At 43.1% G+C, this 128073-nt stretch overlaps 4 protein-coding genes and 3 non-coding genes across 14 annotated transcripts; 1 reads left to right on the plus strand and 6 right to left on the minus strand.

Annotated features, from left to right (window-relative positions):
• Positions 1–8552: 8552 nt before the first annotated feature.
• KANSL2 (KAT8 regulatory NSL complex subunit 2) lies at positions 8553–29999 on the minus strand. 6 transcript variants are annotated; one of them, XM_022572297.2, is made up of 11 exons: positions 27891–29999; positions 27086–27344; positions 26801–26833; positions 26110–26288; positions 25485–25599; positions 20753–20916; positions 20378–20544; positions 18959–19055; positions 14767–15020; positions 9943–10062; positions 8553–9255 (listed from the first exon to the last, which is right to left on the minus strand). In XM_022572297.2, exons 2-11 carry the CDS (start codon positions 27334–27336, stop codon positions 9124–9126), a joined length of 1512 nt encoding a protein of 503 aa, XP_022428005.1. In that variant the 5' UTR covers positions 27337–27344; positions 27891–29999; the 3' UTR covers positions 8553–9123. The 6 variants fall into 6 exon arrangements, with proteins under 6 accessions (XP_022428005.1, XP_089776767.1, XP_022428006.1 ...); XM_089920641.1 differs by having other exon boundaries at positions 27275–27344; positions 27891–29996; XM_022572298.3 differs by lacking the exon at positions 27891–29999 and adding an exon at positions 27688–27848.
• LOC115803536 (small nucleolar RNA SNORA2/SNORA34 family) lies at positions 9476–9612 on the minus strand. Its single transcript, XR_004024275.1, has one exon. It is a non-coding gene; the product is annotated as a small nucleolar RNA SNORA2/SNORA34 family (small nucleolar RNA).
• Positions 11222–11353, minus strand: LOC115803537 (small nucleolar RNA SNORA2/SNORA34 family). The gene has a single exon (XR_004024276.1). It is a non-coding gene; the product is annotated as a small nucleolar RNA SNORA2/SNORA34 family (small nucleolar RNA).
• Positions 18732–18868, minus strand: LOC115803535 (small nucleolar RNA SNORA2/SNORA34 family). Its single transcript, XR_004024274.1, has one exon. It is a non-coding gene; the product is annotated as a small nucleolar RNA SNORA2/SNORA34 family (small nucleolar RNA).
• A 6823-nt stretch (positions 30000–36822) lies between the features above and the next one.
• On the minus strand, positions 36823–65949 carry CCNT1 (cyclin T1). Of its 3 annotated transcripts, none has more exons than XM_022572278.3 (9): positions 65514–65948; positions 61886–61967; positions 55330–55458; positions 53162–53222; positions 51483–51545; positions 49639–49684; positions 48312–48475; positions 48077–48147; positions 36823–38375 (listed from the first exon to the last, which is right to left on the minus strand). In XM_022572278.3, exons 1-9 carry the CDS (start codon positions 65672–65674, stop codon positions 36969–36971), a joined length of 2184 nt encoding a protein of 727 aa, XP_022427986.1. In that variant the 5' UTR covers positions 65675–65948; the 3' UTR covers positions 36823–36968. The 3 variants fall into 3 exon arrangements, with proteins under 3 accessions (XP_022427986.1, XP_089776762.1, XP_089776765.1); XM_089920636.1 differs by lacking the exon at positions 65514–65948 and adding an exon at positions 65289–65404; XM_089920639.1 differs by lacking the exon at positions 55330–55458 and having other exon boundaries at positions 65514–65949.
• A 6777-nt stretch (positions 65950–72726) lies between these two features.
• On the plus strand, positions 72727–97731 carry SPMIP11 (sperm microtubule inner protein 11). Its single transcript, XM_089921575.1, has 3 exons — positions 72727–72805; positions 95319–95441; positions 97526–97731. Exons 1-3 carry the CDS (start codon positions 72727–72729, stop codon positions 97729–97731), a joined length of 408 nt encoding a protein of 135 aa, XP_089777701.1.
• Positions 97732–99964: 2233 nt separating this feature from the next.
• On the minus strand, positions 99965–118829 carry ADCY6 (adenylate cyclase 6). Its single transcript, XM_089920635.1, has 24 exons — positions 118710–118829; positions 116702–116772; positions 115906–115957; positions 113505–114366; positions 109785–109934; positions 109281–109402; positions 109075–109186; positions 108785–108912; positions 108109–108267; positions 107887–108028; positions 107643–107771; positions 107348–107373; positions 106963–107110; positions 106662–106759; positions 106397–106484; positions 106126–106242; positions 105705–105863; positions 105226–105404; positions 104311–104346; positions 104097–104226; positions 103525–103788; positions 102505–102709; positions 101531–101655; positions 99965–101304 (listed from the first exon to the last, which is right to left on the minus strand). Exons 4-24 carry the CDS (start codon positions 114360–114362, stop codon positions 101179–101181), a joined length of 3501 nt encoding a protein of 1166 aa, XP_089776761.1. The 5' UTR covers positions 114363–114366; positions 115906–115957; positions 116702–116772; positions 118710–118829; the 3' UTR covers positions 99965–101178.
• Positions 118830–128073: the final 9244 nt, after the last annotated feature.

Genomic DNA, 128073 nt, shown 5'->3' on the forward strand with positions numbered 1-128073 from the left:
TCAAATAATTAGTGACATTGAGCATCTTTTCTTGTGCCCACTGGCCATCTGTATGTCTTTTTTGGAGAAATGTCTATTAAGGTCTTCTGCCCATTTGTCAGTTGGGTTGTTTGGTTTTCTGTTGTTGAGTTGTATGAGCTGTTTGTATATTTTGGAGGTTAAGCCCTTGTCTGTCACATCATTTTCAAATATTTTCTCCCACTCTGTAGGTAGTCTTTTCATTTTTTTTTTTATGGTTTCCTTGCTGTGCAAAACTTGGTAAGTTTGATTAAGTCTCATTTGTATATTTTTGTTTTTATATCTATTGCCTTGGGAGACTGATCTAAGAAAACATTGGTATGGTTTATGTCAGAGAATGTTTTGCTATGCTCTCTTCTAGGAGTTTTATGGTGTCATGTCTTATGTTTAAGTCTTTAAGGCATTTTGAGTTTGTTTTTGTGCATGGTGTCAAGGTGTATTCTAACTTCACTGATTTACATGCAGCTATCCTACTTTCCCAGCACCACTTGCTGAAGAGACTTTTTCCCATTTTATATTCTTGCCTCCTTTGTCAAAGATTAATTGACCATAGGTGTGTGGGTTTATTTCTGGGCTCTTTATTCTGTTCCATTGATCCATATGTCTGTTTTTGTACCAATACCACACTGTTTTTATTACTGTAGCTTTGTAGTATTGTATGAAGTATGGGAGAGTTATGCCTCCTACTTTGTTTTTTTTTCCTCAGGATTGCTTTGGCAATTCTGGGTCTTTTATGGTTCCATAACTGGTTCTTAGTTTTCTTCTAATAAATCTCCCTTCTTGCTTAAACAAAAAGCATGAGCTAAATAAAGGAGGAAAGACAGTCTCTTCAATACACTTAGAGGGAAACATAGGCAGAACACTCTATGACATAAATCACAGCAAGATCCTTTTTGACCCACCTCCTAGAGAAATAAAACAAGAAATAAAAACAAAAATAAACAAATGGGACCTACTGAAACTTCAAAGCTTTTGCACAGCAAAGGAAACCATAAACAAGATGAAAAGACAACCCTCAGGCTGGGAGAAATATTTGCAAAGGAAGCAAATGACAAAGGATTACTCTCCAAAATATACAAGCAGCTCATGCAGCTCAATATCAAAAAACAAACAGGGCTTCCCTGGTGGCGCAGTGGTTGAGAGTCCGCCTGCCGATGCAGGGGACACGGGTTCGTGCCCTGGTCCAGGAAGATCCCACATGCCGTGGAGCGGCTGGGCTCGTGAGCCATGGCCACTGAGCCTGTGCGTCAGGAGCCTGTGCTCCGCAACGGGAGAGGCCACAACAGTGAGAGGCCCGCGTACCACAAAAAAAAAAAAAAAAGAAAGAAAGAGAAAAACAAATACCGTATGCTAACACATATATATGGAATATAAAGGGGAAAAAAATGGTTCTGACGAACCTAGGGGCAGGGCAGGAATAAAGACACAGACATAGAGAATGGACTTGAGGACATGGGAGGGGGAAGGGTAAGCTGGGACGAAGTGAGAGAGTAGCACTAACATATATACACTACCAAATGTAAAATAGATAGCTAGTGCGAAGCAGCTGCATAGCACAGGGAGATCAGCTCGGTGCTTTGTGACCACCTAGAGGAGTGGGATAGGGAGGGTGGGAGGGAGACGCAAGAGGGAGGAGATATGGGGATATAGGTATATGTATAACTGATTCACTTTGTTATACAGCAGAAACTAACAAAAATTGTAAAACAATCATACTCCAACAGAAGAATGAATACAAAACAGGTAGCAATACCATTAAATATTGTAGTTAATGTGAGTGAGAGCAAGTATCAACATGAATAAACCTTAAAACAAATTGAGTGAAAAACAAGGTACAGAATAATATGCAGAGTATTATGCCATTTGTTTAAAGTTTAAAACCATACAAAACAATACATATATTGTTGTGGGTATATACATGTATAATAAAGACATGAAAATCTGCATAGAAATAATACACACAAATTCAAAATCCTCTGTAAAAATAGTCTCAAGTAGAGACTATTTATTCTCCCAAACCCAGGTATATCTGGATCTAGAAGTAATCAATCTCACTCCTGGCACTTTTTTTTAAAATTGAAATATAGATGATTTACAATGTTTTATTAGTTTCTGGTGTACAGCAAAGTGATTCAGTTATATACATACATATATATATATAAAAAATATTCTTTTTCAGATTCTTTTCCATTATAGTTTATTACAAGACATTGAATATACTTCCTTGTGCTATACAGTAGGACCTTGCTGTTTATCTATTTTATGTATAGTAGTTTGTATCTGCTAATTCCTAATTTATCTCTCCCCCCGCCACCTTTCTCCTTTGGTAACCATAAGTTTGTTTTCTATGTGAATCTCTTTCTGTTTTGTAATAAGTTCATTTGTATAAGTTTTTAGATTCCACATATAAGTAATGTCATATGGTACTTGTCTTCCTCTTTCTGTCTTACTTCACCTAGTATGATAATTTCTAAGTCCATCCATGTTGCTGCAAATGGCATTATTTCATTCTTTTTTTATGGCTGAGTAGTATTCCATTGCATATACATATACCACATCTTCTTTATCCATTCATCTGTCAATGGACATTTAGGTTGCTTCCATGTCTTGACTATTGTAAATAGTGCTGCTGATGGGGTGCACGTATCTTTTCAAATTAGAGTTTTGTCCAGATGTACGCCCAGGAGTGGGACTGCTGAATCATATGGGAACTGTTTTTAGTTTTCTGAGGAACCTCCACACTGTTCTCCATAGTGGCTGCACCAATTTGCATTCCCACCAACAATGTACGAGGGTTCCCTTTTCTCCACACCCTCTCCAGCATTTATAATTGGTAGATTTTTTGATGATGGCCATCCTGACTAGTGTGAGGTGGTACCTCATTGTAGTTCTGATTTGCATTTCTCTAATAATTAGCGACGTTGAGCATCTTTTCATGTGCTTATTGGCCACCTGGGTATCTTCTTTGGACAAATGTCTTTTTAGGGCTTCTGCCCATTTTTTTATTGGGTTGCTTTTCTTTTTTGTTTCATTTTGTTATTGAGCTGTGTGACCTATTTGCATATTTTCAAAATTAAGCTCTTGTCGGTCACATTCTTTGCAAATATTTTCTCCCAGTCCGTAGGTTGTCTTTTCATTTTGCTTATAGTTTACTTTGCTGTGCAAAAGCTACTCCTGGCACTTTAGACCATCACTAACTCCACCTTCTTTTAAAGTCTCTTGTTTCTGAGGTTTATGTATTTTGGCCATATGCCTACCATCTCCCTTTGGTTACTCTCCCTCATTCCTTGAGAACACTGGAACTTACTTCGTAGAATTCCTCTCCAACCCAAGATCTACTCCTACCCCCACGTGATTCAAACATCCATATGAGTGTCCTCTCCAAAACCTAGCCTCCTCAACACAGTAAGCCTCACCTCTGCTCCACTTCAGTCACCCATTCCTATGGCCTCATCTTGAATCTTGCCATCACCTAGAACTGCTTCACCTCTGATATACACCTGAAACTAATATAATATTGTAAATCAACCATATTTCAATTTTAAAAATTAAGTGAACATTTAAACTATAGAACACATCAATACGATGAAATACTACTCAGCAATAAAAGGAACCAACTACCGATACAGGCAAATTAAATTAGATGGATCTCAAGGGCATTTTGCAGAATGAAAACAATCTCAAAAGGTCACAGACTGTATGATTCCATTTATACAACATTTTTAAATTACAGAACTATAAAGGCAGAGAACAAATTAGTACTTGCCCAAAGTTAAGTATGATGGGAAGGGGAGGGTGGATGTGACTAAAAAAGGGGTAGCATGAAAGAGATCTTGTGGTGATAGAACAGTTCTATATCTTGATTGCAGTGGTTACACAAATCTATACATACATGTGATAAGATGAAAAAGAACTATACACACACATTGTACCAATGTCAAATTCCTGATTTTGATATCGTACTATAGTTACATAAGATGTAACCACTGGGGAGAACTGGTTAGAGTATACACAGGATCTCTCTGTACAATCTTTGCAACTTCCTGAGAAAAATCTATAATTATTTCAAAACGTAAAAGTTAAAAAAATTTTTTTTAAAAGAGAGAGCAGGAAAGCTGATATACATATGTTAATGTGAGGCCAAATAAACAGGCATACCTCAGAGATATTGCACGTTCAGTTCCAGACCACCACATTAAAGCCAATATCACAACAGTGAGTCACACAAATTTTTTGGTTTCCCAATGCATATAAAGGTTTAGTTTACATTATACTATAGTCTATTAAGTATGTAACCGCAGTATGTCTAAAAAAACAACGTACATACTTTAAAAATACTTTATTGCTAAAAAATGCTAACCATCATCTGAGCCTTCAGCAAGTCGTAATCTCTGATGGTGGAGGGTCTCGCCTCGAAAAAGTTTGAAATATTGTGAAAATTATCAAAATGTGACAGAGACACAAAGGGAGCAAATACTGTTGGAAAAAATGGTGCCAATAGACTTGCTTGACACGGGGTTGCCACAAACCTTTAATTTGTTTAAAAAAAAAACAGTATATGCAAAGCACAATAAAGCAAATAAAATAAAATGAGATATGCCTGTACTTTTAGGCAAAAGCACTACTAGATGTAAAAATAATAGATTATTTGAGGCAGAAAGAAAGTAAGAAGAAATAATAAAGATAAGAGCACAGTCACATAAAGTAGAAAACAAAAATCCATTAGAAAAGGACAACTCAACCAAAAGTCTAATGAAAAACTAATGAAATTGATAAATATCTGGAGAGACTAAGAAAGAAAAGGGAGAATGCACTGATAGTCAATAACAGGAATGAAACAAAGAGAATCACTAAATGTTATTCACTCTTAAAATAGATAAGATTATATTATAAATAACTGTAATAAGTTTGAAGATTTATGTGAAATGGGCAGATTCCTAGAAAATACATAACTTACCAAAACCAACACAAGGAGAAACAGTAAATTTTAGTAATCATGTATCACTAGATAAACTGAATCAGAAAACAAGTCTTTCCACAAAGAAAACTTTAGCCTCATATGGCTCCATAGGCAAGTTCGACTAAATATTCAAGGAAAAAAAAATAATTCAAATCTTACACAAACTATTCCAAAGAATGTGAAAAAAGGATAGAAGCCCAACTCACTTTATGAGTAGCATAACCATGATAGCAAAACAAAAAAATTACCAACCAATTTCATTTATAAGCTCAGATGTAAAAATTCCAAAACATACCTATATAAACATAGAGAGAGAGAGGAGAGACAGCGCCTAAATCCAAGAATGTCTAAAAAGAATAATAAAATATGACCAGTAGGGTTTATATGAGGAATAAAAAAATATGCTTATAATTAGAAATAAATGTCTTTCAACATATTAGACATAAAAAAAGAAAAATCATAGTCATCTCAATAGACGCAGAATTCTTCTGAAAAATTTCAGTGTATGTGATTTTTTTTTTCAACTTAGCAAACCAGGAATAGAAAGGAAACTTGCTAACCTGATAGTATCTGCCAAAAAAAAACCTGCAGCAAATTTCTTAAGTCCATATCCTTCTGATCCAAACCCCAGACACATGGCCACATTTTAATGCTTTCTTTTCAAATAAATCCAAGAAGTTGAATATGGCTGGAGAGTAATGTGTAAGAGAAGGAACATTTCCTTGAGCTGACTGACATTAGATAAGTAAGGTCAGATCACGAAGGGTCTTAAATGTCATCATACTAAAGAGCTGTTTGTTTGTTCCTGACAACAGTGAGATACCACTGAAGGCTAGAGGTTGGCATAAGCAGTGGAGTGACTGGATAAAGTTTCTTTCCAAGATCATTCTGGCTGCAGTATGGGTTAAAGAAGGGTAAAACTTCAGGCTGGGAAACCAGTTAGAAGGTTTTCTCTTGAGAGAAAACAAGGGGTCACAGATTCCAGCCCCTGCAGAAGCCAGACATGTAACAAAAATGAGTGAAGCAGGCAGGTTCTAAAGACAATAGGGAATGGTGGGAACTGTGAAAAATCAAAAGCACATAACTTCTTTAAAAAGATAGCCACTATTCAGCTCCAATTAATAGTCTTCATGCAAGAATACTGCCCGGTATTGCCAGATCTTACAAATTTTCAAGAAAACTTTTTTATTTTTAAAATTGTGCAAAACTAAACCCAATCAAATGGCCAAATCTGGTGCAAACGTCACCAGTTTGCAACCTGTGGTTCAAAATAAGGTAACGTCAGTAGAGACAATGGGGACAAACTCAAGGGATATTATGAAGGAAGAATCAACCAGATAGTAATCAATCAGATGTGGGCTATAGAGGAGAGGAAGGACAATGGATGACCGCTAGGCTTCCAGTTTAGGCACTGAGTGGATGGTATACCATTCACTAAGTCATGAGACATAGGTAGAGGAGGTTTACAGGACATTCAGGTAGCTATCGCTAATCGGCAGCACGAATTTAGGGCTGGGGAAGGGAATAGAAGTCATTTTTCAAACTGTAGCCCTCAATTCTCTACTCATCACTCCCATCCCTACATCTTTGACTCAGCTGCATAAGTGACATCTGATCAAAGCAGGAGGGCACTAGAAACAGCAGACTAGATCCGAGGGACTTTGGTTAGATACACTGTTCAAATGCAGCCATCCACAGGGGCTGAACAGTGAGGCCAGTTGGTATTGCCTGATGATGCCAGGATAGTGACAGTCTTGATGACCTGGGGTTACTACCAGGGTGGCCAATCATTGCAGGTTGTAGGATTTGGGTAGCTGAGCCAGTTGGGGACCCCAAAGTGTTAGGAAAATAAAAGAACAGGGAATCCAGAAAATACTGTCTCCACTTAGAGGAAGCTAGATTCAAAGAAGATTGAAACTATGACCTCTTGCCCATTATACTATCCCTGGTTGCTGGATTCTGAAGGCATCAACCTATCTTTATCCCAGCCACATACTGTTTACAAAGCTTCCTGTAAGAAGGAAATCTTGCCATTTGCAACAATGGACCTTGAGGGCATTACACCAAGTGAAATAAGTGAGACAGAGAAAAATAAATACCTTATTATCTCACTTAAATGTGGAATCTAAAAAAAACCCAAACTCATAGAAACAGAAAGCAGATTTGTGGTTGCCAGAGGTGAAGGGGGATGGAGGGGTGGGGATAGGGGGAATGGGTGAAGGTAGTCAAAAGGTACAAACTTCCGGTTATAAGATTAATACATTCTGGGGATGTAATGTACAGTTAATTTTTAAAGATAGCTGAAGGGTGAGAGAGCCAGAGGGGTTCCTTAAAAGGGGGCCCTTATCACCTGCAGCATAAGAGCAGGCTCAGCTGAGGAGCATGCTGGGGACTTAATAAGAGCTGAACTCCAGAGAAACTGGAGTTTACAAAACAATCACACTGGGTGACGTGGATGCTAGTGGTTTGCAGGTTACTTTTTAAAACAATGGGAAGATGGGACTTCCCTGGCAGTCCAGCGGTTCGGACTCCACGCTTCCACTGCAGGTGGCATGGGTTTGATCCCTGGTCGGGGAACTAAGATCCTGCATGCCACACAGAGTGGCCAAAAATAAACAAATAAATAAACAATGGGAAGAAAAAAAATAAAACAATGGGAAGAGGATGTTTTAATCTCTAATCCTGTTGCAGAAGCAGGTATGTTCAAGCTGCTTAAGAAGTAATGTCTGTCTTTGTGTATACAGGGTAAAAAGTACCAGACAAGAAAGCAGTGGGAACAACAAATTGAACAAAAGTATACTGCAAGCCCTATTACAGGTGATCTCAGGATTCACCTGATGGGTCTTCTGAGTCATTTCCTGACCATTCCCTGGAAGTAAATATTTAAACTAAAGCCAAGGTGATGGCGGTGATGGTGTTAACTGTACAACCCTTCTCTGTTCCTCAGTTCAGTTCTTATAAAAGGTAATCTTTTGGCCTCTTGTCATATTGCATTATAGTAACAGACAACTTCTAGCATAGGTAAATTAACCCTACCTGAACGTCTGTTTTAACCCTACCCTTAGATTCATCATCAAAATAATCTTGACAGTTTATGTCTGTGATCCAGCATCTGGCCCAATTTCTCTAGAAGTTTTATATATATATATTTATATATATATATATATATATATATATATATATATATACACACACACACACATTCCTAGCCTTAGAGAATTTTGCAACAATAATCAGGCATTAATTGTGAGAAAGAAATGGGAGTGGGAGGAGGGGTGCGGCACAGAGGGTAAAAAGAAGACATTTGGGAGATATTTGCAGAAATAACGTAACTCTGGGTAGGTAGGCTTTAATAAGGAAGTCCCACCCTTTCCATTTACTTCTTACATGGTTTTTAACTTATCCTCCCAACCAAAACCAAAAGCAAATTAATTACTGAAAATGTCTTTACTTCTTGGGATGGAAGTGTATGTGTCCTTGTTTTCCCTTTTCCATCAGAGGCAGCTCCCTAAAAACCCAAAATACACACAGACACACTCTCTCTCAAACACAAACAAAACATGCATTCAAGTGATTGTTTTCATAACATTTTAACATTTAATAGAAACTATGTACGATAATTTTTTATTGTATCTTACATAAGATAGCCACTACAGAAATTTACATAGGTTAGAAGCAAGATGGATGGTTAAGGAGGGCCCAGTCCTGTGGGCTATTTTCTCAGAGGCTATAGGTCAGAGTTCACTGAGGGGAGGGGCTTCAGATTACCCAATTAGGTGAGAAGTGAGGAAAGGCTAAAACAGGCTGCTAGACAGAGATAAACAGCCATTGGGTCCATCAACATCCCTAGACTTGGGAAACAGCATTACAAAACTCTCTCCCCGCTTAGGCACGGTCCCAAAATACTCTCAAGCTCAGCAGCTCTGATGGGAATCACCCCTCTTCCCTGCCCAGAGTGGGAAGACATCCACAATTTTTAGACACTATTGGTCCCTTCCCCCAGCATGTGGTTTGACTATAGCACTCAGTAACCCAGAAGAAAAACAAGGTAGTCCAGGTTGTCCTTTAGTGAGAGACAGTCAGAAATACTTGTTTAAATGGGAAATACAAATCCTCCAAAGTCAACTGGTTCCCAAAGCAAACTATCAACTGACAGAAGCGGGTTCTGGCTTTCCGTTTGCAGTAGCCACTCCACTCTGAGGCAATGGTGCAGAGGCTTTCTCAGAATTTCGGGATCCCTGTGATCTGCACCCATCTCCAGCCATCTGCATCTGGCCCTGTTAAAAGAAAAGTCACTTTGGTTACAAACTCATTAACTGTGGTCTGAAGCATGAATCTGACTTATATAACGCCCATGTATAGTAGCAACAAGAACAAGACAGCAGATATAACTCTATGCGGTTGCTCTTCCCCATACTTAACTATCCCTGGCCCTCGGAGTCAGAAGTCGTTACTTGTAGCATTCCTGAGGCCCTCCCAATGGAAAGGAGAGCTGTGGGTTGTTTCTTCCAAATGAAATAGCCATTCTCTGCTGAGTTTCCAGAACAGCCAACAGATCACAGGAAGACAGTCCTCTGGGCCTCTGTTTGAAACCAACAGCTGTAGTATAACTGCAGGTCTTCAGTCAGAGCCATGAGTGTCCCACCCAAAGCTCAAAGAAAGAAGCCAAATCGTGCTGCTTGTGCTTAACTCTGATGAAAACAATTCCAGGGCTGAACTCTCCCTTAAAGCAACAAGTTTCTTACACTCCTTGTCTCAACCTTTTCTAGTTAACTAAATAAACTTGTCCTGCTCTCCCAGATACGGGGACCAGGAGCTAGTAAGTGTTCTCTCTAAGGCCCATCTGGAGAACTGCCATCTGGAGCACCTGCACAGCTAGTGATGACAACCCCGACCCCCAGGAGTACATGCTGGCCACAGCCAGCAGGGGACCCTCTGCCTGGCTGGAGGTATTCTTCACTTGCCAAAATATCCACTGGGCCTTCAGCAATTTCTTTTACAGGATGATCTTCAAGGGTCAGTGAAGGATCAAAAAGCAAGGGTGAAGGAGGGCACTGCATACCGTCACCCACAACATCCAAGTCCTAGGAAAAGAAAGAGAAAAAAGCCTATTAGCAATATCAAGGGGACCAAGAAGCTAAAGTTGGCATTTTTCAGCAAACCTCGAAGAATTCTCCCTTACTTCCCTCACCCCTTGCCTACCTTTAAAACAAATAACGAGTTCCCCAGAGTGTGCAACAAATGGCATAAGATTGAAAAGCACTGAGAATTTTTTCCTTGCTGCCAAATACAAAGCACAGGCCACTACAGTAGCTTTAAAAAGCATATCTTTTTTGAACAGAAAAATTCAGAGGCAAAGGTAGAACAGGAGCTACCAGGGGCTGGAGATAGAGGGGGAGTGGGAGTTACAGTTTAACGAGTACAGTCTCTGTCTGCACTGACTGAAAAGCCCCGGAAATTGATAGTGGTGATGGTTGCACAATGTTTTGAATGTACTTCATACCACTGAACTGTACACTTTAAAATGGTAAATCTTACAAGTATCTTACCACAAAAAGAAATATTTTTAAAAAGCATATACTGGAACTCCCTGGTGGTCCAGTGGTTAGGACTCTGCACTTTCACTGCCAAGGGCACAGGTTCAATCCCTGGTTGGGAAACTAGGATCCACGTGACCAAAAAAAAAAAAAAAAAAGGCATATACTTCTAAGACTAACTGTAGTCGACATCTAAGTTCACCAGTGATGAATCTAATATGGACAATCAGCATACATGCAAATTAAAACGAAATACTGACTTAATAGATTGGACAATATGAGACCACTTGATTAATATTCTAATGGCCACAAAGCGAGCCAGGGAGCAAAAGAGGAAAGGGGATGGGGGAAGAAAGAAGGAAGACAAAAACTCAAAGTCCTTCCGAATGGCCAGGAAATATTTTAGTTAAGTCCCTATCCCCACAGAGAAAAGTCCCTGATTCTTAAACCTAACATATCCAATTGCTCTTTAAAACACCCCCACACAGAGGGACTTCCCTGGTGGTCCAGTGGTTAAGACTCTGCGCTCCCAATGCAGGGGACCCGGGTTCAATCCCTGGTCAGGGAACTAGATCCCGTGTGCCGCAACTAAGATCCCACACGCAGTGAGGAAGATCCCGAGTGCCACAACTAAGACCCGGCACAGCCAAATAAATAATAAAACACACACACACACACACACGCACAAAACATTGTATTCTACAGACTATGTTTCTTCCAACTGAACTGGCCATTCCCGCAGAGGGGCTGAAGCCAACAGACCATAGGAAGACACTTCTCTTGGCTCCTGCGTGAAACCAATAGCTACAGCAAACTACTGGTCTTGATTCAGGGTCTAAAGCACTATAAAGGCTCAGACAATATGTCAAACTGACTTTCATCCCTCTGCTGTCTAAGCATCTACTGCTAAACTCTGCTTCCCAAGAGTGAAAACTACCCAAGGGTTTGTACTCTCCTGTGTCCAAGCTACTATATAGAGGCTCTATGTTTCCAGTAATTGAGCTTCTTGAGAAAAGCTAAGTTCTGTGCTTTTAAAATAAGTCTAAGAGTTTGAAATCCTTTCCCTTTCTTTGCTGTGCTGATCACCGAAAACAAGAATCACATCCTCAAGATAATTAAGGTAAAGAAAAGAACACAATTAAAGGACGTGCTGGACTCAAAGCTGCTCAACTTAAGCAGAAACATAAGGAAAAGGGTACAGCTGGCTACCTAACATCTACGTCAGATGTGTTAGAAACTTCTGTACTATCCACAGAAACCACCATGTTCTCACACTGTTAAGTAAGACTGTGAACTGTTTTCTCCAATTCTTTTAGTATGCACAATTATTATGCACTTGATCCTTGAACAACGCCGTGGTCAGGGGCACCGATGCCCACAGTCAGAAATCCATGTATAACTTCAGTCAGCCCTCTCTGTCCATGGTTCTATACCCTCAGATTCAACCAACTGTGGATCATGTAGACTGTAGTAAGAATTTACTGGGAAAAAAAGCTGTGTATAAGTGGACCTGCACAGTTCAAGCCCGTGTTATTCAAGGGTCAACTGTATAAATAATTAACTTGAAATTTAAAAGAACCCATTTAAGCAGTGTGGCAAAAGGTTTCCAAGTCTCAAGATAACAGTGGTACAGAAATTTTTCAAACAAAACAGATACTGAAAAGGCTTTCCTCACATATTCAGTGTTGTCTTTATATTATAAGAATTAAAATTGGGAACAGGAACCTAAAATAAGAGAAGAAGAAAGGATCAGCAGAAATGCCCATCCTAAGAGGAATGAATCAGGACACAAAGACAGCATCCATTTTGTTCTATGTCAAAAACAGAGCTCAAAAAACAAACACAAAAAGAGAGCAAGCTCAAAGTAATAGGATTAAGGTATTAAATTCTTATTTGTCAAATATCCTCGGATCAAAGGACAGAAAACAGGCAAGTGTTAATATCCAGAATGAAAGGCTGAACTTTTACCCATATGAATATCTGATACCTGGTCCTCCCACAAGTTACCAGAAATTATTAATAAGTATAACAGAAATGATATCTAAGAAAGAACATAGGTAAGATTGCTGGGTGGAATTCATATAATTAAGAAATTATTTTTACCCAGCAAAAGACTAGTTAAATATATCCAGAATTTATGGGAGGACAAAAACTCTTTTCTAAAACAGAACTGTTTCAACATTTTCTGGAGAATTTTTACCTCCAAAGATTAAGAATAAAACTACTTTTCAACGATCAATGTGGTTCATCTAAAGTACATTAATACAAACATAATAGATGATCAAGTACAAATAGCTGATTATCATTTTTAAACCTCTAACAAAGGTCCATCTTAAAAACCCATGAGATTCTCAAAAATAAACTTACTTCTCATACATTCTTTAAAAAATTCACACCATAAAATAAATATTAAAAGATCTGACAATATATTTTTAAATGTTTAAAAATTAAGATTCCTTAAATGTCACTTTTAGGCTATGATCACATCTTATAATCTCTAATATTTTGTGTTACTATTCTCCAAAGAGCAAACAAGAACATAATCTTCAAACATACTGGAACAGTCATATTTTCTTAGCTCTAGATCATCAAAAGGTTAAGAAAACACTAAAACTAACGCAAAAACAGGTGAAAGGGGAAAAGCAAAAAGGTCAAAACAGCAATGGCTCTAGAAATTAACAATCAGATGAAATAAAAGTTAATAACCTAGTACATCTATGTAAAACCCATGTGCTAGTTACTACATATGTACATTAATATTTGAAGGGAATTTGGCAATGTAGTGATTAGGTTATTTTTTAGACCCTATAAATCTGCTCGTTACTAAGTTAAAAAAAAAAAAGGAAAGATAGCACCTCTTTGGGTTTTCTTCACATGTAAAATGAAGGGAAGTGGACAAAAATCTGTATCAATCTAGGGCTATCTATTCATTTACTCTCTTCAACATAATCTCATTGGAAAACTCTGGGAAGCACTGGAGTATATAATCTCTAAGGTTCTCATATTCTATGAATCTGTTTGAAAGAAACTTTTTAAAAAGCAATTATAATCAGGATTATAACAAAAATTATAAGTTTGTTATAAATGAAGTGACAAAAATCAAGTTCACTAATCCTACAAACAGTATACAACCAAAAAAGGAGGGGGCGTAGTTAACTGGCATCAGTTTACTCTTTTTGGGGGCCACTCTGCACAGCTTGTGGGATCTTAGTTCCCCCACCAGGGACTGAACCCAGGCCACAGCAGTGAAAGTGCCGGGTCCTAAGCACTGGACCACCAGGGAATTCCCTAGAATCAGTTTACTCTTAGTGCCACTTTTTCAGATATTAGCCTGTCCTGATATATCTTCTTTAGTGAGCAACACTCGAGGCCACCCAAATCCTGCTTCTACCCCTAGGCAAACAATCTTGCAACCTATACTGAATTTTCCATTTAGATTTGTCACTTTAAATATGTCACAGTTATATATTGATACAAGACACCTTTATTATGAAATTCAGAAGAATCATCTTCAGAATAAATAATGAAGACCTTTATCCAAAAGGCTAAAGATTAAGCAAAGTGCCAAAAAAGAGATGGAATGTCAACTGATCCCTGAAGTGAATGATATAGTAGGGTAGTGCTAATTAAGGAAACGAATGCAATCAGAGATGGGTTTATGCGCTGGGACCAATCAAGGAGCAGACTGAAAAAGGTAGGGTAGTGTACACACTTAGAAGGCTATAAAAGTAAATATTTAGGGAGATCACTGTTGTTCTGGTCCATTCACAACAGAATCTTTAATACCATATCAAAAATGAAAAACAGTATGCAGAGCTAAGTTTAGAGTCATTTTTAGGGGGGGACACATTAATCTGAAAATGAGAACTCTTATAGGGCCAAAACACAAATTTACATTGTCAAGTAGATATCAGAATTCATTTGTTTTATTTAGATTCAAGTGAATTACTTACCTTGTGGATGGGCACCGAATTTCCCAGCTACACAAATCCAACCATAATCTTGACTTTCCAATTTCCCTTAGTTTAAAATTTCCCTTATCATTCCCTCAGGAAAAAAAACTTCTGTAAATTTAAACTGTCTCTAAATGAATATGTTAACATACAAATACAACCATACACATTATCATTTCAAAAAACTTATCAAAGTTATTTTCTTTTTTTTTAAACCACAAAAGACTAACCTATTCTCACCATTAATAAATAAGGCCTTGCCTCAAGGGCCAACCAGAGCAGAGCTTCTCTAACTTACATCACTGAACTCCAGAGGTAAACTCTCAGTGGGCTGAAGCTCAGCAGCACTCAAGTACAGATCCATGGGGCCGGCTTCCAGATCGTCTGGCACAGACAGTACCTGCTCGGGCTTATACATCTGAGGAGGCAACTGGAAATGCAGTGGGCAGCAGGGATCCTCAGAGAGGCTTACAGGAACTGGTTTGTTGCAGGGTACCTCTTCAGACCCCTGGCAGCATTTGAAGAGAACCTGATTCGTGTCCTGACAAATATCTGTAGAAAAACGGTCAAGGGAAATAAAATGGATCTATCGGAGGCACAAAAAAGGTGTCTGCCATGTAAAATTCAAGGTCTGGACAACACATGATATTTGGTTACATCTGATACAGAACCAAATGCAGGTAGCAATTTTTAAAGTTACTTCTCAAATTGTCATTTACTAGCATAACTCTAGCTCTACCAGTAATGTAAAACTAGTCCCCAACCTCCATTTAAAGTAGAGACACTAATCTTGTTCTCCCTATGAGGGTCAAATGCAAAACATTTCAAAACATAGTGCTAAGCAAACAGCAGTTAACAATCCTAGAAATCTGTACCTATTCAGAAGAAACATGTCATGGTAAATGCAAATAGCTTGCAGAGGCCCCTAGCAACCCCTTCCAAGAGTCAAGAGATACAATGTTGTTTCTGCTGTTAAGCAGAGGAGCAAAAACTTCCTCAAAACTTTTTGAACCTTGTTTCCAAAATGGTTACATGATACGTTTGTTTAAAGAAGCAGGGTGTTGGGGAAAATAGAAGCTCCAGTAATAGTAACCAGGTATCCTACCCTGACAGGAAATAAAATTAAATTTCCACACACACACCCTTTTTCAGGGGGGTGGTATCACTGGAGTCCTGTTATGATCCCAAAAACAAAGGGAAGAAGAGCACTTCCCTGGTGGCGCAGTGGCTAAGAATCCGCCTGCCAATGCAGGGGACACGGATTCAAGCCCTGACCCGGGGAAGATCCCACATGCCGCAGAGCAACTAAGCTCGTGCACCACAACTACTGAGCCTCCGCTCTAGAGCTCACGTGCCACAACTACTGGAGCCCGTGTGCCTAGAGCCCATGCTTTGCAACAAGAGAAGCCACTGCACCGCAAGGAAGAGTAGCCCCCGCTCGCCGCAACCAGAGAAAGCCCGCGCACAGCAACAAAGACCCAATGCAGCCAAAAAAAAAAAAAAAAAATTTTAAAAAAAGAAAGGGAAGAAAAAATAACTGCTTATGGTGCATGGAAAGAAGTACTCCAGGAATGCTCCAGGAGCCCTAACAACTTCTCTTAAGGGTAGAAGCAGAAAAAGGCTATATTTCCAAGTTGACAAAGAAGTTCTGTGGGATGAATCAACATTGAAATCATGATTAGATAACAAAATTCTGATTCGAGTCACTCTACAAAATATTTTACTCAAGTTTTATCATTTCCTGAAATCCTAACTACATGGTTATTTTCCCTAGATTAATAGACAACTATTATTTCAAACTTGGGCCTATTTTTTAAACCAGAAAGCAAAATTTTCTGTAAACTGTACCCAAGATTATGGAAGAATGGGTAATTTTTATCCCCCAAATTTTAAGGTAATTTTTTGAAGTTAAAAAATCTAATGTACATTGTAGATTTTAAACCTAATAAACCCTCTCGAAGAAAAGCCATTTTGTTCAATCCATTCCTTAGAACTTCATAAACTCTAAAGTAGAATTTCATAGCATTGCCACCACTGGCATTACGGCTATCTATCTGTGCACTGTAGAATGTTTATTAGCAGCATTCCTGGCCTCTGGCCACTAGATGTCAGTAGCACCCCCATCAGAGTTAAGACAAAACAAAAATGTCTCCACACACTGCCAAATGGGGTACAAAGTGGCCCCGGCTGAGAACCACTACTCTAAAGGAACAGTATATAGCTCAAAGTAAACAAATAATTATTCAATGAAAATCAGCACTCAAATGAACAAACATGAATCTGATGGGAACAATCAGATTTGCAATCTCTATGTGCTTAAGAAGCTCAATCTTATTTAAATTATTAAAATTTTAAATGTGAATCCATTAAATTGTTTCAATTGGAACCTTTTTCATGTAATTCGAAGGATTTTCACAAGTCTCTTATTTATTTAATATCACAGTATCCTTGAAAAGCCCTCCCCCATCCTCCTCCACCCCCTTTCCTTTCAGATAGGGACAACAGACAAAGAAGGGAATGGTTGACCTACAACTAGAGTCTGGGTCCTTCACTTTCAGTCCAGTGGTGTCTCCATTAGACCAGAGTAAAGAGTTAACAGGTCACCAATGGCAGTCGCATCTTTCTCTGGGATAAGGACTTAAGGAAGGGTAAGTGACTTAGGCAACTACAGAGTGGAAAGGAAAAGAGCATAAAAGAGAAAAATAATACTTCCCTTCTCTTTTCACATACATTTTCAACTTTGCTTTTTAAAATATTGATATTCTAATAAACTATCTTGAGTATAGTGCTGTAAGTCTAAAATACTCAATATCCATAAACTGGGTTTTTTGCCTTATAAAGTAATTCAAGGTCACTGAAGAAAACCTGAAAAGTACAAAGCAGAGGGAAAAAGGGCATTCATAACCCCACCATCCAAAAATAGTCACATTTCTGTTACATTCCCTCCTAGTATTAGTTCCATGTAGTTAAAACATACTCTACCGAATTCCATACTCTATTTTTGTCACTATCAAACATTTTCCTATGTCATTCATAAATTTTGTTTAATATGTTTAATTCCTGAACATATTCCATACTATGCTGTGTCACAATTTTCCTCTCTATTCCCCATCTCTGAAAATTTTAAGGCTCTCTCCGGTTGGAGGAATTCTGTGTAACAATAATCGTCTGTATTTGATTATCGTCTTAAAATAAATTCTCAGAGGTGACGTTATCATATCAAAGAATATGAATATTCTCAAACTGCTTTCTAAAAGCCTGTGCCACTTTACAGTCCCACTGGCAGAGTTTAGAAGGGCCCATTTCACCATTCCCTCACAAACTTCTGAAACTTTCTCATTAAATCTCATACATAGATAAGTCTCAAATTTATAGATTCGGGAATTCCCTGGCAGTGCAGTGGTTAGGACTCAGGGCTCTCACTGCCAGGGCACAAGTTTAACCCCTGGTCCGGAAACTAAGATCCCACAAGCCGTGCGGCACAGCCAAAAAAAAAAAAGTATGGATTAAAAAAACTTGTTTTATTTCTTATTTCACTTATTTATTGTAAAGGTAAATACTTTTCAACTATCAGTCACTTCTACTTTTAATCTGTCCATAGACAGCCTTTGCCCAATTATGTTTTGAGCATTTATCTTTAGTTTTTAATTACTCTGCACAAGAATTTTATATATTAAGGACAGTAATCCTTTACCAGACATTTGTTACAATAATTAATAAATTGGTAAAATATTTAATAAGCAGAATAGAGAAAAAATCAGTTTTCCTTTCAAAAGAGCAAGAAAGTCTTCCTTCCCTTATTAAAAAAATACATTTTACTTTCCAAATATTTGTATATCCTGCCAGGCAAATGAAATCCAGCAAGATTTATGCCTTTCATATAATGAAGATCACCATATTTAAATAGTGCATTTACTGTGAAAGTAACTTTCTCAATCAATGTCCACCATATAGATGCACTTTCACAATTCAATATACAGCTCAAAAAATTTTACAGCCCAGTAGTAAATGTTTCCTATTTGAATGAAGTCTAAAATACACAAGTCAGGGCCCTGACCATAAAAGGATAATATTCAAAGAAAGATCACATTTCAGAATCATCCGACTGTTTTTGGATCCTCAGCAATTTTTTTTGTAGTAATTGGATTTAACAGTATTATAATTCTAATGAATGAGTTAATAAATCAGGGATCTCTAAATTTTGGAATCCCAATATTAATCAACTACAAGTAAGTATTAGCCCATATCTATCACCAATGACTGAGATGTTTCTTTCTAATGAATTGACCATTACATTTCCAAAGTTCTGAAATGGCCAACAGACCATAGAAAGAGACTTCTTTAGGCTCCTGCTTGAAACCAACAGCTTCAGCAAACTGCTGGCCTTGATTCAGGGCCAAAGGAAAACAAAGACCTTCAATTAACTAAACTATCACAGATCCCCACTAGCCTTCAGTCTAGCTAGCAAACTGAACAGAGCAAAAAGATACGGGTAAGGCAGTGTCTGGTCATTGGAAGAGACTGATTGGAACAACGAACATCATCCACAAAGGCCAAGCACCTCTGACTGGAACGAGTGGTATGGGCCTAAAATGGAGAAAACAGGTCAGTCAAAACAAATTATCTATGAAAACACTTACTTATATAAGAAAACTGTATCCTTAAAGCCTAGAAACTTGAACATTTAACAAATTTATTCACCAATACTATGCAAAAGGAAAAAAAAAATGTAAACCTCAAGTCCAAATAATGAATCAACCATAATTCGAAATACAATTCCTCCGAATTACAAAAGTGTGATACACGGCCTAATGGTTTTCAAACTATTTTGTCTTTTAGCAGAACCCTTTTTAAATCGTAATCTTACGTGGAGCCTCAAAAAATAGAAAAGATAGGGCTTCCCTGGTGGCGCAGTGGTTGAGAGTCTGCCTGCAGATGCAGGGGACACGGGTTCGTGCCCCAGTCCGGGAAGATCCCACATGCCGCAGAGCGGCTGGGCCCGTGAGCCATGGCCACTGAGTCTGCGCGTCCGGAGCCTGTGCTCCGCAACGGGAGAGGCCACAACAGTGAGAGGCCCACGTACCGCAAAAAAAAAAAAAAAAAAGGAATTCTCTTTCTTTTTTTTAAATTTGTTTATTAATTTTATTTTATTTTTGGCTGCATCTGGTCTATGTTGCTGGCTTTCTCTAGTTGCATCGAGAGTGGGCTACTCTTTGTTGCAGTGTGCGGGCTTCTCATTGCAGTGGCTCCTCTTGTTGCGGAGTACGGGCTCTAGGCTCGCGGGCTTCAGTAGTTGTGGTGCACGGGCTCAGTAGTAGTGTCTCAAGGGCTCTAGAGTGCAGGCTCAGTAGTTGAGGCACACAGGCTTGGTTGCTCCACAGCATGTGGGATCTTCCGGGACCAGGTTTCGAACCTGTGTCCCCTGCATTGGCAGGCAGATTCTCAACCACTATGCCACCAGAGAAGCCCAAAAATGGACTTACTCTTACTGATGCAGAGACCCAGGGGCTTGAGGAACAAATTTAAGAATAATCGCTTAATTCTGCTTGTCAACTCTACTTCCTGACCTTCACTGCTCCTATCTTCCTGCCTTCTAAAATAAGAGTCCCAATCTATTAGGCATTCTGTGCCTGTTTCTGAAGAATTTCTGAACCAAATAACTTAGAAATCTATGGCAACCCTTCAATATGCAGATGAAAACAGAGTTCAGTTATCAGTGCAGGCACAGAATTGATCAGAAGGGAACCAAAACCCATGTCTCTGCACTTCCAGATAAGTGCTCTTTTCAATATACCCCACGTCCAGTAAGTTAGATTTCAGAACCAAGACTGTACAACAGTGTTTTGACAATTACCCTAACTCTGTATATAAAACAAATGTAACACCTTAGAGGTATATACAAAAATTACCTGTTGGGCGGCACCATCTGTGGCCAGCATTCTGCGCTCCTTCAGCTGCCTATGTAGTAAGGCTTCCACTCCATAGCGCTGACGATACCGCCGAAGACATTTTAGACGCTTTAAGTTCTCTCGTTCTTTGGCAAGAAGTCCCTCTGGGCCAGTCAGGAGACTACTACCTAGAACATCACAACAGTCAAGATGTTATCTGCCAAGCAACCAATCAAGGATGCGTCCCCAAACTAACAAGAAGAAAACAGAGAAATCTGCCCATACAAGTTTCAAAAGCAAATCCTTCTCCAGTCCAGTAACAAGACAGAAGTCTAACTACTACGAAATTCACATGTTGAACCCACAACAGCTTATCGGAACTGGCATAAAACTTGCCTAGAGCTTCATGTTCCACTTTGCGATTGTGTAAGTAACGTCGCTTCTTCTCTTTGAGTAGATGCTGAAGTCGTTTAAACTGGTCAATGTACAAAGACTGCAAACGAATAAGCTTCTCACGCATAATCAGGGCCACTTCTTCCGCTGTGTAGACACCAGCATGCCTAAAATAAAAGAGACAATTCAAAAAGGATAAGAAAGCACAACAATAAAACCCAAGCTTAGAAGGAAAAAGGAGTGAAGGTGAGACTTAGATTTGCTATTCAACAGTCAGTGCTGAGACAATCACCTTATTAAACAGGAATGTTTTCACACAGCATTTTACCATTCAAGTTGTTACTCAAAAACAAAACAAAAAAGAAAATTCCCAAGAATGGATACTAATGTATGACATCACAATATGGGAAAGGGGAAATGTTTCATTATTTTCCCCAGTTATTTGCATTATGTTTAAATAGGAGTAAAGATATAGAATACTCAAAATTTTTATTAATCTACATTCTTGTTCCATTTAATAATTTAATACAGAAAAATCACAGTCAGGACAGCTTAAAAGTGTTTAATTTAGCAGCATGTATCTCAATACATTTTAATTAAAGCACAAAAGATAACAAACAATTATGACTTCTAATTTAAAAACATACTCGTAGGGAAATACACTGGCGGTCCAGTGGTCAGGACTCCGTGCTCTCACTGCTGAGGGCCCGGGTTCAACCCCTGGTCCGGGAACTAAGATCCCACAAGCCACACGGCCAAAAATAAATTAATTAATTAAAATTAAATAGAAATAAAAAATAAAAATACACTTGTATTTTGGAGTTTACACAGGCCCTCAAAACACTGGTCACAATGGCTAGTCAATGTCCTCAGCTCATTTTGACAATATTCTCAAAATATCGTACCCTGGAGTAACCCTTTGCCAAAGATCTAGATCCACATCAACTTTATTAAGTTTTTTTTTTTTAAATAAATTTATTTATTATTTATTTTTGGCTGCGTTGGGTCTTCCTTGTTGCGCGCGGGCTTTCTCTAGTTGTGGCGAGCGGGGGCCACTCTTCGTTGCAGTGCACGGGCTTCTCATCGCGGTGGCCTCTCTTTGTTGCGGAGCACGGGCTCTAGGCGCACGGGCTTCAATAGTTGTGGCTCACAGGCTTAGCTGGTCTGCGGCACGCGGGATATTCCCCGACCAGGGCTTGAACCCGTGTCCCCTGCCTTGGCAGGTGGATTCCCAACCACTGTGCCACCAGGGAAGCCCAACTTTATTAAGTTTTGCCACCAACTATATGAATCAACAGAACTTAAAAAAAAAACTTATTCTAGTGATTAATGAGGTCGCATAAGCAAATCAGTTTAAATGTCAGTTTAATTAAAGACTGGTTCCTGCCTCTGATTTAACTCAAAGTTTAAGGGATTAACTGCAAATTTAAAAGATTTTTGGTTCCATTTGTCTTATGTGATCATTATATAAACAGAAAGAACAAGCTAGATATATACCCTGACTTGCTATTTTCATATTTTGACTGAGTAAAAATTATTTCTGTTATTTAAAAGGCAATACACACAAATTACATACTAATTTTGAATCCAAAAATATGTGCTCTTTAAAATTTAACTCTTAAATCACTGAAATACACAGAATAAAATTATTAACTTTAGGACTGAAAGCAAGTAATCTCTGCCAAAAACTTTTCCTAAATATAAATAGGAGACAAAACTACCTGTGTATAAGAGAACTACAACTACAAAGTACTCTGATAAAAATAAGTGAAAAGAAATTAAGAACCAAAACGTGAAAAAAAAACCCAGAAAATTACAGAAATGACAAAATCTAAGACTATCAGAAAATGTGAAAAGGTTTTAAAAATATCTAAGGTCTAAAAAAGGTGACTAGGTTATTCATATTCAGGAAAATAGGGCATGTCTGCATTAATATGTCTGTACCCCCTAAAATACTGAGGCCTTAACCTAGTACCAAGTTTGTTAAAATGAAATTAATTTCATTGTACCCTGTCAGAAGAGAATTTAACCAATGATCTGGGGACTATAATTTATAAATGGGAAGCCACTACAATTAGAATTTACTACAAATCATTTGGGGCGGGGGTGGGAGAGGATGAGCACCCTAACTAATATGAATGCCTAGTTCATGTGAAAAATGGATCATTTATTTAAAGATGGATGTCCCAGACATTCACAGCTAGTTATTAAAGTCATGTACTAATTCTTCTTGCTCTGATATACACAAATATAAATCTAGGATTTATTATTAGAATTCAACTTCAAAAAAGAGAGTCACCTTATATTCTATTAAATAGTGCCTCTTCTTAAAAGTGCATTCTCTCAAATTTCTTCATTTTGATAACAATGATGAAGACTCAATAACCTGAAATGACCTTTACCAAAACAAGTTCTGGATGCATGTAGAGGTCACATGATAAAACTTACTTTTTAAATAGGGAAAGATTTAACAGTTACTCTTAAGCTAAAATTTCACCAGTGTTGGATGATCCTGGAAACAAGCTTTTAAAGATTACTTTTTACAAAGCAATTAAGTAAATGATTATTTTGAGAGAAATCACATATATGTACCTACAATGGGGAAAAAATATGCCAATAATAATTCTAGTTAGGATAAAATCTCTAATGACATCATCATAAACAATTCAAAAAGAACCCTTTCTGAAACAAGCAAGTGAAGATATATGCTATAAACTGTTAATGATTCAAAAATGATGACAAAAACATTGGCACCGGGACTTCCCTGGTGGCACCGTGGTTAAGAATCCACCTGCCAATGCAGGGGACACGAGTTCGAGCCCTAGTCTGGGAAGATCCTACATGCCACGGAGCAATTAAGCCCATGCGCTACAACTACTGGGCCTGTGCTCTAGAGCCCGCCAGCCACAACTACTGAAACCTGTGTGCCTAGAGCCCAGGCTCCGCAATAAGAGAAACCACCGCAATGAGAAGCCCACACACCACAACGAAAGTAACCCCCACTTGACGCAAGTACAGAAAGCCCCGCATGCAGTAACAAAGACCCAACGCAGCCAAAAATAAATAAATAAATAAAAATTAGCACCAAAGATGAAAATTCTTAATTAAAAGAATTTCATTACTTATATTAAATATAATATGTAACCACATTAATGAATTAAATATTGTAAGCAGACAATTAACAACTCTATTTACACCTCTAAAAATGCATATACGTATAGTACTATTTACTCCCGCTGGTGGGTATCTCCAGGTATGGAGGACCAACTATGGGACTTGAGCATCCTTGCATTTTGGCCGGGTCAGATCCTGGAACCAATCCCCCTCAAATTATGAGGGACAACTGGATTTTAGTTGGTCAAAAATTTTTTTAAATAGTATCACTGGGAGAATTAAGGAAAGCCTTATATTTAGTTATCTAATAGTTGAGCACATCTGGGGCTTTATTTTCCCCTTTGAATGTTTCTTTTAAAGGAAACTAACATCAAGTACCTAGTCCTCTTAACATTTATACTTCTCATAAAATTAACTGGTATTTCGGTTTATATAGCAATCTCTTGTTAAGTCAGATTAGAATGAATGTGTCCGCTAGAGACTGATCCACTCTAGATTACTACTGACAAAATCGAGTTTCTGGACCTTCAAAACTGAGCGTTTCACACCAAAAGACAGTCACTCTGTGACCCTACAGTGTGTACACCTCCTCAAAGAAGCAAGTTTGGCATTTCTAGAAGCACAATGGAGGAGGGGGGGAAAAAAAAACAACATATATGTTGCTTGGTATAAAGCTTCTACTGTAAAAGAAGCCTGAAACAAACATTCCTTCTCAAACTACTTAGATGGACTCTCCAAACAAGTACTTCCTGAATAGCTTACTACATCGAGATTACTTAAATAGATGAAATTATTCTACTCAGAAAGTGTAATCGTAAATGACCTCTTATAAACTTCAGAATCCAAGGAATGAAGAAAATGCTATTCTAAGAATTTGTCAAACACAGTCAATCTAGAAATTCATTACCCCTCCCACTATTCAGAGTTCTTCCACCTGAACTGTCAGTGAGAAGTGTCATGAGACAGAAATCAGAAAGAAAACAAAAACTCAACCCAAACCATGAGACATAGAAACATGAGACTTCTGAGTGGCAATATGTCTACAACTCCAAAGCGAACATGGGTTAAGTAACGAGCAGAACCTTAGTAAGATATAATTAGGTTGATTACTCACTTCTGGGTTTCTAAATCAGTTTCTCTTTCTTAGGCATGAAACCAAAGGAAGCTCCTGAACACCTTTTAATTTTTCTTAAACAAATAAATTAATCAGACAGAGCTTTGCAAAAAAAAGTAGTTATTCAAATATAATCACTTTATTATTCCTGAGGTTTAAGCCAAGAACCAATTCACATCAATTTTCTCTTCTCTTAACTGATCTCCACCCACCTCCCACTCCTATGTCCAAGAAATCTATTTTCTCCCCTACACTTTCTCATGTGTAGAATCTGATGTCCCAAAATTTTCCCAAATTACAAGACTTCTAAAAAAAGAATCAAATCCTACCCTGAAGCAAGATGGTGATGAACAATGACACTTTAATATGCAGAAGCTATTTATTACTGCTCACAAACAGCTATCTTCAACCCTCCTAGGTTATTAATCTACTAAACAGCATGCAGTACTACATTCCACATACTAACTACTAAAATATTTAAAAGCCCTATGTGGAGTTACAACTTACTTTAGGGGATCTTCTTGATCACTGTCTATGCTATCAGCTTCACTGTCAGGGTCACCTCTCCATGTCTGATCCACAGTAATGGGTTCCTGCTCCCCATCACTCCAGCTGTCTTCATCTGAGGCAAGGAAGGGAGAGCAGCCATTAAGACTTCCCACCTCTGTAACTCCACCACACAAAACTAGATTACTTAACACATCAACCCAAATCGTAAAATTAAAAAAGCTTAGTACAGAGGCACTGACAAGCAAAAACGGCTTAAGAAAATACATCCCAAGTATGAGTACTTATAACACAAATGAGTTAACCATGCCCTCAAAGGGACAGAAAGGCCAACTCAAAATTATTCTGTTTCCTGAAATTACCTTACCTAGCAAAGATGGTAAGTATAAAAGCAGCATTGAAGGAAAGAGTCAAACTCAGGGTAGTAAACCTAAGCACCCACTACTTAAAACCAAAAAGAATGGTGAACAACATGGCAATCCTGAATTCTCACCAAATTGCCTACGAATTAACAATAATATTGTACTATCAAGTGCCACATATGTTCAAGACACTGTGCTAAACCAAATTAAGTTCTTTGTTAACTTTTTTCCTCCTTTTTCATTCTGGGAGAGAAGACCCTTACCCAGAATTCGGCTGGCTTCACTGCGGCTACTTTCTGGAGTCTGAGAACCCAGCTCTGACTTGGCATATGAGCTCAGCTGGCATAAGAGTGTTTCACCCACAGGCCCTGTATTGGTCTTCTTCACTTGAGCATGAAGTGCAAGGGCATTCCTACGGGCATGTTCAGCACAGAAGGACACCCTAAGGAGACAAAATATTAACATTTTATACTCTGGTTCTCTCTTAAAAGAGTTCAACTATTTTCACAGACACTGATCTTTAGATCATTTTCAGGAAATTAAAATGACTATTATCTTCATTTATAAATTAAAAATGCCAGTAAAGCTAAATAATGTAACTGGCCCAAGGTCAACTCATTTGGTATTACTAATGGGAAATGCAGGTAGCATAACCTAGTAGTGCTCTATCCATCAAACAAAACATTCCATCTCTAAAAATGCTGACATCATTTCACAACAAATCAAAGAGATTCACTTTCATCTTTCAAAATTGGTTCTGGAAGACAACATTTTACTTCAGTATCAATCCACTGTAGGTAATAAGATGTAGGACACAATTTTAAAACCAAATGATATATGCAGAATTATCTAGTCAAGTTATGTTTCTGCATAGATACTTTTGCTTAAATGATGAAAGCTATTAAGTTTTTCCCAGAAAAATACATAAATATTAATACAATTTTGCATTATTACCTAAGGTTCAAGGACAGCCAAGAGTCGTGGAACCTAGGGTTAAGAATAATCCTTATTTTACAGATAAGGGAAAAGATCCAAAGAGATAACAAAGTGACCCAACTGGGAGTTGTCTCCTTACAGTTTTCAACATTTTTAAAAATTTTCGAAGGATATACCCATAACCTCAATTTTACAAGCACGTGACATAAAAAACTAGGCAGCTATTCCCAACCCACATCATGCCACATCCTCCTCTCACTTAAAAACTGAAAGTACAAACGACAGATATCTATACATATATACCCATCTTTCTTCTCAGGCTTTGGGGCAGCACTGGGACATCTTTTTCCATTCTTCGTAGATATATAACTACACTGCTTGAAAGGGGCATTCTTGTCTTCAAGTATATGCTTAATGCAAAACTCCTGCCCCTCCAGACGAGGTTGCGAGCATGGGCGATGAGTAAACGAACAAGATAGGGGCTCCTGAGACCTGGGCACTGGGGTGATCCTCCCCCGACTGGTCGGCAAGACGTGGATCCGAATCCTGTTCATACCAAAACCTGCAGGGTCACACAAAAGATCAAAAAGCCCTTACCCTTCCCGAAAATTCCTGCTCCACGATATCTGGGCAGACTGCGCATGGCTTCTAAAAGACAAGCGGAAGTCACGCTCCGCCCACGTCCCCCCAGGCGTTAGTGAATTTGCCTCACCTCAACTTCCCAGTCCAAGCCCGCCCCCCACCCCGACCACCGCCAGGCTGAAAGCATCTCAAGGGCTCACACAGCCGCGGCACGAGGGCGAAGCGCCGGCGCCGGCCCCACGCGGCGCGGCAAACCCGCAGGGCCACCCGCCACCCCCGCCTCCGCGCACGCCGCCTTTGTCCCGGCCCGCCTCAGAGCTCACGGCTGGGCCCTGCCCATCCTCGGCGGCCCGCGAAAGCGCCATTTTGTCCTAAAGCTCCGGGCACCGGAGAATCTGGGTTCTGGGAGCCTCGAGGAGACTGACTCTGACGCTGACTTGAGGCAGAGTAGCAGCTCGGAACGGACAGACGGGGCAAGCAGCAGCTTAACTGCAAATGCGAAGAGCGAGCGCCCCCGCCATCTTACCTTTGCAGCCACGCCGCGCTGCTTACGGTCTGGCAGCGCCAGTCGCTTCTAACCAGTCCTTTCCGGGCTCCCAACCGCTGATTGGCTACTGCGCCTACAACTCTGTGTCACCATTGGCTACCTATCAAGCCTGGGAGGGCGGGGCGCTGAGAAAAGGCGCGGCTGGGTGGCTAGAAGAGTTGTCTGTCGGTAACTCAGCTCCAGAGTGAGTGAGGCGGAGGGAGCGCGGGCTCTGGAACGCGCTCGCTGAAGACAATGACTTTCCATCTCCCATCATCGCTGGTGTTAAGGCCGCATTTGGCCTCTCTGTCTGTGGTCCTAGGCCGCGGCTACCTCACCACCCCTAAACAGTAGGTACAAAATCGACATATAGAGGCCAAAGGATCACTGTACATTTGACTCTCAGTGTTTACAGGAAAAGGCTTTAGTTTTGTGAACAGTTCACTGATGGAAACATTTTTTGAATGTTTATTAAGTCTGGGAAATTACATATATAAACATTTAATTTTCAGAACAATCCTAAGAGGAAGAAGCTATAATCTCCATTTTACAGATAATAGAGGAACAGAATGAGCCCATATCTAGTAATTAGGGGAAGAAGGCGAATTTGAACCCAGCCCTCATTTTTTATCCCTTTTATTCCCTCTCATATAGTGAAGAGCATTGGATTGAGAATTAGGAAATATGAGTTCTCGTTGCGGCCTTGATTCTCTAAAATTCTCTACAATTCCGTGCTAAATAATGCAGGTATATAGAAATGGCAGACACAATCCCAATTTTATCATCCTCTAAGCATCTTTAGTTAAAAGCATCTCTCCCTTCTTTCATCTCCACCATGCCTCTGGTAGACATGAACCAACATTTTCTCCCCATAACCCTTCTGGATCTTTTTTGCATCCCATCCTTCCCAAGCTCTCACCTGCTGTCAGTTTCATTTAAGTAAGCTATTTCTCCATTACCAATGAGCAGGTGAGCGTGGTTCAGTGGTGAGCGTAGAGAATCTACAAAGCTGGAGAACAGCAGTTTAGGCATAAGAAGTGATTAAAACCGAAATGGGTAAAGGAGAGCTCATACCTCCCGTTTCCCAGAGATTAGGGCAGTCCTAGAAGGCCATTTCATGAGATTCATTCATTTATTGAGCACCTAAATGCCAGGCACTGGGGATACAGGGAGAACAAGAACAATAAACCTGCTCTTTCGGAGTAAACATTCTAGAGTAGTTTGGGATTGTGGATGCAATACAGCCATTAAATAGCAGCTATGAGTTATATACATAAGCAAACACTCCAACCCTCAGAAGAGGTACAAAGACATTTGTTATAAACACTCTGTAACTCAAAACTAGGAGAGGAAGCCACATTACAGAAAATATGGGAATTTTCAACCAAATGCAGTGAAATCAAAAAGGAATATTAAAGCTACTATAGGGAACAATGTAAAGAGGCATTAGGGACCAGATAGAGATGCAACAAAGGCTTTAATTAGAGCGTCTACTGAAGGTCTTGGGGGGAAAAAAATCTTTCTGCTAAGCCCAAAACAGACCAAAAAATGCTATTTAGAACCACTTCCGGGCTCCCCTAGTTGCGCAGTGGTTAAGAATCCGCCTGCCAATGCAGGGGACACGAGTTTGATCCCGTATGCCGCGGAGCGACTAAGCCCAGGCGCCACAACTACTGGGCCTGCGCTCTAGAGCCCACGAGCCACAACTACTGAAGCCCATGCGCCTAGAGCCCGTGCTCCACAACAAGAGAAGCCACTGCAATGAGAAGCCCTCGCACTACAACGAAGAGTAGCCCCCGCTCGCCGCAACTAGAGAAAGCCTGCGTGCAAGGAGGGCCCAAAGCAGCCAAAAAAAAACCCACTTCCTTCTAAGTGGGGGAGAGATATTAAATGGTCAAGACATTAGCAAATTCTTTGTGCTTTTTAACAAAGTAGATGGCTGTTTTTAATCCAACTAACACTTTGCTAGCTACTGAATAGGTTAAAGTAGACCTGAGGCTGTTCGTAAATAGCGGTTAGGAAAGATGAATTCTTAAAGGAAAGAGAATTTTTAATTCGGACTTTTGGGGGCTAATCCCAGAGAAAAAGTGTGTTTGTGTGTGTGAGAGAGAGAGAGAGTGGAGATAAATAAATGCCAAAATCCTGCACTTTCTATAGTCATCCTCATCTTTTTTCCTTCCAGTTTCTTGGGCCAAACACTGGGAGTCATCCTCGACTTCTCCAACCTTATAGCAGATCCTACTGGCTCCAACTTCAAGATACGTAACTTCTCATTACCTTCAGCGCTTCCAACCTGGTCCAAGCCACTCGCATCTGTTCCCTTAATTATTGTGAGAGTCTCCTTACCCTTGACTCTATATAGTCCATTTTTCAACACAGAAGCCAAATGAACATTTTTTTTTTTGGCCATGCCTCGCTGCTTGCAATGGTGCAGGATCTTAGTTCCCCGACCTGGGATTGAACCCGGGCCCTGGCAGTGAAAGCGCCAAGTCCTAACCACTGGACTGCCAGGGAATTCCCCGCCAAATGATCATTTTAAAACCCAAGATAGATCATGTTACTTCTCTACTCAACACTTGTCAATGGTGCTCCATTTCACTGTCTTCCTAATGGCTTACAAGGCCCTACTGTATCTGGCCTTTTGCTGCTTCTCTAACCACATTATCCTACTACTTACTCTCTCCTCCTCACTCAATTCTATACTAGCTACACTGGCCTCCTTGCTCTTTCTCAAACGTGCCGGTATCGTCTCACCTCAGAACCTTTGCACTTGTTTCCTGGAATGATCTTACCCACAAATATTCCTGTGGCTTGCTCTCTCAACCTCTTTCAGGTCTTTGCTGAACTATGATTTCGTAAGGCCTTCCTCCCTAGCCATCTTATTTCCAATTTCAACAATCCTACTGACCTACATGCACACACAAAATCCCTGTCCCTCCTTCCCTGCTTTACATTCTCCAAAGTACTTACCATCTAGCATATTATGTTTTACTTGTCTCCCCTACAACTAGAATTCTATGTAAGTTCTATGAGGGCAAGATGCTTGCTTTGTTTACTGCCATATTATCATCTGTAAACAGTATATAGTACTTGGTAGATACTATTTTCTAATGAAGGGATAAATGAAAAGCAGGGAAATGCCTGAAACTACTTTTCAGAAAAGATGGATCTAGTTTTCAATTTTAACTTGTTTTCATCACTGTGATTTTTTGGTTACCTGTTGGTTTTGAGTGTTATGTGAAATTAAGAAAAGGGGTTAAGATTCCACAATGCAAAAAAGGTAGCACAAGTAAGACATGTGACAATCCACAAATCAAATCAATTCAGCAGAAGTAGGTGCCAGAGCTAGAGATTACAATAAATACAAGTCTCTAAGGGAATCCACAGAAGTCATAGAAAGGGCTTCAAACTTTCTACAGAAAGTTGAATGACAGAGATCAAGCCAATCTTATTGGCTCTCAAAAGTGTCAGAGAGACCAGGATGATTTAGGCACTGATCGTAAGATGAAACGTAGCTCTATCCCAGTTAGTTTAACAAACCTCTGTAATTGGGGATCCAGCTGTTTGGAAGTTTACATTGATTTATACCTCATCTATTGCCAAGGATGACACAGTTGATATCTCTTTTAACAAAAGCAAATCACTATTTATGACTTTATAATAAATTTATAATATCATCCATTCTCACATCGTTCATTTACTACTTCTCTATTCTTCCATTCAAACCAGACCAAAATTCCTAAAACATCGGCAGCTTCCACAAAAGTTTCAGGAGAGGCACAGCAAACAAAAATCTTAAGTTGTCTTATTTCAGAAAATGGAAGGACGGAATGAACAGAATTCAAGACTCAAGTGATTTTTTTTCCAGTAGTGTTGAACATTCTGTTAAATTTATATTTTGTTCCTTTTAGAGTTTTTAAACTATAGCTACTCCTAACACTTTTTTATATAATTTGAGCATTATAGCATAAAAATTCTTTCCATTTAAATGGGTAATTTGCAAGATTTACCTTGTGTGTGTGGTTTTATTATGTCCCAAGGGTGAGTATTCCCTATCAGCTTTTCCAGGCACCACCAAGAAGGCTATTAATTTTTTCTTCCAAAAGCACTGCTGTCTATACCAACATTTCAGTTTTCAAAGAACCAAATATACAATTATGAATCATTGATAGTGCTTGCTAGATAAGCAGTACATGTTGCTATCATCTGTTAGAGCTATATATTTTTCTGTGTACCAGTCACCCTTCCAGGTGTCCATGCGACAATACAGAATGAGGGGTTTTCCCCCTCTGCCACATCATACTTTATATACCATCAGGTTCACTGTCATGATCAAATCTTAGTTAGCTATTTCCAATGAACTCAATTCCCATTGGATCTTGTGCAGTAAGAAAGTACATCCTATATTACCAAAACTAAAACAGAACTATTATCATATCAATCAAATGACAGTTAAAGACTAACTTGAAGGCTCAGTACACATGAACAATGATCAGATGATTGTTTTATCATTAACATTTATTGATGGGATGGATAAATACAGATTGAGAAACATACTTGACAGCAAGATATCAAACTGATAGCCAGACTATAAAATGTATACAACATCCTTTTTTAAATTTTTAAAAAAATTTTTTTAATGTTTTACAAAGAGCCCTTACTATAATGGTCACTTATATCTTACCATTCACATAACAGCAGTAGAGATCCCAGGGGTAGCATCCAGAACTGAGGTGCCCCAAGGAGGACAGAGGCAAGAACAGAATAATATGCTGAGAAAGGGCTCTTAAGAGCAATACAAAGAAAACAGACAAAAATATCACCACAAAATTGTACCTGAGTGACATAGATTGGAAAAGTGTTTTACTTTTTTTTTTTCCTTCTTTGCTCTTTGGTCTGATAAGAAAACAGTTTTAGGTGTGTGGAGTAGGGTGGGGAGGTCAGTTTCAAATCCAGAAACCTAGGTTAACACTAAGTTAGTGGGCTGCATTCTTTTCTTTGGGTGCTTAACCCAGCCAGCACTTCCATCTTATAACCAATTCCAATGTGATCAACCACTAATCAGTTAAGGCCTCAGCTTTCAACTGAAGAGTTCCTGATAACCTGATGAAGACATACTTGCTCTGGCTTCAATTAGCATGCTCTCAAGTCTTTCTCTTCTTTTCATTCACCACGAATACACACTCATAAAGGGGAAGAGTAGACACCACTTTTTAGTAAACGTTCCTTTTTTGCCCTCCCTTTTCCAATGCCAAGTTCATGCTAAAAACTTCAGAAACATTAAAATGGAATGGTCTCCCACTTAAAAAATAATTCTCACTCCAGACCACTCTATCAGGCAGGATTATAGTACCATGCTTTTTATCCCACAGAGGGATAAAAAGATAAAACGTGACAGTGTGATAAAACATGAACATTTTTTAAACCACCAGGAACAAACACTCAGTTAAAAGCTGGGTGTTAACAAGCAGCAACACAAGAAATTTGGGGAGGCATCAAAGTCATTGAAAGTTTCGTGGGACTGCAGAAGGCTTATTTCTCACCATGTGAAGGGTTGCATAGACTGCTTAAATTCTCCCAAACCCAAGAGAATAATATTTGTATTCCAACTTCAAGATGTCCTAGAATCTCTTTTCCTGGCATTAGTATCAAAATAGATCATCAACAAAGGACTAATCCTTTTAAAATTTAATCAGCTCCCAAGTTCCCACAGTCCTGTGTTTCTGCGGGGGAAACACAGATATGTTTAAAATCCAACCATACTGGGATAAGACTCCTCTAATTGCCTTTGTCCAGAAACAAGGCATAAGGGGTATGGATTTTCAATATGGGGAATTAAGTAGCAGAGGCTTAAGTAAATCCAGCACTGATGTTACCATGATTTTATTTCTATATTCTAATCCATTGCTGTTTCCAACTGGAGATTTAAATTTTTTCTATCAATATTGGTGAAGCCAATAATACAGAACTATGTAAAAGGATACATTAAAACACTAAAATCATTTAAAAAAAAAAGAGGAAGTTGAGGGTCTCAGATATGGAAACACATTGATTCAAGTGAAAAGACTAGACTAATTCCTACGTATTTTCTAAACCCAAAAAGTATAACTGATACTTCAGAAGACCAATGTAGCTTTAGATTAATGCTTCACTAGAGTTTAGCTAACAGCAACACAGGTATCTGATTAAAAGCCCTAATGACACTTCACAGGTATTTGTTTTTGCCAACATGAGATTCAAGCAAAGTTATAGGAATGAAATTTACAGAACTTGAGGCTCCAGGCCTGCTTACCACCACTTACCCTTAATAAGGTTAAAAGGAGGGGGAAAAAAGCCCTGTTTACTAGACTAACTTGGCATGTATAAATCCTGTTTCTCACCCTTTGAAGTGGTGAGGGTAAGAGAAGACACAGCATTTAGAAACCACACCATCTTCTGAAGCCTAAGCTTATGGAATCTGGACAACATGCATGCTAGCTGACAGGCACATCTGCTAACCCAAAGACAATGCAGTAAGCAGCTTCATGCAGAGCCCGTACAAAGTTTCATGACATATGCATAGATATAAAAGCGGACACTGTATGTATCTTAAAACAGTATCAGGAGGCACTAATATAAAAAAGTCTCTAAATTGACCTATATCAGCAATGATCTACTAGTGCAAAGGCCAGACTATGCAGCGTAAAGCAGCTCTTAGGCTCTAGTAAGCACTTTTTTCAAGGTCACTCCTGACAAAGTTCTAAGGAACTACAGACTGCCATGGAGAACTGCTGAGGCCAAGTGGATATGTATCTCTGTGGTGAGAGAGTGAATGTGATTAGAAAATATGTGACATTTGATGAGAAAAACTGAAAGCTGTAAAAGGCATTTTCATAAATCAGTGATCATCAATTCCACAAGATACAGATGCAAACTAAATAACCTTTTGGGAAGGTCAGAAAGGAAAGCTGACTCCGCCAAACAAAATCTAAACAAATAGCCTAAATTTAGTAAACACACCACGCATCTACCAATTACCAATTACCTAGCACAACACAGAAAATATCAAGGAGAAAGAGGAAAATGTCATCCATAAAAGTAAAGTGACATTCCAAGTCAAAAGTATTACTGGTTTATCAATCAGCACAGAGCTCACTTTACACAGCAATGGCAGGCACTCCAGACAGTTCAAATATGCAGAAGTGCAGGACACTAATTCACCTTCAGTTAAGGCTTACTGAACGAATTCCCTCCTATATTAGGCCAGTGCATCATCAATTCCAACTGTCTCAGTTTTCTCCCCAACCTGTTCCTGGCAAGCAGCAGCACATGTACAACTCCTATCTCCCTATGACTACCAATGAAAAAATTCAATTTATCCACAAAGAATATTTGGTGTGAAAGACGCTGCATTAAAATCAAGAAGACATATTTCAAATTGCATCACCTTTTCCATGGCAAAAAACACCATGAAGACTGAAAAAATATCACATTAAATAATCTGTGGCTAGGTGGCATTTTCAGCTGGACAACTTGGCTTAGAATTCTTTCTGGCCCCTTGAAAGATTTCTTTCCTCAACAAAAATGTTCACTCCTAAAATATGGGATAATTAAGCACCCATTAGAATAGGACTCCTGATCCATTTTTCTAAAGGACTCTTAGAAATCTACAGAAGAACTTCTGCCTAGAAGCTAAAACCACCAAACATGCACAATCTAAACATAACAGTATCTGAAGGCTAGGCTTGCTCAACCTCATGGCACCAGCACTGTTAAATTCATAAGCTCCAATCTCTGAAGTCATATAGGCTGCAAAAATTGAGGATGCAGCTGCCTCCCTTCAGATATACAGATAAAAATCAAGTCTTACATTCATAATATAATTTAAAATACAATGTCCTAAAAATTCCCAATCACAGTTTTCATTGTTTTCAGTATCCTTTAGCTCCATGGCTTCTCCCAGATCTATTCTCACATATGGTCTGGGCTTTCACAGGAAGGATAGCACATCCCCCTACCCTTCAGAGACCCTGAGACTGCTCTTACTTGAACACTTTCCCAAAGCCCAATATGAAAAAAAGGACATCCAATTCTGTAGGGCAGAAGCCAGCCTAGCTCTCCAGCCTTCTTCCTTAACCCCACCTTTGTTCTGTATCAAAAGGAAAAAGGGGGTAAAAAGGAAGTTTTTAAAATGGAGTCCAGAGTCAGACCATTGGCTGCACCTGCCCAAACTAGAATTTAGAAGGCTACCCTCAATTACAACATAAAGAAAGAGAAATGTCAAATACAGGCCTCTTCCTTCCTTTATGTTTTAAAGGCCACACCGTGTTCTCTCTAGTAGACTGTTAGGAAGTAAAAATGGTGAAGTACAGGGAAGGAAAGATAAAACATGATTTTTAAACACACGCACTAAAAACACACATACCCACACTTACATACACACTTAAAGGTCGAAACACTTCAAGTGGCCAGAGCCGATCTCAGAACTCACGGCCAAAATCCTATCCTCCCATCCCCACTACACACACACCCCCCACCCTCCAATCCCACCCCCCAGGACTCACTGCCGTGTATCTCATACACACAGCAAAATCCCTATCCCTTCCCCAATTATATAAAAAAACTAAACAGATAACTTACTTTCTTTAAATTATTTTTTTAAAGTCTCTTAAAAGATTTTGACATTTAAATACTTCCTCTCTTCTGATATATTAAACACCAAAAGGATCCACAACTGTTTGATAAAACAAACCCTCCATACTTCAGTCCTGGCAAGAAGAGGGAAGATATCAACTCTAATCGACCTAATTAGGAGGTGGAGAGGCCAAGAACAGAGAAAGTATTCTGAATCCTTCACAGCTTTAACACATTCTCACCTCTCAGTAAAAACTATAATAAAATAGTTAAATTTCTGAGGCAGGCGATATAATAACCAAGGCCCTCTACCACCTTCCCATGTCTCAATATAAATTTATTTCTAGTCCAACAAGGGTGACATGTTTCATAAGGGAAGTAATTTTCTTAGTCCAGAATCAGTAGTTTAAAAAAAAAAAAAAAAGATGTGTTTTTAAAGTTTTCTTCTCCTTGTCTTTTTCTTTTTTACTTGGGAAGGGGTGGAAGTGGTGGAGGAGGTTCTGATGGTAGAGGTGGTAGCCGGGGTTTGTCTGTATTGCCAGGTCTGGAGGACATTCCACCAGCCCGTGGATTCAGATATTCTCCATAAGAATGAACATATTCAAACGCAGGTGGCTGAGTGGGCTGAACACCTTGGGCATGGAGAAGGGAGTGAAGCATATTCACAGTATCTTGATAGTCTATGGTCTGGGTTGCATTGTGACCATTGGCCCCAGTGGAGCCTTTATCCAATTTCATGTGAGGAACTCGAGTTTTACAGCTGGGCTGTGAAAAAGTAAGGCCACTTGTGTCTGAGCTATGCCCAGGCAACTGGGCCATTGTAGGAAGAGGAGGGAAGGAGAAATTTATGGAAGAGGATTTAGTATTCTTGGCAGTCTTAGCTGAATGATCAAACACTGCCCCTCCAGTCTCTTCAGGGAAGGGCCTTTTACGAGAAGAACTGGAAGAGGAGAAAGAGCTAGATAAGCCATAGGGCTTGTGTGCTAAGGTGCTTGTCTGGCTACTATGTTTTGGATCACCTGGACGTTTGCTCCCAGTACTAGCTGGAAGCTGGGAGTGAGAGTGTTTGTGTGAGTGGTGATTATGATGATGGTGATGATTAGATGGGTGAGTCTTGTGCTTTTCTTTGTGCTCACGGCTCTTTGTGACACTGTCATCTACAGAATTGTGCTTGTCAGCTGCAGTGTGAACTTTGATGCGCATTTTTATCTCCTCTGGTTTTGAAGTGGCAGCTTTATCTCCACTTGTCATTGGGATTCTCATTTTGAGAGCTGTTTTGTCAGTCTTTTCCAGAAAAGGCCGCTCAGGGTTTTCTGAGCCCTCTAAGGGAATTTTCAGAAGGATGAAAGAATGGCTATCATGGTGAGACAGAAGATTCTGGGCAGCGAAGGCATACTGTGACTTCACATTGGCCTCCATGTTCTCCAGTTGCCTCTTCTGGGCAGCCAACTCTTCTGCATGCTTTGCACGGTACTCTTTCAGTGATACTTTAGCTGATGGCACACTCTTACTATTCTGCTTCTGGGAAACAAATGCATTTGAACCATCCTGTTGCAAGGAATGATCAACTCCTATAAGTGCTAAATTCTCACTAGTCCGATGACCCTGAGCAGGTTCTACCTTAAAAGGAGGGTGGGAGGACAGCCAACACTCACTCGGCAACATCTCCACATTGCTTAAGTTACTGGTTGACTCTTCAGTGGCTGGAAGGGAAGGCACTGCACTTGTGGCAGAAGAAGCTGACATACTCATTAAACCTGCAATAGTGGTATCTGAAGAGCTCTGGGAAATCATATTAAGGATTGTCTGCTCCGAAGTGTTTTCATCTGCTCCTCGGTCATCCGTTTTTGTTTTCTTGGCAGCCTGGCATGCCTAGAATGAAGCAAATAGCATCTTTTCACTTCAGGTAATTTATCAAATGGAAAAAAAACACTGAAATGAGTAGACTGTGTTTGCTGTGACATTGGGAGTTTGGGATAGCCCATAACCAGGAGGTTACTCTAACATGAGACTGATAATTATTACCATCAGGAGAGATACGATTTTTTAAACCTTCAATCAAGCATCACAAGATCTCAAAGAGGTATCTGAACTCCCATGTTTGTTGCAGCACTTTTCACAATACCTAAGGTATGAAAGCAACCCAAGTGTCCATCAATAAATGAATGTATTTTAAAAAATGTGGTCTATATATACAATGAAATACCATTTAGCCTTAAAAAAGGAGGAAGATTCTGTGAAGACAGCAGAGTAGGAAGCACCAGGAATCTGTCCCACCTAGACAACAACTGCAAAGGCAGAATCTGTCTGACATAACTATTTTGGAACTTTGCAGTCTGTTGAAGGCTTGCAGCTGCCAGGGTAAGCCCTGGACAATAAACTGAAGTTAATTTCCCTCAATTTCAGCTCTCAGCCCCAGTCAGCTGTGCAGCTGTTCCTGGAGTCACTTGCACACAGCTTGGGGGACCCTGGTTAGGCAAAAAGAGCTCTATTTTCCAAATATTGGAGATCTGTGGTCTGATAGCTGACTGCTGCTTTCAATCACAGAGGTACAAAGAGAAAGGTAGCCATTGTTGTTGCACCTCCCTCCATTGTTGTAATCCCCTCCCCCTCTGGCTGAAGTGACTTCCCTGGATATAAAGGGCCAGCCCCCTTCCTCCCCCACTTCATTTTTTGCTTTTTCTCCCTTTGGGAGCCAGATATTAGAGTAGAACATTAAAAAAAACACTGTCCCTACAGAAATGTCCAGGAAAAGGCTCAGATAAGAACTGAGAAGACATTAATTTTATACATCAAGCTGATCCTCAGCACAGAAATATCCTTCAAAATCAAGCCCCCACCCCAAATATACAAAAAAAAAAAAAAAAATCCCAGCAAACCCCAGGAAAGGGAGAGAATCTGATTTCCAGAGTTACCATGTTATTAGATTCAAATGTCCAGTCTTCAACAAAAAAATCACAAGGCACATAAAGAAACACGAAAGTATAGCCCATTCAAAGGAAGAAAAAAAATCAACAGAAATTGTCCCTGAAAAAGACCCAATGGCAGATCTACTAGGCAAAGACATTAACTGCCTTAAAGATACTCAAGGAAATGAAAATGTCAAAAAGTCAAGAAAACAACATGTGAACAAAATTAAAGTATCAAAAAAGAGATTAAAAACTTTAAAAGAAACCAGAAAGAAATCCTGGAGCTGAAAAGTACAATAACTGAAATGAAAGATGCACTGGAGGGATTCAAAGGCAGATCTGAACAGGCAGAAGAATCAGCAAACTTGAAAATAGGACAATGGAAATTATCAAGTCTGAGGAACAGAAAGAAAAAAGACTGAAGCAAGTGAACAGAGCCTAAGGGACCTATGGGACACCATCAAATAGACCAATGTATGCATTGTGGGAATTCCAGAAAATGAAAAGAAAGAGAGAGAGGCAGAGAATATGTGAAGATACAGCAGCTCAGAACTCTGCAAATCTGATGAAAAAACATGAACATAGATATCCAAGAAGCTCAGTGAATTCCAGGATGAACTCAAAGAGACTCACATCAAGACATACCATACTTAACCCTCCCAGACTTCAGAGAGTACTACAAAGCTATCAGTAATCAGTGTGGTACTGGCACAAAATCAGACATCTGGATCAATGGAACAGAACAGAGAGCCCATAAATAAACACACATGCCTACAGTCAATTAATCTTTGGCAAAGGAGGCAAGAATATACAGTCTCTTCAACAAGTGGTGTTGGGAAAGTTGGATAGCCACATGTAATTCAATGAAGTTAGAACACACCCTCACACCATACACAAAAATAAACTCAAAATGGCTTAAAGACTTAAACATAAGACATGACACCATAAAACTCCTAGATGAGAACATAAGCAAAACATCCTCTGACATAAATGTACCAAGGTTTTCTTAGGTCAGTCTCCCAAGGCAATAGAAATAAAAGCAAAAATAAACAAATGGACCTAATCAAATACAAGCTTTTGCATAGCAAAGGAAACAGTAAACAAAACGAAAAGATAACCTATGGACAAGGAGAAAATATTTGTAAATCATGTGACTGATAAGGGCTTAATTTCCAAAATATAAAAACAGCTCATACAACTCAACAACAAAAAAAACAAACCACCCAATCCAAACGTGGGAAGAAGACCTAAATACACATTTCTCCAAAGAAGATATACAGATGGCCAACAGGTACATGAAAAGATGCTCAACATCACTACTTATCAAAGAAATGCAAATAAAACTACAAAGAGGTACCACCTCATACCAGTCAGAATGGCCATCATTAAAAAGTCTACAAATAACAAATGCTAGAAAGGGTATGGAGAAAAGGGAACCCTCCTATACTGTTGGTGGGAATGTAAGATGGTGCAGCCACTATGGAAAGCAGTATGGAGGTTCCTCAAAAAGCTAAAAATAGAGTTGCCATATCATCCAGCAATCCCACTCCTGGGCATACATCCGGACAAAACTATAGTTCAAAAAGATACATGCACCCCAATGTTCATAGCAGCACTATGCACAACAGCCAAAATGTGGAAACAACCTAAATGTCCATTGACAGATGAATGGATAAGACGATGTGGTACATATATACAATGGAATACTACTCAGCCATTAAAAAAGAACAAAATAATGTCATTTGCAGCAACATGGATGGACCTAGAGATTATCATACTAAGTGAAGTTAAAGTCAGACAAAGACAAATATCATATGGTATCATTTATATGTGGAATCTAAAATATGACACAAATGAACTTATCTACGAAACAGAAACAGACTCACAGACATAAAGAACAGACTTAGGGTTGCCAAGGGGGAGGGGGATGAGGGAGGGATGGAGTGGGAGTTTGGGGTTAGCAGATGTAAACTATTATATATAGAATTGATAAACAACAAGGTTCTACTATATAGCACAAGGAACTATATTCAATATCCTCTGATAAACTATAATGTAAAAGAATATGAAAAAGAATGTATATATATGTATAAATGAACCACTTTGATGTACAGCAGAAATTAACACAACATTGTAAATCAACTACACTTCTATTTTTTTTTCTTTTTTTTGCCACACCACACAGCTTGCAGGATCTGTTCCCCGACCAGGGATTGAACCCAGGCCGTGGCAGTGAAAGTGCCAAATCCTAACCACTAGACCACCAGGTAACTCCCCAACTATACTTCAATTAAAAAAAAAAACAAACAGATGAATGGGTAAAGAAGATGTGGTATATATACGATGGAATACAACTCAGTCATAAAAAAGAAGGAAATTTTGCCATTTGCAACAACATAGATGAACTTGGAGGGTATTAGGCTAAAATACTGTATGTTACCACTTATATGTGGAATTTAAAAAATAAAATTAATGAATATAACAAAATAGATACAGACTCACAGATATAGGCAACAAACTAGTGGTTACCAGCGGGGAGAGGGAAGGGGGAAGGGGCAAGATAAGGGTAGGGGATTAAGAGGTGCAAACTACTATGTATAAAATAAATAAGCTACGAGGATATATAGTACAACACAGGGAATATAGCCAATACTTTATAATAAGTATAAATGGAATATAACCTTTAAAAATTGTGAATCGTTTTGTTATACACCTGAAATTTATATAATATTGTACATCAACTATACCTCAATTCTTAAAATCATGGTATTAAAAAAAAAAAAAGACATATCATACTCAAACTTTCAAAAGCCAAAGACAGAATTTTGAAAGCAGCAAGAAGCAAACTGTCACATACAAGGGATCCTCAATAAGATCATGAGATTTCTCAACAGAAACTTTGGAGGCCAGATAGTGAGCTGATAGATCCCAAGTACTAAAAGAAAAAAACTGTCGGCCAAGCATCCTATATCCAGTAAGAATGTCCTTCAAAAAAGTGAAGGAGAAATTAATTATCTCCAGGTAAACAATAGCTGAGGGGGGCTTCCCTGGTGGCGCAGTGGTTGAGAGTCGCCTGCTGATGCAGGGGACACGGGTTCGTGCCCCGGTCCGGGAGGATCCCACATGCCACAGAGCAGTTGGGCCCGTGAGCCATGGCCGCTGAGCCTGCGCGTCTGGAGCCCGTGCTCTGCAACAGGAGAGGCCACAACAGTGAGAGGCCTGTGTACCGCAAAAAAAAAAAAAAAAAAAAGCTGAGGGGATTCGTGACCACTAGACCAGCCATACAAGAAAGGCTCAAGGGAGTCCTCCAAGACAGTAACTTCAAGCCATATGGAGAAATAAAGACCTCAATAAAAGTAAATACATGGGCAATTATAAAAGCTGGTATTGTAACAACGGTTTGTAATTGCACATTTTGCTTTCTACATGATTTAGGAGACTAACACATTCTCAGGGGAAAAAAAAATTAGTGTAAAACCTAGTATTACTATAACTTTGTCTTATAATTCCAAATCTTATTTTTTATATAGTATAAGAGCCTAATGCATCTAAAAGAATTATTAGTTTTCGGGGGGCACACAATTACTTAATTTTGTAACATCAACAACCAAAAGGGATAAGGATGCAGCTGTAAAGGAGACAAATTTTGTATGTTAATACAAAAAATGAATGAAAAAGGAATCTAAAATTTTTCACTATGAAAAATCAACTAAGCACAAAAGACAGTATAATATAGGAAATGAGGGACAAAAAAGCCGTAAGGCATACAGTAAGCATGCCTTGGAGATACTGTGGGTTCCGTTCCAGACCATCTCAATAAAGCAAATATCACAATAAAGTGAGCCACACAAATGTTTTGGTTTCCCAGTGCATATAAAAATTGTGTTTAGGGCTTCCCTGGTGGCGCAGTGGTTGAGAGTCTGCCTGCCGATGCAGGGGATGCGGGTTTGTGACCCGGTCCGGGAAGATCCCACATGCCGCAGAGCGGCTGGGCCCATGAGCCACGGCCGCTAAGCCTGCGCGTCCGGAGCCTGTGCTCCGCAACGGGAGAGGCCACAGCAGTGAGAGGCCCACGTACCGCAAAAAAAAAAAACTGTGTTTACACTACAGTCTATTAAATGTGCAATAGCATTATGTCTAAAGAAAAATGGACATAACTTAATTTAAAATACCTTATTGCTAAAAAATGCTAACCATCATTTGAGCCTTCAGTGAGCTGTATTAGTAATACTAAAGATTACTGATCACATATCACCATAACAGATACAATGATAATGAAAAAGTTCAGCATACTGCCATAATTACCAATGTGTAACAGAGACACGAAGTAAGCAAATACTGTTGGGAAAATGGCGTCAACAGACTTGCTTGACGCAGGGCTGCCACAAACCTTCAATATAAAAAATGCAATATCTGCAAAGTTCAATAAAACAAGGTGTGCCTGTCTAAAAATCAAATAGCATTAAGTGACAGAAGTAAATCTCTCCTTATATGTAATTACTTTAAGTGTAAATGGATTAAACTCTTAAGGAAGAGACAGAGATTTGTAGAATGGATAAAAACATATGATCCAACTATATGCTATCTACAAGAGGCTGAGATCCAAAGACCCAAATGGGCTGAAAGTGAAAGGATGGAAAAAGGTATACAATGCAAACAGTAACCAAAAGAGAGCATGCATGGCTATACTAATAGCAGACAAAATAGACTTGAATAAAAAAGATTTCAAGAGACAAAAAAGAGCATTATATATTTTAAAAGGCTAGCTACAGAAATTAGACATAGCAATTATAAACATTTACACACCTAATGACAGGCCACCAAAATATATGAGGCCAAAACCTAACAGAATTAAAGAGAAATAGACAGCTTTACAGTAATAGTTGGAGACTTCAATACCCCACTCACAATAATAGATCAAGCAGAAGATAAGGAAGTAGGACTTAATAAACTAACTAGATCTATAGACATACACAGAACACTCTCCCCAAAAACATTAGCACATACATTCTTCAAGTGCATATGGGACATTATCCAGAACAGACCATATGTTAGGCTGCAAACTTAGTCAATAGATTTTAAAAGATACATATCACACCATGTATTTTTTCTGACCACAACAAGATAAAGTTAGAAATCAGTATCAGAAAGAAAATCGGGGAAAAAAAAAATCACAAAATTGTAGAAATTAAACCAATGGATCAAAGAAATCAAAAGGGAAATTAGAAAATACTTAGAGACCAAGAAAAACAAAACACAACATATCAAACGTAAGGTATGCAGCAAAAGTGGTGCTAAGGGAGAAATTTATAGCTATGAACACTACATTAAAAAAACCAGGGACTTCCCTGGCGGTCCAATGGTTAAGACTCTGCACTCCCAATGCAGGAGCTATGAGTTCAGTCCCTGGTTGAGGAACTAAGATCCAGTATGCCACACAGAGTAGCCAAAAAAAATAAAAATTTTAAAAGTAAAACGTACTTAATAAAAAAACAAGAAACTGGGAATTCCCTAGCAGCCCAGTGGTTAGGACTCCGTGAGCTCACTGCCTGGGGGGCCTGGGTTCAATCCCTGGTCGGGGAACTAAAAATCCCACAAGCTGGGCAGTGTGGCCAAAAAAAAAAAAAAAAACAACCAAGAAACATCTCAAAATAACAAACTAACTTTATAACTTAAGGAACTAGAAAAAGAACTGAACACAAAGCTAGCAGAAGGAAAGATATAATAAAGATTAGAGCAGAGATAAAATAGAGAAAAACAAAAACAAAAATTGGTTCCTTGAGAACATCAACAAAATTGACAAATCTTTAGCTAGACAGACTAAGAAAAAAAGAGGGAAGACTCAAGCTACTAAAATCAGAAATAAAAGTGGAGACATTGCTACTATTCTAACAGAACAAACTGTATATCAACAAATTGAATAACCCAGACAAAAGGGACAAATTCCTAGAAACACAAAACCTATCAAGACTAAATCATGAAGAAACAGAAAATCTGAATAGACTTACAGCTAGTAATAAAATTGAATCAGGACTTCCCTGGTGGCCCAGTGGTTAAGAATCCGCCTGCCAATGCAGGGGACACAGGTTCGAGCCCTGGTCCGGGAAGATCCCACATGCTGCGGAGCAACTAAGCCCACGTGCCACAACTACTGAGCCTGCACTCTAGAACCCGCGAGCCACAACTACTGAGCCCACACGCGCCTAGAGCCCGTGCTCCGCAACAAGAGAAGCCACTGCAATGAGAAGCCTGCCCACTGCAACAAAGAGTAGCCCCCGCTCCCCGCAACTAGAGAAAGCCTGTGTGCAGCAATGAAGACCCAACACAGCCCTAAATAAATAAATTTTTAAAAATAAATAAATAAAATTAAATCAGTAATCAAAAATCTCCAAAGGAAAAAAAGACTTACTGGTTAATCCTATCAATCATTTAACAAAGTAATGCCACTCCTTTTCAAACTTTCCAAAAATTTGAAGAGGAGGGAACACTTCTCAACTCATTCTATGAGGCAAGCATTACCCTGATACCAAAGCTAGAAGAAAACACTACAAGAAAGGAAAACTACAGGCCAATATCCCTTATAACCACAGATGCAAAAATCATCAACAAAATACTAGCAAGATGGGCTTCCCTGGTGGCGCAGTGGTTGAGAGTCCGCCTGCTGATGCAGGGGATACGGGTTCATGCCCCGGTCCAGGAAGATCCCACATGCCGTGGAGTGGCTGGGCCTGTGAGCCATGGCTGCTGAGCCTGTGTGTCCGGAGCCTGTGCCCCGCAACGGCAGAGGCCACAACAGTGAGAGGCCCACGTACCGCAAAAAAACAAAAACAACAACAACAAAAAAAAAACAAACAAAAATACTAGCAAGATGAATTTGGTGGCATTTAAAAAAAATTACATATCATGCATGACCAAGTGGAATTTATTCCTGGAATATAAGGAGGGTTCAACATATGGAAATCAACTGATGTAATATGTCACACAAACAGAATGAAGGAAATAAATCACATGATCATCTCAATTTGTGCAGAGAAAGCATTTGACAAAATTCAACACACTTTCATGATAAAAACACTCAACAAACTAGGAACATAAAGAGGAAACTACCTCAACATAATAAAAGTCACATATAAAAAACCCACAGTGAACATCATATTCAATGGTGAAAGACTGAAAGTTTTCTTTAAGATCAGGAATAAGGAAAAGATGTTCACTTTCACCACTTCCATTCAACACTGTACTGGAAGTTCTAGCCACAGCAATCAGGCAAGAAAAAGAAACAGCATCAAATTGGAAAAGAAGAAGTAAAATTATCTCTGTTTGCAGATGACATGAACTTATATGTAGAAAACTCTGAAGACTCAACCAAAAAGAATTTATTTTTTCTGATTTTATTAGAATTAATAAATGAATTGTGCAAAGTAACAGGATACAAAGTCAACAAATAAAATTCAGTTACATTTCTCTACATGAATAAACAATCTAAAAAGGAAATTATGAAAACAATTCCATTTACAACAGCACCAAAAAGAATAAAATACTTGGGAATTAACCAAGGAAGTAAAAAACTTGTACAATGAAAACTGCAAAACACTGCTGAAAAAAATTAAAACGTAACTGGAAACTCACCTATGTTCTGGATCCAAACATTAATTCAAACATTAATATTGTTAAAATGTGGGGGGACTTCCCTGGTGGTCCAGTGGTTAAGACTCCGCACTCCCAATGCAGGGGGCCCGGGTTCGATCCCTGGTCAGGGAACTAGATCCCGCATACATGCCACAACTAAGAGTCTGCATGCTGCAACTAAGAGTCCACATGCTGCAACTAAGAAGCCTACATGCCGCAACAAAGATCCCGTGTGCTGCAACTAAGACCCTGCACAGCCAAAATAAATTAAAAAAAAGAAAAAATCCTAGAATTCATATGGAATCTCAAAGGACCCTGAATAGTCAAAACAATCTTGAAAATGAAGAACAAAACCGAAAGACTCACACTTCCTGATTCCAAAACTTACCACAAAGCCACAGTAATCAAAACAGTGGGGTACTGACATACAGACATATAGATGAATGGAACAGAATAGAAAGCCCAGAAATAAACCTTCACATACATGGCCAAATGATTTTTGACAAGGGTGCCAAGACCATTCAATGGGGAAAGGACAGTCTTCTCAACAAATGGTGCTAATTCCACTATACATAAATAAGACTTTGAAAAATATCTGAAATACAACTTTAGACTGCAATCTATATAAAAACAAAATTCTAAAATCCATTTAAAAGCAGGTAATGTCAAAGACAAAATTATAATACCAGTTCTAATCTCCTAACTCTGAATCTTTCCTATACCAGAAGCCAACATTCTGTGACTCAGAAAAGCCAAATTTTTCCCCTTAACACTCTCCACACAAAAAAATAACCAATGTTGCTGACCAAATGACTAAATCACAAGAGTTGCAAAACACCAAATAAATCTCACTGTCGCCTACAGCAATGGATTTCTGGGCCAGAAGCCAAGCCATGAAGTTGAAATTATGACTATTGCATAACTACAAAAAGGGAAATTCCAAACCGAGGGTACATATCCATATCTGGTATTTTCACTGGTGTGGTCAAAAGAAGAAAATGGTTTGTTCCACAAACTGACAGCAATAATTCTTACCCTCCAATTCCGAATTCGTTTGAGCCTGTTGGGGGTTTTCTCCAGAATCTGTAGAAATTCATGTGTCAGTTCTACAAATGAAATTAGAACATTTAAGAAAAACTCAGAGAGGCAGAAGTAAAGAAATAAGAATAACCTCAACTAACTATATTCATCTGAAATCAAGTCACCTTTGGCCAGATATGTGACAGATCAAGAGCAAGTGCTATTCAAGGTCCCTTACTCTAAAACTTACCATCTAAAAGTTCCAAGGTCACAGTGGCGTCAACATACTCCCACCAGTGCTTCCCATCAGTTGAGACTGGGATCTCCCAGTTGGACCACTTGCAAGCCAGATGAATGCAGACACAGGCCACCACAGGAGGTGTGTACTGCAGGCTAAATGTGGTCAAATGCAGGCTGACATCAGAGGGAAGGAAACAAGAGAGTGTCGTGAGCTCTCAATTCTGAACCCAAAGTTAAAACTCTCCATTACTTTAAAAAAAAAGTTAAAAAAAAAAAAGAGTTAAAAAAATAAAAAACCCACTGGAGAGCAAGAAGGGCAAGAAATATCCAGTGCTCTGACCCAGCACCCAACATGATTTTTTCCATTAACCCACCGGCTCAGGTAACAACTTTTCTAATTTTTCTGACTACACATCATTTAATCCACACACTAATGAAGGACTGGAAAAAATAAAAACAAAAATAAAAGACTGAGCATTCAGTTTTTTAAAATAAGGATTAATTATCCTGAGAATAAGCTCAGAACTCAAGGAAAATTATAAGATTTTTGATATGTATAATCCCTAAATCAAATACCTAAGGAAATATTCTAAAAATTATCTTGTCTCATGCCAATCATAGGTCTGGTCTCTTTAAAATAATGAATAGACAATCATTCTCTCAAGTGTCAATATACCTGACAGTTTACTTTTAAAATTTCTCCCACCAGGCTATAAAAATGAACTTCTTAGCCCTGACAGTCATTAGGAGTATCTTTGGTTTCCATGGACAACCAGTAGACTGGAGATGAGAATAAGCAAGTCATTTGGTAATACAAGTTATGTATTAATTTTTTTCTTTAAAAAAGGAAGGAGAAAGAAAAAGTATCGTAACTCTTTACACATATACATGCCCATTTATCTGGGCGTGGGTGAAGAAAAAAAGAGTCTTAAAATATAGTAACAGCAGAATCCTCCAAATTAGATTTTAGTCACTGTCAATGAACCCCAAGTTTAAACAAACTTTCAGAATTATGCTCTTGGATATGTTAAAGCAAAGTAACAAATGCAGAATTAAGTAGGCTATCAAACGATCAGCAATAAATAAATATATCACTTTAACAAATTAAAAGAGCAGCATGGAAATTTTAAGGTACACATGAAAACTGCAGAAAAATCAACCTTTACCATAGAATTGTCTATAACACATTGAATCAGAGATCCTTGCCTAGGTCTTTGGCTTCTAGTTTACTAAGTGCAAGACCTGTCATCTTTCCATATACCCATCAAAAAGTGACAATTCTAATGCAAGTAAAGTACTATCCCAAAAACAGAAGAGAAAAATATTAAAATATAAACCTGTTGGTTGCCATGAAGTAAGAAGTCTGTGCTAAGTCCTTGCTTGCTAAAAAAAAGAAAGTGGGGAGGGGGAGAAGGTTATTAGTTCCATTCATTCTAAACAATTATTTAGTAAGCATGTAATATTTGCAAGGCAGAGAATATAGTGGTAAATGAGGCAGGCATGGTCCCTGACCACCTGATGTTTACATTCTACTGTCAAAGAAAACAGTTTGAGTGATTTTTAATTATAATATTAATAATTAGGCTGCTTCCCAACTTAGGGACCTAAGCTTTATTCTGCACACCAGGTATAAGGGGTACATGTTTAAAATGCAATTCCTGGGCATCCTCCCTAGAGTTTGACTCAACACATTTGGAGAAGAATGTAACAAACATTTTTACTTGTTAGTAACTCAGAGATCCTGATACAAGGGTTCACTGAGAAATTCTAAGCTAGGGGATGAACTAATTTGGAGGCAAGATCAGAATCCAGAAGACCTTGCTATATCTGGAAAAAATTAGCAAATAACATAAATTATTCATATATATTACAATTTTAAAAATTCCTCCTTCAGGCTTCCCTGGTGGCGCAGTGGTTAAGAATCGCCTGCCGATGCAGGGGACACGGATTCGAGCCCTGGTCTGGGAAGTTCCCACATGCCGCGGAGCAACTAAGCCCACGCGCCACAGCTACTGAGCCTGCGGTCCAGAGCCCGCGAGCCACAATTCCTGAAGCCCGGCCACCTAGAGCCCGTGCTCTGCAACAAGAGAAGCTACCACAATGAGAAGCCCACACACTGCAACGAAGAGTAGCCCTCGCTCACCGCAACTAGAGAAAGCCCGCACACAGCAACAAAGACCCAATGCAGCCAAAAAAATAAAATAAATAAATAAACAAACATAAAAATTCCTCCTTCAAAAAAAAAAATGCTCTGGGTAACAAAGCAAATTTTAACCTTCCTTAGATTAAATATTAGCATTTATCCATCTGTTAGTGTAAACCTTTTAATGCTTTCAAAATATAAGAACTCAGGGAAAACTGAGTTTTCAGATGAAACACACAAATAAGGCCAATTGTCAATCAGTTAAGTCTACAAAACGAAAAATGGCATTTAAACACACAGTGGTGTCTAGATAGCCTTGATACTACTATTTAAATATATTTAAATATATAAGAACTAGGTTTTGTGCAATTACAGCTACTAAAGTTAAATCGGAATAAAAACCAAGTCCTGGGCTTCCCTGGTGGCGCAGTGGTTGAGAGTCCGCCTGCCGATGCAGGGGACACGGGTTCGTGCCCCGGTCCGGGAAGATCCCACGTGCCGTGGACCGGCTGGGCCTGTGAGCCATGGCCGCTGAGCCTGCGCGTCCAGAGCCTGTGCTCCACAACGGGAGAGGCCACAATAGTGAGAGGCCCGCGTACCACAAAATAAACAAACAAACAAACAAAAAAAACAAGTCCTGCCAGGGAATTAACAAAGATGAAAATAAGTTCAAATAAATTCTAGATGACCCTCTGGGTGGCCTTAAGAGTGCCTAGGACAATCAACCCTAGAATCAAATTAACCCCCAAGACATCCTTAAAATTGCTGTTAGATACTTATGATTTGGTGACTTTTCAAAATCTGCCCCCAGCTTTGACAAACATCCATAAGAAACTAACTCTCTTTATCTGGAGATCACCTAAAAACATTATAAGAACCCAACAGAAAAACTCCAACCACTCATTTTGATTTAAGCCAGGTAGGTTTTTTAATTTAAATTTTGGCCAAAGCAGCTGTGTTCTGTATTTGTCCAGAGCAAATCTTAGCCTCTAAATGGTAAAACAATTTAAGACAGCATCTCAAGTTGGGATTCCTTACCTCGAACAAGTTGAGTGCACTTTACCACATGTGTATGTGGGTGATCAATTGTTAGTTCAAAGCCTAAAAAAAAAAAGGTAACTGGTTAAAAAGCTAAAGATACTCAAAATATTTTATATTTCTTTTATCTGAGTCATCATTGAAGGCCTCCCTCATTTTCTGGTCCCAAACCTGCCTGTTTAGAGGCTAAGAGAGTCAAAGTATGGAGCACACTCTTCTTTAAGATTATCTTCAAAGGTGCTAATGTTTTGAGCTAGAAGGCACCACTCAGATAATAAAGCTAATGCAGTCTCAAGATCCCTGAGCTACCAAAAACTTCTAAACACAAAACATTTTCTTAGGGACAATAGAATATAATACATGGTTGGAAGAAGCAATTACTCATGTAATAATTATCTTCGAAAGCTTAACCTTGAGAAAACATTTTGAAACCTATTCCTCTCTTACCTCAGTTTTGTCTCTTTTCATCATCTCAATTACTGTAAGTACTGATCATTTTATCTAACTCTAAATGATCTTTACCAAAATTACTTAAGGAAGATCGGTATGTCTACAAAAATTTTCAATGAAGTTTCTCTTTTTGAGTACATAAATTAAAATTTTCAATGAAATTTCTCTTTTTGAGTATGCAAATAAAATTTTCCAGTACAAGGAAATTCTAGGGAATTCCCTGGTGGTCCAGTGGTTAGGACTTCGCACTTTCACTACAGAGGGCCTGGGTTCAATCCCTGGTCGGGGAACTAAAATCCCACAAGTTGTGTGCCGCAGCCAAAAAATTTAAAAAATAAAAATAAAGTCTGAGACAAACTGATTAAAAAAAAAAAAAAAAAGAAAAAAAATTCTATTGAGAAATTTACTTGATGCAAATTATTCTAAAAGTATAATTGATTCTTGCTAATTAGATCTTACTGGTTTCCACATTAAAATATTAATAAAAATTTACTCCACCAGAAAAATATCATTGTCCCCTAAAATATGGTTACCTTGAAGAAAACTAATTTAAAGTAAAAATTCGCAGAAACTGACTTCAGAGACAAACTTTGAAGAATTCACTGTATGTTTTGTACATGCAAAAATACAGCCCTACCAGTAACTTTCCAACATAACTCATGAAATACTCCCCTACCTAAAGAGAAAAATGATAGCCCAAAAGAACTAGAAAATCTTTATTTTCCGTATTTGCTAAGCTTTTAAAGGCAGTCTCTTTGATGAAAATAATAGATAATAGCAGAACATCATCAGATCTTTAGCCCATCAACTGCTATAGCTTGAATTCCTCCACCTCCACTCCACTGTTCTGAACACTGATTATCAATTTTAAAAACAAATGCTGTTATCTAAATATAATGACAAGCAGACTATAAAAATCCATGGAAGGAAAAAAAGTTGTTTAGATAGTTTCTGCCATTATTTATCAGAAAGTTAAAAACTGCCAAATCTTAACAAGCAAATCATGAATCCTAGAATATAAAACAAACAAACAAAAAACCCCTGCTAACTGCTACTTCAAAGGTCAGCCGTGCCTGCATTCTCTCTGTGGTATAGGCCAGGGTTAAATGACCTCTAAAATGTGCAAAAACCTTCCCAAGAAATTCTCTTCCTATTTCCTATTTTGCAAATATTAAAATCATTACATTATGTACATATTTCTTTAATGTTTTAAAGGAAAATAAACTTACCTAAAGTCTGCAGAATTATGCTTTCTAATATCACCAGATCTTGAACTTGTTGCAGGTAAGCCTGCAGGTAAGAAGACAAATTATTCCCCAAAAAGATACAATATATAATATATAAAGTGTAGGCAAATTCTAACAACCTCCAAGGGAAATCAAAGCCTCAAAAGGCAAGGGTGGGGTTATGAGGGAGAGTAGGAACTGAAATTAACCCTTATTCCTAACAGATTCTCCTTAAAAAAAAAAAAAAAAGTGGTATAGTGAGAGATGTCACTTTATTTATAAATGGCTACAGAAAAAGCACCAGAGATCTAGTTCATTTTCAGACTGACATTTTAGGTTCTAAAGTTCATATGATGTAGACAGAATCCTACAGGCAATAGGCAATCTCAAACATTTGACTCCTGTTAAAACTTCCTTTTGGAGTAATGCTAGATTTTTAAAATTCATAAATGGGTTCAAAGGAAAAGGGAACAAACAAAAAATTCTTTCAGATTTGTACTGGCCATTACTGTAGCCACTATTCACACATGGCTATCGAGCACTTGAAATGTGTTATGAGTGTAGAATACACACTGAATTGTGAAGACTTAGTTAAGAAATAATAATGTAAACCACTTCATTAATAATGGTTTAAAATTGATTATATGCTGAAATGACTATATTTTGGGGTTAAAGAAAATAATATATAAAATATAACATATTAAAATTAATCTTAATTTTTTTAAGTAAAGATTTTTATATAAAGTTTAATGAAAAGTTTAAAATATTTAATTACGTATGTGACTTCCCCTATATTTCTATTGGACAGCACTGGTCTAGAACTCTAGGAGAATGAGATTTGAGCCAGGAGTTAAGAGACTTATGTTGCTGCTAACTTTCCACTGAACTTTATGATCTTGAATAAGTCCAGTAAGGACTTAAACTATGCTAGTTCCCCTTTCCATATAGTGAAGAAAGTATATTCTCCTAGTCACCTGATAAGAGAGGCTCAGGTGAGAAGTCATGTAAATATACTTGAAAGAAAAAAAAATAAAGTAGGGATTTTATTTTTTGTTTTATTTTGTTAAAATAAAATTTTATTTGGTCAATTCTATAGACCAGTGGCAGTTAGTAGTCTCTAACGTAAATAAAAGTCCAGACCAACAGCTCTTCAACAAAACTACTGGTGCAGCCCAAAGAGAAAACAAAGTAAGTCAAGACACTACTATGCAAAATACTTAATTTACATAATAAGGGGCTATTATCAAAACAAACCGTCCCCACAACCACTTTGCCCAATATGATCAGAAGAACACACAATTCCACTTAATTTGATAATGGATGACTCATGCACCCACTGTAACAGACAAATAATCTAGTAACAGAAATCCATAATTTTTCTCCAAACTCATCATTCCCCAATCACTGATTTCTAAAGCCAGGAGAGTTCCCCTTCTTTAGAAGGTCAAGGAAGGATGGAAAGGGAAAAAAAGCTATATGTATACACATAGGATAAAGGTGTGGAAGAATATATATCTGAACTGGAATCAGCAGTATCCTCCTAGGAGAAGGAGGGGAGATGAGCTTTACCTTTGACTTTAAATGATTCTTTAGTGTTTGGGTTCTTTTATAATGAGCATACTTGTAATTTCTTAAAAAGTTAAGCACACATGCACCAGTGACAAGATTCACTTAAAAAGAATTCATTAACAAAAAATCTAAAAGAATTTTCTTCATAGTGATATTATAGTGGTTAAAAGCTGGAAATTATCTTAAGAGAAAATGGTTAAAATATAGTATGTATATGACAAAATACGATATCAATATTTAAAGGAAGCAGAGAATTGATGGGAAAATATTTGGCATACAGTAAGTGAAAAAAGCAGGTATAAAATATATACATGTGTAGCTACTCATAGAAAAGAAGCTGGAAATACTGGTTCATTTATATATCTGTGGTACAAATTACATCTAGGTAACGTATTTTCTTCTTTTTCTGCATTTTCCAATTTTACCAGAATGAATACAATTAACTTTTGCCATAAATTTCTGTGATGTTTTTGTTAAGGAAAAAACAAACACTAAAAGTTCCTTTAACAGCCCCAATTCAGACTTCAGTAAATCAAAGTTAAAAAACTAAGTTATGATCAAAATAAATTAAGAAAAACAGATGTGTGTAATTAATCCCCTACCTCACTCCTAGTATCAGGAAGTGATTCCTGTGGATGGAGACAAGCATGTGCTACCTTGATGACGTGTTCCAATTTTTTGGGCTGCTCCTCTACTTTGGCTGCTAAAAATAAGGCTGCTGGAGCCACAGACTGGATGAAGAGAAAATAAATCACATTTATTATTTGTTTATTTCTAGAGTAAGGTAGATCTAAAAAAGAACTAAGTCTTAAACCAACTTCTTTGCTTACCTCAACTTCGTCACCTCTTGTTTATGCTTTCTCCTCCTCTACTTAAATATCTTCTCCTCTCCTATCCATTAACCACGTCCACTTCTGAAAACCAATCCTTCAACAAACTCTCATTAAAAGCTACCTATTCAAGAAACCACTAGATGTAAATAGACAGCTTTCTATTTAAAATGAGATTATTAAGTTTTATCAAAGCACTCTATATACTTTTTTTAAAGGAGTAAACTGAAATGTCCAGAATCAGCAAATCCATGGAGACAGAAGTAGATTAGTGGTTGCCGGGGGCTGGGAGAAGAGAGGAATGGGAGTGACTGCTAAAGCATGAGGGGTTTCTTTCTGGGGTGATGTAAATGCTCTGAAATTAGATCATGGTGATGGTTGCCCAACTCTGAATATACTAAGAACCAGTGAATTGTACACCCAAAGGAGGAAATTTATTGTATGCGAATTACCTCAATTATACTTACATATGGAGAGGAGCACAAATCTTTAAAAAAGAATTCAAAGTATAGTATTATATTCAACAGCTTATAAGTAGAAGGTACTTAGAGGGGAAAAAAAAAGTCAAGCCAGGGAATTCCCTGGCGGTCCAGTGGTTAGGACTTGGCACTCTCACTGCCAGGACCAGGGTTCCATCCCTGGTTGCGGAACTAAGATACTGTAAGCCTCGAAGCACAGCCAAAATAAAAAAGTCAAGCCAATCCACAAGCAGACAGAAAACTCAGACACTAAACAAGAAATTAGAGCAATAGGACATAAACATAGCCTGAAGCACAACGTCTCTAGAACCTTCAGAATATTTCAATGAATCAAAGATGGCAATGGCATGAACTACAATTCACTAGGAGTTAAAGAAAGCAATAAATAATTTTATAAAAGTGAAATATCTATTTACTGAGTAGAACTGACATGCATTCTAACACTTAATTTGTATCCCTGCAGTTATCTGTTATACTTTGCTAGAATAGATTTTTCTCCACAAATTCAATTCAGAATAACAATTCTCTTCCTTCATATTTGTTGCAGTTATATATGGAGCTTGCTACATATATTCTACTAGACCTTAGGATAAACAAAGAAAAACCAGAGGAAAATGGGCACGAACAAATGTGTGAGAAATCGGGGCATAAAGCACATTTTGAACACTAAACTGAGTAGTTTAGTTAAAAGATATAAATAAAGTGATGTGGGACACAAAAGATTTTTAAGAAGAGAGTGACACTACAGATTTTAGAAAAAAAATGCAGAGTTTAAGAAATATTTGGAAAGGTTAATCCAGAGGTAGGTGGTACTAAAAGGAAAGGATAGATACATTAAAAGTTAATTTTATTAAAGAGAAAATTTTAATAATACAGGCAGGGACTTCCCTGGTGGCACAGTAGTTAAGACTCCGTGCTCCCAATGCAATGGGCTCAGGTTCAATCCCTCGTCAGGGAACTAGAGCCCACATGCATGCCCCAACTAAGGAGGCCGCCTGCCACAACTAAGTAAGACCCGGCACAACCAAATAAATGAATAAAATAAACAAATAAATATTAAAACAACAATAATGATGACACAGGCATTAGGAAATAAAGTTTAGAGTAGGCACTAGCAGTAGAAATAAAGAAACCCAGCTTTCACCATGGAAAACGAATAGGTTTTCAGTAAATATACATATATGTATTTGCATACAGAGAAAAAAATTCTAATGGAATATACACCAAAACGTTAACAGGATTATCTCTGAACACCGAGTTATAGGGAAACCATCACTTTCTCCTTTAATCTGTCCTCTTTCAATTTTTTTTTTTTTTTGGCTGCATTGGGTCTTTGTGGCTGCACATAGGCTTTTTTCTCTAGTTGTGGTGATCAAGGGCTACTCTTCGTTGCGGTGCACAGGCTTCTCATTGCGCTGGCTTCTCTTGTTGTGGAGCATGGGCTCTAGGCGCACGGGCTTCAGTAGTTGTGGTGCATGGGCTCAGTAGTTGTGGCACGTGGGCCAGTAGTTGTGGCTCGTGGGCTTTAGAACGCAGGCTCACTAGTTGTGGCGCACAGGCTTAGTTGCTCCGTGGCAATGTGGGATCTTCCAGGCCAGGGATCGAACCCACATCCCCTGCATTGGAAGGTGGATTCTAAACCACTGCACCACCAGGGAAGTCCCTGTCCTCTTTTAACTTTATGATGACAATATATATTTATAGGGGAAGAAAAAATAGTACCACTATAAAAATTAACGGGACTTTATAACTGATTGGACACAGGGGAAAAGGAGAAGGACAACTCAGAGACAACACTTAAGATTTTAAGCCTACAACTTTGCTTTCAAGAGGCTAAAAATATATTTGAAAGAATCTAACTAAAATATGATATACAAACAATGGCTTACAAGGCAAGATAATATCTGTTAAGTGAAAGACCACAAGAGATAAATTTCAACCTCCTTTTTGTCCAATCAACCATGTAAATACTCATAGCTCCTCATGGAATCATATACCAAGCTAGCTTATCAAACTATTTTCCCATCAAAGGCAGTTTCCCAGAGGAATTCCAGGTAAGAGTATAAGATTTTCTCCATTTTAAAAGAACAATAATAATGCTAGCTAATACTTATTTGCTTGCTATATGCAGACACTTTGTAAATTAATTCACCTATATCCTACTAACTACTCTATGAGGTAGGCACTATTATTGACCCCAAAGAGATGAGAAAACTGAGGCGTATGGTAACTTGCTCAAAGGCATATAGCTGGTAGGCAGTGCAGCAAGGATCCGCATCCAGACAAGTCTGACTCCAGAGCCCATCCTCTTAACCACTAAACTTGACCTTTTAAGAGTCAGCTAATGAGAATAATATACACCCAAATTTGTCAGCTATTAAAAGACAACACCTGTATATCAGATATTATAAAATACAGAATAAATACACACACACCAAGTTGCTCACCACTACTTTTACATTCCCCCACTTGAAAACTTTTAGGACAGTACATACAGAAATTCAATTAATGAGGTTGAATTTCTTCTCAAAAAGAGAGTAAATGCAATGCCAGGATTTAAGTGAGAATAAACCAGTCATTTAATCATGTCTGCTAAGAAATAAAGTTTATTTCAATCAAAAGACAGCTTCTCTACCTTCCAAGGTATTGGAAATATACTATATCTTGTTCTGAGTGATGGTTATGTATATATAATGCAAAAAGTAATCATGCTGCACACCTCAGACTTTTGTGCTTTACTTTATGTTATACCTCAACAAAAATTTTAGAATTTTTTTAAAAAGGCAAGAACTCTAAGCTTGAAAACACTATAAACAAAGAGTTACAACAAAACGAAAAAAAGTATTCACAGCACATGACATATGGCTCTGATATATAAAGAGCTCATTTAAATGAGAAAATCAAAAAAAATAAAACGGGCAAAAAGAAACAACAGACAATTTTTAAGTCAATTCTTCAATTTCACAAGAACAATGACCAACAGGCATCAGAAGTTCAACTTCACTAATTGAAGAAATGTAAATTAAGAAAATAACTTAGGGCTTCCACTATCTTGCTCACCACTCTAGCCCTAGTGCTTGACCAAGTAGTTAGAACTTAATATTTCTTGAAGTAATGAGTATTTGTTGTTAGTGAGGATGCAGAGGAAAGAACCCTCCCCCACAGTGCTAGAAACAATGTATGTTGATATAATCTTTCAGTAGAGCAAACTGACACAAAAAAACTTTTAAATGCATACCCTTGGACACAGCAATTCCACCTATAGGAATTTATAAAATAGTCATGTAAGTGCATGATATATGTACCAGACTAACTTATGTAACATTATTTATAATACAATAAACTATAAACAACCCCAATATCCACCAATAGAGAGCTGGTAAAATAAATTATAGTAACTACTCAAATAAATACTATGTGGCCACTTAAAATGAGAAACCAATAAGAAAATGTCCAATACATACATACTGTTAAGCAATAAAGGCAATTGTGTAAGAGTGGTACAGTAAGAAGTGATTTTTATAGAAATACATAAATGCTGGTACTATATGCACAGAAAAATGTCTGAGACACTATTACCAAAATGTTTATCAAAGGTTACTTCCGGAGGATGGGATTACAGAAGAGCTTTCACTTTCTGCCTTATACATTTCTGTACTGTTTTAATTTTTACCGTGAGTACTTACTACCTTTGTAATAAGAAAAAATAACAAGAAAAATGTATGAGCACTTCACACTACATACCACATTTCAATGCCACAACAATGTATTAAGTCCCCTCAAATTTGAATTTGGACTCATCACAGCTAAACTCTTAGAATTAACATACTAAAGGAGTGATATTTTTCATCTGTTAATTGCAGAATGTGCCTAAAATCAATTCTCTAAAGAGGACCAATAACCCCAAACTAAAAGAATCACTGGGGCTTCCCTGGTGGCGCAGTGGTTTAGAGTCCGCCTGCCGATGCAGGGGACGCAGGTTCGTGCCCCGGTCCGAGAAGATCCCACATGCCGCGGAGCGTCTGGGCCCATGAGCCATGGCCACTGAGCCTGCGCGTCCAGAGCCTGTGCTCTGCAACGGGAGAGGCCACAACAGTGAAAGGCCCGCGTACCGCAAAAAAAAAAAAAAAAAAAAAACGGATTTTGGAAAAGGTCATAAACTCCAGAAGAATCTCTTTATATTGGATAATTACCAGATCATTCATTCATTCAACAAGTTTACTGAAAGTGCTTTAGAGGATACACAGAAAAGTGAGTCTCTGTCCTTGCTAAGATAAACGCATAGAAAATAAAACAAGATATAATTTAAAAGGTAAAAATAGGGGAAATATACATACACACACACATACATATGCATAGAGTGGACAAATTGATTTGAGATGTAGTTCACCCTGGATTTCAAACCTTTACCATAATAAAAGAAATGTAGAAAACTTTCATAATGGGCAAGACAACTATGGACTTCCTCTTCAAATTCCGTTCTTTATCCACTACTTTCTATTCTAGAGCTATCAGACAGCCTCATTAAATGCTTCTCTCTCTCTTATTAAGAGTGTGTTCCTTGCAATCAGAGGAGGTAAGGGTAGGAGACAGCCCAACTGATTGAATAATCAGCAAAAATTGGGAATAGTTAATCCACACTCTAAAGGGTTTCCCGTGCAATTATTCCCAATACTGAGTCCACCAATATTTTACAAGAGCAATATCTAACTTTCCAGTTTCTCTTCCTATGGCATAAAAATTCAAAACCTATCATCCTGGGACTTCCCTGGTGGCACAGTGGTTAAGAATCTGCCTGCCAATGCAGGGGTCATGGGCTTGAGCCCTGGTCCGGGAAGATCCCACATGCCGTGGAGCAACTAAGCCCGTGCACAACTACTAAGCCTGTGCTCTAGAGCCCACGAGCCACAACTACTGAAGCCCGGGCACCTAGAGCCCGTGCTCCACAACAAGAGAAGCCGTCGCAACGAGAAGCCCACACACCGTAACGAAGAGTAGCCCCCGCTCGCCACAACTAGAGAAAGTCTGAGCGCAGCAATGAAGACCCAATGCAGCCAAAAATAAATAAATTTATTTAAAAAAAAAAAAAGCTATCATCCTAAGTCTGAAACACCTTTCCTCAAAACATAACCTTTTCTTAAAAAAATAATGAAATATTTGACTCAGAAGTGTTCAAGTTTAGCCCTATTACCTTGTGATTTTATTAAACAAATATAAGCTTACCTGCAACTGGGATATCACTATGCACTCGCTTCCAAGTCATTTACAATAATGTTAAATAGGACCATTTCAGGTAGCAAAACTGAAAATAGCACTATTTACAATTCTGTCCAGAAAAAAAAAAATCCCTTTATTACTATTATTTTCTTTTTTCTGTCTTAAAAGTCATCCCCCAGTTATCACATAACACACCTTCCCCTTCCAACTGGTCATTGATGGGAATTTTATCAAAGGTTTTTAGAAAATGTAAATGACTTAACATTCACTTGTTTTCCTGTGCCCATATTATTATTAAACATTTCAAAAATCACACTTAAATTAAGTGTAATGCTACCCCCCTTTAATGCTACTCTCCCAATCCAAAAACATTAAGTTTAAATGTTCAATAATCTATTTTATTAGAGAATCCACCTACTCTAAGGATGCACTAAAGCTAAACAACTAGCTAGACACTTCACAGGAAAACTGGAAGGCTGGATTCAGAACAGCAGTGTGACACATAATGAAAGTGATCAATCATAAACTCTAAACTTCAAATCCCAGTTCAGCAGCAAAGATCAACCATAAAAGAAATATGAAGTTGAGATTAATCACAAAAGGATTACACCATATATAAAAATTATACTTACATTTCGATGGAACTGTGTAAAGGACTGAATCATGTAGAATCGATGCATGTACACTATAGCAGTGTTGATGGTCAATTGTGAGCTAAAATGTTCAAGTTAAGGTCCCAAAACAGACGGGCAGTACAATTCCCAGAAATACAACCTCTATATCCTCCCAAAAGGACCATGCAGCCAAGCACAGTGGATGCCCCTAAATTAAAATCATACTTACCTCTCAGGGGTGTGGAGAAAGGGACACCTCCTACACTCTTAGTGGAAATGCAAATTGATGCAGCCGCTATGAAAAACAGTATGGAGGTTCCTTAAAAAACTAAAAATAGGGACTTCCCTGGTGGAGCAGTGGTTAAGAATCCGCCTCCCAATGCAGAGGACACTGGTTCGAGCCCTGGTCCAAGAAGATTCCCACATGCCGTGAAGCAATTAAGCCCGTGTGCCACAACTACTGAGCCTGCACTCTAGAGCCCACGAGACACAGCTACTGAGCCCACACACCACAACTACTGAAGCCTGCGCACCTAGAGCCCGTGCTCCACAACAAGAGAAGCCAGCGCAATGAGAAGCCTGCACACCTCAACGAAGAATAGCCCCCACTCGCCGCAACAAGAGAAAGCCCGCATGCAGCAACGAAGACTCAACACAGCCAAAAATAAATAAATAAAATAAATAAATTTTTTTAAAAAAAAGAAAGAAAAGGTGCATGCACCCCAATGTTCATAGCAGCACTATTTACAATAGCCAAGGCATGGAAACAACCTAAATGTCCATCAACAGATGAATGGATAAAGAAGATGTAGTGTATATATACAGAATGGAATACTACTCAGCCATAAAAAAAGAATGAAATAATGCCATTTGCAGCAACATGGATGGACCTAGAGATTATCATACTAAGTCAGTCAGAAAGAGAATGACAAATACCATATGATATCACTTAAATGTGGAATCTAAAATATGACACAAATGAACTCATTTATGAAACAGAAACAAACTCACAGACCCAAAAATCAAACTTAAGGTTACCAAAGGGGGAAAAGGGATAAACTAGGAGTTTGGGATTAGCAGATACAAATGACTATATATATAATAAACAACAAGGTCCTACTGTATAGCACAGGGAACTATATTCAATATCCTGTAATAAACCATAATGGAAAAGAATATGAAAAAGAATATGTAGGGAATTCCCTGGCAGTCCAGTGGTTAGGACTCAGTGCTTTCACTGCCGTGGGCCTGGGTTCAATCACTGGTCGGGGAACTAAGAGCCCACAAGCTGTGTGGTGCGGCAAAAAAAAAAAAAAAAAAAGACTATGTATATATATGTATAACTGAATCACTTTGCTGTACACCTGAAACTAACATAACATTGTACATCTATACTTCAACTTTAAAAAAAAATCATACTTTCCTCTAAGAATTAAAAAGCAAATCTGTTCTTTCATCAATTAACTTCCAATTGACACTTAACACACTGTCTTATATGTAACAGATATTCACTATAAAGTTGCTGAATTAATAAACAAGCAAAGCTTCTCAGCATGTGGATCAAGAAGGAATATGAACAAAACTATATAAGACCTAAACCTGTTACTTGCCTACTGAAAATCCTGCCAAGGTGATATACTTGCACAGGATATCTCTTCAAATGAGTTACAACACTCTCCCTGATCTGCCCCCTAGGTATGTCTCCACTTATCTCCTCACCTTCTAAGCTCCAGCAATTACCTTTTCAGTTCTACTTCTCTCTGGCACTCATAAGGTGATCCCTGGGACCAGAAACACTATGATTTGATATTCATTCAGTAAGTTATTTGATACTCACTAAAAAGAAAAACATTTTTTCTGATTTTAATTTTTAAAGAGCTCCATTTCTAGTTATTACAAAATATTGGCTACAGTCCCTTGTTGTGCAATAAATCCTTATAGCCTAACTTACAGCCAGTAGTTTGCCCCTCCCTTCTCTCCCCACTGGTAACCACTAGTCTGTTCTCTATATCTGTGAATATGCCTTTTTGTTTCCACTAGTTTGTTGTATTTCTTAGGTTCCACATATAAATGATATCACATGATATTTGTCTTTCTCTGACTACTTCACTTAGTATGATCATCTCTAGGTCCATCCATGTTGCTGCAAATGGCATTGTTTCATTCTTTTTTATGGCTGAGTAGTATTCCATTGTGTATATATACCACATCTTCCTTATCCATTCATCCTTCAATGAACATTCAGGTTGCTTCCATACCTTGGCAATTATAAATAATGCTGCTATGAACACTGGGGTGCATGTATATTTTCAAATATGTGTTTTTGTGTTTTTCAGATATATACCCAGGTGTGGAATTGCTGGGTCAAACAGCAGTTCTATTTTTAGCTTTTTGAGAAACCTCCATACTGTTTTCCACAGTGACTGCACCAAGCTACACTCCCACCAACAGTGTACAAGGGTTCCCTTGAAAAGAGAAACTTTTGAATGTCTTATTATAAAGACCTCAGAAAACAATGTGGGATATACAGAGATGAGACAGTACCACAATGGCAACAACCTTAATAACACACATGTAAAAAGGAAAGTGCTAGGATGCACTGAAACAGAATTTAAAAAAAAAAAAAAGGTTTAACTCAGTACTGACTGGATGCTTAGGAAACAAACTGGATACAGGCACCAAAGAGGACACCACTTTTGAAGTGAGCACAACCTTAAGACACAAACATACAGCCAGCAACACATTTAAATGGAAGCTGCACCCAAGAATAAATTTTCATTTCCTGAGTGGAAAGAATTTATATAGCTTTCTCTGCTACAAAATGAGTAGGTTTTCTGACAAACAAAAACACTTAAAGGGAAAAAAAATCACTAAATCTTTGAAATATGAGGAAAACGAATATACATTAGCACTCTGAGTAACTTTAAAACACAGTATTTTATAAAAGGTTTTTTAGAACATTAGATCTGTAGGTCTACATCCCTACAAATCTACACTGACATCCTTCCTTCCTCTGAAATGCTATAAAACTCTTAACAGTAGCTACTTTAACATATGAGTGCCAAGCATTGTGTTGGGCATAGAAATCAAATTCATGAGTTATCACCCCCATTTTACAGACAAGAAAACCAAGAATTCGACAGGTTTCTTAAACAACTAGTAAGGGGAAGGAACGGATTTTAAGCCAAAGCTGGGGCATTAATTCTAGACCACTCTCTTTATAAGACCTTCAGGTATCGAAATTTCTCAAAACTCTCTTTACACACTAAGTTCAAGAGGCAGCCATCAACAGTGAACTCTCCACCAGATCCCTAGGGCATAGCAGAAAACCAGAATCTCGAAGTCACTAAAGTAGGAGATCAGAACACACCGAAAACAGACTACGAGGAAGAGGAGTTAAAACACAAAGCGGAAAGGATACGCGTTCCCAGCAAGGTTGATGGCACGGGTGAGCGAGCGGGAAATTAACTCGGCCTCGCTTCCCTCCAGCGAACGCTTAACTTCAGTTCGCCCCATCGTAGGCTCTCCTAACTAGACATCCAGTCCCTGCCCACCCTCTTCCCTTCTGTCTGACAGGCCTTGAAGCCTGGACGCCCAAACAGGGCGGGACCTACTCCAAGGCCGAAGGCCTAGGCCGCAAGGATACACGTTAAGACGTTGGCCCATGTCCTGGAGCAGATTGGCCGCCTGCTGGCGATAAGAAAGTTCTTTATCGGGGTCCAGGCCAAAACGACGGGATGGGCTATTTTCCAGCAGTTCTCGAGTAAAATACCACCGTTTATTGTTGTTCTTTCTCTCTCCCTCCATAGTGCTTCAACCAAAAGGCAGCGGCGGCGGCTGCAAGCACTTCCCAGCGTCACCTAAGCGGCGACACACATCCGCCGTACGGAGACAACTGCGACGCGACAAACTTCCGCCAGGGGAGGACGGCTAGATTGTGACACGCTTCCGCCGACGGGTTGCTAAGTTAAAGAATCCACTTCCGGAACGGACCTCGGGTCACTCTGTAGCCGAGTTAACAGGCAGCAGGAAACACCTTGCGTCGAGGACACAGGCGCCAGTCTTGTGACCCTTGAGAGGCAAGGTGCGGTTAGGAGTTCTCGTTCAAAAATAAACCACGTCTCTTCCCGCGAGAACTGGGTTCTGCCTTCGCGCGCTGAGCAAAGCTGAATGCGGCGTCCGCTCACGCGCCGCTGGGCGGTTGCTCGGAGAACTTCGCTTGTGACGTAGGTGACGGTATAAAACTGGGCAGATGGCGAACTTAACAGAGAAAAGGGGTGAGACTGTCAAAAACTGAAAAAAGTAATCAAAGAGAGTAGCCCTACCGTATATTAGAACATAAAGCAACTGGAAAGCTCTCGCACTGTTGGTAGCAGTATAAATTACCCATTTGAAAAGCCGCGTTGCAATATGTAGCTAAAGCCTTGAAAACATTCCTTCGCCACGGTGAGCCAACTTAAAGGAATAAAATGGAATTAATGGAAATAATTTAGTGCTTACCACAATGCTGACTCTTAAATATACTATCTCATTTAATTGATACAACCCCAAGAGGTAGTGATATTTTAATCCCTATTTTGCGAACGGGTGAACTCCTTCCGGGTGGAAAGCTTCCACTCCCACCCTGCGCATGCACAGATTTGTAAATTCCTGCCACCTGTCAAGATGAATCCCAGCTGTTTGAGGGCTGTCTGATCCTAGGCAAGATACTTAACTTCTCTGTGCCTCTTGTAAATGGTGTAGTACATATGGTTTAGTTTCTGAAAAGGTTTAAATGAAGATTTAATGAGCTTAAAGCATTTATATTAGTACCGGGCACGTAGAAAACATTCAGTAGATTTTCTCATAATATTTATTACATTATATTGAAGTTGACGGCAAGAACAATACCATCTTCATTTTTGTATCCCTAGCACCTACGCAGTCAGTCCTGGCCCTAGTAGTCAATAAGTGTTTGTCAAACAAGTGCTCACAACAACCTACAGTAGAGAAACAGGCTTGGGAAGATTAAGTAGTTTGTCCTACACTACACCACTTATCAGTGTAGATTTTAAAATCAAGTCTGATTCCATTGTTCTTTCCATTCTAGCAAGCTGTACTCTTGCTTTTCTGGAACAGTCAATTCACCTTGATTAAATTTGGGTAATATTAGAATCTTTTGTCTTTTATAATAAATATTTTGTGTTTTGTCATTTCTAGACATGGCTGTTCCCACTCAGTTTGATTCTAATTCATTCTCAGAAGTATTTTCTTCCACTCCAGGCCCTCCTCTGCCATATACTGCCTATAATTAGCTTTAGCTCTGTTTTACTCTGGAAGAATTCAGGAAAAAATACTTCAAGTTATAACATTAAAAATATTATGATTTCAAACCTCTTCCATGACAGACTTTTTTCTTTTAATAGAAAAGCACGTTCTCAGTTATGTCATCATGAATTTTGTCTTTTAAACAGGCAAAATTATTTCTCCCAGACTCCTCTTGCCTATTTCTCTGACCTGTGTTTGTTTCTCCACTAAATCTCTTGGATTGATGACCCCATTTTGAATTTGCGCTGGTGGCTGTGTACCAATCTTCCAAGAAAACGTTCTGGTATCTGACAGGCTTCAGGCAATGCAGCTGCTAGCCAATGGCTTGCTACCCTGCCATACAGAAGAGGGGGACCTGTGTAAATCAGAGAAAGGAAATATTCTTTGACTGAAGATGAAATTATTTGAAAGTAGGCAGCTGTGATTACATAATTGCTAAACATGAGTTTTTGATTCAGGCCTGGTTTCAAAGCCCAGCTATTCTTTTTTTTTTTTTTAAACTATCTCAACCACTTTTAAGTGTACGGTTCAGTAGTGTCAACTATATTCACATTGTTAGGCAACAGGTATCTACAACTTTTTCTTTTTGCAAAACTGAAACTCTATACCCATTGAACAACTCCCCATTTCCGCCTACCCCCAGCCCTGACAACTCCCATTCTGCTTTCTGTTTCTTTGAGTTTGACTACTTTAGATATTTCGTATAAGTGGAATCATACAGTATTTGTCTTTCTGTGACTGGATTATTTCACTTAGTATAATGTCCTAAAATTTCCCAGTTACTGTATTAACCAGCTGTGTGATCATAAGGGTCATCCTGAACAGAACACCATCTGACATATGGTGGGTGTTCAATACATGCTTATTGTCAAAGATGTTAGCTTTCAGATACATTGCCCTTAAAGAACAATTGACAAAATCTTAGACCAGGGGAATTTTCCTGTCCTTTTTTAAAATTTTAAATAGGACTCCATTCCCTGTAACTCACACTTGTAAGGCTACTTATTCTGGGTACAGGATGATATTTCGTGGTTTGATCTTTTTTGTTTTGTGCTTGTGAATGTCATATTTCATTCATGTCACACATTACCATTTACTACTTTTAAAACAGTTTCTCCCCAACATTCATATAGTCTCCAAACTAAAATATGAAAGGATGGTGTGCTATTCATAACTATCCCCAACTCCATGTTCAGTGATGTGTATATTTACATAAGTTTATTGTAAAATTTACTGATAGAAAGGATGTATAGCATGCAATTTACAAAAATTAAAATATACAATATTCTTTATCGTAAATTTCTCATAGCCAACTGATTCTCACAGAATGCTTTCATTGACTTTTGCCAAACTCTTGAATCAAGAACCAACCTATGATGGCATTTGACAAATGAATACAGGCATACCTTGAAGATATTGTGGGTTCAGTTCCAGACCACCACAATAAAGCGAATATTGCAATAAAGTGAGTCACACGAATATTTTGGTTTCCCAGTCATAAGAAGTTATGTGTACTGTAGTCTATTAAGTGTGCAATACCATTATGTCTAGAAAACAATTTACATACCTTAATTAAAAAATAGTTTGTTGCTAAAAAATGCTAACTACCATCTTAATTAAAAAATATTTTGGGAGCTTCCCTGGTGGCGCAGTGGTTGAGGGTCTGCCTGCTAGTGCAGGGGACACGGGTTCAAGCCCTGGTCTGGGAGGATCCCACATGCCGCGGAGCAACTGGGCCCGTGAGCCACAGCTACTGAGCCTGTGCATCTGGAGCCTGTGCTCCGCAACGAGAGAGGCCGCGATAGTGAGAGGCCCGTGCACTGCGATGAAGAGTGGCCCCCGCTTGCCGCAGCTAGAGAAAGCCCTTGCACAGAAACGGAGACCCAACACAGCAAAATTAAATAAATAAACTAAAGGATTTCATTAAAATATATATATATATTTTTTTGTTGCTAAAAAATGCTAACCACCATCTGAGCCTTCAGTGAGTTGTAATCTTTTTGCAATAGTAGCATCACTGACCACAGATCACTATAACAAATATAATAATAATGAAAAAGAAATATTGCGAGAATTACCAAAATGTGACACAGAAACACAAAGTGAGCAAATGCTGTTGGAAAAAAAGTCTGAGCCAGTAGACTTGCTCAATGCAGTGTTGTCACAAACCTTCAATTTGTAAAAAACATAGTATCTGCAAAGTGCAGTAAGGCAAAGTGCAGTAAAATGAGGGATGCCTGTATAGCTTTGATTTCTGGTTGACATTTTCATTTGCATTAATAAGATGAAAGTGAAACAATGAGACTTATGTTGGAACTTCACTTATTTGTTAATGACTTGAGCAACATCTTTGCTGAATTGGATAATAGTTTTTGAATACTGCAAAAATATTTCAATTTTTTGTGCTTTTGACAATGTAATGGCTACAGATATGATACACTTTTAAACTTAATCTACATTATTAACATTTTCTTGATCACTTTCTTGACAATCAACAAAACAAATTAAGACCTTGTTTGTAGTATTTGCCAATTTCTATAGTGTAAACTCTCCCACCATGGTCAATTTCAAACTACCAATGTGACATCACTGATCATGAAATTGGGAAGAGATGAACATACCATCACATAGTATTTCCTCCATACAGGTGCAATAGACAGGGACTTCTGGTTTCCCATCTGACATGTAAAGAGCTTGGAAATTATCACTCCTGTTCTCACAGCAACAAAAAAACTGAACAAACTGAAAATCAATAACCCTTCTTAGATCCATCAGAGAATTGAAGTGACAGGGCAAATCTCCACCACAAAAACTAGAGAGACAGGCAAGATCAGAACAGGCAGAACACAGAATCATGGCTTACTAGGAGCAAAAACTACTACTGGAACCAGCAACTGACAGGAATACTTAAAGGGCAATTGACTAACTGGTGGAGACTGAACTAGATTGAAAGATTTTTTTAAAAACTCCTGGAGGCCCAGCCTAAGGGGTTGCCCACATTTTCATGAGTTTTACCTCTAGGAGCCCCACAGGTCTTACTATGAAGATTGGAGAAAAATCCCTTCATCCTTCCAGCAGGGAGAGGGAAAAAGTAGCCGTTTTGAAATATACCACAGCATTCCATTCTCCTTAACAAAGACCTTCCCTCAAGGGAAACTATTTAACAGAGCCTAACCAACGTGGGAGAAGGAAAATAACCAACTCCAGCTTCCTATAGCTGTCTTGTTTCATCTAAGAGGGAAAAAAGACAAGAAGCACCTGTGAAGGTCACAGACCAGGGACACAAGTTCACTAAAAGACTGAGACCGAATAGAATTATAGAACACTTCCCCTCCCCTGCACTTCACCAACACATCAGTTGGGCTGCTGTAACAGGTAACTACATATGAAAGAACTATAAACTCAGACCCTATTTAAGAAGGAGTTTCTACTTTAGCTATCACCCTCCTACCCCCACTCCCCAACCCTAAGCAACCACTAATTAAAAAATTTCTCTTTCTTACCTAATCGCCCTGAGTAGAATCACCCATACAATGTTGAATAAAAATGGTGAGAGACAAAAAAAAAAAAAAGCGTTTCTAGGGTTTCCCTGGTGGTGCAGTGGTTGAGAATCCACCTGCCAATGCAGGGACACAGGTTTGAGCCCTGGTCTGGGAAGATCCCACATGCCGAGGAGCAACTAAGCCCATGCACCACAACTACTGAGCCTGCACTCTAGGGCCCGCATGCCACAACTACTGAGCCCACGTGCTACAACTACTGAAGCCCACGCACCTAGAGCCCGTGCTCCGCAACAAGAGAAGCCACCGCAATGAGAAGCCTGCACACCACAACGAAGAGTGGCCTCCACTTGATGCAACTAGAGAGAGCCCACGTGCAGCAACAAAGACCCAATGCAGCCAAAAATATAATTAATTAATTAATTTTTTTTTTTTAAAAGAAGGAGTTTCTTGGGAAACCCAAAGACAACAGGGAAGACAAAGACAAGGACATCAGAGGAAATTTTAGCCTCTGACACCTATAGCTATAACAAACAGGAAACACAGCTTAACTCCCAGCCAGATAAACATAGAACCTCAGTTCCTTTTACCCAATATATCATGTCTCACTTTCTATAAAAAAATTACAAGGCATGCTAAAAGGCAAAAAACACAGTCTAAAGAGACAAAGTAAGCATTAGAACCAGACTCATATGTGGCAAAAACTTTGGGATTATAAAACTAGGAATTAAACTATGATTAATATGCTAAGGACTCAAATGGAAAAAGTGGATAACATGCAAGAATAAATGAGTGATGTAAGCAGAGAGATGAAAACTCGATAAGAAGCAAAAGGAAAGGCTAGAAATCAAAAACACTGTAACAGAAATGAAAAATGCCTCTGACAGGCTTATCAGTACCCTGGACATGATGAAGGAAAGAATCAGTGAGGTTGAAGATATGTCGATAGAAACTTCCCAAACTGAAAAGCAAAGAGGAAAAATAATGAATACAGCAGAACAGAATATCTAGATACAAAGATGTAAATAACCTCATGAACATAGATAATAGTAAAATGTAATAAAATAATTAGGAAAAGATGAGTTTTTAGTATTCACTACCTTTATTTTTAATAAATATATTTTATTCAATTGTAAGTTTAGACAAATTATCTGTAATAATAATAATAATGGCTTAACAACCAGCTTGCAAAATGCCTGAAAATTTAGCAAGTAGCTCTCAAAAGTCAGTATGAACTGGCTCAGCACACTGCTGCTTGAAATAACTTTGAAAGTACCATATTCAGATTTATTATATGCATTATATACATATATAAGGTTCCATTATATGCAGAACACTATGCTGAGGAAATTTGCATACATTATCTCATTTAATTCTCGTAACTCTATGAACTAGATATCATAGCCCTTTTTTTAAATTAAAAAACTGAAGCTTAATCAATTCAAAGTCAGACACCTAGAGTATGGCAAAACTAAGATTTAAGCCCAGGTCATTGCTCTTTCTACTCACTGCTTTCTGCAAACAAGACTAGGGCAGGGCTTCCCTGGTGGCGCAGTGGTTGAGAATCTGCCTGCCAATGTAGGGCACACGGGTTCGAGCCCTGGTCTGGGAGGATCCCACATGCTGCGGAGCATCTGGGCCCGTGAGCCACAACTGCTGAGCCTGCGCGTCTGAAGCCTGTGCTCCGCAACAGGAGAGGCCGCAATAGTGAGAGGCCCGCGCGCCGCGATGAAGAGTGGCCCCCGCTTGCCACAACTAGAGAAAGCCCTTGCACAGAAACGAAGACCCAACACAGCCATAAATAAATAAATAGATAAATTTTTTAAAAAATAAAAAAAATAAAAAAAGACTAGGGCAAGCAAAAGGGTAACTGGCCCTTGTTTTCTGTGCCACTCCAGCCCACTCCAGCCCCACTGTGAACTCATAAATCCTGTGCCTCCTCAGACAAAGGGAGTGTCAGTCATAGTGATTCTTCAGGACATTACCATGGTTACCAAACAGACTCCAGTGCTCCCACCTGAACATTCCAGAAGAGGACAGGGAGGACCCAAGATGGCCTTCTTCAACTTATATCTATTAGGATATCAAAATTCCTTTCGGAACAAGAAAAGGGACACAACTGAAGAAACATGTAAGGGGAACATAGAATAGAGGGTTAGAAGGGCCACTTCTTAGCCATTTCTTTTCCTACTTTGGGTTAGAGTTTTATCCCCCAAGATTAACAATTATACTAGTTAAAATTATGGAATACGGAAGATATCCATTCCCTCTCCTGTCATTTAATATCCTTATTAAGACACCAGATTTGTTCAACCGAATAAGTGTATTCTTATTCATTTGCTCATTTAGTCAACATTTATTAAGCACCAACTATGTGTCAGGCTTTATGTTGGTGACTAGCGTTACAAAGATGGATAGGATTAGACCTCTCTCTGCCATAAAGTAGCTGACCATCAGATGAAGATAAGCATGCAAACAAAAAAATTTGCAATATGGTGTATGATTCAATTAAATATGGAATGCTATGGAACCACAAAAGAGGAAGTACCTGATGCTACTGGATTTGAAATGAGAATAGGGGGATCCTTTAGAGAAGACCTCACACAGGAAATGCTTCCAGGACTGAGTATTAAAGGATGATTGGAGTTAACCAAGTAGATGACAAGGGAATACAGCACAGACAAAGGAACAGAGAATTGAGAGAACCTTATTAAGTGAACTCCAAGTCCTTGGGTACAGATAAAGCATAGACAGGAGGTGAGAAGCAGGCCTTGAAAGCTAGGCAGGGGCCAGATAACTGAGTATACAGTTAGCCATGCTAAACCTTTTAACTTTATAGGGAACCACTGAAGGAGTTTTAGTAGGCAGTGAGTATATATCAGACCTGTATTATATCCACAATACCTAGCAGTACCTCACATAATAGAGGTTTGACAAATATATCTGTAGGGTGAGTGAATGAATAAGTGATACTGAGTGACTAACCTAATTCTAAAGGGAGGGTTTACAGGAAATGTGACAAGATTAAGGTCTTAAAAGATGAATTGCTTGAAAGCACAGAAATGAAGGAGAAAGGGTATTCCAGGCAGAATGGAGAACCCATGTGAAGGAAACTAAGCGTGGGCCGGTACTAAAGCAAAAGTTGCGTTGGGGTAAAGGGAGGGGATAACTGGGAAAAAATAAAGTACAATGTTAAGATTGAGAAGGACTGGGGCTTCCCTGGTGGCGCAGTGGTTGGGAGTCTGCCTGCCGATGCAGGGGACACAGGTTCATGACCCGGTCCGGGAGGATTCCACATGCCGCGGAGCGGCTGTGCCCGTGAGCCATGGCCGCTGAGCCTGAGCGTCCGGAGCCTGTGCTCTGCAATGGGAGAGGCCACAACAGCGAGAGGCCCGCGTACCGCAAAAAAAAAAAAAAAAAAAAAGATTGAGAAGGACTGATCTTGTACAGGCCTCCATTGGGCACACTCTGTTCTCTTTCTAATTCCATCAGAGAAGCTCTGTTTCACGTATTCAGCTCTGTTTCACACATTCCCACTAATGGACGCTAGGAATCCCTTAATAGCCCTACACCAGCCCTCCCCTGCTTGCCCCCACCCAGCTGGGTCCCGGCATTATGCCACGGGGATGCTACTGTCTCCAAATTAGGAGTTCTTCACCCTCTCTCAGAGAAACACACTTGGCCTAGCCCACAAATTTCCCTTCTTCCATTTTGGGTTATTACATACTGCCCTCCTGTTACGAGAGTTGAAAATTTAGCTTTCTTATACTATACTGTGTGCTTCCCCTCTCTCATCCTAGTTTTTCCAGTATAGTTATGTCACAGTTTTAGGTTTGTGGTAAGCAAAATTCTAAGAATGACCCTCAATGAACTTTGCCCTTATATAATCCCCTCCCCTTTGAATGTGGGCAGAACCTCAGAATATGATGGATAGCACTCTGGTGATTGTTACTTTACATGGAAAAAAGGAGATTATGTGAGTGGGCCTAATCTAATCACACAAGCCTTTTAAAAGCAGAGTGGTTTTTTCCAGTTAACAGCAAAAGAGGAATTCAGAGATTGGAAGCATGTGCAGTTTTGAAGATGCAGGGGGCCTCCATGCCAATGTGGGTGGCAGTTAGGAGCTGAGAGTGTCCCAGCTGACAGTCAGTGAGACATCAGTCCTATAACCAGAAAAACCTGAATTCTGCCAATAACCTGAATGAACCTGAAAATGGATTCTTCCCTAGAGTCTCCACATAAGACCCCAGCCCAGCCAACACCTTGATTTCAGCCTTGTGAGACTAAGCAGAGACTACCAGACTTACAGAACTGTGAGATAGTAAGTGGATGTTGTTTTTTTGTTTTTTGGGTTTTTTTTTTTACTATTTTTGGCTGCGTTGGGTCTTCATTGCTGCGCGCGGCCTTTCTCTAGTTGTGGCGAGCGGGGGCTACTCTTTGTTGCGGTGCGCAGGCTTCTCATTGCAGTGGCTTCTCTTGTTGCAGAGCACGGACTCTAGGCATGCGGGCTTCAGTAGTTGTGGCTCGCGGGCTCAGTAGTTGTGGCGCACAGGCTTAGCTGCTTCATGGCATATGTGATCTTCCTGGACCAGGGCTCGAACCCACATCCCCTGCATTGGCAGGCAGATTCTTAACCACTGCGCCACCAGGGAAGCCTGTGGATGTTGTTTTAAGCCACTAAATTTGATGATTTGGGATGTAACAATAGAACATACAAGTTTAAATCTATAGTCTTGTAGTCTTACAAATATGTAAAAATTGTTCACTGCTAAGCCAAATAATGTCACTATAATAACTTTTCCTTTTTTGTTCAATTTTTTGTTCATCCCTAGAGTTAAGAATTGCCACCATTTTTTCACTTGCTTAGCTCTCCAGGTAACTACTGTTACTTTTTTCCACAAATTACTTCAACAGCTCTATTAAATGCCCGATGATATTTTTTCCAATCACTCAAAACACAACAAATAATCTACCAAAACACAACAAATAAACTACCAATTCCTTTTTTCCCAAACTTTCTCTCTCCTACTCCTATACCCTGCCTTCTCCTACTCCTGGCGCATAGCTCTTGTCCTGAAACTTGCTTTTGCCTCTCTCCAAAGTTTTATTCCCTATTTCCTGGATCCCATGTTTTCTTTCTTGGTTTACTCTCTCCCTTTCCTGGAATATATCCTTGAATAGTTTTCTAAGAATGTGTAAGAGGTATATTTTTGAGTGAAGAATGATTTTATTCTACCCTCACACATTTTTTTAAATGAATTTATTTATTTATTTATTTTTGGCTGCGTTAGGTCTCCGTTGCTGTGCGTGCGCTTTCCCTAGTTGCGGTGTGGGGGCTTCTTATTGCAGTGGCTTCTCTTGTTGCGGATCACGGGCTTCAGGCGCACAGGCTTCAGTAGTTGTGGCATGCGGGCTCTAGAGCGCAGGCTCAGTAGTTGTGGCCACGGGCTTAGTTGCTCCGTGGCATGTGGGATCTTCCTGGACCAGGGCTCAAACCCGTGTCCCCTGCATTGGCAGGAGGATTCTTAAGCACCATGCCACCAGGGAAGCCCTACCCTCACACTTGATTGTCAGTTTTTCCAGATATGGAATTCTAGGTCGAAAATCATTTTCTGAGAATTTTGAAGTTATACCTTTATTGTCCTCTAACTTCCAGTTGGATTCTTTTGTGTATGATGTATTTGTCTCCAGAAGCTTTTGATTTTCTTTTTGTTCCCTAGTGTTCTGAAATTTCATAATGTTGGAATTTGCTGTAGATCTTTTTTCCTTCACTGTGATAGACATTCCCTGAGCTTTTTCAATCTGGAAATTTGTGCACTCTATTTCTGACAAATTTTCCTTTATTATTTCTTCATTAATTTATTCTCTATTTTCTCTCCTCTCTTTTTGGAACTTCCATTTGTCAGCTCTAAAACCTCCTGAACTGGTCCTGTAACTTAATTAATCTTTCTCTATGCTTCCCTTGGGTTTTAAAACATTTACTCTTTGGGAGGTTCCTCACTTTTATCTTCCAACCTTCTGTGTTAATTATCTATTTCTGTGTAACAAATTACCCTAAAACATAGAGGCTTAAAACAACGAACATTTATTACCTTATAGTTTCTGTGAATCAGGCATCCAGGAGCGGTTTAGCTGGTTGGTTCTGGCTCAGGGTTTCTCTTGTGGTTGCAGACAGGATGTCAGCAGGGGCTGCAGTCATCTCATAGCTGGAGGCCTCAGTTCTTCTCTGGCTATTGACAAGACACCTCAGTTTCTCACCACGTGGGCCTTCCAATAAGCTGCCTGACTGTCCTCACTTGGCAGCTAACTTTCCTCAGAGCAGGTGATCAGAGAGTGAGAGAGAGTGGGAGGAGGAAGGAAGCCGCAATGCCTTTTTATGACAGTCCCAGAAGTGACTGTGACTTCCACCTTATTCTGTTTGTTAGAAGAGAGTTACTAAATCTAGCCCACACTCAAGGGGACGGGTAATATAGAAGTTGTGGACCTACAGAAAAATCACCATACCTTTGTATCATAACATTTTATTTTGGTTACTATATTTTTAATTTCCAAGGGCTGTTTTTGGTCCTCTGGTTTTCCTTTTCCATATCTTCTTTTTTCTTTAGGGATATTATACTTTATTTGAAATTCTCTTCTGTTCTCTGCATTAGCTCTGTTTCCTCTGCGCCCTTTTTCCTATGAGTTTATTTTGATCTCTATTTTCCTCATTGATAACTATTGTCAAATAACTGGTGATCCTTGGCTCTCCATTATAAGTTAAGAGTGAGGAACTAAAAAGCTGACTAGAAGCCTGGAGGGCAGGGGTAGTTATCCACTGTGGGCTTCACTGGGAGCTTTCCTCTGGATCTCTACATTTTCTCCAGGGAAGAACACTATAATTGCTTCTCTGGGGATTGGTTACATGTTTGTCTGCTAGCATACTGGGATCAAGACAGGTGAAGGGGGCACTGAGTCTCACCTTTGAGGATCTCGATTTTCACTTAATCATCGTATTTTTAGTCTTGCACCATATACCGTCCCTCACAGTAAATCTTGTGCAGGAGTGCAGTGCCTCCAAGATTCAGTTCCTCCAGAGAAATCTTTCTCTTTTTCCCCAGTTTTATTGAGACATAATTGACGTATAACATTGTGTAAGTTTAAGGCGTACAATATGTTGATTTGATACGCTTAAAATATATTGCAAGATGATAACTACCAAAGTATTAGCTCTAATACCTCCATCACGTCACGTAATTGCCATTTCTTTTTTGTGGTAAGAACATTCAAGATCTACTCTCTCAGTACCTTTCAAGTATATAATGCAGTATAATTACCTATAATCACCATGCTGTACATTAGATCCCCAGAACTTATTCATCTTATAACTGGAAGTTTATACCCTTTGGCCAACATCTCATCCCCTCACCCCCCAACCACCATTCTACTCTGTTTCTGAGTTCCGCTTTTTTAGATTGCACGTCTAAGTGAGATCATACAGTATTTGTCTTCTTCTGTCTGACTTATCTTACTTAGCATAATGCCCTCAAGGTTCATCCATGTTGTTGCAAATGACAGGATTTCCTTCTTTCTCATGACTGAATAATATTTCATGGCATATATATATATATATGTGTATATATATACATATATATATATATATATATATATATATATACATCACATCTTCTTTATCCATTCATCCATTGACAGACACTTAGGTTTCCATATCTTGGCTATTGTGAATAATGCTGCAATGAACATGAGAGTGAAAATACCTCTTCAAGATCCTGTTTTCACTTCCTTTGGATATATAGCCAGAAGTGGGATTGCTGGACAGAGAAATCTTCTATCTCCTTGTTGGGGCATGGTGGTTTGCCTGGTTGTGCCACATGCTCTGTAGACAGAGTTTCAGTGACCACCTTCCTGTTCTCGGACCTAGTCTTTACCTCTACCTTCTGTGGTACCTGCTACGTTCTAAGGTTTGAGCCTCCCAAATGAATTAGCTCAATTCTACATGTATCCTTCACTGCAGAAACTTAAAACTTTTCCTATTCTGATAAATTTGTTACTACCCCTCTCTCTACTTTCCATTTTTCAAAAGATATTTCCACTGAAATATATCATCTTGCTATTGTATCCTTGCTCTCTCTTTGACCTTGAAGGTTAATGCCATTATTGTTGTTGTTATTATTTTGATGTGATTTTAGCAAATTTAGGAGAGAAAGGAAACAAACTTTATGGTTAATTAACCATCTTTAAAATGTATTTTCATGACATAATTTCAAAATTATAGAGTGCTTCCCTGATGGCGCAGTCGTTGAGAATCCGCCTTTCAATGTGGGGGACAGGGGTTTGGGCCCTGGTCCAGGAAGATCCCACATGCTGCGGAGCAACTAAGCCTGTGTGCCACAACTGCTGAGTCTGCACTCTAGAGCCCACGAGCCACAACTACTGAAGCCCATGCGCCTGAAGCCCATGATCCACAACAAGAGAAGCCACTGCAATGAGAAGCCTGCACACCCCAATGAAGAGTAGCCCCTGCTCAACGCAACTAGACAAACCCCGCGTGCAGCAACGAAGAGCCAACGCAGCCAAAAATAAATAAATAAATAAATAATGTATTTTCATGATATAATTTCAAAATTATAGAGGGCTTCCCTGGTGGTGCAGTGGTTGAGAATCCGCCTGCCAATGCAGGGGACACAGGTTCGAGCCCTGGTCCGGGAAGATCCCACATGCCACGGAGCAACAAAGCCTGTGCACCACAACTACTGAGCCTGTGCTCTAGAGCTTGCCCGCCACAACTATTGAAGCCCATGCACCTATAGCTCATGCTTTGCAACAAGAGGAGCCACGGCAACTAGAGAAAGACCCAATGCAGCCAAAAATAAATAAATTAATTTTTTTTAATTATAGAAAAGTTGTAAGACTGGTACAAAAGAAATTCCGTATACCCTTTACCCAAATTAGTCAATTGTTAATATTTGGCCACATTTGCTTGCTCTTTCTCTCTCCATATATATATATAATTTATATATTTACATATCTATATATAAACATCTATTTTTTTCTCAGCTAGTTGAGAATAAGCTGCTCATATTATATCCTTTACTCTCAAATATTTCAGTTTGTATTTCCTAAGAATAAGAACATTTTCTTAGATAACAACCCACCGTATAGGTATCAAACTCAGCAATTTTAACACCAATACAATACTATTTAATTATCTATAGTCTATATTCCAGTTTTGCCAATCGTCCCATTAATGTCCTTTAGAACAAAATTTTTCCTTCTAGGATACAATTAAGGATAAGACTGATCATAGAAATAGAAATAATTGGTTAATCAATTATTTGATTGGTTAATTAACCAATTAAATTGATTAATTAATTATTGATAAATCAATCAATCCAATAAGGATTGCATTTAGTTGGCAGGTCTCTTTAGTCTCCTTCAATCTGGAACAATTCCTCTGATGCTTTGTTTCATGACATTGACAATTTTAACAGTACAGGCAAGATATTTTATAGCATTTTTCTTAATTTGGGTTTGTCTGATGTTTCTCAAGATTAGATTAGGTTTAAATATTTTTGGCAGGACTAAGCAATATCATGTCTTCAATACATCACATCAGGAGGCTTGTGACGTCATTTTGTCCCATTATTGGTGATGTTAACTTTGACCATTTGATTAAGGTCGTGTTTTCCAGTTTTCTCCACTGTCAAGTTACTATCTTTGTTTTGTAATTAGTAATAATTTCCAGGAAGATACTTTGAAAAAATGTAAATACCCTATTCTTCATCAAACTTTCGCTTACTAGTTTTAGTATATAGTGATGGTTCAATTATTTCTATGATAGTTGCAAAATGGTACTTTTCTAAATCACATCCATTTTAATTCAAAGTGTAATTTTTTGAAGTTTGAGTTTTTCCAAAGCATTCAATTTCATTTTTATACAAACCACTGCTCTTTTTTTTAATATCTCATAAATTTATTTAATGCTTGCTTGTTACATTTTATGTAGAAAGGTTGGGACTGTTTGCGTTGGGTGCCCCTGGTAAATCTCACGGAGGCACTCACTGCTCTTTTTTTAAAAAATACATATTCTATTATTTGAAATAATATATCATTAAATTGCAATATTGCAATTACAGAATAAACCTGGCATAAATTGTATGGGGAGAAGAACCACAGCTGACTCTTGGTGTGCACACAACTCAAGTGGGAGCATAAGTGTGCAGGTATACTCTAGAGTAGCTCTTGGCTGCAACTGGAGTGTTGCAGGCATTTTTTAATATGTGTTTCAGAGGAAATGGGGAACATTAATTAACCTAGCAAGTCTATTCAATGGAGTTTCTTTATTTAATATTTATTAGTTATTTATTTATTATTTATTTACTTATTTAGGCTGCGCTGGATGTTATTTGCGGCATGCGGGATCTTTAGTTGCAACATGCAGGATCTTCACTGTGGCATGAGGGAACTTCATTGCGGCATGCAGGCTCTTAGTTGCAGCATGCATGTGGGATCTAGTTCCCCAACCAGGGATTGAACCTGGGTCCCCTGCATTGGGAGCCCAGAATCTTACCCACTGGACCACCAGGGAAGTACCCTCAATGGAGCTTCTTTAGAAGAGCTTCTACTATATATATAATATTGAGCTATTCACACTTAATAGTCTAAAAAATACATCAAGAAACTAGGGCACCTTGGACTTCCCTGGTGGTCCAGTGGTTAAGACTCCGCGTTCCCAACGCAGGGGGCACGGGTTTGATCCCTGGTGGGGGAACTAGGATCCCGCATGCTGCACAGTACGGCCAAAAAAACAAAAAGAAACTAGGGTACCTTAAAGGATTACTGATAAAAACATAGATAAGTGTCCTGGACCAAGTTGGAGATTCCTGAATATTTGCCAAATTCAGTATGTGAGTTAGGATGCAGGGGGGGAATAAATGTGAGATCCCTTTCCAGACACATTTTAGATGCTTAGAATTCCTTGTAGTGAAATATCACCCAAATGAAACTAACATAATATTTTATGTAAACTATATATCAATTTTTTTTGAGAAAGAAATATCTCCCAAAGATAATGATATCTGGTAGAAATTGACAAGATATCCTAAAATTCATATGGAAATATATGGGACCCAGAATAACCAAAGCAATCTTGAAGAATAACAATGTTGGAGGACATACTTCCCAATTTCATATCTTCTACAAAGCTGCTATAATCAAGACCGTGTTATATTGGCATAAGAATTGCCATATAGATCAGTGAAATAGAATTGAGAGTCCAGAAATAAACCCTTAATTTATGGTCAATTGATTTTCAACAAGAATGCCAAGACAATTCAATGGGAGAGAATAGTCGTTTCAACAAATTGTGCGGCAAAAACTGGATAATCACATGCAAAAGAATGAAATTGGACCCCACCTCACACCATATACAAAAATTTACTCAAAATGGACCATAGACATAAATGTAAGAGCTAAAACTTTAAAACTCTTAGGAGAAAAATCTTCATGACCTTGGGATTAGGCAGTGGTTTCTAAGAAAAGCCAACAAAAGCATAAGTGACAGAAGGAAAGACAGATAAATTGGATTTCATCAAAATTTAAAACTTTTGTGCTTCAAAGTTCACTATCGGGCTTCCCTGGTGGCGCAGTGGTTGAGAGTCCGCCTGCTGATGCAGGGCACACGGGTTCGTGCCCCGGTCCGGGAAGATCCCACATGCCGCGGAGCGGCTGGGCCCGTGAGCCATGGCCGCTGAGCCTGCGCGTCCGGAGCCTGTGCTCTGCAACGGGAGAGGCCACAACAGTGAGAGGCCCGCATACCGAAAAAAAAAAAAAAAAAAAAGTTCACTATCAAGTAAGTGAAAAGAGGATTTTTTGGTAAATGTTTGGATTACAAGGCAGATTTAAAATTAATAAGTATAGGGACTTCCCTTGTGGCACAGGGGTTAAGAATCCTCCTGCCAATGCAGGGGACACGGGTTCACTCTCTGGTCCGGGAAGATCCCACATGCTGCAGAGCAACTAAGCCCGTACACCACAACTGCTGAGCCCGTGTGCCACAACTGCTGAAGCCCGTGCACCCTAGAGCCCGTGCTCCGCAACAAGAGAAGCCAATGCAATGAGAAGCCCACGCACCTCAACAAACAGTAGCACCCGCTCGCCACAACTAGAGAAAGCCCACACACAGCAACGAAGCCCCAATGCAACCAAAAATAAAATTAAAAAAAAAAAAACACTTTGTAAATTAATTTGGAAAACTTTCCTCATAGGACATAGCCCCAGAAGCCTAAGAGAAAAGACTGACAATTTTTCCTAAATAAAAGTTATAATTCTGTATCGAAAGACATCATAAAGTTAAAAGGCAAGAAAGAGACTTAAGAGGGGAATTCCCTGGCAGTCCAGGGGTTAGGACTCTGTGCCATCATTGCCAAGGACCCGGGTTTGATCCCTGGTCTGGGAACTAAGATTCCACAAGCCGTGCGGCACGGCCAAAATAAATGAATAAATAAAAGAGAGACTAAGAGAAAATATTTGCCATATACAGGTGTTTGTGTGTGTGTGTGTGTGTGTGTGTGTATACACATATATTTACGTATATACATATATACACACACCTCTATATAAACACACACATACATACATATATTCATATTTATAATTTATATATATAATTTCAGAATACATAGAAACCTCCCAAGTAAGGCACCAATCCAGACTCCCCTTCTCATCCAACATCAGATAATTATTTATTGGGAACTGATTGTGCCAGGCACTGTGTTAGGCACTAGGAATACAACAGTGACTAACACAGGCAATAAACAGGTAAATAAACAAACAAGATATTCACAGAATATAACAAGTACTGGGAAGGATATAGGGTGGGAGAGTTGATGCAATGGATCAGAAGTTATAAACTGCTGGCCAGAGGGCCGGACTTAGCCTGCAGAGTGATCTCTTAAAAAATTTGGACCCACATCTAAAAATCAGGAGATTCTATGTAAAATCCACATTTCTGACTTCTGTTAAAAATTAGAGCTGGCCACACTGGCCCTAAATTCCCACATGACCACAACTGGCCAGAGCAAAGTAGCAGCTGCCCCTTTAGATGGGACAGGTTTCTTAGTTGTTTTATTCATAAACATTATCTGCCTGACTCTTATAGGCAAGTGGGTTTGCAGATCCCATGATGGAGAGTAACTTGGAGAGGCCCACTTTATTTATTTATTTATTATTATTGTTTTTTTTTTTTTTTTTTGGCTGCGTTGGGTCTTCACTGCTGCACGCGGGCTTTCTCTAGTTGAGGCGAGCAGGGGCTACTCTTCATTGCAGTGCACAGGCTTCTCGCTGCGGTGGCTTCTGTTGTTGCAGAGCATGGGCTCTTAGGCACGCAGGCTTCAGTAGTTGTGGCACACAGGCTCAGTAGTTGTGGCTCGCAGGCTCTAGAGTGCAGGCTCAGCAGTTGTGGTGCATGGGCTTAGTTGCTCCGGGGCATGTGGGATCTTCCCGGACCAGGGCTCGAACCCGTGTCCCCTGCATTGGCAGGCAGATCCTTAACCACTGTGCCACCAGGGAAGCCTGAGAGGCCCACTTTAGACAGTAATCAAGGAGGTAATGTTTGAGCCACACCGTGAAGAATGAGAATGAGCCAGCCATGTGTAGAGCTGAGGCAAGAGCTTCATCCTTATAAAAGCAAATTTCAAAATCTAGAAGGAATTCAAGGCTAAAACCATAACAAAGCACTTCCAACTCCCACTTTGATCACAGACTGCTTTCACTGCATCCCGGCCAGAACCCTGTAACTCATCTCCCATTTCTGACAAGCCATTTTTTCTCATTTTTGCTTCTGTGGTTGATTTCTAGTTTCATACTGTTATGGTCAGAAGAGATGCTTGAAATAATTTCTATCCTCTTAAATTTGTTGAGTCTTGTTTTGTGTCCTTTATATAGTCTATCCTAGAGAATGTTCCATGTGACTTGAAAAGAATGTGTATTCTGGGTTTTTTTTGTTTGTTTGTTTTTGTTTTGTTTTGGACGTGGTGTCTTGTAGATATAAATTAAGTCCAACTGTTCTATTGTATCATTTAGGATCTCTGTTGCATTATTGATTTTCTGTCTAGAAGATCTGTCCGCTGATGTCAGTGAGGTATTAAAGTCTCCTACTATTGTTGTATTCCTGTCAATTTCTCCCTTTATTGTCTGTTAGTATTTGTTTTATGTATTTAGGTGCTCCTATATTGGGTGCATATATGTTAACAAGTGTAATATCCTCTTCTCATAATATACTGATTCCTTTATCATTATATAGTATTCTTCTTTGTCTTTCTCTATGGACTTTGTTTTAAAGTCTATTTTGTCTGGTGTGAGTATTGCTACACCTGCTTTCTTGTCATTTCCATTTGCATGAAATATCTTTTTCCATCCCATCACTTTCAGTCTATGTGTGTCTTTTGCCCTCAAGTGGCAGCACATTGTAGGTTCTTGACAAGTCATTTTAATTGTGCACATCCTGAAATATCTGTGCACAAAGACATTCAGGGAACTTGGCTACCCTCTGCCAACTTTGGCTTCAACCATGTTATTCAGACTTCCACCTGAAAATTCCACTCAATAGTAATTATGTTCTATTCATAGTATTTCCTTGAAGCCACTTGAGCTGCCCGGGAGCTGAAGTCTGGGACCTCATGGCCAAGCTCCGGGGCACATAGGCTGACTCTAGAAGCTCAGGATAAGGCTATGAAACTCCGGGGAGTTGGAGTGTGAAGCTCCAGGGAAACCTATGAAGACAAAGGTGTGTGTATTTGGCCCTCCTCCTAGGACATCTAGTCTTCCTAGAATGATTAGTACCATAACCACAGATCTCAAGTGAGCACTTGGGACTTCCTGAAAATCCTATTATATTTCCCTAGCCACTCTCCCACTCCTCAAGGCAACTCCCCCTCTCTCCTCAAATCTCTAAAATCCCCTCTCAATCCTCACTCGGAGCTAACTTCCTTGCTCCTTATTTAACTAAAAATAGAAGCAATCAAAAGAGACTTTCCATCATCACATCCAACCTTCCACTGCATTTATACCTTCCCTCTGGTACAATGAATGAACTGACTCCATTTGTGTACTGGATCTCATCCACACTTCCCTCAAAGATTATCCCCCTCTGTATCCCCCTCTGTATCCCCCTCTGTATCCCCCTCTGTATCCTCCTGTAATTATCCCCCCTCCCTCAGTTTTTTCCCTCTTCCCAGATCATTTCCATAAGTATACAAGTGTGCTGTAATCATTCCAGCTGGGGAAAAAAAAGAATCCTCTCTTGACCAAATGGTCCCCTCAAGCTATTGTCCCCATTTCTTTCTCCGCCACCTTCTCCCCTTTCCCACTCCTGATTATACCAAAACTCCTGGGAAAAGTAGTTTATACTCATCGACAAGAGAAAAACAACCATGCTGATTGGCCTCACCTTAAATTCCTGATCACTAAACTCAAGTGGGCCTCTATGGCTGCCCAGAAGTCAGACTACATTTCCTTGTTCTACGCATTCTCTCACTCTCCTGAAGGCCACTTCATACCTTCTCTTTCCTCAAACCTCTAACACCTCATCTCCTATCCTCACTCTCACATAATGACTTTCCTTCTATTTCACAGTGAAAACAGAAGCAACTGGAAGATAATTTCCATAACCTCTCACAAAATCATGTCTATCCATCTACCTGCATCTGTGCCTGTATGTGTCTTATTATAATGAGTGAATGGTCTACACACTTGTTAAGACCAACCCCTCCACTTGTGCATCAGGTCTCATATTGTTGACTATTCAAGGACACCACTCCAATATTCTTCACACTCTATTGCATCAGTTTTTCTTTCTCTGGCCATTCCTATCTACATACATTCATGCGATAATTTCTTCCATCTTAAAGCCCTACATCCTATTTCCCTGCCCACCCCCCATACAGAAAATTTCCTCAAAAGAGTTGTCTGGTCTTTCTGTCTCTAAATATCCTGCCAGTCTCTCTCTTTTTTTTTTTTTTTTTTGCGGTACGTAGGCCTCTCACTGTTGTGGCCTCTCCCGTTGTGGAGTACAGGCTCCGGACGCGCAGGCTCAGCAGCCATGGCTCACGGGCCCAGCCGCTCCGCGGCATGTGGGATCCTCCCGGACCGGAGCACGAACCCGCGTCCCCTGCATTGGCAGGCGGACTCTCAACCACTGCGCCACCAGGGAAGCCCTGCCAGTCTCTCTTGAACCCATGCCAATCAGGCTCTTGCCCCTACCACTCCACTGAAACTTCTTATGTGTCTAGTCACCAATGTTCACATCCATGGTGATGTTGCTAAATTAAACGGTAAGCTCTTAGCTCTCATCTTATTTAACATATCAACAGGAAAGTGCAACAGAGCTCACCTGGTTCTGAATCCTGGTGCTGCTGAGGTTGCTTGAAATAGGTCAGCTGGCAGAGATTCGGGAATGTGGACCACCATAACAGGGAACTTGGCTCATACCTTCCTATTACTTCAGAACTGGTTTGGGAAAGTATGTATGGAGAAAATACAGCATTCTGTTTGGCTCTTAGAAAACAACATCCATCCACCTTGCTTACCCAAGTCTTTCTAATCCCTATTTCTGCATTCATTAATTCAAGGAACACACAGTTCCTGACTGTGCTCACCCTTAATTCCATGTGACCTTGCAGGACTCTAATTTGTCATTCACACTTGTCTTCAGAATGATTCTCTGGCCCTGCTCTCTTTCTGGCTGATTTCACCTTGTTAATACATTCACTCAAGTGGCTTGACCTTTTTCTGTCCCCCTGTACTAGCACTTCAACCTGTTCTCCATGCTCAAATCAACCGCACTCTTAACTGGCCCTTCAATGAGGGCTTTAACGGCAACCATTAAAATGAACTTATTAACACTTCTCATTCTTAACACATACTATAATATTTTTAAGTCATTCACAATTTTTCTTTGAAGAAAGTTTTTTTTCCCTTCTAGTAGATGTGAGGGCCCACTCAAGCTTTCCTTATTATAGTCATAATGAAAACTCATAGACATGAGTCAACACAGGTAACTAAATATTCTGCCAGTCTCTGCCTCCTTCCTTTCTTTTCCTCCTGATAAAGAACCAAAATAGAAAAACCAAGGAGGAAAACTGAGTGTGGAGAGCATACTTTGGTCTACCCTTGACTTCAGAAACTCATTTTTATCAGGTACTCAAAGTTATTCAGCTTCATGGAGCTAACTCGCTAAGCAAATTCAGAGTGCCTGTTTCCTCACTTGTAAATGGAGATAATAATGCCTTCCTTATAGATTTGTTGTGGAGATTCAATTATATAATGTATGTAATACAGCTATGACCTAGCACATAAAACTGTACAACAGATGACTGGAAGAAAAGTTATAAACCATAATAAGTAAGTTAGTATTTACATATGGAATATATACCTTTCCTCTGACTGGAATATCTTTGTCCTGCTACTCAAAACATACTTGCCAGGATAGGGTACCTGAAAAGCAATACACACACACACACACACACACACACACACACACATATACACACACACACATATATACGTACATTTTTTTTTGGTCGCACAGCTTGTGGGATCTTAGTTCCCCAACCTGGAATTGAACCTGGGCCCTTGGCAGTGAAAGGGATGATCCTAACCACTGGATCACCAGGGAATTCCCATGGAAAGCAATATTTTTAACCATAAGATTCCTTGAGAAGCAACAAAGGCTAGCTGGCTTCAAAGGATAGCTCATCCAGGCCCTGAAAGAGCCTGGTCAATTGCAGCCACCCACAGAAGAGCGTCCCTGACCAGTGGCCAGGACTCTCTTGTCCACTCATCAGTAGATCCCCGCCCCTCCCAGACTCACCCTTCCTGATACTACTACTAGTTGCCTCTGCAGGTTCAGCCCAGCTTCCTGTGTTCATTCACCTTGAGTGCCTAAGCGTTCCCTTCTCTGTCCTGCCCAGGGGAGCATGGCCACATATCTGTCTTTTTCTTTGCTGAATCTATCTCACCACCTGCTTTGAACCCTGTTCTCCCACCTACTCTTAGCGTCATACATGGACACTCCTCTTGGTCCAGGAGTGTCAGGATTTCAGAAAAATTCCCTTTTTTCTGGCCCTTCGCTGAGACAACTAACTCCCTTGCCTCGTTATATGAAAACCCGTGGTCAAGCTAGGCTCATCCTAACACAAATCTACACTCAGGGCATTGCCCACTGACAGGTGTCTCAGAGGCAAATCGATGGGGGTGGGTGGTTAAGAGTGCTTATGCTTATTCTTGGCTTGAAACAAATGACCTCTCCCTGGCAGACTCTCTAGTGACTGCCCTGAAGCCACAGACACGATGACCTCCAAGCTCCACACATCCAAAGGGCCTCACTCCATCTTCCTCCACTGCTGCCTTTATCATTCCTTCTCCCAGAGGAATTCACTAATGAGTCCTCCAAGTTGCTCTTACTTCTAAATGAATCTCTTCAAAGAAAAAGTAAATCTCACATCTTTGGTAAAAGCCGAGCATATATCACTTGTATTCTCATTTTCTGGATCGTGTCAAAGGGGTCCCATAGGTGGTTTTCCCCACCCTGATTGGAATGTCCTCTGCTCAGTCTCCTAGTTCTCCTGACCTCTCCTAGCTGCCTGTTTGGTGACCCGCTATTAGGAGACAGCTGGAGATGCCACTTAGACTCCAGCAGAGGGCACTGTAGTTCTGGCTTTTCAAACAGGAGCATGAATGGCACAATTCGGCCAAGAGTGAACTGGCCAAAACCTCTGAGCCCCTCTGCCTTTCTAAATGGATAAACATACTGAAGTTACAGAAGTGTATTTTGGAAACACTCATATGTCTCATAGCTGCTATAGACCATCATCCCCATCCACCTGAAACCGGAAGGGAGAAGGTACTCAAGCTACTCACAGCTACAATCTGCCAAAGCCTAGGGAGTGGGCACCTCCAAGGTGGATGACCGTGTCTGTATTGCAGCAGACAGACCACTTTTTCCACAGGGGCTTGGCATTTCCCCACTGGTTTTCCTCGCTGGGACTGATCTAATCCACTGAAGACTGGCCCACCAGGTTCCAGTCCTCTCTGCTCCCTCGATGCTGGCCATAGGAAACGATATTCCACAATTCAGTGAATCTCAGGGAGGCAGGGATCTGCCTCTAGAACAAGGTAATATCATCATGTCTCTCTCCCAACTCAAGGCTTCTCCAAGTTGAGCAGACACCCTTGACAGGGCCCCCATTGAGCTGTACACAGGGGAGCCCATTAAGAGGCTAGTTCTATCAGTTCATGTTTTTCCTTAGTCCTTGGTCTTTCCTGGAAGGCCTGATGAGATGATTTCAAGAGCCAGTTTAATGCGGTGGTTAAGAGCATGGGCTCTGGAGCCAAACTGCTTGGGTTAAACTCATGTCTCTGCCATATGCTGGTTATGTGACCTTGGGCAAATCACTGAACTTCTCTGGGCCTCTGTTTCTCCATTTACAAAATAAGATAGTAACAGTACCTACCTTTTATAGTTGTGCTGAGCACATTCACTAATTATTAGCCCTTTTTATTGTTGTTATCTCTAGAATATCCGTGTAGTCCACTTTACATCAGCAGTCTGCAACCAGCACTAAGCCTCTCTGTTATCTCGTGCCCCCTCCACCTCCCCTGTGTAACAATTGCACCACTTTGAGGAAGATATTTTTGGAGGCAAAGGAACTGTCCCCATGTGTAAAATGTGCCCTGGGAATTGGTCTGGCTCCCAGGGTTTATGCTCTTGTCCACTTCCTCCCAAAGCACTGACTATTTCCTTATCTCAGGAAAGACAATAAGTGCAAGATAGCCTTCAAAACATACTTTAGCCAATTTCAATCCATGTTAACGCGCCACTCAACTTTGAGGGATTAATGCCCCACAGCTGATACGACCTCTTAGGGGTCATATTTTACGTACAGTACCGCAACATTTTCTCTCAAACTGATCTTGTATAAATTTCTAGTCAGGGTGGTATTACTCTGCTTGCAGTGATACCAACTTCAAGACAACTGCAAGTAATGTCTGTTAGATATTATCACCACCATGTACTCAGAATCTGGAACAGACAGGCAAACACCCTAACCTGAAAGTCAGAATCCTGGGAGCCACTGAGGTAGACCCATTCTAAAAATTCTTCAGCCTGAAAACATTGTGGCCAATCAGCCCCAGTTCCAGCTAACAGAGGCAATGGGTAAAGCAGTGGAAAACTAAGATTTTGTGACCATCCCAGTGGCCCTGGGAAGCTTATACTATTGAGAAATCTGCAACATAAATTTGGAAAAGTAGAAGATCCACCCAAGTACTTTTGCACTACCCCATATGTCCTTCATGGTCCATTCAAAGCATTAAATCTGGTCTTATGGCAACTCCTAATTTATGGCCTGGCTCTAGAAGAAAGTGTCAGGGCCCTTCCTTCGTATCTATTTATCACAAAAAAACATATGGGGTATAGTATTAACTGGGTGAGCGAAGAACCTGTGTTATACCATCTACCAACAAAATGATGGATTCATCTACCTTGCCATGGTGGAGTTATAAAGAGTTCATTGCATCCCTCTACCCAGAACATGCCCTTTCACAAGTAGCTGTGGCATGATTCTCACCTACCCCTCACCACCCTTCACCTCAGGTGGCTTCCAAAACTTGGCAGCTTGCAGAAGCTATGGGTTACCAAAAATACCTTCCAGCTCGCCAAATACTGATCCGAGGAATATGCCAACTGGTGCTTGAGTCAAGAGGAAGGCATCCAAGTGGGTGATACTGTCCAACACACCTCCAAGCACACAGTAACCCATACAGGAAGCTGGAAGACTACTACTTGGAAACTGAGATAATAGAGAGCATCATCTGGCTGTACCCTAAAGAACAGTCTGAGGCCTCGGGACCCGATAAAGAGCTCCCACTGTCACCTGCACCCAGACCAATAATTACTTGTAGTCCAGGTCCCATTGCCTACTAGGAATATGCTCTTGCTCTTTCTCCTCAGTCTACACTTACTTGGCCATAGACATTGTGACACCCTCACTTAGCCCAAAGTCAAAACGACCCCAAAGTCAAACGACCAAACTCAAATGACGCTGCTTCTAGGAAATGGCCCCTCATTGCTATAACCTGTGATGAAGTAAATTCAGCCCCTGGTTCAGTCCAGGCTTCCACCTGCCCAAGCCCTCAACTGTCAAGGGAGGGGATTCAAACAGTGTCCCACTCTGGTAATGTCATTGTCTCAGAGAATGTTAAAGGAGATTTCCACTGGAGTGCAAAAGGGAGTGCGGAGGGACAGATGATGGCGAATGCGTGGAGCCAAGCAGGTTGAAGGCGGAAAGCAGGAGCTGGGGAAGGACTATAAAACAGAGGTGGGGGGGCTTCCCTGGTGGCACAGCGGTTAAGAATCTGCCTGCCAATGCAGGGGACACGGGTTCGAGCCCTGGTCCAGGAACATCCCGCATGCCGCGGGGCAACTAAGCCCATGCACCACACCTACTGAGCCTGCGCTCTAGAGCCCACGAGCCACAACTACTGAGCCCGTGAGCCACAACTACTGAAGCCCGCGCGCCTACAGCCTCTGCTCCGCAACAAGAGAAGCCACCGCAATGAGAAGCCCGCGCACTGCAACGAAGACCCAACACAGCCAAAAATTAATTAATTAATTAATTAATTAAAAGAGGGGGCATCCCCACCATCCACCAGAGGTGAGTCAGCTATCTTAACAATTTCAAGAGAGAATGGCAAATTTTGACCCAGTTCCTGACAAGCCCAGGATTCTGAGATGCAAGCCAAATCTAGCCTATTTAAGCAGAACATGAATTTATTAAAAGAATATTGGTGGGATTACATCAAACTAAAAAGCTTCTGCACAGCAAAGGAAACAATCAGCAAAATGAAAAGGCAGCCTATAGTACGGGGGAAAATACTTGCAAACCATGTATTTGATAAAGGGTTAATATCCAAAATATATACGGAATTCCTATAACTCAACAGCAAAAAGAAAAAAGAAAATCCAACAAAAAATGGGCAGAGGATCTGAAAAGACATTTCTCCAAAGAAGACACACAAATGGCCAACAGGTATATGAAAAGATGCTCAACATCTAATCATGAGGGAAATGCAAATTAAAACCGCAATGTCACCCCACACCTGTTAAAGTGGCTATAATCAAAAAAACCCACAAAAGATAACCAGCATTGGTGAGGAAAAAAGGGAACCCATGTGCACTGTGGTGGGAAAGCAAATGGGTGCAGCCAGTATAGAAAACAGTAAGGTGATTTCTCAAGAAATTAATAGAACTACCATATGATCCAGCAATCCCACTTCTAATACATATCCTGAAAGGAACTGAAATCACGATCTCAAAGAGATACGTGCACTCTCATATTCGTTGCAGCATTATTCACAACAGCCAAGATATGGAAGCAACATAAATGTCCATCAACGCATGAATGGGTTTTTTATTTATTTTATTTTTTTAAACTTTATTTATTTATTTATTTGGCTGCGCCAGGTCTTAGTTGCGGCACGCGGGGTCTTCGTTGCTATACGCGAGATCTTCGTTGCGGCATGCGGGATCTTTTTTAGTTGTGGCATGCAGGCTCTTAGTTGCGGTGTGAGGGATCTAGTTCCCTGACCAGGTAATTGAACCCTGGCCCCCTGTATTGGGAGGGCGGAGTCTTAACCACTGGACCATCAGGGAAGTCCCTGAATTTTTTAAATGTGGTATATGCATACAATGGAATATTATTCGGCCTTAAAAAAAAAAAAGGAAATCCTGCCATTTGCAACAACATGGATGAATCTGGAAGACATTATGCTAAGTGAAATAAGCCAGACACACGACAAATACTATATGATACCACTTGTATGAGGAATCTAAAATAATCAAACTCATAGAAGCAGAGAATAAAATGGTGGTTGCCAGAGGCTGGGGGGAGGAAGAAACAGGAAGGTAGTAATCAAAGGGTATAAAATTTCAGTTATGCAAGATGAATAAGTCCTAGAGATCTACTATACAGCACAGAGCCTATAGTTAACACTGTGTTATATACTTAAAACTTCACTAAGAGGTTAGAGCTTATGTTAGATGTTCTTGTCAAAAAGATAATAACAATAAACAAAGAAGGTGGGAGGAGATTTTTGGAGGTGATGTATATGTCTGTGGCATAGAGTGTGGTGATGGTTTCACAGGTGTATACTTATCTCCAAACTCATTAAGTTGTATATATTAAATATATACAACTTTTTCTGTCTGTTATACAATGAAGTGGTTTATAAAAAAAAGGAATATTGGGAAACACATAAAAATTGTAGAAGGAACAGAGAACAAAGCTTGGCAGAGGGTAACCAGAAACAATGTTCAGAATCATGCTGCAGACCTGGCTGGGCACAGACACCACTGCATTTGATGCTGTGGCGGGCACTGCTGGCACCAAGGACACTGGGCCCCGGATACTGCTGCTCGAAACAAGATGCAGCTTCACTGCCCCAACTTCCATCAACAGAAAAAGACTTTACATGGTCCCAGCTTCTTTGCAACCCCAATCTTTGATTCAAAATCTGAAGAAGATGTGTTGATTGGCCTACCAAAACTCTTTGCCCATGGCCTCGCTACACAAGAGGCTGGGTATCTTGGTCCATTCAGGCTGCTATAACAAAATACCATAGACTGGGTGGCTTATAAACAACAGAAATTTATTTCTCACATTTCTGGAGGCTGGAAGTCCAGGATCAGGATGCCAGGTGAGGGCCCTCTTCCAGGTTGCACACTTCTTATTGTTTCCTCACATGGCAGAAGGGGCAAGGAAGCTCTCTCAGGTCTCTTTTACAAGGGCACTAATTCCATTCATGAGGGCTCTGCCTTCATGAATCACATCCCAAAGGCCCCACCTCCAAATACCATTACCTTGGGCATTAAGTTTTCATCAAGTGAATTTGGGGGGGATGGGAACATTTAGACCATAGCACTGGGTAAGGAAGGTCTGGTTTTGTCAGTCACTGTAAGATACAGATTTTGCCTCAGAGGAGATTCCTAAACTCCCATAAGAATGCTAAGTCTACACTACCCTACTCTACACTGCCTTTCCAGCTGCCGGCCCTGTCCCTCTCCACTTTACCCAGCATTATTCCAGCTCTAAGTCAACAGCAAGCTGAGACCTCTCTAGCACTTCTAACGCACTTGATATCTTGCTGCCTTAAATGCTCTTCCTGATACTACTATGTCCCATGAATCCCTTCTTATCCTCCGACACTTAGCTTAAACGTAATTTCCCCTGTTAGACCAACTGAAGCTCTGCAAATATGCCAATCTCAGGAAAGGAATATCCATCCAGACAAGGGGCCTTTTCCACCTACACTAACCCTAAGTATTTGTCAATATCCTGATTCTAGCAGGAGGCCACTCAAAACCAGGAGTCAGGGAGGAGCAAGAGAGTGGTGAGGAAGGTCTGATCACTGTTCTCCCTCCCTCCCCTCTGTCGCAGGCATTTTGATTTGACTCCTGAGATCCTGAGAATCGGATGTGAGTGGCTTGGAGAGATCCCTGCCCTGTGCCTGGTTGGCATGGAGACCAGAGACTCAGAAAGTCAAATATCCCGATTTGCTAAGTACTCAGAGCAAGTCTGTTCTCGTTTCAGACCAGAAAGAACCGGAGCCCACTAGGCTTCCCCCTATTATCTCAGAAGATGGGAATCATTCCGTGCACCAGAATAGCCACACAAGGTACCAGGAAGCTGTACGGAAGGTGTTGTTAAAGACATGTAAGTATCTTGGATTTGTCACCTGCTAGGGGCAGAAAAGATGTGTCTGAGTTCCAAAAGAATGGCTGGGATGTGGTGGGGCATTGTTATAGAGCAGGGGATGGGGGCAAAAAGAGCCAAGAAGAGACTGAGAAGAAGAAGGAGAAAGTAGACTTGAATGGTGGGGTAAGCAAGATAAAATAAAAACTGAATCAGACTTGGAAGCAGAAGATCCAGGTGTGAGTACTATTTCTGTCTCTTTTAAGTGTCTCACCTTGGGCAATCACTTATCCTTTTGTAACCTGCTTCCTCGTTTATTTAAAAAAAACAAAACAAAAAAACAGAAAATGCCTACTCTACCAATCTTACAGAATTGTCGTGAGGATCAAAGCTTTGGAATTTGAACTGAGTTTAAACTCCAAACAAGCCGTGTGACCTTGGGGAAATTCCTTCCACCACTTAATCTCTCTGGATCATCTGAAAATCGGAATTATACTGCCGCATTTTTTGTGAAAGTTAGAGAAAATGTACATTTAAAAAAGCACCTAGGACAACCTACTGATACATGCAAATACTGAGGAATCTCCAGGGAATTCTACTATGTAAAGAAAGCCAATCCCAAAAAAGATCCCATACTGCATGATGCCATTTATATAACATTCTTAAAATGACAAAATTATAGAACTGAAGAGCACATTATTGATTACCAAGGGGTGGAGGGAGGAGGATGTGGTTATAAAAGGGCAACGCCAGGATTCTGCGGTGGTAGAACCGTTCTGTATCAATATGTTAATACCCTGGTTGTAATAAAGTGCTATAATTTTACAAGGTGTTACCTCGGTGGGGGCTGGGAGGACATGGCTAAAGGGTACACAAGATCTCTGTCTTTCACTTCTTACAACTGTATGTGAATCTATCTATTAAATTAAAGTTTAATTTAAAAAAACAAATACTTTCAGAAACTAGAAAAGATACGCGTGAAGAGGAATATCTGTTATTTCTACTAGCAAAACTTTTTAAAAGCTTTTTATCGATTAATAGGAAAACAACTAAGTGAAAAATATAACATCTACTCAATAGCATATTAGGGATTTAAAAAAAAATAATGATTATAAAGACCATACAGCCAGAATATTAGGCTATAATTTTTATAAAATATACAAATTTTATGGGCTTCCCTGGTGGTGCAGTGGTTGAGAGTCCGCCTGCCGATGCAGGGGACACAGGTTCGTGCCCCGGTCCGGGAAGATCCCACATGCCGCGGAGCGGCTGGGCCCATGAGCCATGGTCACTGAGCCTGCGCGTCCGGAGCCTGTGCTCCACAACGGGAGAGGCCACAACAGTGAGAGGCCCACGTACAGCAAAAAAGAAAAAAAAAAAAATTTATATATATATATATATATATATATATATATAATTTTTATACACTGGTATAGATTTATTCAAATAAATAAAAAGTGAAAATCCAAAAAAAAAGAAAATCTAGGTAAGTCTGGTATTATTTCAAAATTTTAAAAACACTTAATACCTAATACAACATTTAGAACATAACAGGTACTTGATAAATGATATCTATTAGTAATATCCAAACATGAGGTAGTATCACTGCTAAATTTCAGAGAATTACCTGAAATGAGCAAAGAGGGAAAAACAAAAGAACCAGTAGACTCACCTTGCACATTTTCCAAGTGTGCTGGGTGGTTAGAACTCTGTGCTCTCACTGCCGAGGGCCCGGGTTCAATCCCTGGTCGGGGAACTAAGATCCCACAAGCCGTGTAGCACGGTCAAAGAAAGAAAGAAAACAAACCAAGTGGGTTGACCACTTGTTTTTCCACCACCTTAGCACTTGGGGAAAGCTCTCTTGGAGATGGGCTTATAGCAGAAGCAGGAAGAACCAAGACTGATTCCACTGACCATGAAGGGTGCGAGATGCTGGAGAGATGCTGGAATCCAGAAGTGGAACTCAGTGTGGTGACCACATTTCCAGGACTTCTCAGCACCTGGTCAGGCCCAGTTGCTAGGCTGGGCTTGTGATGCCCTGAGGCGCAAAAGGGAGCAGACAACTCTAAGAAATTGGATAACCTGCCCTTCCCCCAACCATTCAGTCCCCAATCAGGTCTTCAGAGTCCCCCTGACTGATGCTCAGAGCTTCAGCTTCTGGCGGTCCCACAATCCAGGAGTGCGCCCAGAGGAAACCATGCCATGGATCCGGAGCCCCCGCCACTGCCTCATCAAAAGCCCAATGACCAGGTTAGGCTGGAAGGGTGAGGGTGGGGAGATCAAGGAAAGTATTACTCCTTCCCCTCACTGAAATCCTTGGGAGACTCTTTCATTTCTAGTCAGAGTTGGGAAATGGAATAGGAAGTTTTGGTCTTACCAGGGACAACTGGCCCCAGAATCTGGGCAGTGCTGGCATTCAAAGGAACTAAAGATTGGTCTGCGTCTTTGCGTTTTGCCTTATGGATATGACTTCTGAATAGACACAAGTATCTACAGCACTCCTGTGGGAGGCCCGGGGTGTTTCAGCTCCCGTCATTGCCACCTCGCACCCCTCTAACCACCATCCATTGGCAGTAGCCCCACTTCTTCATCACTACCTCTGCCCATTCTAGGTTTAAGCACCCCCCGCCCCCATCCAGCCTAACCTGGCTGAATCTGAGAGCCTACCTCTCTTTTCCAGGTTTATGGATCACTCTATTCTCAATGACAGAAACTTCAGTCTGTATTGAGCAGGATGTGTTTGCAGAAGGACAAGATAAACTCTGGATGGAGGGCAAAGAGGGAAAGAGGGAGGTGTCCTGGTTCCAATGGCTGCCTAATGGGAGGAGGGGATTGAGAACATGGAATAAACAGATTGGACTAGAAGTCACTCGTGTGCACTGCAAGTGAGGCGGAGGGAAATTATTCCAATACCCAAATTCCTGGGAGATCAGGATTGTGAGAGATTCCTGAAGGAGCCAGAACTTGGTGTTTGGCTTGGGAGGAGCCAGGGCACTGGAAAGACCACCACAGGGGTTCCTGAGCTCATGCATGGCAGGGGTCGGAGTAACAAATCTCGGAAGACACCCTGCCCCTCATGATGCTGACAGGTCTTGGAGTAGTCGTGCTCTGTGAAGACGCTGCAGTTTTACCTTGGCAAGAAGAAAAACAGAGGAAGCCCTCTGACCACAGGCGAGAGAGGTCCACAGAGCCCCCAGACTGGGGCCTGCCTCCTACCCCAGGCTCTGCCACTTCTGACCCAACCCACAGCCCAGAACAGCTGCGGAGAACAGGGAATTTTACAAAGAGTTTGACTTTTATTGATATTCAAATATATTAAATATTTCACTGAAATACATGGTATACACACCCTCCCCCCCTACACACACACACTGGTTACATTATAAAACCAAAGTCCATGGGCCTCCCATCCACTGACTCCCCCACCCCAACTGGCGAGGAAGGGGGCAACATCAGCCCGGGGGAAGCACACGGCTGGCACTGCGGTACAGGTAGCCAGGGTGTGGACAGGTCCCTCCCACCTGGCAAGAAGCAGAGACAAGTCACCCAAGACTGCAGTCTTCCCACTCTGGTCTCCTTACAGCCTCATCCCCACCCCAGGACCCCACGCAGAACCTTCCTGTCCAGGGATGTGGCTGAGGGAAGGGGAGTTGACTTTCTGTCTGGACCAACTAGTCTTTTCCCCTTCTCCTGCCTTGGCTAATGAAGTGACCGATGGCCCATTTGGTTGATGCATGAAGATCCCCCAAAGCAGGCAGTACGAGCCAGAAACCAGGCTTCTGCAAGGAGCTAGAGTCAGAAAGGACATGAGAAAGGGCAAGACTACCACCTGCCCCTTCCAACCCCAAACCCAGCAACTCTGGGACCCTCTCTCCTCTGCCTCTCTAACGCCTCAAAGACAAAGCGATCTTCAAGCAAAATCCTGGCTAATGCCTCTGGCTTAAATAGGTACAGACAGAGAAACCAAGGCACCAACTAATTCAGTCCAGAGGCAAGGAGGTTGCAGGGAAGAGGGTAAAAGGCAGGCAGGGACAGGAAGGGAATCTAGAGTCAAGCCCTCCTAACCCTCCTGCCAGCTCTTGCAGGCTTCATGAGGTCTGGGGAGCCTGGAGCACGCTAGGCTCAAGCTGAAGGCTGGGGAAGGCTGAGGTCCAGGTTCCCCTCCCTTAGCCCTTAGTACCAGAATCTGGGTCCTCAGAGGGATCCCATGCTACCCCAGCCCCAAAGCATACCACATCCCAGGACACCAGCTGGGGAGTCCAGGAAACTCCTGAGCCTCTGCCCACCAAAGCCCAGACAGTTCAAGTGCAAGGAGCACTGTGGGCCTCAAGCAGGCGCTTGGGTCCCTGCCTCAGGCAAGGAGACAGTCGTGCTGCACACGTGGCCCCCAAACGGCACTTAGGGATTTGGCACAAAAAGGACTCCTCTCCCCAGGGCCACCCTCTTGCTACCACACCCCATCCCACTCCTGGGCAACAGGGGCATCTCTCTTCATCCCTTGAAATCAGAAATCCTGCCTTATTCCCAGAAGACAGAGGCCCACAGGAAAGAGGCAACCCAGGGTGGAGAGCCAAGGAGCAGGACCACAGAGACACACAGACCGGGAAAACAGACACACACAGACCACCATGCACACACGCTTACACAGACACGCAGACCACCACGCACCCACGGTTACACACACACGCAGACCACCGCGCACGCACGGTTACACACACACGCAGACCACCGCGCACGCACGGTTACACACACACAGGCAGGCCCTCCCCAGTGCCAGAGGCGTGGGAGGACAGGTTTGGGATCAGGGCCATCTTCCTCCATGCCCTGGCCCTTTTCTATTTGGCAACAGAAGGGGTAGAGATGCTCCGTGCCCCCTTGCAGCAGACAGCAAGAGAGCACTGGGGCAGAGTGGCCTGATCCTGACCTTTGGATCGGTCTGGCACCACCCCCGTCCCTGGCCGGCCTGCGCTCTTTGGCACCTGCAGGCGAACATCCAGCTCCTGATCTTCTGACATCCCCACGCACACGCTTGCTCTCCGGCTGGGCATTTTCACAGTACCAGTGAGACCAGATGCCCCTTCCCCTGGAGCTGTGCAGGAAACGGGGCTAATCTGAGGTGGCAGAAGTCCCTTTGTTCCCCTTTGGGGACAGATCATGGGACTAGGATTTGGCAAATGGAAACATTCCCCTGAAATATGGACAGAGCTGGGTCCCCAGAACATCTCCCTCCCGTGCCCTGTGTCTGTGAGGGAGACCTGGCTGGGGTAGGGAGTGCCCAGGACCCATGCTGGGGATGCAGGCATAGCAAAGGAAGGCAAGGATGGAATAGGCACTCTTCAAGACTGCCCCAGTCTTCATAAAAATGTTCCCAGGAAAAAGAGGGAAAGGAAGGGCCCAGCCCTGAGCCAAGTGCCCAGACAGACAGGGAAAGGGCGGGCGTGGCAAGCTGCCATTTCAACCTTTCAGGCAGGAGACGTCCCCCTGCCTCTGCTGCTGCCCCCTCCCCTGCTCCCAAAAGCTGGGAAAAAAGGAGAGAAAACAGCCCTACCCCAGTTAAGAAAGAAAGCCACTTGCATAATCCTCTTGGTATCCCCTCATTCACCAGCCTGAGGGCAGACGAGCACGGTCCAAGTACAGCCTGCTGGGGTGTTCCCTCTTGTGGTCAGCAGGGTCTGGAGGCTCAGCCTCCCCCAGCGAGCACAGAGTCCACTCAAATGCCCACCTTGGTCCTTTCAGCCGAATTTGTAGCTGGGCCCTGCTAACTGCTGGGGCCCCCATTGAGGAAGTAGGTGGTCATCTCCCCCTTGCCCTTCACCTTGACCACCCCTCGACATTCCAGCTGGTAGCCCTTGGCCGCTAGAACCTGGTACAGGTCCGTGGTCACCTGGGGGGGTGGGGGGGGAGGGGAACCTGCTAAGCCCAGGATCCTTCCTGCTGCATTTGCAGGAGTCCAGGGGTTCTCTGCTCATGCCAGCTCCCCTCCCCCAACCCCGACTCCACCAACCAGAGAACAGCGCCACCCTTCCCCTGTCCTAGCTGACTGCAGAGAGGGCCCTGCGGAAGCCCTCTGGACCCATACCCCTCCCAGCCTCTGCTCACATCCCCCTCACCTGGATTCGGTCGGGGACCCCCGTGCTGTCCATGCGGCTAGAGACATTCACTGTGTTCCCCCAGATGTCATACTGCGGCTTCCGAGCCCCAATGACGCCTGCCACAACTGGGCCCATGTTCAGCCCTGGGGTAGGTGGGGACAGCAGTAAGAAATCGAGAGCAGTGGCTCTTCTGCAGTCAGCCCAGGGAGGCAGCCACCTCCTGGCACCTTTAGAAGGACCCAGGGAAGAAACTGGAAAAGGGACAAGCCTCCTAGTCATAAAGAATGGAAGATGCGGGCATATCAGCTGAGGAGATCCCCTGAGTCAAGACGGCTATGCTGGAACAGCAGCTAATCTACCGATGCGCGCTCTGTGCCAACCACTCTGTAAGCGTTTTACACTATCTCATCCTCTCAACGGCCCCAAAAGGTAGGTATCATCATTCCCACTTTACAGAAAAGATACCTGAAGTTTAGAGAAGTTATACAACTTGCTAAATAAGCCAGTTAAGTGGAACAGCCAGAATTCAAAGCAGACAGTCTGACTCCAGAACCCATGCTATTAACCATTCCCATCCACCAGTTCATCTGAGAGGAAGTGCCTCTTATCAGACTGGCCAGAGAAAAGGACACGGGTACTGGAGTGTAGCTAAACCTGGTCTTGAATCCCAGTTCAGCCATTTACTAGTTGTATGACCTTGGCTGAGTTATTTACTGAGAGTCCATCTCTTTATCTGTAAAAGGGGATAATAATGTGAGGATTTATATGTGTTTTTAAAAAAAAAAAAAAAAAAGCCTGGGACAGTGCTTACCACAGAGCAGGCCTTCAATAAATGATCTCTGTTCTTACTATCAGACAATACAGGAGGTGGGAGAAAAGGAAAGCCCCACAGGACTCCCGACGGGGAATATGAGACGCCATCCCCAGCCTGCTGCCTCAGCTTCACCCAGAAACGGCCCTGGGAAAACCTGCCATCACCCGGGCCCTCTCACCGATCTTCATCTGGAAATTGTTGAAGGAGTGCTCATTGATGTGCTTCATCTGCTCCATGAGCCGCATGGCGTAGTCGGCAAGGGCAGTGATGTGGGAGCGGCCCACCTGATCATAGGTGCTGGCGTTCAGCCCAGAGGCAGCCATGTAGGTGCTACCAATCGTCTTGATCTTCTCCAGCTGCCGGAACCGCTCCTCGCTGATGATCTGGACAGCACAGGGGGACCTGGCTGTCAAGGCAGACAGGCCAAACCCAGCCCTGCCTCAAGCCTCAATCCTTGCCACGCCCTGGCCCCCTTCTCCACTTTCCTGGCTCAACACTCCCCTCCTCTGGGTAAGTGAGCCCCGCTTCCAGCCGCTGCTCTCAGTGCAGGACTAAGGAGCCGGGAAAACGGCCTCCCTCACCGGGCAGCCCTCAAAACCCAAGCCAGACTGGAGCGCACAGCTCCAGGTCAACTTCGACAGCTTGCTGCAGAACCCAGAACCACAGGAGGGCTATCAGGCATCAGTGATTCCAACCCTCACCTTTGGGGAAATTGAGTCCCAGGCTGAGGAAGTGCCTTCCCTCCAGAATAGGGAACAACCCATTCCTGACCTGGATGTTCAGGTCACTTCTTCATATTTTGCTTCCATTTTCTCTATTCAGGGGATCATCTTGCTTACTTGGCCTCATGGGGCCATAGTCTACAGATTACCAGCTTCTTCTTCAATGACCCCCACCTGCTACCTACCCTGGCCCCTCCACAGATCCTCACGTCCTCCTCTGCTCCCCAACAATGATGACCCTGCCCCACTGGGGCTGAGCCTGCTGCCTGTGACACCTTCGTGAGCACCTGTCCCTGCCTCCACTGTACCTACCTTTACTCCTACCCCTGACACCTCTGGGTCCCATCAGATCTCCCTTCCTCCTCCCAGTACCAACCATCCCCTCCAAGCCTGGCCTTCTTATCCAAAGTTCTCCCCACTCCTCTGGTCCCCAAGTCCCCCCACCCTCTGCCAGCACCAGCCGACTGGACAAGTACCTCATCGAAGTCAGCGATGATCTCGTTGAGCAGCCGCAGGCACTCGACACCCTCATTGTTTGCCTCTAGCTCCACGTAGAACTCAGAGAAGTTGGCAATGGAGGCAAACATGACGGCCACGCACTCACATGACTGATAGTAGAGCTCATCATTCCGGCGCTCCCGGGCAAGGAAGTGGGCGGCCACGTCCTTGGGCAGAATGTTATGTAGCAGCCGCCGGTTGTACGCCTGGAGCTCCTCCATCTCCTCCTTCTCCCCTGTTGCCTGTGGACACCACACCCATCACCCACTGCCCAACATTCACAAGGCGTGGGTGCAGCGGCCAACACCTGGAGATGGGCATCAGAGGGAACCACGTGGAAGAAGAAAGGCATGGACAGGCCTAAAGAACAGGCAAAGAAGTAGAGGGGGCAGGGACAGGATGAGGCGGGGGATAGGGGACAGGCGCAGAGGAGGCATGGAGCCAGGGTGGGCTCGGGGCAGCCTGAGCCCTGGCCAGCCTAAGAGATGCCTGGCGTGGCCCAGGCTCTGCCCCTAGGATCTTCCCCCACCCAAGAGGCCCACCCAGTCACCTGCAGTTTCCAGAGGAAGTCCAGGCGGGCAGTCGATTCCACCTGCTGGGCATGCAGATACAGCGCCAGTGCGAACACCAGCAGAATCACAGGGGTCATATATTTGAGTGCCACCCTCCCTGCAGCTGAGCTGAGGGAAGCAGAGGCAAGCTCAGTGTCTGAAGGAGGCATCTGGCAGCCCCACCCTTTGCTGCCCCCTACAGCCCTCACTCACCAGTCCAGCGTGCTGAAGGTCTCGTTGGAAGAAGCCCTGGCAGGAAGACACAAGAGACAGAGTCATCGGTTCTTCCTGGGTTGCCGGGTCGGGGCATGGAAGGGGAGACAGAAACTGCATTTACTGAGCACCATAAATCAGGCACTAGGCCAAGGGTTTTGCTTCTATTAACTCATTAAGGGCAGAGGTTCCACTCCTGGCTCCTCTACTCACCAGCTATGTGACCTGGAACAAGCTGCTTAACTCTCTAAGCCTCGGCTTCCTCATCAATCAACGAGTGATCAGATCTAAATACTGCATGCGAAAGCCTTAGCAGAGCGCTTGGCACCAGCAAGCCTTCGATAAACGTTACTTATAATAATCTTTACAACTACCTTGTGATATAGATGGCATTGCCGTTTTACAGATGAGGAAACTGAGGCTCAGAGAAGTTAATTCAACGATCCAAAGACACACAGCTAATAAGTGGCAGAGTAGGGATTCAAACAGCAGACTCCAGAGGCTTTTTCTACCGCACCATATATTTCTACCACATACCCCGAGGGGTGAGGTTTTGCAGAGGAAAAGCCAGTGTGTTGTCCCAGGCAAAGCCCTCAAGCGGGAGTCAGGGTTTTGGTTCCTTTCCTAGCCAGGGCTCTACCACCAAGCAGCTGTGTGACCTACAGGTAGTTAAGAGTGGATATGAAAGCAACATGCAAATGCAAGAGGGAATTTTTTTTTAATGTCTAGCCTAAAGACCAAGGGACTTCCCAGGACTGGGGTTTCCCTGAGGTGACTGTTGGGGGTCATGTGCTGCCTCCTTTCCCCCCACATGTGATGGGTGGGTGGTAGCATTCCAAGGGCACAGAGGGCTCACGGTGACCCAGCAGGGTCAAGAGGCTCCTGGGGGACTAAAGGGGCTGCGGATAAACTCACAAGCCATGGACGCCAAGCAGTAGGTCATAGTTGTCAAAGATGGTGGCCGGAGGACCCAGCAGAAGCAGCACCAAATAGATGAGCCCCAGGACAAAGATCATGGCCAACTTCCCGATGCTACTGATGTGCAGGAAGACAGAGCTGGCCAAGAGACTCAGCAACATGCTCCCGACGAAGTACTGGGGAGCAATGGCAGAGGCAGTGTTGGGCGAAGGCAGAGGCCATGGCGCTCCCGTGCAGGGAGAACACTGCACGCCCCCGCCTGACCCAAGCTCCCCTCCACAACCTCAAACCCAAACCTCCTTCACCCTCCACACACCCCTAAAGCACACCAGGGCCCCGGGCTGCTCCCGGAGTTGGAGACTCTGGTGAGATCCTGGGTCCCCAGTGCCCATCACCAGGCCTGGTACAGAAGAGTCGATAACCGGAACTGATCAGGAGCCCCCCCACCCCACCCCTTCCGAGCACCACTTGGACACCTCAGGGAAGCTGCAAGTGGGTGCGGTGCCCTCACACAGGGGAGCATCCAGGCCCAGTGAGTAATTGAGCTGCTGCAGGTGGCAGGCGGTGATGTCAGCAGGTGTTAAATTCAGCATCCGGGCTGCGCAAGTCCGTATGGGGGTGTGGTTACAGGTGAACTGCAAAAGTCGGGGGAGGTATATCAGGGTAACCGGGGAGGGGAGGGGTTACAAGGGCCATGCCTTATAACCCAGGGGCCCTATACCCCAGGGGCCCAACTTCTCACTGAGGGATGACAAGAGGTAGGGGGGAGCAAGGAGAGAGGACAGGGGTTAACCTCACCCTTGCTTTGGGCAGGAAATGCGTCTCATTCCTCTCTGTACCCCCAGCACCCAGAGTGCTTGGAACAGAGGGGCAGAAAAATTCCCACTGGAACTTTACCATGTTGGCGATGGCAGAGATGAACACAAGCAGGACGGAAAAGATGCCAACCGCAGTGCTATGTGCCCGCGAGCGGACGATGCTGCGAGACAGACGTCGCAGGGCCTGAGGGAACAGCTGCCGGGAGTCGGGAGACAGAGAGACGGAGGCCACGTCAGCCAACGCGTAAGGTCACCCAGGGATGGGGCCCAATGGCAGAGGCTCGGCCTTCTCCTCCCTCCCCGCCCTTGGCCTGGCCTCCCCCACCAGCCCTGGAAGGCCCCCCACGTACAGAGCCACAGGAGTACACGGCGCAGGTCAGCACGGTGACCAGCAACAGCAGGAAGATACTGGCATAGATCCCAAGCATCAGGGCTGAGCTGGGGCGGAAGAGGGCCAGGGAAAATGTTACTCCGGGAGATCTGGACATCCTCGTCCCACTCCCTGGGCAGGCAGGACGTGGGCCCCAGGGACTGTGTGCTTGCGAGGACGTTTAGGAAGGTTGTGGGAAGTGGTAGCGGGAAGAGAAGCCAAGCGAGGAGGGACAGGGCTCTCACGGTGGGAAGACGAGGAGCTGGATGAAGCAGATGAAGCAGAAGACCAACAGGGCACAGGCCACGTAGGCTCCGAAGCGGGGGTCCACCTTTCGCGAGTACTGGGGGAGAGGAGACTGAGCTGGGCGCTGGCTCCGCCCTGGGGAAGGCAGGGCACTACCAGTTGGCCCAGTTGATATGAATCCCTGCTGTGCCCTGTGGTCACCTCCCCACTCCCCAGAAACCTCACCTGTGCTCAGACTTCCCTGCCAGGGCCTCCCCTCCTCCCCCAGCCCTCCTCCTTCTGCCCTTGCATCCCCCAAACCTTCTTTTCAAGATCCTCTCTCTGGAAGGTGAGCAGGAACCGGCGCACGTGGTCCTTGCGCAGCTGATCGATGCTGCGGGCATCGATGGCACGGCCCAGGAACTCGTCTACCTCATCCTCAGGGTTCAGGGCGTCCTGGGCACCCCGGCTGAGGGCAGGGGACATGGCTTCACCAGGTGCCTGAGCACTGCCACGTGACAGGCGATGAGAAGGGAGGGGCACAGGAAGCACTCAAAGAAGGAGTGTGAGCGGGGTGGGTGGCACCCGCTCCCGTAAGACACATCTAAGGTCCAGGGAAGAGGGGGATCTTGGCTCCCCGCAACCTCGCCCCAGGGTGCAAGTGCCTTCGCCCAGCCCTTCTTCCCTACTCAACAACCTGACTTACTTGTCTTTGCTGGAATCATCAATGCCCTGGAGAAAGGGACAGAGTGTGCGAGTGAGGTGAAGGGCAGGCGACCTTCACCTCTACAATCCCTTCCCCACCCAGCACTGTGCTGAAGGCTCTCCCCATAGACTCTGGGGGGATTGGGACCCCTGGGGTGAAATCATCCCTCTATCCCCAACTCCAGAAACTACGGAGACGGCAGCCATGATGGGGAAGGCAGAAGAGGCAAGGAGGACACAGTGCTGAGGGAGACAGGAAAGCGAGGCCCCAGGTCCCAGCGCCGTGGGCCCCTCACCATCTGCCGGAAAGCCTTGGAGTCCTTGGTCCGGGAGAAGGTGCGGTCGGGCACCCAGCGTGGCATCAGCCCCTCCACGGAGTTGGCCCGCGCCCGCTGCAGCTTGGCCAGCATGGCCTTCTCCTCTTTCTGTGTAGGCAGCATGGGCACAGGCTGGGAAGAGTGGCCCAGAGAAGGCCTCTGCCAGCTCCCCCCATCTGCCCCTCTCCCCGTCTGCCCACCCCCGCCCCGTCCCGGCCCTGACCCGTTTCTGGCTGGCTCCCAGGATGAGGAAGGTCTCAATGTGCTGCTCCTTGAGGTAGGCGTTGCGCTCCCCGCCACGGCCTGGCTCCACCTCGTAGTCCCCGTTCAGGTACTGCAGCGTGGCCCGAGTGATGTGGATGCGGCTGCACGGGACAGGAGGGTGAGACCCCTGCTCTGCCGGGGGGGGGGGCTCCCGTCCCTCGCCCCCTGGACGCACGCTCACCCGGCCCGGCCCCCGGCCTCCATGTGATTGGCCAGAGTCACGTCATTGGACCACACGTCGAACTGCCATTTCCGCAGGCCAAGGACGCCGCAGTGCACACGCCCGCTGTGGATGCCCACGCGCATGTTCACGTTCACACCTGTCACCTCGCGCACCAGCCTGGGAGGAGGCGGCCTGGCTTAGTTCCCGGCACAGTCCTCCCCACTTCCAGCCCAGAGCCCAGGCCCTGTGCTCGCCTTGGAGCCAAGTGGGCAAGGACAGACCCAGTCGCAGGGCACACGGCACACCCTCAGCAGGACACGGGCAAGAGGCTGCATGGGGCCCAAGGACAAGTGTTTGGGAGCCCTGTTCACCAGCAGGGGCCCAGCAGCATCTTATGGGACTGAGCTAGGAGAGGAGGAATCACTACCCTCCCTTTGGGCCTACTCAGCTGGCATCTTCTCCAGCCCAAATCCCCCTCATCCTGGCTCCCCCTACCCCATCCCAGCTGGCTGGAGTCTAAGGTGCACATGGGTCTTCACACAGGCTGAAGAAAGACCCTTTCCCCTCCCCAGTGATGGATCTCCAAGACAGGGAGACAGCCAAGACTGAGAAAAAGTCCCGAGGACACATCAAAGGGCAGGAGCAGGTTGGGGCACCCTCAGTTCCAGGAAGGCTGGGAGGGGACGGTGCTCACGAGATGGCCTCGATCATGTCCACCCCCATCTCCACGCAGCAGTGGGCATGGTCTGCCCGGGCCTCTGGCAGCCCTGACACACAATAGTAACAGTCCCCTAAGATCTTGATCCTCAGGCAGTGATTTTCCTAAAGGAGAAAGAGTTGGGGGAGAGTCACCTTTACTCCGGCCCAGCCTGCCTGGCCCACTACCCTCACTGCAGATTCCATCGGCCCCCATCCCCCAAGGCCACTGCCAATGAGGCTTGCCCTCACCCCGTCGGCCCCACCCCCAAGCCCTAGCACCCTCACCGCAGCCAGCTTGTCAAACCGGGCAAAGAGCTCGTTCAGGGTCATGACCAGCTCCTGCGCCGTGCACTGGGATGCCAGGCTGGTGAAGCCTTCAATGTCCGCAAACAGGATGCTGAGGACGACGGCAGAAGATGGAAGGGCGATGTGGCCCTCAAAGACTCCCAGATCCCGCACCTCTCCCGGCATCCTCCCCACCCCCACCCTACCTGACATTGTCATGCTTCTGGATGTAGATCCTGTGAAACATCATGTCTTCTTTCTTTGTGTTGATGTCTTCTTTCATCTCCATGGCAACATGCTGGGGCAACACGGACAGCAGCAGCCGCTCCTAGACCAGTGGTTTCAACAGAGGACCCCTATCTTCTTGGCCTCACATTTTAATCCTTCCTGGTCCTCCACATCCCCCAAACCCTCCCAGACCTCTCTGGAGACCTGAGCTTCCCTTCTGGACCGTGGCCTGACTCTCCCCCATTAGAGTCCTCAGCCTTCTCTGACTACACCCCACTCAACCCCTCAGATGCACTCCATCTACTCCCTCCCACCCTCAGACAGGACAGGAACCCCAGTGTCAAAGGGCCTCTGTGGTGCACAATCGGGGGAACCATTCACACTATTCCATGGAGTTGCATGAGGTGGTGGATCCAACCTGCAAGCTCTTCGCAGGTGAGATGGGGGAAGGCCGTGATCGGGGTGGGGGGGGGCAGCCCCACCTGCTGCCGATTCTCATGCTGCAGGTGCAGCCGGGCCTGGATGTAACCACGGGTCTCCTGAAAGGCCTGGCGCTGAGACACCTCGGCCGGGTAGTGTGTGCAGATGCCAATGACATTGGTGCAGAGGAAGAGCAGCATGTTGGCACCGAGCTGCAGAGGGGTGGCAGAGGCAAACGGTGACCACCCCCAACACACACAGGTGCAACTAGCTAGGCTCTCTGTAGATGCACTGCTTTGGGGAGGAAGCCAGGATCCTGTGCCCTGTCTTTCCCAAGCTGTCCCCACCCCTGCAATACCTCCCCATCCCCACAGGACTCCAGCTCCCTGCCTGGATCACTCCATGGCTAGAAATGTGATCTTCTCACAGCTCCTGGGAGCAGAAGCACCCACCAGGGCCAGGTAGGTCACAGGGCCTGGGCCCAGCACACTATCATTCCCTGCCCCACAAACACCCCAAACAAAAGACAAATGATGCTCCTTCTGCATATGTGGTTCTCCTTACAGGACGACACCCAGGAGATCTGAGCTCTACATCTTCCTGTGAGTGCCCAGGACACGTCACCTCATCTCTAGGGGCCTGTTTGCTCATCTAGAACCTGGAGAGGGAGAATAAGATCTCCAAGGTCCCTCCCTGCCCTCACATAAATTAATATAATAATAATTTTATTATTATCATTACTGGAGCTAATTTGTTGGTTGCCTACAAATGTGCCTAGATTCTATAGGTGTCCTCCGTATGTTAACGAATGTACTTCTTACAACTCTATGAAATCAGTAGCACTATCTCATTTGAAAGGTGAGGGACTCAGGCACAGAGAAGCTATATGTAACTTGCCCAAGATCACACAGCTGGTAGTAGCCAGTGTGGGACTTGAGTCCAGGAGAGTCGGACTCCAAAGCTGTGTCCTAACCCTACTGTAAACTACATTCCAGGTTCCCAGGATTCCTACTCACTCCACTCACCTAAGCTCTTGAGGCCCAGCCTCAGAACCCAGGCTTGGGAATCATCAATTCTACTGACACAAATAGCCCTTCGGAACTGGGATGGGGTGCCACCGTGCCTGGCCACCCCCGACACTCGGCCCAGCCAGGCCCCAAGCCCTAGGACCCCGATCCTAGGATGTTCCGCCCTCAGTCGTCAGCAGCAGCAAGTCTGACTGGAGAGCAAGTCTAAGGGAAGCCGACCTCAGTGTTTCTGGAAATTCAGGGGTTAACCTGGAACTTGTGGCTCCACCCCAGAGTTGGCTGGGGCAGGGCTCTGGTTTGGGGAGAAGGGAGGGCAAGAGCACCAACTGGAAGCCAGGAGTTCTGGGCTCTTCCCGGAACCAGAACTAGTCCTGCAAACTTGGGCATGTCACTCAATCTCCAGGACCTTGGTTTCATTTTCCTTGGGTAAGATGGAGGGGTCCGGCGAACCCCCAGCCATCTCCAGCTCCCGTCCTCTAGGATTGGCTTCCCAGCTTCCCTTCTCAGTCCAGCTCACAAGGGGCCCCCCTCCCAGCAGCAGGGGTGAAGAGGGGGGCACACTATCTCCCCCGGGGGTTTCTAAGAATAGCCCCCAGTGGGGGAGAAGGAAAGGGGGGCAAACCAGGCAACTTCCCTTCCTGGCCCCAGGAGCCCAAGAGGAAAATGTGAGTCATGGTGGAGGGAAGGGGAAGGGGGACAAGAGACCGAAATAGATCTGTACACAGACCCCCTATCCGACTGTGAGAAAAAATGGATGTCAGGGCACTGTAGGAGACTCCAGGCTGGGCTGGGGCACTGGGTGAAACTGCTCAGTGTGTCTGAGTGAGCAGGTCATAGGAGGAGGAAGGGGCTGGATCCGGGAAGGGGCTGACCAAGGAGCCTAGAAAGGAGGCCACAGCCCCACCCTACCCAGAAACCTGTAAGCCAGCTGGGCGCAGAGAACCTGTACGCCAACTGGATGTAGAATCTAGGCATGTTCTCAGCTCAGAGAAGTGGTATGGGCCGCCCTGGCCCCAAGGACTGACACAGGGCAGGGGCAGCTTTCTTCACTCGCCCACTGAGTGAGGCTGCAGCAGGGTGCCCCGGAGAGGCAGGAGACTGGTATAGTCCTGGCCTCCATGGGACTTGCGCGTCCCCAGTCAGGCCCTGGGCTTGGCTCTGGGCACCATGCCAGCTGACAGCAGGGAAGAGACACCCACCTACCCCAGCCAGCCAGAGAGGATAGGGGAAGGGAGGTACCACCTCCAAGCTCCTCCTTCCCCAAGAGGGCAGTCCAGCTCCAAAGCCCAGTGTGACAGCTACCCTGGAGAGAAATTGGGGGCTAGCAGTGGCAGAAGGACCCTGGCCCTTTAAGAGGTCTGACAGTGCCCTGCGGGTATGTGCTCCACAAACAAACTGGCTATAAGGTTACTCTTAAAAAGGTACATTCTGTTCCACAGGCTGGGCAGGGAAGGGCATCATGCCAGAGCACCCAGCTTCGAACCCTGGGAGCCCCAGGCAACTTCCTCTTTGTAGGTGGGGCTGGGGTGGGCTATAGGCCATAAGCCCTGGGCAAGGCAGAGGCTGGCTCCCTCAAACCTTGAGCGAGACAGAGGACAGCACCATCTAAACCAGGGTGCCAATGGAGGGATCTCGAGGTGTGCTGGCTGGGGGGCTGTGCCTACAGCCGCCCTTAAAGGATCAGCTGGGCAAGAGCCCCTGTCCCTGGTCAGGGGGATGACACAAGACAGCCAACACCACCAGCTCACATCTCTCTGCAAGGGACATCCGGCAGTCCCTTCACTGGGAACCATCCCCTACAGCATCCCCGCAGCTCCCTGCCTCCAGGTGAGAGCGCTACCCTGTCGGGTTTTAATCCACTCAGAGAGGGTGGGGCCCTGAGAGCAGGGCCCTGGGGCCCTGAGGTAGCTACTATTTTTATCCCAGTTTTACAGACTGGGAAATGAAGGCTGGGAGAGGCAAGGTTAGCTGTCTAGGATCTCACAGAGAAGAATGCAGCCCACTGGACAACCAGGGCTGCCTGCAGCCAAGCCTCTGCGACAGCCTCACCTCACGCACCACTCTGAAGCCAGAGGTGGAAGCCCACAGGGGCAGAGAGCCTCAAGGCAGGCTGCCAGAGCCCTGGTGCCCAGTGGGAAGAGGGCGGGATGCGGTCGGAGACTAAAGCCCCTCGTCAACAGTCCAGCCCCAAACTACTCCCGGCCCAGGACAGAACTGACCCACTCATCACCTTCCCTGTCCTCCCGGAGCTGGCCTCAGTCCAGGAGAGAGGCAACTCCTCCCTTGCTAACTGCATCCAAAACCTACTCGATCCCTCCAGATCGCCACCTAGAGCTGCCCTGCAGGGAAGGCACCAGGCCCTGAGTCTCAAGTGTCAACTTGGGGCCAGAGATGCCAAAGTCTGGATGTAGCCTACCCAGCCCCCTCAGCCCTGCCCCAACCCTGGGGTTGAATGTCACCTGCCCACCTCCAGCCTCACATTGGGTCTCTACAGATTATGCTATTTCGAGGGCCTCAGGCTAAAGAGCTGTAGACTGTGGCCCACTGGGACAGAGCACAGGCTTTAGGTTCTGGAGCCTTCCCTTCCCTTAGCAGTGCCTTCTGCCTCAGATCCGAAATGGAGACCCACCCCTCCTCCCAGATACAGCCAGACATCCCTCTTCCGTGTCCACCCGTGACTCTCCCACCCTCGATTAGCAGACCCCTTCTCATTCCCACACTGGTGCCCCCACGCCTACCTCCCCGACCACCCACCTGCTTCCAGAGGAAGGCGTCACCACGGTTGAGTTGCCAGGCCAAGATCAAGTGCAGGGTGGAGAGGCCCAGGCCACTGAAGACAGCGGCCCGCATGCGGATGGGGAGAAGCGTGTAGGTGATGTAGACGAAGAACATGGGGCACCAGAGGCCTACAGAAGGGCTGCGGGGGCTGGCTGTCAGGGCGCCGCCGACCTGCACGGCTGCCAGGATGCCCAGCACCACATAGCTCACCAGCCACATGGAGTCCTGGCGGAAGCTGTGTCGATTGCACACCACCATGAGCGCCACGAAGAGGACGGCGGCGCAGGCCAGCAGGGCCACATAGGCAGGCTGAGGGTGGGCAGGCGCCGCGTGGAAGGCCAGCAGCACGGCCATGAGCAGCACGAGCACCGCCATCAGCAGCGTCAGGCTGCTCTGGTTCATCTGGAAAAAGTACCTCTGGTACAAGCGCTCCAGCTTGGCCGAGCGGAACTGCTTCGACTGGAACACCTGCACCAGCCGGCGCCAGCAAGCTCGCCTGCTCCTGGCGGCTGCATCGGGGGCCCCCTCAGCGGCTCCGACTGCCACGGTCGCCTCGGGGTCCTCGAAGCCCAGGGCCACGGCCCGCAGCCCCAGCTCCAGGCCCTTGCCTGGGCCACCCCTCCGGATGAAGGCCTCATCCTGCCAGGGGCACCGAGGCGTGGCTGCGGGGGTCGGGCTGGGTGGCTGTGCACCCTGAAAGCAGCTCATATAACGGGGTGTGCAGAAGCCGCTGGAGCGAGTCCCGCGGCGTGGACGCTTCTGCCCATTGCGCTCGCCCCAGGCTGTTTTCCGTTCATCCACTTTGGGGACCAGGAGGCCACTAAACCATGACATCCTGCTGGGAGGAAAGGAATGAGGTGGTGTTAATACCACCGTTACTGCCGCCACCAGCAGCTTTCATTAACCGAGCGCTTCCCGCTACCAAGCTGAGCACCTCAGACACATCCTCCTCCTGAAATGACTCTGAGGAAGACCAGGGTATCCCCAGCCACCAGGTGAGGAAACTGAGGCAGAGGGAGGTGAAGTCACTTGCCCGAGATCAAGCAGCCATACAAGTGTGAGAACCAAAATTCTAACCCAGATCTGTCTGACTCCAAAGCAATTCATTTAAACATTCACCTCTTCCCTAAAAGGCACTGATTTCCTGGTGGTTACAGACCCACTCGAGTGCCTGTCAATGAGAAAAACCGCCCAGCTCAGGAGAGACAGAGCACAGCCCAAGCAGGGGCAAGCACCACCCCGCACCAGCAGACTGTTGACACTGGTGTCCCAGTGGAACGTGACCCTCTGAGTTTTCAACAGAAGCTGAATTCTAAAAAATGGAGGCTTTAACATGACATCTCCTGACTTTTAAACATTGGCAAGTAATTCACATTTTTCAACACTGCAAGCCAAATAAATCACATCTACGGAATGAATTCAGCCTGTGAGCTGCCGATCGGTGACCTCTGTACCACAGGGAATCTCTTTCCACATCCGTCCCCATCACACTCACACACTGTGCACACTTCACAGAGTTAAATTCAACTCCTCCCTCCGGTTACAGCTTCAACAAAACTTCCTCAGGAAGGTGTCCCAGCTCCCCCACCCAGACTAAGTTTGGTCCCCTGTTCACTCTCCATACATTTCCTCCATGGTACTGATCACCATTATCATTAAATCATCCCTTGTTTAATGTGTGACTCTGCCCCTCTGACTATAAATGTTAGGAGGGAAGGGATGATATCTATTTTGCTCAGCGCTTTATCCCCACCCCAGGTACCCCAAATACTGAGCCTGGCTCATAGTAGGAACTCAACCAATTTATGAGTCGAAAAGAGAGAAAGAAACCAAGCTCAAGAGCACTGGTATAAAGAAGCTAACGTGAAATAATAATAACGATACGACTCTTCGTCTTTCTCACTGCGCTCCAGTCCTCTTAACCTCTTTGCTGTTCCCCAACACACCGTGCACGGGACAGCCTGGGACCTTGGTGCTTGCTGTTCCCTCTGCCTAGAATAAGAGCTCCTCCAGGTCACAGCTCATAAGTCCCCTTATCAGTGAGCTTTCCCTGACCACTCTATTAAAATAGCAGCCCCTTTTCCTGGAGCTCCCTATCTCTCTTCCGAGCTTTATGCTTTATTTTTCTCCACAGCTCCTATCAACAGCTGCCATTCTATATACTTTTCTTATTTGTTCATTGTCTGTCTCTCCTAACTGGAATGTCAACTTCATGAGGGCAAGGATTTTGGCCTGCTTTGCTCACTGCTACATCTGCAACTGGTAGGGTCTAAATAAATGTTTGTTGAGTAGATAGGCAGGTAGGTGGGTGGATGGATGGATAACACTCCCATGCACTTTCCCTCTGCTTGAAACTTTTCGAGGTCCTTTCACATACCTAAGTCCATCTGATCTTCACCAGAACCCTGTGAGGCTCGTCCTGTGGCCATCTGGGGCACAGGACAGATTTGACAGCAAAAAAAAAAAAAAAAAAAAAAGAAGAAGAACTGAGGTCCACGGTAATTTTATACAGCTGGCCCAAGTTCTAAAGAACACAAGTAATCAAGTCAGCCCCGTAATCTCACGTCTCCAGGAGGGAAGTGTCTTGACCTGGGGGAAGGGGAGGACTCCATGACAACACCCTCAATGTGTCTCCCAGCTGAGACCAGCTCAGGAGGAGGTGAGGGTGAGAGCACTGCCACCCATGGATGCCTGCATCCCCACCAGGGCCACCCTCCTCCATGCCCATGGGGCACCCTGAGGGGCTCCTCGTACTTAAACCTGCAGAGCTAGCAGCACTGACGTTTGTACTCACTAGGGGACAAGGGGGAGAATACCCAGAGCTTGCCCCAGGTGGTCACAGGACCAGACGCTCAAGCCACAGAAGCAGTGCTCCAAGCAGACACCCAGGGGCCCACCAAGCAGAAGGCGGACTGGGGACCTCTCTGCACATGGGAAACTCCCATCTCTGGTACACCCTCCACTAAGTTCTCTTGGCATCCCTTCTCCTATATCCCACGGAGCAGCAGGCCCTTCAACCCCTTAACATCACCAACGGCACCATCTGGAGGGACAGATCAAAAATCCAAGACTTTTGGTCAGGCTGACATTTGGCAAAGGTCACCAGAGAAAGTCTGGCTCTTCAAAACACTTCATTAGAAACAAGATCTTTGGAGTGAGACCACGTTTCAAACCTTATTGTGATTCTTTGCTAGCCTCGCAGCCTTGGACAAGTTACTTCACCTCTCTATGTCACTTTCTTCACCTGTAAAATGGGAACAATAAGAGTTGCGAGGAAAGAATGTAACAGCCCCCGTCAGGCATATAGTACACACTCAATAAACATTAGCTCTTCTCCTCACTCTACACCACTTTGAACCCAAAACCCTGCCAGCGTCCGAGAGATAGAAAGACAGGAAAATTGTGAGCAAAAACCCACACCTGCCCAGCCAGTCAGACGCCCGGCCCTATCCGTCCCTGTGTCCTCGGCTGTCAGTCCTGAGAGCTGCGTGAGACAGAGCCCAGAGTAAGCAGGTTTCCCACTGCCCCCCATGACATTTTGCTTCAGCCTCCTCCCCCTCGCCAGTCCCCTGACCTGTCCTCACCACGCCCCCACCCCACTGGCCAGACCTCTGTTCCCAAAGGACCTGTTTCTGGCCATGCTCCCAGCCCCCTGGAAGCACAGCCTAGCACGTGGCTCGTACCCACAGAGGAAGGCGCGTACACTGTCCAGGGGAATGCATGACCCTCCCAAGAACACTCTGACCCCACAAGTGGATAGCTTCAGAGATCTGTAATTGTCCAACCAACTGCAACCATCCCACCCTGGGCTCCATTCCAGGCACTGCCCATCTTGGAGAACTTACTCCTGGCACCCCACGCCAGGCTGGTACGGCAGGGAACAGGGCAGGGCACTGTTCAAAGCCACAAAACTTCCCTATATGGGGCCCCAACCCTCCTTGTCCAGGAACCCATCACTATGAACCACAGACCACCTCCTTCCTCCCCAGAGATAGGCTCCTGAGCTTGTGCCTCCGACCCCCTCCTTCCCTGGGTCCTGGATTCTTTGCTCTCTCTCACAGATCTGCTACTCCAGGCACCACCGGCTCCCAAGGATGGAGCCACGTCCATTCAGCCTGGCAGACCGAGGCCCAGTGTCTCTCAGACCCCAGGTCCCTCCTGAACCTGGATCCTCCAGCCTGAGACCCAGAGTCTGAAGCAGGCCAGGGCCCAGCCCCAAGGATGGCTCTGCACGCTGCTTTGCCCAAACTCTCTTCCTAGTCACCTCCTATTCCCAAAAGGTGGCAAAAGGAGGCTCCAGGGGATTTAAAAGGACTTCAGAAAGTTCATGGAAGAAGGCACTGCCCAGGCAGGGCACTTCAATGCCAGCACTGCCCACCAGGCTGGGACGTGGGCCTCAATTCCCGGCCTGTCCAGATGTAGAGGAACCTCCCCAGGGCCTGTATCTGGAGGTCCATCAACCCTTCTCCTCCCTTCCCCAGCCCTTGGTCTCCCTAAAGACTGCACTGAGGTCCCACCTCCACCCCAACCATACAAACCCCACCAGGGCCCTCCACTCACAGGGGTACTCCGGTAAGCAGAGGGTATAGGAAAAGAGTCCACAGCCTGATTCCACCTCTAGCTTTTCAGTCAGGCCCCAGAGCCTGTTCTGAATAAAGTCTGCCCACCCTGCCCACCCTGCAGAGGGCCTGGACACCAGCCCTTTCATTCCCAAGGTATGGGGTGAGGGGAGGGGGACTCTTGCAGACAGAGGGCATCCCTCCCTCCGCCCAGGCTGCCTCCCCTTCCCCGAAACACAATCACACTCTACCTCAAACTCGGAGGCTCACCCACAGCCCTGCCGCAAAAACCTCAGGACAGCCCCTCCCCCAGTACATGCCTCTCCCCCTCTTCCCAGCAAGCCGGGAACTCGCCCCGGGTGGAGGAAGGGAAGCACAGGGCAGGGAGTGAGGGTGGGAGCCTTGAGCCCCGGACCCAGGACTCCTCGATCCCCCATCTCCTCCCGGACTTTCCCCCCGCCAGCCTCGACGCCCTCGGGCTCCCCCCGCGCCGGCTTCCCCGCCCGGACCACAAAACTCCCGGGAGCCGCGCGGGAGTCTGCCAGCCGCACGGAGACCCGAGCCCGAGCGCCGAGCGCCGGGCGCCGCCGCCTCCCCCAGACGCTCCTCCGCGCGGTCTCACCTGCCGGCTGGGGTCGGCGCCTCCCCGGGGCCTCCGCCCCGCCGCAGCCGCGGGCTCCGGCCGGCCGGCCGGCCGTCCCGCAGTCCTGCTCCGTGCCCGCGCGTCCCGGCCGCCCCTCCCGCCGTCCGCAGTCCGCCCGGCCCTCGCCCCCTCCCTTGTTGTCCAGCGCAGCCGCCCTCTACCCCGGATCCAGAAGTCCCCTCCCCGCCGGCTCCCGGACTCCCCGCCTTAAAGGCACAAGCTCCTTTTGTCTGGACACCCCTCCCCTCCCCGGACGCCGGGCAGGGTGGCCGGCTCCCCTTCGAAGGAACGGGGTAGGGGTGGGGGAGACCGAAGAATGGAACCCCTTCCTCCGCGCGCCCCCTCCTCTCCTCCGGCCGCTCCCTCCCCCAGTCTTGGGAAAACAAGCGGCTACTGTTCTGGGATCAAGACCCCGGGAAGGAGCGGGCCGTCCAGCCCGCTCCCCCTTCTCTCCACCCCCGGGCCGCGTTCTCCAGCATTCTCTTCCCACCCTCACCCCAGGGGTCCCCAAAGGCGCCAGGCAAACCCACCCTCTAGCAGCGATTACCAGCCCCCTCCCGCCCAGCACACCGAGGGTCGGCTTCCTTCCTGGCAGGGTCCCCTAAGCTGAACCGGTGCCCAGCACCCACTCCTCACCCCCATCTCCCCTCCTCCCTCCCCCAGCCCCCACCCTGCCATTCCCGCCCCGCCTGCCACGGCCCTGCTCCCCCCCCACACACACGAGGGAACTCAGTTTAATAATTAATTAAGATTTCATTCCACAAGGCGCCAGGTGTGTGCGGCCTGCTTCCCCACACACCGCTTTTTCCCTCCTCCCCCAACCCTCCGGGGCGCTGGCCCCAAGCAAACCTCCTATACACCCTGAGCCCAGAAGGGGGCCTGAGGGAAGGGGCACTCTCCACGCTGCCCACCGGCCCCTCTCTCTCTGGGGAGCTCCTCCAGCACCTGCCCACGTGTAGAGTCCCTCCCTGTCTCTCCCCACCCCCACCCCCACCCCCCGCACCTTTTACCCAAAGGGTTGTGCTTCCCTGCGGAGTGTGGAGGGTGGAGAGAGGGTGCATTGCTAGGGTACTGAGAAATTGTTTGGGGCTTTTACTTCCCACGTTTTCAAGCACGGAGCTGCGGCCCCAGTTACCTGGGTGATGGGAAAATCTCGTGGAAGCTGCTTTAACCCTTTGAGGGTTAGAAAGATGGTGTAGCCAGAAAGGAGAAGAAGGTTAATAAACTCACCCAGGATGCAAGTGATTCTGACTTTAGAGGGGATGCCAGTCCTTCAGAGCTGGGAAGAGGGCAGCTTATCTGGCTTCCCTTGGAGGCGCGCTCCCTGTTGCCTCATCCAGACCTGTAGCTCCTCCTTCCTTTGGCAGCCCCTTCCCCACCCAAGGTCCCACAGCCTAGATAGCTGAAGCTGCTCCCTCAAACCCAGCCTTGCCGGTATTCTAGTCCTTCAAGGCCCAACTCTGGTCCACGCCAAGCCCCTACTGGGATTCCTGAGCCCAGGCCAGAGCTTGAGGCAGGGAAGAGAGGGGAAGAATTAAGAAAATCCATTTCAATCCCTTATCAGGCATATATGATTGCAAACTATCCACCTTGGCTAAATCATCACTCTCTTGGAGCCTCATCTATAAAATAGGGATAAAACTATGTCTTGTCTTTCTTACAGGATTTTCAGGATGAGCTAGAAAAATGTTGGTTAAAATGTTTGAAAATGGGAAATGAAAATGAAAAATGGATAGTTTATTCTGCCATGTATGAGTCTCAGTTGTGCAGGCGTGGCCTGTAATTTGAACTTTGGGGCCTTTTTGCCTGACTTCTCCCTTCAGGCAGCCAGGCAAAATTTCCTTTCCAGTCTGAAACCATTATGTACCATTTATCTCTTAGAATAATATGTTTATGGGCTGTAAGGGGAAAATACAAAAGATAATTGAGGAAAAGAAACGGGTGTGTTATGAAATTTTATATTCTGGAATGGAAGGCTTTGTCCTTCATTTTATTTTGGAATAAAAAAAAAATTTGGACACCAACCAAGTAAGCCGAAGAAATATGCTAGGGATCCATCTCTGGGTGCTTTAAGTCACACTGGCCTCCTCTACCCTAGTGTATGGCTGGTGTGTTAGTCTGGCCTCCTGAATTCCATTTCTGGTTCCTGGAGGGCAGGGCTGCCATCAGCACCTTTCTTTGATCCCCACCATCAGCACCTTACACTGAGGGTCTGTTTCTAGCACTATTGGGGCCTTAAAAATGATTCCAGGCCTTTATTTTACAGATAGGAAACATGACCTACTGCTAGGCACGTGGGGAATATTCAATTATTAAAATTTTAATCTATAGAATATTAGAGTAGGAAGCAGTCATAAAGATTATCTAATTCAGCTGCTATACTTTTAGTAATCAAAATAGCAAGCACTGGGACTTCCCTGGTGGCGCAGTGGTTAAGAATCTGCCTGCCAATGCAGGGCACACGGGTTCGAGCCCTGGTCCAGGAAGACCCCACATGCCGCGCAGTATGCCACAACAACTGAGCCTGTGCTCTAGAGCCCGCGTTACACAACCTCTGAGCCCGAAGGCCACAATTACTGAAGCCCACGTGCCTAGAACCCGTGCTCTGCAACAAGAGAAGCCACCGCAATGAGAAGCCCGCGCACCTCAACGAAGAGTAGCCCTCACTCGCCACAACTAGAGAAAGCCCGCGCACAGCAACAAAGACAACGCAGCCAGAAATTAATTAATTAATTAATTTTTAAAAAGCAAGCACTTATATATCATTTACTTGGTGCTGAGTAGTCATTTAAGCCCTTGACATAAAATAATTCATTTAATCCTTATAACTTCATGATGCTATTATTATCGTCCTTACCTTGGAGTGAGGATGTACCTCACTTTTCCCATGAAAAATGAGACACAGAGAGGGTCAATAATTCCAACGTCAGAAAGTGGTAGGTCCAGATTCTGAACACATGCTCTCTGGCTTCAGAGTCTGTGTGTGTCACCACTGTGCTCTACTGACTATGGAAAACCAAGCCCCTGAGATGGGAATTGACTTGGCCACGATCACGCAGCCGATTGGTGATGGAAGGTGGATCAGAAACCCAATTTGTTTCTCTTTCCACTCAGCTTCACTATGGTTCTGCCTGTATGTATCACAAATGTGAGTTGTGCCTGTCCTTCCCTGATGTTCCCTCAGAAGCAGACATTCTTCTGCTGACAGGTGGCAACATTCTTCTCCCCTTTGGCTGTGGGGAGTGCATTGAAGGATGGGGACAGTGGGCCCTTGATCTGTAGCTTCTGACCCAAAAAGAGTGAGACCTGCCTCTAGTGACCAACTGTAGAGGGCCAGGGACTCCAGGTTAGACCATGGGTTAGAGTATGGGCCTTCCACCAGCACCTTCGTGAGAGAAGATTGCACGTGTGGTACATTTTTCAGCCAGATCACGTCCCTCTGAAATACGCCAAGGCTGTTTAAAAGAGCTTGTGGGTGAGCAGCTTGGTAGGAAACACGGAATCTCAGAGACGGTGGTTCTCACACTTACCCTGAGCCCCTAGAAGAAACGGTACTCTTAGCAGAACATGGTGAAATATTAATATATTAATATTAATGGTGAAATATTAATATATTAAGATACATAGTGTTGGGGGCTTCCCTGGTGGCGCAGTGGTTGAGTCCGCCTGCCGATGCAGGGGCACGGCTTCGTGCCCCGGTCCAGGAAGATCCCACATGCCGCGGAGCGGCTGGGCCCGTGAGCCATGGCCGCTGAGCCTGCGCGTCGGGAGCCTGTGCCCCACAACGGGAGAGGCCACAGCAGTGAGAGACCCGCGTACCGCAAAAAAAAAAAAAACCCAAAACATCGTGTTGTACTAGGCCAGATCTAACAGACTCTAGAATCACAGGCACCAACGTTTTAGAAAAAAATATTGGGAAAACTTTAAAATTGAGAAAATTTTATTTTATTTTATTTTTTCTTTGAACCACAATAAGATGGCTATTACTCAATTTTCATGGCAGAACACCTTGATCCAGCTGGGGGAACACCAGCCCTGCTGAACCTGGTTTGAGAACCACTACAATAAGTGAAGTATTCAGAAAGGACCTCCTATCCCGGGCTGGGCAATAAACAGCAAGTCAGGGATCAGCTGGAAGGTTTTAACCCTGACAAAGAGAAGAAAAAAAGAGAGCGAGGGAGGCAGCTGGCATGAGCTGTTTCTATTGCTCCAAGTCTAGCTTGATCTCAATGACTGTGGTTTTTCTCATACAGACCACAGTCACAGTCACAGGTATTATCAACCTCTCATTTTTCAGAAAGAGGAAATTCTTAGGAGAAGAATGCATTATATGTAAGTGCAAGTTCTATATACCCATAAGTGTATCTGGACAATGCTTGAAACATCCTGGAACATAACTAATGGATGGGCTTGAGTCCCCTGAGCCTTCCCTGGGTCGTTCGGGAAACAGCTAAGCAACCCTTTGCTTACTCCCTTTTACAAGGTAAAGATTCCTTTTACGGTGCAAATAATCATTCCCTGACTTTTCTGTCTTAAAGATCAGATTTCTGTGCATTTCATTTTTGGAAAGTAAGAAAAATATGTAAAGACAACCCACATTTGTATATCCCCTGTCCACTTCACCACCCCTAACATGGCTGCTGACACCCCCACTACCCCAGAGACTCTTGGCTTCCTCTAGGTCCCAGGTTGGAGGAGGCCTTGGCCACCACGGGTCCCAGAACCACTACCACCCATGGGAATGAAATGATTGACTCTAAACTCCAGATGGATACAAACTTCCTCATTCCTTAGCTTCCCATCTTTTTTTTTTTAATTAACCATTTTAGTTTTTTTAAATTTATTTTATTTTTGGCTGCACTGGGTCTTCGTTGCTGCACACGGGCTTTCTCTAGTTTCAGCGAGCGGGGGCTACTCTTCGTTGCAGTGCGCGGGCTCTAGGCACGCAGGATTCAGTAGTTGGGGCATGTGGGCTCAGTAGTTGTGGCTCAAGGGCTCTAGAGAGCAGGCTCAGTAGTTGTGGCACAGGGGTTTAGTTGCTCCGCATCATGTGGGATCTTCCCAGACCAGGGCTCGAACCCGTGTCCCCTGCACTGGGAGGTGGATTCTTAACTACTGCGCCACCAGGGAAGCCCCTTAGCTCCCCATCATTCATTCATTCATTCTTTCTTTCCACAAATATTTAGCAAGTGCCTACTAAGGCCAGGTACTGTTCTATTCGTAGGTGCTGGGGATACAGTGGCAGCAGACTGGATCCCTATTCTCATGGAGCTTTCCTTCTAGTGGGAGGAGACAAAAAACAAATGAATACATGAGAAGATAGTTGATGGTGATAGGTGCGATGATGACAATTAGAAAAGGGGACAGATAGGAAGCAACTTCCTCTCTGAGGAAGTGATGTTTACATAGAGACCTGAATGACAAGGAATCAGCCATGCAAAATATATGAGTAAAGAGCATCCAGGCAGAGGGGACAACTAATGCAAAAGTCCTAAGGCAAAAAAGCAAGCTTACTGTGTTCAAGAAACAGAAAGCAAGTCAGGGAGGCTGAAGCCCAGTGTGTTGGAGGAAGAGCCTAAAGATGACGTCAGGGAGGGAGCTATGCCCTAGCTGGTGTAGAAGCTCGTAAGCCAGGATGAGGAGTTTGGATTTCATTCAAAGTGTAACGAGCACCTTTGGAAGATGTTATGCTTGGAAGCAGCATGATCTGATTTATGCTTTTAAGAGATCATGTTGGCTGCTGGATGGAGAATAAATCAAGGGATCAAGAGATGCAAGGGAAACCACTTAGGACGCTATTATAGTGGTTCAGGTGGAAAAGATCCGTGCCTTAGACAAGGATGGTGACAGTGGGCTACTGAGAAGTGGAAGGACTCAGAAAATGTTTTGGAGTTGGAGTACCCTAATGACCTGCCTTGGTTCCTTCTCCATGGTTTATCTGCAACAAATAATAATCCAAAACTGACAAATATGTATTGAGCAGCTACTACATGCCAGGCACTGTGCCTGGAAGTTACCATCCAGAGAAGACAAACCCACCTTCTCCTGTCCTACTGCCATAGCCAGCTCTGGGTTGGGGAAGCTACTGCCCATCCTTACCCCTGCCCCATTTTCAGGGCCATAGGCACATCCCTCTCCCCACCCCTGCACTCTACTCCAATGCTAAGCTGGAGTTGATGGTGGGGGGGGGGAGTGTTTACAGTTGGACAATTGATGCCATAAAAAAAGAGTCCAAAGTCCTCCCAAGATCTCAGAGCAAAGACTAGGAGAGCCCAAAGCTCCAACAGTGGGGAGAGGATGCAGCCAGGGCCATGAAGACAAGAGAAACCTGTTGGTGCCCACACCACTGCTCGTCATTCTCAGAGTTCCCAGAGCCCAACCTACCAGAGCCCCCATCAAGCCAGACTTCTCAGTCTTCTCTACCACCCGGTTCTGCTGCCCCAATACCCTCAGTCTCCCTTAGATTTCTGAGTCTCTTGTGCCCTCTGGTGTCATGTTCTTGATACTGCAGCCCATAGTTAATCTCCCCAGCTTGTCACTTTACAATCTACAACCCAAGGTGGGGGCGGGGCAGGGGCCAGTATGGGAAATTTAAAAATTCTGGGAAGGGCTGGGAATGTCATTGCATTAAGGCAAAGGGCCACGTCAGTTTCTGAGACTCAGAGACATGAGGAGCCCTCCATCTATTGCCAGATTCATCTTTTGTTTATGAGTTGAACACACTATTTTTGAACATCTACTGTGTGCTTATCCAGCCACCAACATGTGCAAAGCTGACCCAAGCTCAGATGATCAGGCACTCCCACCAAGGGCTGTGAGTCTGGAGCTGGTGATGTGAAGAAGCGAGAGCACTCGAGAATTCATTCTTCTGTCAGTGGCAGTGCAGCCAGTGACAGTGGCAGGCCCCCCCGAACCAGACTCTTCCATGGCTCCTACTGCCTAATTTCCCTTTGTTCCTGCCTGTTTTTTAAGCCTGGTACTCTGGCCTTTCCATCAATTCTATGAGCAAGTAATTCCCTACCCTCCTAATAAATGTCTCTTCTGTTCACAGTAGTCGGTCTCCTCACTCTTCCCTCCAGCTCTCCTCATTCCCCTCCTCCTTTCTAAGGTAACATCCTCCTTGATTAAGAAAAATGCCATGAACGCCACCTTAACCAGGTGACCACCAAAAATGGGACAAACTGACATCACTCGTCCCCCACGGGATGCACTAAGGACACTATGTCACCTGTCGTATTCCTACCAAAAATGTTTAAACTGAATCTGATCCCAAGGAGACAAATTGAGGTATATTTCTAAAACAATTGGCCTGTACTATTCAAAAATATCAATGTTATGCCAGAAAAAAAAAAAGTGCAGCTGAGAAAATGTTACAGTTTTAAGGAAACTAGAGAGACATAACTAAATGTAATGCATGATGCTTGATTGGATCCCAGGGGTTTTGGGTTTTTTTGTTTGCTTGTTTGTTTTTAAAATTTTCTTTCTTTATTTTATTTTTGGCTGCGTTGGGTCTTTGTCGCTGCAAGCGGGCTTTCTCTAGTTGCATTGAGAGGGGGCCACTGTTCGTTGCGGTGCACAGGCTTCCTATCGCGGTGGCTTCTCTTGTTGCGGAGTAGAGGCTCTAGGCACGCTGGCTTCAGTAGTTGTGGCACGCGGGCTCAGTAGTTGTGGCTCACCGGCTCTAGAGCACAGGTTCAGTAGTCGTGGCGCACGGGCTTAGTTGCTCCGCAGCATGTGGGATCTTCCTGCATCAGGGATCAAACCTGTGTTCCCTGCAGTGGCAGGCGGATTCTTAACCACTGTGCCACCAGGGAAGTCTGTTTGTTTGTTTTAGTCATGAGGACATTGTTGGGACAATTAGGGAAATTTTCAACAGACTATATATTAGATAATATTGTAACAATGTTAAATTTCCTGAGTGTGACAACGTTTTGCGGTTATGTAGAAATGTCTCTGTTCTTGGTAAATACGTGATGAATTATTTAGGAATGAAGTTGCTGTCTGAAACTAACTCAAATGGTTCAGCAAAAACACATGCTACATAACAAATGTGGGGAAACTGTAACAACCACTGAATCTAGGTGAAAGGTATATACAGTCATATTATTCTTGCAATTTTTTTTAACTGTTTTTGTTTTAATTAATTTATTTATTTTTGGCTGTGTTCGGTCTTCGTTTCTATGCGTGGACTTTCTCTAGTTGCGGTGAGCAGGGGCCACTCTTCATCGCGGTGCACAGGCCTCTCACTGTCACGGCCTCTCTTGCTGCGGAGCACAGGCTCCAGACGCGCAGGCTCAGTAGTTGTGGCTCACGGGCCTAGTTGCTCCGTGGCATGTGGGATCTTCCCAGACCAGGGCTCGAACCCGTGTCCCCTGCATTGGCAGGCAGACCCTCAACCACTGCACCACCAGGGAAGCCCTATTCTTGCAATTTTAAACCTACAGAAAGGTTTTAAATTTTTCAAGATAAACATTTAGGGAAATGCCAATTCAGGAAAATACTCCAAATGAGGAAAGTGGCAATATACCGTGATTCCCCTAAGTTTCACATTTCCCCCCTGAGGTTAACAGTGATTGTTTACTCAACAGGCATGCTGAGTGCTAGGTGCCAGCAAAACAGGGCACTGAAAAATATTTATCTATTTGATATTTGACATTTTTTCCCCTAAACATCAAATTTGTCATGGAAATGTTCAGAATTTTGTTAAACTTCTTAAATTTTTTTGCAGTTGAATTGTTTCTGGATTGAAGTGTTTTTCACTGCACAGGGATCATCATAATCTTTTTCATGCTTAGGGCATCCTACTGTGTCCTCACTCCCACCAATGCAAACAGGCTGGGAGCTGGGAGGCAGGGAAACCCGGAAGGCATAAGAGGGGATTGCAAAATCATTAAAAAAAAAAAAAAAAAAAAAAACCCTCTGAAATTGGGTAGCAGTTATCTGGGGAGCAAGATCCACAAAGGGCCCAAGCCTGAGAGTGCAAAGAAAAAGCCAGCTGTAGTGAGAATGGAAACTTTCTACTTCAGTCTCTCCTGGAGTGTTTTACAGTTCATGCATTTTCAATGTTTGTTTTCTTTTTGTTCTTCCCTAATATTAGGTAAAGTGTTTTGTTTGCTTAAAACAAACGTGACACATGAAAAGCTGTTCGACGTCACTAATTATTAGAGAAATGCAAATCAAAACTACAATGAGGTATTACCTCACACCAGTTAGAATGGGCATCATCAGAAAATCTACAAACAACAAATGCTGGAGAGCGTGTGGAGGAAAGGGAGCCCTCTTGCACTGTTGGTGGGAATGTACATTGATACAGCCACTATGGAGAACAGTATGGAGGTTCCTT

The sequence above is a fragment of the Delphinapterus leucas genome, chromosome 11, assembly GCF_059928025.1.
Source record: "Delphinapterus leucas isolate spDelLeu-1000000601 "Yukka" chromosome 11, BTC_Dleu_Yukka2, whole genome shotgun sequence".
In the NCBI taxonomy this organism is placed as follows: Eukaryota; Metazoa; Chordata; class Mammalia; order Artiodactyla; family Monodontidae; genus Delphinapterus; species Delphinapterus leucas.

Excerpts from the sequence above, each read along its gene's own strand:
- KANSL2 (XM_022572297.2), bottom strand. The coding sequence starts at position 27,336 with ATGAACAGGATTCGGATCCACGTCTTGCCGACCAGTCGGGGGAGGATC. Across the intron at positions 25,600-26,109 it reads TGAAGCCAGCCGAATTCTGG|ATGAAGACAGCTGGAGTGAT; the intron begins GTAAGGGTCTTC and ends TCCTTGCCTCAG. Across the intron at positions 20,545-20,752 it reads AGTGGAACATGAAGCTCTAG|GTAGTAGTCTCCTGACTGGC; the intron begins GCAAGTTTTATG and ends GTGATGTTCTAG.
- CCNT1 (XM_022572278.3), bottom strand. The coding sequence starts at position 65,674 with ATGGAGGGAGAGAGAAAGAACAACAATAAACGGTGGTATTTTACTCGA. Across the intron at positions 53,223-55,329 it reads TTCCTGATACTAGGAGTGAG|GCTTACCTGCAACAAGTTCA; the intron begins GTAGGGGATTAA and ends TCTTACCTGCAG. Across the intron at positions 48,476-49,638 it reads TACTTCATGGCAACCAACAG|CCTGCATTTGACCACATTTA; the intron begins GTTTATATTTTA and ends CTCTGATGTCAG.
- SPMIP11 (XM_089921575.1), top strand. The coding sequence starts at position 72,727 with ATGGCCTTCTTCAACTTATATCTATTAGGATATCAAAATTCCTTTCGG. Across the intron at positions 72,806-95,318 it reads GGACACAACTGAAGAAACAT|ACCAGAAAGAACCGGAGCCC; the intron begins GTAAGGGGAACA and ends TTCTCGTTTCAG. Across the intron at positions 95,442-97,525 it reads GAAGGTGTTGTTAAAGACAT|TCCCCAATCAGGTCTTCAGA; the intron begins GTAAGTATCTTG and ends CCAACCATTCAG.
- ADCY6 (XM_089920635.1), bottom strand. The coding sequence starts at position 114,362 with ATGTCATGGTTTAGTGGCCTCCTGGTCCCCAAAGTGGATGAACGGAAA. Across the intron at positions 108,913-109,074 it reads GGTTTGACAAGCTGGCTGCG|GAAAATCACTGCCTGAGGAT; the intron begins GTGAGGGTGCTA and ends TTTCTCCTTTAG. Across the intron at positions 104,227-104,310 it reads ACCTTCAGCACGCTGGACTG|CTCAGCTGCAGGGAGGGTGG; the intron begins GTGAGTGAGGGC and ends TGCTTCCCTCAG.